Source organism: Mastacembelus armatus, chromosome 12 (genome assembly GCF_900324485.2).
Source record: "Mastacembelus armatus chromosome 12, fMasArm1.2, whole genome shotgun sequence".
In the NCBI taxonomy this organism is placed as follows: Eukaryota; Metazoa; Chordata; class Actinopteri; order Synbranchiformes; family Mastacembelidae; genus Mastacembelus; species Mastacembelus armatus.
Window position 1 is genome coordinate 11,471,871 of NC_046644.1, and position 121,778 is coordinate 11,593,648.

The 121,778-nt window shown below is 40.0% G+C and overlaps 15 protein-coding genes across 24 annotated transcripts in view; 3 read left to right on the forward strand and 12 right to left on the reverse strand.

Moving 5' to 3' along the window:
- The first annotated feature begins 3,894 nt into the window (after positions 1-3,894).
- On the forward strand, positions 3,895-7,878 carry sftpba (surfactant protein Ba). Its single transcript, XM_026298417.1, has 10 exons — positions 3,895-4,053; positions 4,182-4,234; positions 4,783-4,857; positions 5,886-6,014; positions 6,134-6,247; positions 6,348-6,428; positions 6,528-6,711; positions 7,037-7,095; positions 7,184-7,249; positions 7,338-7,878. Exons 1-9 carry the CDS (start codon positions 4,002-4,004, stop codon positions 7,238-7,240), a joined length of 804 nt encoding a protein of 267 aa, XP_026154202.1. The 5' UTR covers positions 3,895-4,001; the 3' UTR covers positions 7,241-7,249; positions 7,338-7,878.
- A 377-nt stretch (positions 7,879-8,255) lies between these two features.
- mat2aa (methionine adenosyltransferase 2Aa) lies at positions 8,256-16,444 on the reverse strand. The gene is made up of 9 exons (XM_026298416.2): positions 16,141-16,444; positions 14,364-14,441; positions 13,907-14,029; positions 13,111-13,223; positions 12,836-12,979; positions 12,342-12,560; positions 11,894-12,076; positions 10,863-10,996; positions 8,256-10,749 (listed from the first exon to the last, which is right to left on the reverse strand). Exons 1-9 carry the CDS (start codon positions 16,232-16,234, stop codon positions 10,647-10,649), a joined length of 1,191 nt encoding a protein of 396 aa, XP_026154201.1. The 5' UTR covers positions 16,235-16,444; the 3' UTR covers positions 8,256-10,646.
- Positions 16,445-17,928: 1,484 nt separating this feature from the next.
- On the reverse strand, positions 17,929-23,728 carry inpp5ja (inositol polyphosphate-5-phosphatase Ja). Its single transcript, XM_026297782.1, has 12 exons — positions 23,094-23,728; positions 21,846-21,953; positions 21,564-21,672; positions 21,315-21,431; positions 20,740-20,915; positions 20,163-20,274; positions 19,853-19,962; positions 19,539-19,749; positions 19,291-19,428; positions 19,145-19,210; positions 18,945-19,049; positions 17,929-18,788 (listed from the first exon to the last, which is right to left on the reverse strand). The coding sequence occupies exons 1-12, from the start codon at positions 23,726-23,728 to the stop codon at positions 18,318-18,320; spliced, it is 2,358 nt and encodes a 785-aa protein (XP_026153567.1). The 3' UTR covers positions 17,929-18,317.
- A 2,357-nt stretch (positions 23,729-26,085) lies between these two features.
- smtna (smoothelin a) lies at positions 26,086-29,318 on the reverse strand. 2 transcript variants are annotated; one of them, XM_026297962.1, is made up of 8 exons: positions 28,996-29,318; positions 28,382-28,485; positions 27,929-28,004; positions 27,687-27,815; positions 27,509-27,566; positions 27,072-27,189; positions 26,798-26,949; positions 26,086-26,660 (listed from the first exon to the last, which is right to left on the reverse strand). In XM_026297962.1, exons 2-8 carry the CDS (start codon positions 28,466-28,468, stop codon positions 26,513-26,515), a joined length of 768 nt encoding a protein of 255 aa, XP_026153747.1. In that variant the 5' UTR covers positions 28,469-28,485; positions 28,996-29,318; the 3' UTR covers positions 26,086-26,512. The 2 variants fall into 2 exon arrangements, with proteins under 2 accessions (XP_026153747.1, XP_026153746.1); XM_026297961.1 differs by having other exon boundaries at positions 28,382-28,503.
- A 1,051-nt stretch (positions 29,319-30,369) lies between these two features.
- slc35e4 (solute carrier family 35 member E4) lies at positions 30,370-37,106 on the reverse strand. Its single transcript, XM_026297985.1, has 3 exons — positions 36,835-37,106; positions 35,534-36,144; positions 30,370-33,616 (listed from the first exon to the last, which is right to left on the reverse strand). Exons 1-3 carry the CDS (start codon positions 36,936-36,938, stop codon positions 33,090-33,092), a joined length of 1,242 nt encoding a protein of 413 aa, XP_026153770.1. The 5' UTR covers positions 36,939-37,106; the 3' UTR covers positions 30,370-33,089.
- Positions 37,107-38,751: 1,645 nt separating this feature from the next.
- Positions 38,752-49,166, reverse strand: osbp2a (oxysterol binding protein 2a). The gene is made up of 14 exons (XM_026297802.2): positions 49,006-49,166; positions 47,998-48,203; positions 44,390-44,640; positions 44,079-44,247; positions 43,285-43,405; positions 43,110-43,176; positions 42,822-42,959; positions 42,445-42,690; positions 42,176-42,296; positions 41,945-42,048; positions 41,583-41,678; positions 41,061-41,245; positions 40,701-40,921; positions 38,752-40,055 (listed from the first exon to the last, which is right to left on the reverse strand). Exons 1-14 carry the CDS (start codon positions 49,164-49,166, stop codon positions 39,913-39,915), a joined length of 2,229 nt encoding a protein of 742 aa, XP_026153587.1. The 3' UTR covers positions 38,752-39,912.
- A 645-nt stretch (positions 49,167-49,811) lies between these two features.
- atp6v0a2a (ATPase H+ transporting V0 subunit a2a) lies at positions 49,812-58,286 on the reverse strand. 3 transcript variants are annotated; one of them, XM_026298084.2, is made up of 21 exons: positions 57,449-58,286; positions 57,034-57,220; positions 56,592-56,670; positions 56,328-56,425; positions 55,915-56,052; positions 55,283-55,380; positions 55,057-55,183; positions 54,859-54,941; positions 54,679-54,772; positions 54,361-54,573; positions 53,849-53,999; positions 53,613-53,752; positions 53,365-53,522; positions 53,191-53,281; positions 52,985-53,103; positions 52,642-52,852; positions 52,440-52,559; positions 52,210-52,326; positions 51,983-52,100; positions 51,024-51,195; positions 49,812-50,826 (listed from the first exon to the last, which is right to left on the reverse strand). In XM_026298084.2, exons 2-21 carry the CDS (start codon positions 57,142-57,144, stop codon positions 50,724-50,726), a joined length of 2,541 nt encoding a protein of 846 aa, XP_026153869.1. In that variant the 5' UTR covers positions 57,145-57,220; positions 57,449-58,286; the 3' UTR covers positions 49,812-50,723. The 3 variants fall into 3 exon arrangements, with proteins under 3 accessions (XP_026153869.1, XP_026153870.1, XP_026153868.1); XM_026298085.2 differs by having other exon boundaries at positions 55,283-55,359; positions 57,034-58,286; XM_026298083.2 differs by having other exon boundaries at positions 57,034-58,286.
- A 410-nt stretch (positions 58,287-58,696) lies between these two features.
- On the reverse strand, positions 58,697-61,123 carry nfkbil1 (nuclear factor of kappa light polypeptide gene enhancer in B-cells inhibitor-like 1). The gene is made up of 4 exons (XM_026298086.1): positions 60,769-61,123; positions 60,563-60,675; positions 59,709-59,820; positions 58,697-59,624 (listed from the first exon to the last, which is right to left on the reverse strand). Exons 1-4 carry the CDS (start codon positions 61,040-61,042, stop codon positions 59,035-59,037), a joined length of 1,089 nt encoding a protein of 362 aa, XP_026153871.1. The 5' UTR covers positions 61,043-61,123; the 3' UTR covers positions 58,697-59,034.
- A 4,174-nt stretch (positions 61,124-65,297) lies between these two features.
- Positions 65,298-67,329, reverse strand: LOC113125005 (apelin receptor B-like). The gene has a single exon (XM_026298246.1). The coding sequence runs from the start codon at positions 67,222-67,224 to the stop codon at positions 66,151-66,153; it is 1,074 nt and encodes a 357-aa protein (XP_026154031.1). The 5' UTR covers positions 67,225-67,329; the 3' UTR covers positions 65,298-66,150.
- A 9,291-nt stretch (positions 67,330-76,620) lies between these two features.
- On the reverse strand, positions 76,621-84,784 carry LOC113124955 (TBC1 domain family member 10A-like). 2 transcript variants are annotated; one of them, XM_026298154.1, is made up of 9 exons: positions 84,276-84,784; positions 82,295-82,394; positions 81,975-82,082; positions 81,219-81,325; positions 81,019-81,133; positions 80,647-80,712; positions 79,873-80,161; positions 79,142-79,296; positions 76,621-78,932 (listed from the first exon to the last, which is right to left on the reverse strand). In XM_026298154.1, the coding sequence occupies exons 1-9, from the start codon at positions 84,407-84,409 to the stop codon at positions 78,528-78,530; spliced, it is 1,479 nt and encodes a 492-aa protein (XP_026153939.1). In that variant the 5' UTR covers positions 84,410-84,784; the 3' UTR covers positions 76,621-78,527. The 2 variants fall into 2 exon arrangements, with proteins under 2 accessions (XP_026153939.1, XP_026153940.1); XM_026298155.1 differs by having other exon boundaries at positions 76,623-78,932; positions 79,873-80,062.
- A 2,664-nt stretch (positions 84,785-87,448) lies between these two features.
- LOC113124290 (protein phosphatase PTC7 homolog) lies at positions 87,449-93,347 on the reverse strand. Its single transcript, XM_026296911.1, has 6 exons — positions 92,863-93,347; positions 90,959-91,138; positions 89,629-89,827; positions 88,910-89,033; positions 88,689-88,818; positions 87,449-88,250 (listed from the first exon to the last, which is right to left on the reverse strand). Exons 1-6 carry the CDS (start codon positions 93,062-93,064, stop codon positions 88,192-88,194), a joined length of 894 nt encoding a protein of 297 aa, XP_026152696.1. The 5' UTR covers positions 93,065-93,347; the 3' UTR covers positions 87,449-88,191.
- A 106-nt stretch (positions 93,348-93,453) lies between these two features.
- Positions 93,454-98,277, forward strand: LOC113124287 (calcium-binding protein P-like). Of its 3 annotated transcripts, XM_026296908.1 has the most exons (5): positions 93,454-93,878; positions 94,399-94,976; positions 95,034-95,051; positions 95,109-95,126; positions 95,184-98,277. In XM_026296908.1, exons 2-5 carry the CDS (start codon positions 94,403-94,405, stop codon positions 96,125-96,127), a joined length of 1,554 nt encoding a protein of 517 aa, XP_026152693.1. In that variant the 5' UTR covers positions 93,454-93,878; positions 94,399-94,402; the 3' UTR covers positions 96,128-98,277. The 3 variants fall into 3 exon arrangements, with proteins under 3 accessions (XP_026152693.1, XP_026152692.1, XP_026152691.1); XM_026296907.1 differs by having other exon boundaries at positions 94,399-95,051; positions 95,109-98,277; XM_026296906.1 differs by having other exon boundaries at positions 94,399-98,277.
- Positions 98,278-100,879: 2,602 nt separating this feature from the next.
- LOC113124292 (calsenilin-like) lies at positions 100,880-115,981 on the reverse strand. Of its 4 annotated transcripts, XM_026296912.1 has the most exons (12): positions 115,906-115,974; positions 115,366-115,429; positions 111,827-111,903; positions 111,474-111,562; positions 109,119-109,293; positions 104,264-104,388; positions 102,639-102,708; positions 102,443-102,513; positions 102,197-102,304; positions 102,000-102,104; positions 101,459-101,521; positions 100,880-101,350 (listed from the first exon to the last, which is right to left on the reverse strand). In XM_026296912.1, the coding sequence occupies exons 4-12, from the start codon at positions 111,477-111,479 to the stop codon at positions 101,303-101,305; spliced, it is 771 nt and encodes a 256-aa protein (XP_026152697.1). In that variant the 5' UTR covers positions 111,480-111,562; positions 111,827-111,903; positions 115,366-115,429; positions 115,906-115,974; the 3' UTR covers positions 100,880-101,302. The 4 variants fall into 4 exon arrangements, with proteins under 4 accessions (XP_026152697.1, XP_026152698.1, XP_026152699.1 ...); XM_026296913.1 differs by lacking the exons at positions 111,827-111,903; positions 115,366-115,429 and having other exon boundaries at positions 115,906-115,981; XM_026296914.1 differs by lacking the exons at positions 115,366-115,429; positions 115,906-115,974 and having other exon boundaries at positions 111,827-112,221.
- A 59-nt stretch (positions 115,982-116,040) lies between these two features.
- trim69 (tripartite motif containing 69) lies at positions 116,041-119,960 on the forward strand. Its single transcript, XM_026296909.2, has 6 exons — positions 116,041-116,825; positions 117,170-117,265; positions 117,611-117,844; positions 118,440-118,462; positions 118,543-118,658; positions 118,765-119,960. Exons 1-6 carry the CDS (start codon positions 116,190-116,192, stop codon positions 119,307-119,309), a joined length of 1,650 nt encoding a protein of 549 aa, XP_026152694.1. The 5' UTR covers positions 116,041-116,189; the 3' UTR covers positions 119,310-119,960.
- An 848-nt stretch (positions 119,961-120,808) lies between these two features.
- The window catches only part of LOC113124285 (bone morphogenetic protein 1-like), an 11,695-nt gene continuing 10,725 nt past the window's right edge, over positions 120,809-121,778 (reverse strand). Inside the window, exons 17-20 of the mRNA XM_026296904.1 lie at positions 121,769-121,778; positions 121,447-121,660; positions 121,065-121,315; positions 120,809-120,965 (exon numbers count right to left, since the gene is read on the reverse strand). The exon at positions 121,769-121,778 is cut by the window's right edge and continues 118 nt beyond it. Of these exons, the coding sequence (XP_026152689.1) occupies positions 120,831-120,965; positions 121,065-121,315; positions 121,447-121,660; positions 121,769-121,778 (610 nt within the window). The 3' untranslated portion in view covers positions 120,809-120,830. The remainder of the gene's footprint in view (positions 120,966-121,064; positions 121,316-121,446; positions 121,661-121,768) is intronic.

Genomic DNA, 121,778 nt, shown 5'->3' on the forward strand with positions numbered 1-121,778 from the left:
TACTTCCTTTCCTTTTCTAATAATAATAAATAATAATAAATAAATAATATTAACATTATTGAACATTAACATTAGAGGTACCGGTTTATCCATCTTCAGCCTCTGAATAAGAAATCACTAATCATCATATTTTTCCTTTTTTGTCGCTGAGGTTAGGAGTTCAAATCAGTACTGTATTAACCTACAGAGCAAATAATGTCGGTAAATAAGTAATAGGTTGTAAACACAATATGAGTATGGTTGTGCAAGAGGAAGTGCAAAGACAAAGTTTACCTTGACAATGTTTGTATGCATTTTGGGTGGAGAGCCATATACCTTTCATTATCTTTCATTCAGAATCATTACTGATAAAACAAGGAACAAACATCAGTTCAGAAAGAGAAAGAGTTACAATGATGAAGTGCTTGAGTGGGTGTTATACGGTGCAAAATACTGGAAATCGTGATTTTCAGTAAAAACACACACAAAAAAAAAACTAATTTAATTCAAGATCATAGCTGTAGTTCTAACACACTGAATTCAGATTTCTGCTGTTAACCAGCTCAGATCTCTTTGGAAGTTTGGTTCATCTATGGCTCCCCAACACATTTCCTTTGTTTGGATTATCTCTGCAGATTCAGTCTTTGTATTCCTGAAAAACATGACTAACTCTCTTTAAATCAACAAAGTCAGATGTGAAAACAACCTAAAGTAAAAAAGGAGATTGCGCCATTATGACATAGTTTGAAAGCAATATATTCCACATTTACATGTGCAGACATTATCTTTTTATTTGTATGGTGGTTTTTGTCCTGCACCTGCACCTAACTGAGGTTGGCACAACCTACCCTTCACATTTATCTGAAATAAATAACCATGCATCTTCATTGCCAAAAGAAGAAACAATATAAAATGGAATAAAAGGTTGCACATCATACACATATATTTCCCTTATAATACCAATATGTGTTTCCTTAAAAGGATGCATTTTTATATTTAAAGGTACTAAACTCTAGACACATTATTGCACATCATTAAGTCAGGTGGAATAAAACCTCTTAACTGTTAATAAAGTGTGTGTTGCGTGGGATTTTTTTGGTAAAGGGAATTTGTAATTTTACACCAGAAAGACTTTCTTATGTTAAGTCATCTTATTAATTTAGACACGACTCAGTTTGTGTACCTGGTGTCAATCAAGAGTAAAAGGCCACATTTCTGTAAGCACATCACATTGGCAACAACCACAGGAGAGTTACACTAGTCCTGTCCAGTTCCCTCTTTCAAGAGAGTAAAAAAACAAAAGCAGAAATAAACAGCCAAGGATGAAATACTGTTAGCTAACCTCAGGGTTTAGAAATCACATTTCACCAACAGGTTGGTTAGATCAGTATCAGTTTTTTGTGCTTATGGCCAGAACATACTGTTGGGAAATTTTGTTTCTATAATTAACCGACGATCCTGCTCACGTCGAAATAAGAAACATTTCATATATTAATAATAAATTAAACAATCTATAAAAGCAGAAGCTTTTATAGATTGTTATCAAGTAAGACAAAACCTCAACATTGACGCATTTGTGTTGCTGATATTTGTAATTCCCCTGCTCCAGGAATCCAGGAAGCAGAGCTATTTAGGACAATACATGACCCACATATGCGAAACACACAATAATGAGCAATGTAGTCCTCGCTTTTTTATGACCATAATTAAGAAGCAGTGTACTTCGCATCCTCCTGAAGAGATGGAGATTGGATTGTCATCAGTTTCAGACAAATTTTAAAATCACCTTAATTCAAACCTTCAATTTCTACAAAGCAAATAAATACAAAACACAACTAAATAAGTTGAATTTTGCCATAAATAACCATAAATAAATAAAACAAAATGCACCTTTCTCAATTGACAGATACTCTCACTGTATTTTACTGTAGCAATGAAGAAAATTACAGGTTGCCAGATATGCACCCAAGCTGATATGTGGCATTTTAATAGCTGCAATAATATTTTGACCTTTTCATGCCATTGAATAAATAGAAAATCCTACAACTCAAACTGAACTTTGCTAACAGTTAATGGTGGAGGGTCTGATTTCCAGCATCCAAACATCAAGAACATACAGAAGAGAAGTTTGGTCGAATCTCAGAAATGTTTTATCAAATTAACACACGGAGCACAAGACTAACAAGACAGCAGTTTCTTGGCAGGTCTTATTTTACTATTAGGTTTATATAGTGAGATGATTATTGTCTCAGAGCTTCTTGGTGCAGGTGATTAACATTTTGCAAAGTAAAACCCCTAATTCACTTGGAGGAAGCGGCTACTTGCACAACGCTGAAGTGATTGCACAAGTTAAGAAAATGAAAACAAAAAGTATGAAGTATCAAAATGCAGAGGAGGAAACTGAAGAGAATTACTGCAATAACACACTTGCTCTATCATAAAAAAGATCATAAAGTATAATCAAGAGACATGTTTGAGAAACCTTTAAACCAAAATAACTGGAAAGTATGGCAGCATGGTGGTGTGGGAGTTATCACTGTTGCTTCACAGCAAGAAGGTTCCTGGTTTGAAACTCAGCAAGGGCCTTTCTGTGTGGAGTTTGCATGTTCTCCCTGTTTCCATGTGGGTACTGTGGCCTCCCACAGTCCAAAGACATGAAGTTTGGGGTCAGATTGATTGGTGACTATAAATTGACTGTAGGTGTGAATGTGATGGACTGGTGAACTGTCCAGGCTGTGTCTCACCCAATGTCAGCTGGGATTGGCTGACCATGGGCACCTTTTTAAAGTAGGGCACAAAAACTTTTTTTTAGAACTTTTTCTATCCATTGGATTACATACAGCAAAATAAATCAGAGCTCACCTTCCTGCTGGAACTGATGTTCCTGGCAAGAATGGGGGAAAAAAATAGTTATGAACAGCACCTTTAAAAGTATTACACACAAAACTAAAAATCAAAAAATACCATAAAGATCCACAAATCCATGATATACTGTCAGGATGTTGTGACTGGTATCGCACCGCCGTGTCAGAAGAGTTATAAAAATCGGATGATGAAATGTGTTGCAGTATGACTGTCTGACATTTGCAGATATGATACAGCAGGGGTCAGCATTTAGGTTCAACTCTGGGCCAATTTTTTCAGGGTTGCTCAATGGAAACCAATTTAGTCTGTGCTGTGGATACACAAGCCTGAATTGTCAGTTCAGTCATTTATTTTCTTCTGGGAATGATGCAGATTTATAAAACAGACACCTGTATCTGATAGCAAATGTAATTTTCCACCATCACTCTGCATCAGCTGACAGCAGACTCACACACTAATCACATTCTGTGCTGCAATAAATCAAATGGATAAGCTGAACACATGAAAAGTTATTGTGCAGTATGATTTTTTTTTTTTTTTTTTTTTACATCCTAATATTTTCCTCATGTATATAAATGATCACATTTAACTGTTGTGATAATCTGGTAATCTGCTGTGGTAATTAAACCCGAGCAGTCACCAGATTAATATGGCCTTATCCAAAAAAAAAAAGATTATGTTTTAAGACGTACTTGATTAAAAAAAAGGAGCTGAAATCCTCAAACAAGTACTCAGATTCAGGATGCTGTGTGTCCTTATCAAGTTTGATTATGAGATTTGTAAAAACGTTACATGTTCAGTGTCACTGCTGTGACTATCAGACAGAAACTGATGAGGAATTAGTGCTGCAGTGATGTTCATCAACTTCAGTGTGAGTACAGGGCGTAAGGGTGTAAACACATTTGGAAAGGACATTTTGCATCTTAGTATGAGGAACTGAATATGAAACCTGACTAATTGTAGCATATCGAGAGAATGAGAAAAAACTGTTCCGCAATACTGAAAACTATCATGAGGTCGGTTTTCCCCCCCTCAAAATCTGGTTGGAGGGGGCTGTAAATGGCAGGTAGATCATGTCAAATAGAAACCCAACTTGCAGGTCCCTGTACAGATCTGAGGAGCAAGACGTTCAACTACAAGTCTGAAATTAGTCCAGGATGGCCCTGTTCAAGATCGCATTGCTTCTCTCCATCGGTATCCAAGGCTGTGGTAAGACGACACAAATTTTATCTCTCGTGATAAGATAATGAATTACTTCCTAAAGTTTAGAGTAAAAAAAGTCAAGCAATGAGATAAGTTACAATAAGGATTCTTACGATCGGTATTTGTCCCTGCAGTGCTGACTTCAGATACAGATGTTTTGCAAAGTGTTTTAAGGACCCCACCAGTAGTAAGTGATTTTATATTTCTTGTATCACAAGCATGTGCTGCATTCAAAGCACAATTAAAACATAACATTTTAAAAACACACATTTTTGATTTCAATGAAATATGGTGTATGTTACTATATATATCCTACTGATTATGAACAAATTAAAATGTGATCTACTAAAAAATGTTATTTTAAGAAAAAAAATGCATGTATTTATAAAGAGATTGAGTGATTCTTAAATATACTGTAGGTCTCAAAAGCATTCTGCATGGTGTGTTAAAATTATATATTATAGTGGCTTTAAACATCCTATTTTGAAGGTGCAATGATGACACTACAGTACAGTATGATACACCACTTAACTGTTTCATTTTTTTAAGAGAAACAAGTATTACAGTCATTGAAACTGGACCACCTTCGCATGTTTCAGTATTGAAACTGGGCCGCAAAAGTGGTTCATCCTTGTGAACACATGAACATTACACATAGGAGATTTTTTGACACGACACATATTGATATGTGTGTGAGCGAATGAATATATTTTCACGATGTGACTTTATTTTTAGACTGGGGACGTCTGCAAGGACTGCACCCAAATATTTGAACTCCTCCTTGACCTGCTGTCCAATGCAGAGCTCCAGGTGAGTGCAGGAAACACATTCCAGAGCTTAATATTTGCTCACTCATATTATTATCGATATGTCTATGTTCATATACAAGATGAGTATGCACACTGTGGTATCTCAAGTGCTTATTAAAGTTCATGGTTTAATCATTTTCACTGGATAAAAAAAAAAAACTTCAAAATTCCTGGAATTACTTTCCACCTGTTCTTTATCAGCTGAAACACATTGTTGACTTTCAGAAATGCAAATAATATGTAATCAGCCATGGATGCAATGCACACGCACACGCACACGCACACACACACACACACACACACACACACACACACACACACACACACACACACACACACACACACACACACACACACAGAAAAACGTCTTTTCTTCTTTTTGGTTCAGAGTCACTTCCTCTTTTTAAGTCGAATGAAAGCTGAAATGAAATTCACGGGCTGCTTTAGTTTCTTATCTGACCTCAAAGATCCTCTTTCTAGTGAGCCCAATCGATCTGATTGGGCTCACTACAGATCTTGTAGGGAAAGCTCAAATTGGCTCATTTCTATGTTTTTGTTTAAATCAAACACCAAATTAGAAAGACATTTTACCACTCACCCCAACTTCTGCTTCAATGAAAGGAACTGAATGGGCACTGGGTAGCTGTGAATAAAAAAAGGAAACAGTTCTATCACTTTATCAAGCAACATTTTGTTTAGCAGTGTTATTAATTACATAGCATGTGCATAAGAAACATATACATTTGTATTTTGATGAACATGTTGACATGTTTTAGAATAAATAATATTGATGCATGTCTGATCAAAAACATTGAACAATGACATTTAATAGTCAGAGACCATCCTGTAAACAAACTTTTCTATGGTTATTCACAACTTTGGGCATAACAGACAAACTTAGTGAGTTTTTTTTTTTTTTTTTAACCATTCTTGTTTATCCAGTAATATTGTCAAAATGCCCTTTGCAAAGGTCGGGTTTAAGAAGCTCTTTCCAGTCAGTTTAATGTCTAACAATCTCCTTTTTTCCAGAAAAAGATCATTCATGGCATCGAAACTCTGTGCGATCACTTGCCTGCACCAGCCAGTACTGCCAAAGTCTGCAAAGAGGAGGTGGAGAAGATGCTTCCAGTGGCCATCACCTTTATTACTAGTGTTTTAGTAAGTTTTAAGTCTGAACAATATCAGGAGGAAAAATGCTGTAGCAACACTCTGCTCTGAAGTTTTGGCTTTCTGAGTCTGATGCTGCTGAGAGGTCTCATTGTCTTCTCTCTCTGTAGAAACCAGCAGAGGTCTGCAAAATCATTGGGCTCTGTAACTCTGACGACAAGCAAGAGATGATGCTCCGCTATTTTGTCATGGAGGCCATGCAGGCAGCGGTGAAAAGTGAAAATGTCAGTAAATCTCACTTGGACACATTAAATATAATATTTAAACTTGTAAAGGCTCCAGTTTGATGCTCGATTCCCTCTGCTGTTCGTGTCTGTCAATCAGGCGGACCCTGCAACGCAATGCTCCTTCTGCATTTTTCTCGTCAAGACTTTGGAGGACTTGTTGCCAAAAGAAAGGACTGAAGTGAGTCACATTTGTCCAGTGAGGAGACAATAAAAAACATAAGGTGTGGACAAACAGATAAATGCTCATTTCACTCTATTTTGCAACCCGCCCCAACAGAGTGCTGTGATCCATCTGCTGGAGGAGATTTGCCACATTTTGCCCTCCTCCTACCGGCAGCAGTGTGAGGCTGTCATTGGCAAGTTTAGCAAGACGGTGCTGGACGCAATCCTGAGCTACGCCACCCCTCAGGCCATCTGCGCTCTCATACACCTGTGCAAAGGGCAGGAGGCTCCTCTTGTGGGTCAGTCTGCCTCTCCTTCAGTGATGTGTGCAGGGTTTTAGACAAGAAATTTTAAATTTATATATATATATATATATTTTTTATAGAAAGTGCTAATAAGCTGTGAAAATGTCTTAACACTTTCTAAGAGACCAAGTGACAGCTGCGTTCAAATGAGTTTGGTCTATTTATTATTTGAAAACTGACTGCAGACCTTATCCATGGCTGATTTTCAACTTGTCATTGCAGCAGTATAACTAAACCCATAAATCATTGTTCTGTTAATGAATTTTCTTTCTATTAACTAATGACTGCTCAAATGTACTTTGTTTCCCCTCACTCTCAGACCTCTGCACTTTGTCGACATACAGGTGCAGAGACATCAAGACTGCCCTAAAATGTGGAGTAAGTAAACAGCCTTCTAAATGTAAACTTGTTTAACTTACAACTGCAAAATACCGATCAGACCTGATCCTATGTCTACTCTGTGCAGACTCTGTTCTACTGTAACAAATTTGCCTGGAAGCCTGTGAACTACAACACACTCTAAAGTGTTAAGGTAGGTGGAAATTTATGATCATTTTGTGAGAATTTAGATTAGGTTTAAGAACATCCAACCTAAAATATTTCCACACCCCTCTTTTCAGGGTGAAACATGGAGTCAACTTCTGTGTCCCCACAGATGACCCTGATCTTTCAACATCAAACTGCAAATATTTCTCAAACTGCACCACAACTGTGGTGTTTCGACTGGCAGGATTCCTTTCAGATAGTGATTTGTTATCATACTGCATTTTGTGATTTTGTACGGTGTGCACTGCTGAAGAAAACCAGGATAAACTAAGATTTATCTGAACTTCAGTTGTGAGGAATGTTGAAAGGACATGTAATTTTAACACGATCAAAATGCTTAATGCTTTAAGTTTTACAATTGTTGTGTATAATTGATACTTTCTGTTTTTAGAAGATTTTTATTCAGACTTTTGCACTAATCAGCTTTTATTTTCTATGCAGTGTGACAGTAACGCTTACTGGCTTCATCAGATTTAATAAGGCCTTTTTTGCAATCACTGACAGATAATCTCAGAGGAATTACCTTGTGTGTATGAGTCACATTACCTGGGCTAATGTCCCTGCTCAGATCACACGAAAAGTCAGTTCCTCTTTTCATTAAAAAATGTAAATGAATTTGTTGTGAACTTGTCATATATGTGCTAGCTTTTGCCATCTCACAGCAGCACTCTGTATTCTGTAGACAGATTGACCTTCAAACCCAAATTTAGTGGCAACAGTAAACTGCAGTGTGTGTGTGTCTTTACACTTCACACAGTAAAAGCAGCAATGAAAGCAATGTAAGAATTACTTCATTATTTAGTCTGAAAAAGTGATCATCTTTACCACCTTGCCACACTGACACCTATTTCTAACATTTTTATTTGCACCTACAACATTTTGTTACTGACTATAGCAAGAACCTCCTTATACAAATTGTCTTAGCAAATAAATTAAGGTTTGGATTTAACGTATTGTTTTGCCATCACATTAATCTGCTTTGGGATACACAATACAATGGTAATGCACCAAAGCCAGAGTGCACTTTATTTAAAGGATTTAAAAGAGAAATTCAACAACAAATCAGACAGATTTATTATTGAAGACATCTTACAACCTCTGTAAAACTGGGGGTGGGAGGTGTCATTCTATAAGGAGTCAGACATGATGGGGGGGGGGGGGTAGGGATAGAGGAGCAATGCTGAAAATCAGAAAAGGCACTTGTTCACATTCAGTAACCACGCTCACAGACTAACTTCCAATTATTTAAAAACACATTGAACAGAATATAGTAACTCCACAGGAGACCATGTAAACAGGCTGGTTTCTCTGTACAACACCAACCAATCATTTGTCTCGTCTGTGGTTTAGAGGATGCAAACCTACTGTAAAAAAGGTCTTTGGAGGCTGAGTCATTTCATTGCATGACAGATTGATCTAAAATGCTCATAGCACCACATTGGCTCCTATCTGAGGTCTCTGTAGTAAGCTCAAGAAACCACTAGGTGGTGTCAAAGGAGCCAAACTGAAGATGATCTGTCACCATTATCAATCATCAAAAATCATACTTTCAGTATTATTTTTGGTGAAACAGTGCCACCTAGTGACATCAAGCCATTTTTAGACAGTTGTGCACACAGCTCAGACCAACAACTGAGGTTATTTTATAGGTCACCACCAAACTCGCTGAGACTTACAGATGACTTTAGTTCTGACACTATATTGCATGCATATACTCCCAGGAGTAAAGTCAAGGAAAACATGCTGGATTGAAATCTGGCCAGGGTCTCTGGGACATATCTTTCCTAACTTTGTCTGCATTTCCTGTGAGTAAATGCCACAAAACAGTCTTTAAGAGAACAAGGGGAGGGGCGACCTTAACTCATTTTTTTTGTTCAAGTATACTACTCAGATTATAGTTTTGAGTCATGGCACCATGCATCAAGGGGTATCATGTATAGAACAAATACATTTTGAAAAACAAATTAATTAAATGAAAACCTCCATCATAATACATTTGTGAACTACTGAACATGTAACATTGAAAACAGCAGCACCTTTTTCATTTATGGGTAACTTCAAGAAATATGTAGTGTGTAATTCTAGTGTAAGATTCAGAATCCACAAGCATCAAGTCACATATCTGATCCCACATCGTTGTTACTACAAAACTAACTCTGCTGAGAAAAAAAGCGCAAAATACCAAGTCTTACATTCACTGAGCTGACTGTGCACTGCCTGTTATCTCTTTGTCTTGGTCTGTCTCTGCTCTTCATGGTCTCCCATTCAACTGTTTACTTTAAGTGCAGCTGTGACTGAAGGTGTGAGGTTGCCAAGCACATGCAATGTAGTGGAAAACAATTTTTAGATAGAAAAACATGTGGCACACATTATCAGTTTTCTTTCCTTGCTTGCCAGACTGTCCGGTCCCACAATACTCAAACGCCATATTATAAATTATTTCAAGTACAGTGTTGCCAAGAAATAAAGGCAGTCCCTGTGCAGAGGCGACTGAGCTGGGTTTCTCTGTAGCTACACCCAGTCAGTCTCAGGAAAGGTGAGAACTATACTATGCCCTTATCTTGGTCAGTAGAAGAATGCCATATTTAACATCTTATGAAACATTACCATATTTCAAACTATAAAATAAGTTACAAAAATGGAGTGATTTCATGGTGCAGCCCAACATGACAAGGCCATTAGCAGCTTCTGACTTCTCTGTAAAACGTCAGAAAAACATGGCCTCAAGGGACAGCACAAATAAGAAAAGCGCAGTTTTTAAATCATTGGACAAGTGTTTGACCCTAATTGTGCCATCAAAACTTTCAAAATAAGCCAAGAGCTCATGTGCTCATTATGCTAAGCCACTATTATCCCCACAGAGTTAGATGAAATGGAAAACATATGTTGCCTTTAAAGAGAAAGCAACAGAGGATGCCACATATTAGAAATTAATTACAGTGTATTATTTTTCATTACGGCTAAATACAAACATAACCCTATTTAAAATCTGGCTTAAATATGGTTTACATATATGCTGACTGTAATACCAATCAGCTTTGCTGTGGAACACGTTTGGTCACTCAGTACTAGCACAATGAGGACCCTTGCTGACGATTAATCTGCTGCCACATAATAAAAGGCAGAACTGTTCAAATCTGCACAAGAAATTTGTCTAATATGTCTGTTCAATTAAAGATCTATGCATCTGAACTACTGTTGTTTTCTCTTTAAGGGTGCAAACACTAACAGGCGAGGAAAGGGCATATTTTTATGTAGTGATGTGGCTGTGTATGTGAGGAGGAAGGGGGCACAGGGGAGGAGGAGAAGGGTAAAGGTGAAGGGGGAGGTAGATAAACACACAGGTTTATCTGTAATACACCTAAGGTTCACTGGGGGGGGGCTTAGTATTTCAGCTTCTTGGGCACCTCCCATGTAAAGATGTCACGACCAAAGTGACCATAAGCTGCTGTGCACTGGTAGATGGGCTTCTTCAGGTCAAGGTCCCTGAGACAAAAATAAAATCATAGGGATATGAGTTTACTGTGTACATGTGTGTACATGTAGATCCTAACTGCATGTATGTTTGCAACAACCTGAAAGCAGACACTGAGGCATACCTCACAATAACTCCTGGACGGAGGTCAAAGTTCTTCTGCACAATGTCGAGCAGCTCCTTCTCGCTTTTCTGAGATGTCCCATAGTGGAAGATTGAGACAGAGAGGGGTTGGGCAACTCCAATAGCATAGGATAGCTGAAAGAGTCATTACAGAATATGCATAGATTAGGAACTTTACCTTCTGAGACACGAAGTATTTTAAAGGCTAGAAGGCATATATTGTCTACACACAGAAAATGCTCAGTTTCATTTTTTAATATGTATCTAGAAAAACTAATTTTAAATTTGAATCACTATGTTCATTTTAAATAAAAAAAAAAATAGAGTCATGTTTGTATTTTGCAGTAATGAAAAATAATATACTGTAATTAATTTCTAATATGTGGCATCCTCTGTTGCTTTCTCTTTAAAGGCAACATATGTTTTCCATTTTGTCTAACTCTGTTGGGATAATATAAGTAGTATAATGAGCACATGAACTCTGCTCCCCTAACAGTGCTCTTTAGTGAACTGTATATCAGTCAATTAGAAACAATCAGTAACAGCCCAGAAAAGCCAAATATATGTATAAGGTCATTTAGAAAACATAGTACCGCTGAGAACTGTTTTGTATGTTTTAATTATAAAATGTTCCGACTACACACTCTGGTCACAATTACTGAATCACCCAATTCATACCATCTATTTATAGGTGAACTAGCTAACGTTGGCTTTTGAATGTTGTCAAATATCAATATTTGCACAAAAGAAAATCCAACATGAGTCAGGGTCTGTTGTGAAGTTGACAAATATACAAAGTAAGTAGCTTGCATAAAACAAGACTCCACCCATATTACTCATTGTGGAATTAGTCAATCTGTCTTCAGGCAAGACCGGTAACTGTTCATAGTTTTCACAGCTGCTTTATGCAGCTTGAATTAATTACATGCAATGTACTTAACAATGCTATGAACATAGTCAAAGTGATTAACTTCGAATGAATTTGACCTGACCACAACCAGTACCTCTCACTGAAATTTACAGTATCCTCACCTGAACCAACACACGCTTGCACAGTCCAGCTTTTACCAGAGATTTGGCCACCCAGCGAGCAGCATAGGCAGCAGAGCGGTCCACCTTTGTGTAGTCTTTCCCAGAAAAAGCTCCCCCTCCATGGGCGCCCCAACCCCCATAAGTATCAACAATGATCTTACGCCCGGTCAGACCAGCATCACCCTGTGGGAAGGAACAGGGACATTACCTACAGTACAATGATGTTTATGTGCATTGGAGAAAAATGCTTGGTTTTTAGTTAATTTTGCCAAAAAAAAAAAAAAAAACCTCTCATGACTTTGAATAAGAGCTACAACATTGAAACTCTAACCCAAATTCCTACTTGGATGTATTAACAAATATGTTTAACTTTTAATTATCTTGTGTTGACTTTGGAGTGTACAGAAGAACTAAAGAGGTACAGGTTTCAAAGAAGCTCCTAGCTCACCTGCGGCCCTCCAATGACAAAGCGGCCACTGGGCTGCAGGTGGTATATGGTGTCATCATCGAGGTACCCACTGGGTATCACGGCTTTCACCACCTGTTCCTTCAGACATAGGCGCATCTCATCCAAACCTATACCTTCATCGTGCTGCACGGAGACCACAACAGTGTGGACACGTAATGGCACCATGGCGCCTCGATTCTGCCTGTATTGTACAGTCACCTGAAGCGATAACAATAAATAAACAATTAAAAAGAAAATTTTATTGCAAACTTAAAACCAACAACAGGTCAACCAATAGCAAAAATAATCGTTGATGCAGATCTCATTAAAAGCCCAAGTAATATATTTCTGTTTGCCATCAATAAAACTGTATATTTTGAAAGGCATTCAAACTGAGAATCCCAGCAGGAAAATATCTGCAGTACTGTTCAGTTTTCATTTTGAGTAATGCATATGGTCTGTGAGGAAGTGGCGGCACAATTTCATTGCCTAACCTGAGTTTTGGAATCCGGTCTGAGCCATGGCAGCACTCCATTTCGGCGTAATTCTGCCATCTTGGCATTGAGTTTGTGTGCCAGGACAATCGTGAGGGGCATGCACTCTTCAGTTTCATCAGTGGAATATCCAAACATCAGACCCTGTCAGAGGTGCAGTGGCAAAACACAGCATGAACAGAGATCTAAAGAACAGACTTTGCTACCACCACATTTCTGGTTCCAGTTACCCAGCTTCGGACCAAATACAAACATAAATTTATGAACCCTCCAACCTGGTCACCAGCTCCAACATCCTCTTCTTTTCGATCCAGGTGAACACCCTGAGCAATGTCAGGGGACTGCTGCTCCAAAGCCACCAGCACATTACAGGTCTTATAGTCAAAGCCTGTGGAACAGGACAACTGAGCCTCAGGGGACTATTCCACATACTGCATCAATCCTCAACAGGACACTCAAAAATTATTGGTATACTTAAAATATGCACTTTGATTCAAATATTCAACTTAAACATTCAGTGACAGTTTTACAATAACTATCTAAATCATGTATAAACTGTGGAACTGGTTTGTCCAGAATTGCTTTTTCATTTAGATACAATAAGAAAAAGTTTTTTTTTCAGGAACCCCTCTGATGCAGACTGAGGATGTCACCTTGGAAACATACATAGCTTTAACTGGTTTTACGGTATGAGCTACTAAGAGTGTGTCAGAAATGATTCACTTACTTAATATTATTTACTTACTCACTGTCCAAAGTTAATTTTTCAGGAAACAAAGACAGAGAGGGGGAGACCTGCGACAAATGTTGGCAGCTGGAACCAAACTGCAGAGGTCATACATACACCACACAGCTTTCAGGGTGCCCCCTACTGTCCAATATCTATGGCTTTTAAAATAACAATTTCAAATGCTACTCAGGTTATTGCCAATAATCAGGCCAACAATCCTTAAAATGTACCTTTTTTCCCCATTCTCAGTTCCTTAAAACGTAAGAAAGAGGCTTAAACTGTGTGAATTTTAAATTCAACTTGGACTAAACTCATACAGCTTCCAACTTTCATCACTGTACCTTTGGAGGAGTCGTCATAGCCGATATGCTTGATGCACTCTCTGACAATCTTCTGGTAGTCAACATTGGCCCTGGAGGTGATCTCACCAGCCAGAAGTATCATGCCTGTCTTAGCAACGGTCTCTGAGGACACAAAGACATGCAAAGTAAGACTAAACATAAGATAAACAAGGAGGTGAAGGGGAGCTGAGTACACTCACTGTTCATACTGAAGCAGGTAATTCACTTAATGACAAGTCTTAAATTTATGTTTTGAATTATTTTCTTGAACAACATTAAGAAAACTTATTTACTGAGATTTTGACGCAAATACTAACAACATGTTAATGTAAAAATACACTGTTCATGTATAATGTTACACTTTTGCTACCAGAATCTACAGGAGCAATATTTAACTTTAGGCCTTGACACACAAACGCAGTAAAGCACAACCCTCCTTTACTTTCTCATGACTTACCACATGCTACTTTGGCATCAGGGTCTTGTCTAAGGTGTGCATCCAACACAGCATCACTGATCTGGTCACAAATCTTATCTGTGGAACAACACAAGTATTTTTTCATAAAATACCTCTCGGCAATTCCTTAGTTTTGCCTATAGAGTTGAAAAATGTTCACATACAGAAGACATATTACATGTCACGACACATAATAAGTTCACTCCACTAAAAATCAATTAAAAAAGATTAAGAACTGGTGTTGAGGTGTGAATTTGATGGTAGGAGAGGTTAAACCGCTCTAAAATCTTTATTTTTGCTGGTGGATTAATTTCACTCCAGCAGCAAAGAACTATTATCCAGGTCAGAAGTTTGGTCATGCTTACTAACCAGAGCAATAATTGGGGTTTTAACAGATTTTAGTGCTAAAATACTGTAGCTATTGTGACACTGATGCTGATATTTATCAGAATTTGTTTAACAGAAGTGTTTAAAAAAAAAAAAAAAGAAAAAAGAAAAAGAAAAAAAACATATCAAGAGATTTACCATTATTTTCCACACATACACAACTCAGGACATTTCAAGGATGCTTCAGAAGTTCTTCAGATGTTTTCTAAATGTTTACCAACAACAAATGTGAAGCATGTGTGGAAACATATCAGTAGTAGTTATATCCCAGTTGGAATTTTCCTGTCCTGCAACTATGAAGTGTGTGAATGTGACTACACCCACAGCTGAGCAGCAGCCCCTGTAGCATCTATATTTAGGATTACTGGTAAGCCTATTATCAGTTGCAATACAGCTGCCCCTGCAGCAGATTGTACGACAACCTGATTAATAGTTCTGAATTTGCAATGTTGTATATCACAGATAATCGTACAAGAGTAATAGCAATTATAGTATTCCCTTAATGACATAAAAGCACCACAAATAAATAACTCTCAAATGAAAATAAAGCATTCTTACTGTGTGAGAGCAGGATTTATTGCAGGACCATAGTATTAAACTAACATTAGGATAGTTCATTTCAAGATATTCCTAAAAAACCGGAAACTGATCGTCTATTACAGATGATTAGTCAATGTAAAGGTGCAGTTTTAAAGCTCAAACTTTGTTTCACAACTTTTCCAGATTTACTTGACTTTTAATAATTGCACATTAAAAAAGAAGCCTCCTTTATGAACAGCCTTTACAATAGAGGAGTACTTTTTTTTTTTTTTGCACTAACCACTACTGAACAATGTCATATTTTTGTTTGAGGTGTTCCACAGTATTTTGTCCATTTTATTCCCTGACCAGACGCTGCCGACGCACATGTCACGTCCCCCCGTAACGACGCAACGCCGGAACGTTACGTCAGCTAACACAAAACACACACATTAGCTTAGCCGTGTTTATTCTTGTTACCGGTCAACAACACCGGCAGCCTACACCGGCGTTTGCTGACAATTAATCCACATCACGTTGTTAATTAACGCAGAACAAAACCGTGCGGAACTAATGTTGCGTGACTTATAGGCAGTCCTGACTTGGTGTTAGCTTTGTCAGCTAGCCGCCGTGTTGTTAGCACACAGCCCGGATAACTAACGTTACATCTGCATTAAAAAAAAACAGTGTTTCCCCAGTTTATGCTGTTGGGTTGACTTTGACTCAGTGCTGACAGAGAGAGGATGAAGCGCCCACTTAGTGGACAAGGAGCAGCTTAACACGGCACATGACCTTGTTTGGGAAGTTGCTATTTATTCAGGGTGCAGGAGAAGCTGAGGCTCAAACTTGAATTTAAAAAAAAAAAACTTACCGGGGTGTCCTTCTCCTACTGATTCAGAAGTGAAAAGGAAGCAGTTTTCATCAACGAGAAGTTCTTTTTGGAAACCGTTCAGATTGCAGTTCATTTTAGTCAGTGTTGGAGCAGGTCCAGCTCTCCGTCCAGGTGCGTTTTTACTGAATTTACACGGAGGGTCTCGCAAACAAAATCACCGCAGTGGCTCAGGCTCACCGGCTGAAATATAAAGCTGGTCAGGCACTTTATTTGAGTCAACAGCTTCTTCAGACCCTCATTTCTCCACAGCCAATGTTGTTGTTGAGCACAGACCATGTGGTGCGAATGGGCGTCTCCAAATAAATAAAATTTGTCTTGTTCTTCTTCTATTGTATTTCTTGAAGGCTTTTATCTTCCAGGCGTAATACCGCCACCCATGGACCTATATTGTATATTTACATAGCAATTTACAAACAAATGAAGTATAAACACTAAAATTCTCCTTCTAAGAGGAAAGAAATAGGAGAAAATCCCAAAACAAATGTTTGAGGAAAATATTGTATGTTTTCCTTCACAAAAGCTGAAACACCCATGTTGACCCAACAGAACCTTCAAGCCAGTGGCTTCTCTCTAAAGTGTTTTAATTTCCCTTAGGCCCTGTGGTTAAATACTCTCAGCTCCAAGCAGCATGAACTCTCCTAATCAGTACTGGTAAAAAAAAAAAAAAGGTCTAATACAAAAACTTCACTGGACCAGTTTAACACCTGCTGACGGCAGTGTATTATCACTAATGATAATAATGATTGAAGGTTAGGTTAGGTGATTGAAGATCAAGGGCTGATTTCTCTCTGCTTGCTAATCCTAAAATGATTATCTTGATTACAAATTTCAGGGCAAAGCATAACCTGTGCACACTTATCTCTGTAGAAATCTAAGGATCATGATTACTATCTGATTTGTTGTTTCTGCTTGAAAGTTGTGTTATTTTGTCATGAAATCTGTCTGTGCGAGCACGATCACAGATCAATAAGGCCTTGCTGACAAGCTGTTTTCTATCAGTTTGTCTTGTATTAATATCCCACCTCATAGACATTTGCCCTTCTTTGCAACATTTAGCCTTTGCAGTGCATCATGTAGATGTGAGAGAAATTCAATTTTTTGCAAGTCACGATATGTCTAAAGTCTTGGCGATGAAGTCCTGAGTCCAGAACAGGATCTCAGTTCCAGTCCAAGTCCTAAATGTCATTTAAAATATTTAAACTGCAATCATATCTGTTGATTTACTGCACAATCTCTGGTCTCAAGGTGGGGGGGATAAGTAGTTTCAAGTCAAAAGGCTAAAAATCCAAGTGAAGTGAGTGAACTTAAACTGGAAGTGCAAGTCTTGTTTTTTTCAAGTTAAATTTGAATTCATGTTTGTTCATCAAACAGTATTTTTCAGTTGCCTCCTTAGTTTGTTCTTTTTTTATTTGCACACTCAAACAGTTGAATATCAGTGTTTCCCTTGAAGCAAAAATGCCACATTACGCAAAGATATTGACAAAGCTGCTAAGAATAAGAGCGCTGATGTAGGATTACTGTTCAAGTCACATGGTCACACATTTTAAATTGATTAAGGTGGTCAAATCCTCCATCTCTGTTCTTGGAGACATTAGATTTATTTTAGGAATACAGAACAAGAACTATAGAATTAAAATTATAAACTGTCATCTGGTCCAAAAGGCATGTTTCACACGTTTTATTTATGTTTTAACACACAGACCCACGCAAGCCCACAAACACTCTTTCTCTGTTGTGAACTATGATACCATCAATATTTCTGGTCCTTATTTTGATACAAGACTGTTTACATGGACTAATACTGTTGTCAGCCACAACTGGTCACCCATCGTAACTGGACGTTTTCACTGACTGGTTTCACATTCAATATGCTTGTGTATGTATGATATAGCTTCAGAGTCTATAAAAGCACTTGCCAACAGGAGTCTGGACAAATAGTTGACTCCAAGATACACACAGTGTATGAGATGATGGTAGATTCAGAAACACAGAACTGCAGGACTACATTGTGGACTGTTTGCAAACTACATTAGGAGTCAGTAAAAGTGCTGCTTCTATGAGCACAGTGACAGTGTGGGGTCAGATCAGACTCTGAATACATGGATATCGCCATTGTTCTCATTGTTCTGCACCTGCTTTTATATTGATGTTTATTTCTATCGACTGTCTGTTTCTCCTGCCTTCCCTATCTGTTTGACTCCTGTGGGGCTAACCTGAGCTGGTCTGTGTTCTCCTAAGATGGCAGCAATCAGGGCCTCGGGCGCAGTCACTCCACCACCAGGAGACACAGGGCTGCGAGGACTGAGCGGGCTGATGGCGGGAGACGGCACAGTGTCTGGAGACACCAGCCGCTCCTTCTTAGCAGCAGAGCAGGGGGAGCGGCTACGTGTCTGGCCTTCTTTGGGGCGAGGACAAAGGCTGAGGCCCTGCAGGGAGGGGAGAGGGTTTGAGGAAAGAGCAGGGACAGCAGGGCTGCGGCTACGCCGGTGGCGATGGTGGTGTTTGCCAGTTTTAGGGCTCGGGCTGCGGGAGTTTGGAGCCAGCAAGACCAGAGTGCTGTCATCTTCTGAGCTTGCGTCTGAGCTCTCTGAGCGATGTATGGTTGGGCTATGGACCGGTATCCTGATCTGTTGAGGAAAGAAGACTCAAGATGCAGACTAACATTCAACAATCACGTCAGTGTTGTTGGATGACCACATAATTTTGACCATGTCGTATACAGTATATATCCAGTCCTAAATATATCATAAAAAGGCAATTTTTCTCCCTTTAAAGTTTGTTACCTGAATGGGTGAAGACAGTCCAACAATACTGTTCATATTATTGCTGTAGTAACCCAGAATGTATTCACAATCATCTCTCGGCAAATCCTCCTCAGAAAATGTCACCTGGAGAGAGACAAACAGAAAGAAATCAACTATGAGTTCAGCTGTGGCACAAAATGATGGCTTTAAAATTGGTTGAATTTCTGTATCTGGCACACCTGTGTTGCGTTCTCACCCTTGGCCCACACATACGCCTGGTAATCTTTGTGATGTCTGAATCCAACCTGTGCAGAAAGAAGTAATGACTCTAACTGTAAATACTAATTTACAGAGTGTATCTTGTGCTTCTAAACAAAACAATTACCTTGTATATGGCTACCCAGTCCCATGAGCTGCGCTGATAAGTTGATGCGACAGTGAATCTGACTGTAGCATCTGAGACTTTAGTCCACTCCTTATTTACCTGCAGCTCCACCAGGGGAATATCTACCTTGAAAGGGAACTATGAGAAGAGAGAGCACAAGTTACAGAGAGAAGAATGAAACCAAAAAGAAGCGTTCGTCTAAGAGCAATTCCAATGTGGCGAAGGAAGTGTGTAAAATCTCATCTCACATGCAGTGAAAACAGAGCAGAAACAGGCTTGTGGTCACTGATGGTGTAGCCCATGTGACTTCTGTACTGGTGCTGTGTAACTTTAGTTGCCCCACCCAACCATGAGGTCAGACCCCGCTGCAGTGCTGCACTGTGGGTAGGTACTGGAGAACCAGTGCGGCGCAGGCGCCAGAGGATGCGATCTGTCCAGGCAGGTTTCCTCTTCTTAGCACTGATGGAAATAACACCAAAAATAACAACAAATTATCACAGCCGCCTGAACTTTGCTTTTATAGAAGATTAATCTAGTTTGTGATGGAAGCGACTAAACGAACCTGGTGTCGTACGTGTGAGTGCCCACATCAAACTTATAAGTAGGTGGGAATTTGAGTGGTCCCTCCAAGAAGCCTTCTAGGATGGACTCTGTATTTTTAGCAATGTTGAGCTGCAGAATAGACAAACAATGAACAAAAATAGAGCAGAGCACATGCTTGAATCATTTTCATTCAGCTTGAAAGGGACGTTTGTAAATTTGCTTCCACAGCACCCTCTGTTGGTTGTGGTTTCATTACACAAGTAGGTAGTGTAAGCTTTGCAGAAAAAAATGGAAAGGTGAATGTTTTTAAGACGCTGAAGGTGCCTCACCTGATCCCGCTCCCACAGAAGAGGCAACTTATTGCTGTCGATGGCACATTTTACCACATGGATGTCATAGTCTTCAATACGGAAATTTAAATCCCCAAACCAAAACACAACACTGAGAATAAGAAAAATATACACCAAAATAATACAATTAGAGCATTTATTATAAAAAGTAGGATATTATTTTTATTTCATAAGGAACAATTTTAAATCTGTATTGAAAATCCAATTTACTTGTTTATTGCAATACTGGAAAAATAGAAAATACTGAAAAAATATAACATTGTTGATTAAATAAACTTAAGGCTAAACTTTATAACTATAACTATATAACTAATATAACTATATAAGTATAGCCTCTGAATATTCATTTGTTCGTGGGGAGCAGCTGTTGCATTTCATAGCTCAGACTGATTCTGAAACATTGAGGCATGCATTGAAACAGAAAGATGTTAATGAATTAATGTTTGTGTCATAAATTCATAAATGATGACTAGTGAGTGATAGTGAACACCTTTTTGTGGGTAGTTAGTCCTCAGCTGAATTAATTAGAGTAATATGTGAAAATTATGTCACCCACTCATGGTCCAGTACACCAGTGGCAGTGCCGCCTTCAAATTGCTGCTGCTGCAAGATGCTTTCAAAGTCCTCCATCCTCTGCTCCAGGTTTCTCATGTGGGCTGGCAGGTGACAGTTGAGAAAACACACCGGGTGGCCGAACACCGTCACCCTCGCGCTGACACCTCCTTTATTCCCCTTAGAGGGAGTGGAAGCAAAACGAGGACACAGTCAGAAATGGGGTCTTTATGTATGGCATCTCTAGGATAAAATGGTGTAAAACACTGGCATACATCAAACAGGTCTTTGTTTTCTTCTGCCAATGAGTCACAAAACCAGAAAGCCAGACAGCCTGCTGCTGCACTGACCTCAAAGAGAAGGAGACTGCACCAGCAGCAGCCAGGGGTGATGCTGACATCAACACACACGGGAAGGTCAGACACTGACATCTGCACCCACGCATGCACATGCAGGGAGGAACGCTCATACACCACCTTTCAATGCCACGTCCTCCCTAAACACCACTGACACAAACCTGCCACACATTTTGCAATGTAATAAATCTCAGAGCCGCACTCTTCGATGCATAACACGTACCCAATATCCCCCAAGTCCTGTGCGTGTACTCTCTGTCTGCACACCTCTGAGGAATGGAAGATGGCAGAATTTAGAGAAAACCAGCAGCAGCACTCCCTGCATTCGCTGGGATGCCACCTAAACAGATGATGTAGATAGAAAATTATGTATCAGTATAGGAAACTAGAAGTTATAGTGACATAAAAATGATAGGAATAAGAAATCTACAGTATGCCTGATTTGAGACCACAGATTTAACCCCCCACTAACCAAAACATATCCGAAGGGACCAAGTGTGTCCATGCAAAGATCAGTCCACTGGTCTGAAAAAAGAGCATCCTTCAGCCTCTTGTTTATCATGGAGTTGACCTCCTGGAGTCTGGAGTGTGCGAGAAAGTAGAGAAATGTCATAAATAAGTGAAAATGAAATGATAACAAAGAGGACAGTGACAGATAACAGGAGGGAACGGATCAAAACGAACACAGCTGACTGAGTGGGCACTCACGGCTGTCTCTCTGGCACTGCTGAGCCTGGGAGAAATACTTGCTTACCCGATGATAAACATGTCAACGCTCCCATCTGAAACATTTGGTCCGAACAGAGAAGTGATGTCATCTGGTGGGACAGCTGATCCCACGTTCCATGTGACGATGTACACCCTTTCAAAGGACAGAAACAGTGGAAAGGCTGTATTAGATATAAATACTATATTGTGTCGGGAAAACGAGGACTTAATCAGCGATGTAATCCTCAGGGAAATATCTTTCAGCAGCATCTCTGTGTATGGAAAAAAGATAAGCACAATTAAGCACCTCTTTGTACCTTTATGATGACTAAGTATTGTGTGTGTGTGTGTGTGTGTGTGTGTGTGTGTGCAATCATGGGTGTGTACTAAAAGTGAAAAACACAAAGAGATAGAGCTCCGTCCTTTACAGAAACAACTCATTAGGGCTGCAACTAACTTATGTTCAAAAGTGATTAATCCATCAATAGTCTTTATTGGCTGTTTCATTATTTTTTTTCAAAAAATGCAAAAGAAATTGTGAAAGTGTCCACTACAATTTGCCACAATCCCAAGGTGACATCTTAATCTACAGCCAACTCATGATTTACTTTACTTTCATAAACAACTAATGTTCCCATTTGAGAAGATGGAAGAAACAAATGGCATTTTTGCTTCATCAGTTATCAAAACAGCTTATATGACAATGGTTAGTGCTTTCATGTTTTAAAATATTTTTACTCTCTGTCTTCATATCAGTTGTATTTACTGTCCTTTATGTACATTATTGCTTTTTCATAGTTTTTATCAGTTTTATTGCTATGATGCTCAAATTTTAAGCAATTATGTTTCTCGTGTGCGTTCACAAATTGTCACAAATTGTTTTCCATTTGTACTGACTTATTACCAGCTCGTCAGTCGTCTGTAAAGCACTTGGAATTACACTAACCAGAACCTGCTTTATCCTTCATATAAACACAGTCCTGCAGATTTAAACTGAGTTTGCATAAGCAGCCATTGTTTACAAATGATAAACACAACAGAAAGATGTCTGTGGAAAGTCTGCCAACAAAATGTGGCTGTGTCCATTTATCATAAAGCTCTTAGTGAAATTTGCAGCTTTGATTTGTGTGACATGGTCTGCCACACAAGTTTTCTTACAGCCACAGACTGCGGCACATTATCTGCGGCTGTGTTTGGACCTAAGAGGAAACAACATTCAGTTGTAAACAACAGAATCATTTTGACAGAAGCCAAGTAATATAAAAAAGATTTTAACAAATGGGATTTTTCTCACCTGAAGTCATTGTTTTCTCCTCCTGGCTTCTCAGACTGAACTTGGCTCTGTGTCAAGCTCCCAGGTGAAGGGGTCCCCTGTTGCTGAGGACTGAGGATGGGTTTGGGGCTGAGGCTGGAGGACAGGTTTGGGTTGGATTGGGGCAGGCTGGAAGTGGGACTCAGGTAAGGCTGACTGGTGTGAAACTGAGGGCTGTGGGAGCTCAGATGACTGCTAAGGGGGAATGAGGACTCTGTCGGGCAATGTGGCAGGACATTGACACTCTGAGGTCCTGGGATGCAAACAGGCATCAAATCTATTTCCTTGGACAGGTCTGCTGAGAGTCTGGTCGGCTTTGGAACAGGTTTTGTTCTAAGAGCAGTGGGTCTTGGTCGGCTTATGCTTGCCAGCGTTGCTGGAGTGGATCCAGACTTTGCCTGGTCTGACAGCATCTGGTGTGTGACTTTTGTAGGTGCAATTGCAGCCTGGACAGGACTCAATTCAGACTGTTTGCTGAAAACCTCTGGAGGGCTTATGAGATGTGGCTCTTGGGTTCCAGGAAAACCTGGAGTGGCTCCGAACAACGAACAGGGTCCAGGTTGCATTTTGGGCCCACAAGGGTCACTGCTTATCTGATTCTGCTGCATATGATCCATCAACCTGTAACACAACCTGAATATTACAAGTACTGGAGAGATAAAAAAAATAGAGAAAGATAAAGAAGCTCACCACAGTTATAAAAATTATACAAATGACCTCTGTGTTTTTTGCCCATCACCATATCTTGAACCCTTCTTTAACTTGGGTCATATGATATTTACATGAATCAGTGAGTCTGTGCTGCACAGGTGATACAACAAAGGATTTGCCTGCAGGGAGCAGCAGCTGAAAGAATGAATCACAGCATATCGAGGAACTGTCCACATCGTGCTGATGATGCTATCATGAGTAGGCAACTGGGCTGAAGTACTAACTTTGCACCTGCGTCCTGGATTACATCCTTGTTGCTCAGCAACGTTAATTAGCCTGTGACCCTTTTTACAAAGCAGAAGATGCAATAGTTAGATGGCTATGAGACAGAAGCAGTTTAAGTGTCTGTCTGCTCTCTGTTCACCCTTTGAGCTCCTTTGCTTAGGAAACTAGGAACTTAGGTCAGAGTGAAGGCTGCATGAGATGGGACGCACAGTGCAGATAATGGAGCAGGCCAGACAATGTCAACAGATACTGTGGGTCACAAGGTAGAGGATGCCTGACACGATGGGAAGACAGGAGCCTCCCACCATTTTGTTTATCTGCCACACAGAAATTATACACCTCTTTTAAGTATTCATGACATGCACATGATTATCTCAATGAAATTATTGTTTCCACTTTTTCAAAGAGTTTTGAATCACGGTGACCAGACAGGGCTGTATTCAATTCACTTTAAAAGTAGAAATGTAACTTTCACAGATGAAATACATTAGCACAAGTGGCCTTTTTCATATTTAATGAGCCTTCAAGTCTGAATGGCAGCTCCATTATCTACAGAGGTAACAGCCTGGTCTCAAAAACAACCACAAAGCCCAAACATGCAAAACAAAAACACGCAGCTGCTGCAGTCTTACCTGTCATACGTTTTGTTTCTATTCTCAAGGTGAACGGAAAAGGTGAGTTCACAAATTCACAGAGGGAAAAAAAAACATCAGTTTCCTTTTGTGCGACAACGCGACACGTACGAGAGAAAGCTCGGTTTATGGTCCGGAGCCAGACCGACCCGACCAGCCTGCAGAGCAGATGCGGTACCGGGGACAGCGGACGTCTCCGTCACGGTGCAGACCGCGCCGCAGGGCTGTCAGGACGAGAGACCGTCACGCTTGGTGCGTCCGGTCTCTTGCATGTTGATGCTTGTACTACAATACAGCAGATGATTGTACCTCATCCTGTTTATAATTACTGTCTAGGGCGCAGCGCAGTTTGCCGGAGCAGCTGTGCACTTTACGGTCAGCATCCCGCCTGCACCCCCCGAACACCGGCCGTACACCGACCCGTCACGCACGCTCACAGTGCACTCCCCTCCCTCTTTCCGTCTCTCTCTCTCTCTCTCTCTCTCTCTCTGGGTGCAATCTGGCTAAAATATACGAGCACCTGGGGGAGGAGGGGGGACTGACGGGACTGACGAGACTGAAGCAAGAAAGGCACAAAAAAAAAAATCAGCTGCTGGAGCTCAGTGAGCCAGAATTAATTGAGCATCTGTCCCGTGGGTGACGCAGTAATCTGGCATTAGTGCGTCACCGATAGGAAGAATTGATCAGCATGCCAATAATTAAACCGTGGCTTGGAAGCCTTCCTGTGATATCTCTCTTTACAGCAGTTTGAGCCTGGTTCCTGTTTCTGTACAAAGGTGAGGACACCTCACACAATTTCCAAAGTTTTTTTTTCTTTTTAAGATAAGCCTTGGTCGTTTTATTTAAATACAGTTTTAGTATTGGTGTTACCTTTTTAAAATACATAAATTATTCATCATCTTGTGTTATACTGTGACAATGCATCCATTAGAAAAGCTGGTGCATGCAGTAATTTAATGAAACCACACTATTAAAAAAGTATTCCAGCAAATAAAGTTTGAGGGCTCACATGAGACACATAAGAATGATAAAAGCAGGGGTCAGGATAATCCCCACTACAGAATAAACCCCCAATATAAAACGTACCCTCCCACTCAGTAAATGCTCTGTATTTTAAATCCCATGCCAGGTTTCTATGAAGGGTCATTTTCGGACATTTATGGAAGCTACTCCTAAAAACAGTATGTAGAGGGTCAGGGGAAGAAACTCAATCTTTGCATGTGACATTACAGACACTGAGGACAGAAGCCCCTGTGACGAATAAACTGATCCTAACTAGTAACGTTGGTTTGTATACATACCACATTCAGACAGAAAAACTAAACTAAACTTTCAGAGTCCTCAAGTGCTTCTGAATATGGTATCCGGCATTTAGTTTAAACATCACTTATAGTTAGACAACAATAGTAAAACAAAGGAATATTTAATAAATGTGTCATTAACACTCCCACAGTCAGGCTCTTCATCATAAAATTCATTCCCAGATTCTGTATGGCCCTGACTGGGATTAATGCAGATGTGTAATCTCAGTGGAATGTACTGATCCCAAGCGCCAGCTGTTCGCTGACAGCACATAGACACCCATAAGTCCCTGCTAACACACAAAGCAGAACAAATGCCATCCATTCACTACTGTGCATTTACATTCACAGGATGCATCTTCTGCATTAAAAAACAAAACAAAACGTCAACTATGTAACTTTTCCTACATGGCAAAATGTAAATATTCAGTGTAATGTTATCTTTGGTCTCAGCTTGAGCTAATATGTGGAGTAACTGTAAAGACTGAAAACACAACCAGTCAGGAAAGCAAGTATCTGAGTTTTTAAGAGTCTACAGTCGCTTTTTGGTTTTGACCAGCCCTTTCTCCACCAGGCAGCGGTAGAACTCCTGGATGTATGTGTACACACACTTCCAGTCGGGCTCTTTCATCCGGACTAAATCATCGGCGTCCAGCAGAGGGGGGCAACCTGCCAGCCTCCTGCAGACAGAGACAGAGTGTCACTGAAAATAACCTGTGAAAACTGTAAAGTCACTTTGCTCTTAGTTGCCATTTACTTCTGGAGTTTATTCCAGATAAGCTACATATGTATTCTTGTATAAGTAGTGGGAGCTCACTCTGCGGTGCTAAAAGCCAGCTGGAAGTTATCCCTGGGCTTGTTAGGGTTGAGAATGGAGTACTCGAATGCATCAGGGAAAAATCGGTGCACCAAGGCGCAGAAAGCTATGCCGTCTTTCCAACTTGAAGAGAAGTTCTGGATGTCGACCCCCTGTTTCATACCAGAGGGGAGCCAGTTTAAAAGAAAACATGGCGATAGATGAGACACAAAGGTCAGAACTGTGTACAGCTCCACAGGGCAATAATTCACAAAAAGGGCCAGGGCATATTTACCTCATATGGCTCTGTTTTGGCTCTGCACCAATCCAGAAGCATCTGTTTGACATTTTTAGCATTGGGTGCTGTAGGAGAAGTACATATCTGGGCTGAGGCTACAGCGGGACTGGTCTTGCTGATGAGAGAAAATAAAGACAAACACTGGATGTAAAGAAACTTACCTCATGATTTAACTTAGCCAATGCCTGGCCAGACAAGATTACTAAACAATTACAATAACACTTTGCTTTGCAGCAGTCTCACTCCTATTAGAAGGCATAAGATGAACCTGTATCATCTGAATGAAGTTTTCTGTTACAAATAATACTTTACCACGTAGTTGGCAAAAACTGTTGTTTAACATTTTAACACTGTGTAACATTTTATGGCTGTGGCCTCAAGTGTACCCACACAAACAAGACTTGACTTGTTCGCCTGTGCTGAATGTGACTCACCTGCCTGATGTCCTGTTGAAGGGAGTGGAGGCTGGCAGAGAAGGCTGGCCTGCAGGTTCTGACAAAATGCAGAGAATCAAAATAAAAATACGAAAGCTCAAATAATTAAAAAAATAAAATAAAATAAAACAATAGTAGAACATGCTCAAGGACAACAGAGGTGCCAAATCAGACTCACTGTTTATTGATGGCTGCTGGTTCATAGATGCTCTTCCAATGTTTAAGGCTCCACTTGTCGTTCCCCCTTTGCTCAGGCCCTGCTGTCTCAAGTCCTGCTGCCGCGACCCTCGCTCCTGTTCCCGTTTATCTGGTGGACGGACAGACGACGGAGAGGTGAGAAAACAAGCAAAGCATTAGAGAAGAAATGCAGGTGTCATTATGGTGGAGAGCAAAGGAGTAGATGTTGTCCTCAGCTTTTACCACGCTTTTTCTTGAGCAGGTCCCTTAATGCAGCACGAATCATTCGTCTCTCTTCAAAATCTGTTGCATTGTCCAACTAAAAATATAAAGCAGAGGTTAAAAACAGACATTAAAGGAAACAGCTTTTAATAGATATTTTGCAGTGGTTGCACATTTTCACAAGTTCTAATATGGTATTTAGATTTCCTGTAATTTAGAAAAGGAAATCTTCCCCTCACAATCACATGTATATAATTCAAATCAAAGCCAAGTGACACCAAATGACTATGTTACTAAGTCTGGCACTGATTTTCCATTAAACTAAAATAATAAACGGAAAACAGTCTCATCCAACAAGATATTAATTCCTGCTCTATAGTCTTAGAAGAGTTAACCTTACATTTAAGGATGAGACTGATGGGCTGGTTACCAGATTCCCCTCACATGACAGTAAGACAACTGTTACTGGCTCACCATCTTGTTGAGAACCTCTTCATCCTCAATAGCAGCTAGTTCATTGCTGGTCGGTGATGTTGATCCACTGTCAGTTTTTGACTCCATGTCTGAGCCGTAAAAACCTGGGATTTCAGAGATAACTGAAAAAAAAATGCTTTGAAATGTATTCTTTCTTTTCTTGTTTGTATATGCAACAAACTCTCCAAAATAACCATTATATTTATGATTCCCATAGAATTAGAAATTTCTGAATTAGACCCAACAGACTAGTTTTTACTGGCTGGTTATTCTATTTGTAGTGTGCTCAGTATTGAAATATAAACAACTCTGTGAGTCTTGACAGACACAAACTGAGCAGACATGCAAAAAAATGTGTTCGTCTTACTGAAGTACCCCCCAGTGTATCTCAGCAACTGCAGCATAGCTGGGGCAAAAACACGTACAAATATAGTAATGTAGTGGAACGAGACCATTACTGAAAGAATCTGATAGCAGCGTAAAACTATGTGTGCTCAGACACAGCTGAAAAGGGGCTGAGGTAATGCTTTATAACATAAAATCTTATAGATAAAGTAATAAAATGGGAAAAATAGAAATTCAGATCAAGGATCGGTGGCTGTAGTGTCACTCACCTGTTTTCAGGATGTAAGCGTATACGTCTTGTGACTTCTGCGAAGGTTTCAGGGCTCTCCTCTCCTTGACTCGACCCTGCTTTAAACGTGTCTGGAGAGCTGTGAGAGCTCACCCTGACATCACGCCTCTCACAGCAGCACTTCATAAGGTTGCATGTTTAGAAAGAGATTGGAGGTTGCTTACACAAACCACCCAAGATGGGAAGAAGGAGGTGGAGTAGGTGGGAGAAACACATCAGATCCTCATCCATCCAACTCTGTCACACTCTGTCTTCCTCTTGTCATAGCGTCCTGGGTGGACCAGGTCACGTGAGGCTTTATGGTGCATTGTCTCAACCAGTCTTTATCTTTCAAATTGTAGACTTCACTTGGTTGCAATTCATCTGGAAGGGGCTGCCAGACAAATGGTCTGGTGGGAAATGAAGGAGTTAACAAGGACATAAAGTGAGGAGCACTGCCTTATTCAGGCAAAAGACTGAGCAGTGTTTACAGAAGTAGAGGAACCTCTAAAAGGGATCACAGTGCACATACACACACACAGTTTTCATTCCTCAGGGCGACTTTATGTTGACTGACATTTTTTATTGGAGACTTAACCAAACCTTATCTGTAACCGCTACTTACCTAATCCCAGTTCTGACCCTAACCTTAACCTTTCACTAATCTGACACAAAGTCATCACTACAAAAATCAGCGATTTACGCTGTGTGGAGCCATATCCCATGAGGAAGACTAAGTCCCCACAGCGTGAGTGTGTAAGCAGGTCTCCGTTTCCACAGTGTGAGTAACACCAGGTGCACAGACACAAACACACAAATCTAGAAGTAAACAAATCGAGCAAAACACATGTGTTACCTTCAATAGTGATCATTTCATATTCAGTGGTTAAGGCACATCTATAACAAATTTAGAAAGCAGACAAACTGCTCCACCAAGTGGTGATCACTTATAACTGCTTTAAAATAATCTGAACAAAATGACATAGTGGCTTTTCTCACAGCCGACATTTTAACTTGGCATAGTAGGAAAAAAACTGGTTTACTAATAAGGTTACTGTTTTACTCCAGTGTCCCAGTCTGGTCTCGGCCGGTCACGATGACAAGGTGACACTGAGCCAGCAACAATAAAACACAAGAAAATAAAAGCACCCTGAAATTGAAGCAGTTACATGCAATTCAGCCATTATTGATTTTTTTTTGCAATTTTTCTACTGTGATGTTTCAAAATAAATGTGTTTTGCTGTTTCCTGGAAAGGAGTGCTGACATTAGTGTTATGAAATTAATAAACAACAAACAATGATTTAAATAATGGATCAATTGTTTAAGTTAAACTTAATGTCCAGCATGTAAATTCAAAGTCATTTTATTGAATTGTGCATGTTGGTCAGACAGAAATAGTCATTTAAAGATGTCACTTCAGGCTTTGGTAGCTTCTGATTGGATGAAACAGACATGAGCAATATTGTCATCACTCATCAGAACTAGGCAGGGAACTGAAAAAATGAACAGGGTTAGTGTTAAACAATACTTTGATTCAACACACTACATATTTGTTGACTATAAATAACATATACAGCAGGTGTGACAGTGAAGTTTTTTTAATGTAGGCAACAACTCTGACTCAGTTATAAGGTGGCCTGTTATGTTGTTTATTGTACCAGTCAGTCAGTCAGAATCACAAATATGTTTGCTCCTCAACAGAAGCACGTGTGGCTGTCGGTGGCATTGAAGGTATTAATTCAATAAAATAGCAAGTCACTTCTTTCTCCTCTACAATATGACCAAATAAGGCATGAGGCAAACATTTCATTCTTAAGCCAGTGTAGTTTAAACCTGCCTTATTTGACTATAAAATACATAAACATGATAAAATAACTATTTACATCCCACTAGCTTTGCAAAGATTCAAAACCAGTATGTACACAGGAACCACAGGCTTGCCAGTGCAACTGCACTCATAATTTAATCAACAAAATATCCATGAAAACAAGCAGCCAAACCTGCCAAAAACAAGACGATGAGAGTTTAACTCATAAAAAACAAACAAAAAAAAAAGACTGCTGAAGCCATTCTGATCATAGCTCAACATAAAACGTATGTATATCTTAATGTCTGTGATCAGATTATTTTAAATTCATCATCCACATGCTGCTGTTTTATTGCAGATGATGAAAAGCTGCTTGATCTCAGTCCAGTTATTAATTATAAATGAGCACATAACAGTGAGTCCTATTTAACAGTTGAGGTATTCAATTATGCAAATCACATGAAAATATGATACAAGTTATTTATCAAACTCCAATATATAAAACTGCTGGCATCTTTCTTGTACTTTTTTCACTTAGTGTTTTATGAAAAGCATCTTAGGTTCATCTATAGGTTCTCAAAATAAACTGATGCTCAGGACGACGCAATTTGATAAATGGCACCCTTGAAATATGAATTTATGGCATATGAAGTCAAATATTTCAACATACAATTCTGCCTGCTATTACTCACGATGGCGAAATATACAGAAAAACATGATGGGTGTCATATAAACAAAAAAAAGCCTTGTTGTTGTTGTGTGTGAGATCAAACTGTTTGTCTGGTCAATGAGAGAACCAGAATTACTACAGTTTTTAAGTGTGACTAAATAGCTTTCAAAGTAAACATTTTGGTGTCCCATACATGTTGGAGGCAGTGTAACAGACACCCCAGATTACTTAAGATGCTTTCAGCAGAAGCAGCAGCGTTCAGTCTTCAAAACTTTGTACATCTGACTTTTCTACAGAGGAGTAGAGGAGAGATCAGTGCATAATATTACATCCATACATGTGCAAGACCACAATCTACAGCATCCCAAAGCTAGTGATTGCTATGGTCATTCAAAAATAAATATTTTATTCCACATAAATATTAAAAGGGGAAAACATATATTTTGTCACAAAATAAATTTCAATAAAATACTTTTCAAATTACTTTGAGAAAAAAAAAACAAAAACACAGCGTATCAGAAGAAGTGACAAGATGTTCTGGTCAATCAAATTTTCAAAACTGTCATTCACACAAAGGGAAAAACTGAACCATTAGCAGTGGTCAGGATTTCATAAGCTACCTCAGAGGAAAGCTCGATCCTCATCCTCTACTGGAACAAGATAGCTAAAGTTGACTGACACTCCTTAGAGAACTTGTAAACCTAATTATTGCAGTATGCTGGAGTTATAGTGCACTGTTGTAAAGGATAAAAATAATTGGACTAATTCTACAGAGAGACTGTGGTTTCGAGCAGTTTTGAGAACATAATGTAGGACTTGTGGGTTAACAGGGAAAGACAAAACACATATCTCAGACCTCATTAAAAAATGTGCTTCAGCAGAGGAAAAGAGGTGTCTCATTGCACAGAAATGTTAGCTTTGAATTTTAGCCCTCCAACAAATGTTGCTTCCTTATTTAAAAGGCTTCCTGCATCACAAATTAAAAAAAAAACAAAAAAACTAAACAAAAAACAAAAAGCTGCCAAAAAAAAATCCAGTCCTTTACCATGACAAGGCAAGGTGGATTTCAGGTAACAGTACCATTAACAAATATTTTTAATACAAACTGTGCCTGTTTAGATTTGAGGTGGGGGTGGTCTCGAAACTTTGCCCCCTAAATTGTTTCACAAGCCTCTGCAGCCAATAACATCAGCCAGCCACCCAAAGCATCAAGTAGAGCCCTCTGTAAGTGAGAACATCTTCACAGTGGAGGAGTATGTGTGACAGTGTGAATACCTCATGAGGTATCAAGCAGTATATAGTGCTCATGCATGCATATACTGGTATAGGCTATGTGTGACTGTTTTACAGATGGAGAGAATTTAACCATGATAAATAAGGGCAATCGTTTCCTCTCTGTAAACTCCAGTTCTGTGCAACTGTAGGAGAAATAAATTGGCACAATGAGGAAGTTAAAATTTTTTTTTTTTAAATAAAAACATGTCACAACAGTGACCATAGCCTTATAAAGTCACACTCCCTGTGCTGCTGCTAACCACGGGGTACAGGACCATTAGCCAGGATGTTTATCTTTTAATCCTTCAACATTTTATTCTCTCTCTCCTTTATTCTTTCTATTCAGTCTGCTTTGTTTTCTTGTTTCCCGTCAGTTCTCTGCTGATGATATGGTGGTTTAGAGGCACAGGTTTTGGCCTCACCACATGCAGTGTGAAAGTCCACCTGTCGGGACCCTTTAGCTTTGGCCCTCCGGGCATCCATGTAGCTGACGATGAACTCTGAGTTCTGATAGATGAGCATGCCTGACAATGTCAGCACTGCGCCGGCGCAGCTGAGGGCAGACAACTCGCTGCCGAAAAGCAGCTGAGACAACAGCAGGTTTCCCACCACGCTCAGGTTGCCGAGGATATGCAGAGTGACGGCTGAGGTGAGCGTGATGACGCAGCAGCTGGCCAGGTTGTACATGACTGAGCCCAGGCAGCTGAGCAAGATAAAGACCCACAGGTGGCGGTCGTAATGCAGCGGTGACTCCAGCACAGCCCAGTTCTCCAAGGCCAGAGCTGCCACAGCCAAGATGAGGAAGCTAGGAATGGACATCAGGTAGAGCAGGAACACGGAGTTGATTTTCTCCTCCTGAAGTAAGATGCCTGAGTACACAGAGGAATGCATACCGTTGATGCAAACATGATACAGGTTTTAAGAGAATAAGAAAGATGCTTTCTGAAACTAAATTTTCTCATCCTGAAGTTAAATCCCTTAGAAAACCAAAATGTATGAAGCAGTTACAAACATGACTGCAATGGGAAATATTTCACTCAAAAACAAACCTCACTGGTATATGACATTCAGAACATACATTTTAGTTTCTACATTTCTTAATTCCAATACTTTACTTTACTTTAGCTCTGTGGTTTTCAAGTCAAAATACCTAAATTGGAATAACAGGTATAGATGTGGATGGATAGTCAAAATAAAAGAAACAGGCTTTCTTCTGTTCACTGATAAGCGAGCTCTGAGTGAACCAGAGAAATATGCAAAACTCCTGTTAGGTTTACATATTGTGCCTTGGTGTCTGGTCATATAGGAAGTGAAACACATCAATAAAACTTATCAGTGTTTCAGTGAGAGCCAGAGCAGCCGCCACACTGTCGACACACAGTGAACACTTTATAATACTCACTGGGATACTATCAGGGCAATTAAACAGGAAGAGGTGTGTGGGTAAATGGTGAAAAGTAAGCTCATTAAGGAGACTGGTACAAGAACTACAAATGAGAGGGAATGAATATAGCTTAATAAAACTTAAGACAACATCATCGAGCTAATCTGGCACCTCAGAGAGACACATTTTCATTATCATTAAATAACAGTAATGTGCAGCAACTTCCATTGATTGTATTATGTTTACAAATTCAACTCTAATCGAGAAAGGCAGTATTGACATTTTCTCTTTGCATATATTTAACCCCTACACAACAAACATGCAACTCTCTAAACACATTTGTCTATTTGTCACAGAGCAGTTACTTAGAATAAATTAGAGATTTAATGTGACGACCCTCTCTGCCACTCCAGGTACAAAGTATGTACCAAACTGAATATCTGCTTTTTATGTTTGTTATGTAACAGATGACAAAAGACAGGCCCACGACATATTTTTAGAAACTCATTACTTTTAGTTTTCCTTCTCAGACAAATGCAGTGTTGTGCAGATTAATGATGTCAGAGAGCCTAATCCACTGCACACACAAAGCAATTTCTGCAGCAAATGTTTCTGAGCGTGCAGATCATTAGATAAATGACCTGACTGGGCAAATGTAGTAGAGGGAAGTAACTTTTCCCCCCATGTGATGTTAATTCAACACAGGAATACTGTGTTACCAACTGTGGCTCTATGGTTTATCTCAAAATACACCACTGAGAAACAATGCTGCTCTCTGGGGAATCATAAATTAAAACAATAATTGTTAATGGCGTTAAAATGAGTGAATGAATTTTAAACAGTTTAATTTTCGGGGAACATTGTTTTCTTCTGAACTGTGAAACATGCTGCATTTGAGGAATCATCCAGGGGCCGGTCTGGTCTGTTATTCGGCAGCATTTCTGGGCCTCTCAGTTTGTTTTGGAATTTCTTGAATGTAGTTTGCACACAGCCTTTTCACAAAACAGAGGAATGGGTGGCAAAACTGCCTAATACAATCTGTTGGCTTACTTTGAAACTTTCAGTCCAGGATGTGTATAAACCCTGCCCATTCCAACTCAGACACACATGCTGATGTTTGTGTTATGTTTCCCAGGAAACAGGAAAATACGCCAATGTGGCATTTCACCTTAATCTGTGGGCGTGTTCCCGGACTGAGAAGTGAATCACCAGATCATTAAAAAGTTCCAGGACCACAGACGGCTGTGGTGTCCAAGGGAAACACAGAAATGCACTCTGATGTCAGTGGCATGAAAGGAAATTTCCAGTTAAAACATTAACTTGGAGATCACTTTCAGCAATCGTACAACAAAACCAAGTGATAACATCATGTCTGAGGTGGCACAGTGGAGGGAGTACTCACTTTGTTGAATGGACTTGACCCCCCTCAGCATGGTCGCTGCGAACACAAAGAAGCAGCCGGTCTGATCAAACTGGACCTCTCCCATGATGCTGAAGGAGGCTCCGAGACAGATGGGCATCATGGCTGTGTATTTGAGGATGTGATGCTGCTTGCCCAGGATCAGTGTGGAGATGGCCAGAGTAAAGAGCGGGGTGGTGGTATAGATCATTTGTGCAAATGACAGCTGGACATAGTTCAGACCCATGTTCCCAAAGGCAATACTCGCACAAAATGTTAGACTCAACAGGAACACCTTACATTTTGCGCTGGGGGTCAGGTCCGGCTCTCCAGCCCCTCTGTGGCGGATCACCCGCAGTTTGATCAGCCCATAGTCCACCACTATGGCTGTCAGCATGTGCAATGCTGACAGCAGCAGGGGATACCTGAAGTTGTAAACGGCAAAAATCCATTTGTTGAGGCTGGAGATGGTGGTGCCGGTCACCAGCCAAACAATCACAGCTGACAGCAGATGCAGCATCTCTGTAGGTGGCCTCCTCCTGGCTCTCTCTTGCAGAGTCGCCTCGCATTTGGAGAAGCCATCGGCGCTGATCATGTTCTCATCATTGTGCTCTCTGGAAGGAAAACACATGTTCAGTCCGCAGCTATAACCTCCAACTGAAACGCATGACAACAGCTTTTCTCCTCTGCGCTCGGCCAGGCTCTGCTGATGCAGTGGAGCTGCATTTTTTTTTTTTCAGCACCGCATACAGACACGTGTTTCTGCTGTGCACGACGGGATGGTTGTGTAACGCAACCCCGGACCGCGAAGGCTGAGAGAAGAGACGGACAGGCTGCAAAACAACAACAAGACGCGCCTCCTCCCCGATGGAACCCGAGAGGAGCGGTCGTTATCCTCCACAAAACCCTGAGCAAGTTACTTCACGGGAGCTGTGCGTCTTTAAATAGCAGCTTATTTCATCGTGTGATTTCCTTCCCTGACAACTCTGTTGTCCCCAAACAAGCACCGGGACACCGAGTACCGGTGTCTTCGCTCATGACGCCGACCGGTTTTGATTCAACTAACGTGACATTTCGCGTCAAAGTGACACGGCAGCGCCGTCGCGTTAACGGGACACCGACATTTCCCCGAATAACAAGCCAAGGTGAGTAAAGACAGCGGACCTCTGCTGTCACTCGACACCGGGCGTCATGCTAACGTTAGCATGCTAGCTGCTCAACAAGCCGCGTTAGCTTCCATCGGTCGTTAACATCGACGTTACCGCCACCGGGTTTTAACAACATACCGGCGTCTGAGCTTTTACCTGGCTCCTTGTCGAGGTACCGTGACACTGGCAGCATCCCCAAATCCCAGTGAGTCGGACACCGAGCCGTGAGCCAAGCCGAGGCGGACGCACTTCAGTGTCATTGGATGAGGTTGTTTAAAGGGCGACGCCGCTCATTTATGAGCAGCTCACTCAGATCATGCTGCGAAGGCTGTGCAGCCTCTGTGCAGGATCTGAAGCGCTGGAGCCTGAAGCGTCGCCTGATCGTGACACATCCGACGACGGATGATGAATAAACGAATTGTCATCATTTGAAGTGTTCAGGGAACATGCAGGGTTGACTAAAACTAAAATAAATACCTTTACATAATACTGCAATTAAGCCACAAAAAACGAAAATTAGAGGCAGTTTAACTATGTAAATATTGGCTCAACCCTCAACTTCCCTTTTTTTATTTTTTATTTTAGAAAAGAGGAGATAAGGTTTGTTAATCAGGCTATTTCGGGGGCAAACTGTATGTACGGATGGATGTTGAGTTCAGATTTAAAAAAAAGATCTTATAAATAATAAAATGTACGTAGTTAAATCCATATTTTTTCCTTAAATTCACTCAAAGAGATTGGTTAAATCTCTGCTCACATGCATCTTAATGTAAAACTTTAGTTTAACTACATAGTGGAGAAGTTGACAAACATGATCAGTCTCACCCCGGAGCAGAAACCCAGTCCCAAGTGAAATGCACTGTTGGCCTCAGTGTCAGCATTGTGACAGGAAGACAATATTTAGAATCTACAAATGTAACAATACTTAGAGTCTGATAGCAAACAACAGCCCGGTGACATCTTTATCTTTTTATTTGATCTCAAAAAATGTAAATTTTCGAGGTCGTTGGGCACAAAAGGTGAGTTCACATCATGTTTCAGTCAGAGTCCACTAACAAGTAGCTAGGTGAAGAGGCTTCTCACTACAGGAGTAATAAAACACCCTAAAACCATGCATAGCTATTTGTTGCCATGGAAACCTTTGAGTTTATGTTGCATGTACTGCTACATGCAGGTAAACATAGACATACAAACACATGTGCTTTATTTGAACACCACCTTTTTTGCGTCATTAATATTATATATTGTCTTATATTCATTATTTAACTTCCCCAATATGTCATTAAGTTGCATATGATCTGCACTTAAAATCATGTATACATAAATACTGTTTAAGCAGTGACCAGGATATGAAGTATTGCAAACCATGTTTTCTTACAGTAATTAAAAATGATGTGATTCTATTCTATTTCTTGCTATATACAGGCCAAAACAATGTGCATCATGCCCTATTATAATACACAATAAGCTGGAAACGATAAGCAAACAAGTTAATATTGATTATGAAGAGAATGTATATTTACTACTAATACTGTATACACCAGTGCTGAGCCTCTCTGACTATTTTATAGATTTTAACTGATGTGTATGAATCGGACATCTTTACATAACTATCATTTATAGTTGATTGAACTCTACTAAAACATATTTTTTGTGCTGCATAAACCACCTTTCAGACCTGGGAGTATTTTCTATTCAAGTGATTGTGTAGTTTCTACTAACAAGTCCAAATAAAGCAGTGCAATTATAAAGGTTAAGACCACTGACAGGGCTAGCCAATTCTAACAGTTTTACCCAAGCAGGACAAATTTGGTCCTACTTACAAGAGACATACTGCAAAGTCAGAACATTTTGAGTAAAATTAAAATAAAGTATAATTCACCCTGAAGTAAGTCCCCTCATGAGAAAAAAATAGACTCTCAGATTGCAATAATCTCTGCAGAACCTTACAGTTGGAATAACTTAATACTTCATTACACAACTAAGGCTATAATCATCATCCAGCACCAATATTTCCCTTGCTGAAGAAAATAACCCAGGATTCATACATCGTCGTAACTCTTATGGGTGAGACTTAAGATATGTCAAGTGGAAGTCCAGTGATTTACTATTGCACTTCCGTAGAGTCTGTTGGCTCTCGTGGGAGACAAATTTAAAAAGGAGTCATCAAAATAGATGCACCGGAGGCAGAAATGTCCTGACATTTAGTCCCTGGAATTATTTCATACAATATGGGTCAAGCTCCAAAAATACTGGATCCTACATTTAAAGCAATTCACCTCAATAGTGTCTTTAGTCAGACCCTCCCATTATGGTAGAATTTCTTAAAGTTCAAGCTGAGATTATTCAAGTGATGTTGCTTAGTACGATTTAGTACGACATTATACAACTGTTTTCACTGTTTGTCATTAGTGCCCCATTAGTTTAACCAGAAACATAAATTCAAACTCGGATGGGAAGCAAAAATTACCTATAAAACAGCACGTTGTCAGTTGTCCATTCATAGAATCTACCTAAGATGGACAACTTCTATGACTTTGAAGTAGCTGCTCTTTAGAGACCAGTCAAGCTGGACAGGAATTGTAAATCCTTCAAGATAGAGTTTGTGCAATTTCAAGAAATAGAATAGTAAACATCCTCAAGAATCAGGTGAAACCAATGCGTGAAGTTCTGCTATGAAACAGCCTTTTAGCAGAGAATAAGGCTTTGTCCTTCTACAGTCCTTCCAAAGCCGAGTGTCTCTGCCACAGCCCAGCATGAGGAACAATGATGTTCCAGCTTTGAAGAGAACAAGACATTCAGTGCTTGTACCGAAAACATTTGCAGCAGTACTTGGCCTAACACTGGCCCTCAACCCCGTACACACACAATGAAGTGTGTTTTGGCGAAGAAATTATTTTTCTGTAATGTACACTGTATGTCTATCCCAACCACACACACACGCACACACGCACACACACACACACACACACAGACATATGAAGTCTACGTACTCTCGTTATTTTGTTCTCCACAATGCTGAAAAAGCGTACACGGAAACGGAGGCCATGCAAGTTAGAGAGTTAGAGCAGAAAGGAAAAGATTAGCTTGAAGCAGGAGCTTGTTTTGTGCTTCTAATTCTGGAGGCGATGGCTATTTTCAATAGTTGGCTCATTCACACACGTCAACCCGTTCCTTACATCACCAGGAACCCCCCAGCCTGTCTGACACCATGGTCTAAGAGGAAATTTTGTCTTAGAAGATCTTGGGGCATTGGCTCCAGTCCTGTCTTTCTTTGGCCTCCCAGTAGCCGCCTTTGTAGACGTAGACGCTTTCCCGTGTTGTACCTTCTGTCCGCTTCTCAAACCACACTGGTTGATAATCCTCAATGTTTTGACCTGAGGATAGAGTCAAAATTTCTTAAGATGTGGCTTAAGAAAATATCTTACTTTCTCAAGTGCTAGTGCACTCTTCATTTAGGAATGTGTGGAGTAGGGTGATTAAAATGTTTTGCTGCTTACCCAACATATTTCTTGGTGAAATTCAATTAAGGCTCGAGTTCAAGTTTCTTCAAACATTATATCACCTGATTAGTGAATTAAACCTTGACAATATTACTGTTTAAATTCATATGGACACCAATTCACGCTCTAATCTGACTTGTCAGTTACTTTCAGATCTGCACTTTAGGACAAAAGTCTGTTCAACTTCCCTTCTTTCCTTTCTGTTTGATATGATGGCAATTCTTTAAATACTGTGTATTCAACACCTCAAAAATAAACAAAATTTTACCACTACAATCCAGGGTCTCTCCCCTCACTCTCATTTTTACTAAACAAACATGAAATTATATGTGGAGATCAGCAGCCTTCTTTACAATTTAAACAGTATGTTATACAATAGTTTTGAATGTAGTTGCTGCCATTGCCAATCAAAGTATATCAATAACATCAGCACAGCATCAATGTGCTTGATGTGAATGCTGTATAGCAGGTAAAAAGCAGAATCATCTTTCCTCTTCTTGTTGGTTTCCTTGAGCTTACCTTCCTCTAAGGCCTGATTGGCTTGTGCCTCTCTTCTTTTCCTCTCCAGTCTCTGACGCTCCTCCAGACGCTGCTTCTGGGCATTTGCTTCATCCCACAGACCTGCCTCCATTAGCCGCTGGTCTGGCCTCATACGACTGTCAGTGGGTGCGACACCCTCTTCTGGCTCATTCAGAGTCAGAGCCAAGGAGGAGAAAAAATGCATGTTCTCTGCATTGTCTCTGGAGAACAGAAGAGACAATACATTAGGCCAAAGGGTCACATAGAGGGAGGTGGGAAAAGGAGAAGACAGATCACATTAGAAATCCTACACAGAATCACCCAGATGTGGTAGAAATGTGTTTCATAAGTTAAACCTACGGGAGAGGATATTTCTTCCACAACACTTTAGGCTGAAGTGTCTGATAAACTGTCTTTTGTTTGCCTTCAGATCCTCCGCATCCCTGGCTGCTGTCTACTATTTTGGCACTCTCCATCTTGTTGTCCCAGGTTCCTGACAGGATGTAATGGGCTGTGCCATCTCTGTCCTCCACCACTCCTGTCACCTACGACACACAAGAAGAGATCAGTTACATGTGCATTCTTACATGCAGCTGGGCTCTGCTTTACTACGCCTTCAGAGTGTTCAGCATGTTAGAGTACATCACACATAACAAAGGTTAAAGTGATTATATATCAGGAAATTCAAGTTGTTTCAATGTAGATTAGAATTTCATAAAATCTTAAGAACCAATAATAGTCAAGAATGATGCTAGGTTTGATAACACAATGTTAGTATGGATGTTCAGCACAGACTTGTGTAGCTGTGGATTTTTGTCTTTTGGCAGTGAAGACAACCAAAGATGCTGTCCCTCACAGAATGAAAGGGTGCTTCAAACTTACTTTACGTGGGACTTCTCTGGAGAAGTAGCTGTAGGGGGAGAATTTCAGACGGCAGGTGTCCTTGGTAGTAGTGTTTACAATGTCAATGTCCCCAGACTGTCAACAGCAACAGACAGGAAGACAGCAAGAAAACAGATGTGACTTAAAACTGCACTGCATGATCACTTACTTTACTTTCCTCAGCAATGCTCAAAGCAGAAAATGCTCATTTAATTCCTGAACAGTTCTTTTCTTTCTGTTATCTAATTCTGCTTTTAATTTTTAGGTAGTAATAATTTTTGTTTTTTTTCCTAAAAATAAGCACAAATTTATATACAAAGCCTGAGACAGATTGAATCTTTTAACAGCTGAGAGGAACACACCTGATCAATCCAAAGTTTTCCCACAATAATGTTGTGCACTGTCGAAGTCACTTTGCTCCACACATAGTGGTTTCCGCTTGAGTGGAACTGCAAGTGAATGTTTCCTGCCACATAGAGAAGGAAGACATACAACCATCAGAAAGGTGGCATTTCAGATATATATTACACTGTGTGCTATATATTGTCAGCTTGAACTGCATCAATATTAATTGACTTAAACCTGTTTCATACCTAATGGCATGATAGAAATGTATTTCCCACGAAATTTGCTGTCAATAGTGATATGCTGCCACAGGGTCCATCCTCTCTGTGATGTCACATGGTGAGCAGCAGCTGGTGGATGATGACTGACCTGAGAGTTAATGGTATCAGCTGGTATGAGCAGGGGCAATGTAGACATCATACTGTATTTATCATTCTGTTCTTCCCTATGGGCTAATTTGAAAAACAAATTTGTGCATGTAAATACAATTAACAAAATGTTTATGCTGTTGGCTCACTTGCTCGGAGATGGAGCGATAACCATACTCCTCCAGTCTGTCTAGCTCGTAAGTCTCCCCCTGCAGAGGGTTGAATGGCTTGGCTGTACGATGGACTGTGGTTGAGTAGGAGGAGACAGAAAAGGCAGCCACCAGGCACATCTGCTCAAGGGAGGAGTCACAGCGAGCTGCCCGGTCCAGAAGCTCGCTGTACTCCAGATCCTCAGTCAGGCGCTGCAGCATTGACAGTGGCTCATTGAAGTTTACCTGGAATCACACATAGACACAAAAAGTTTCTTGTAAGTGGTGCAAATTATTGCATGTGCAAAATACACATTTTCTTAGATTTATATGTAATAAAAACTATATTACAAACAATTAGTATGTTTTGGATTTACAGGCATGGGGATCTTGGACAGGTCTTTGCCAATGCAATTCTTCATGATGCTCCAGAGGTTGAGAGAGTAATTTGGTTTGTCAGGAATACGACTGCGTCTTGTTTTTCGGAGCTGTGTGTGGTTTGTGCCTGAGGTATCCTGAAAAGAACACAAAGATTTAGTTTATGTAAGAAATAAAACGCACAAAGCAAAGGAGTGATAAGTACAGATGATATTTATCTGCTTCTAAGTGAGCTAAATAAAAAGTTTAATTAACTTAATACACACAAAAATACTTTGGGGACCTACATTCTCATTGTGAGTCCAGTCATTGGGTACTCCTCCACTCATCATACTCTGATTGCTCCCTGAGCGCCTAAGAGAAAGCAGTTTTTTTCTTTTTAAATGCAATTCAAAGTAACAGTGCTGCTGACTGATTTAAATATCAGCTCTGGGTTTACTCTGTATGGACATGATGTCTCACTTGTGCTGTATGCTGCCACTAGCAGTCACAGTAATGAATGCAGGAGACTCCTCCATGGCATCAAAGAACTCTGCCTCATCATTCTCATCACTTGCATCCCCCTCCTGAGACCGATCCACACCTACAGCAACAAACACAGACAATTACGATATAACTTGCAACATGTATGAAATATTTATAGATTGGCCTATAGTAAAGTTAGCTAAAGCCTGTTTTTTTATTGAGATTTGATCTAACTTCATTATTATTCCTTCCTGTTTGACAGTGATGCAACAACGGTCCAAGCAGCAAATATCTGACCCATTTAGAGCTCTGTATTATTTGCTCTGTGAGTTAAACACATTTAGGGAATATCTCTTAATATCCAGATTACTTGTGTTTTATCCTTTGCAGCTGTGATTTAGATAAGCTGCAGTCTTGATTACATGTATAAGTTGTAAGCACTGTATAAGTATGTAACGTCACCCATAAATGTCTACAAAATTACCCCAAAAATATATATACCGAACAGAAAAAACATGCTGACAATAAGGCCTCACATGAAGGCTCTCTCTGGTTGAAATGATAATAAGAAATTTTAATTGAAAGTCCTTTTCAATTAACACATATGATACTGTAATTGAAACACAAAAGCAAACACTATAACATTAGACTTATCACTAAGTAGTTTAAAACATTTTGGTTGTGAGGTGTTATACATATAACTGGCCAGATGAGGGCCCTATTCTTAGTTTGTAAGACAAGAACTTCACAGAACAGCTTGGATGTCTAAGAGACAGTGTGATGTGTCTCACCAGTATATGAGGTGGGATTCTCCCTCCAGGCTCTCTCTAAGCTGTTGTGCTGTTTGGCTAACTGTTCGATGGTCTCCTCCAGATGGTGGCGCTGTTCCCTCTCATACTGCAGGGCCTTCTGCCACTTTCTACTGTGAGATTCTGCTACGTCCAGAAAGTCACGACAAGCCTGAGGTGTAAACGAAACACACATCAAAAAAATGCTTGCAGAGCCCTCAAGATGCATTTCCTCATTAAAAGAGACACTGCAACTGATCTGTCTCCCAATTACGGTATTTATATATTCTGGCAGAGGATCTATGTGAACTCACATTGATCATAGCATTGGAGGTGATGCGGAAGAGGGTGGCTCGCTCATTAACAGTTTTCACTTTGTCAGTGCTCTCAGCGGATCCACGCAGGTCCTCAAGTTCGCTGAGGGAGCGCTGGAGGGCGGCACCGTGCTTTCCGATCAGCTCATTACAGGTGCTCAGGTCATCTAGCTTGCTGGCCAGAGTCTTGAGCACCCCTTGTGTTAGGGCACGGTCCTCTTGAGGAACAGGGGCTTCATCTCCAGAGTCATCTTCACACAGAGGAAATAAAAGTAGTGCATATTTGACATACTTCACAAGAGATGCTGAGATACCATTAGAGACAATTATGTCCAAACAATCTGGGTATGTTTTATTCACTGTAGTAAATAGTATATGGGGAGTCTCATCAGACAGACTGAGATATTTTAAACACTCTAAATATAGATTGAGATGAGCAGAGGCAGTGTTAGCAGAGACGGGTGGAGGAAGATAAAAACACTTCACACCTGGACCCCCCCCCCCCTTCCTAAAACATAGGATCAGAAAGCTGTGAATGAACACAGTTGCCCTGGAAACATCGGTCTGTGCAATCAGAAGCTTCGGCTATTTTTAGAAAAGCGAGAAAAAACGATGACGCACTATCCTTTTCCTCCTCTCCATGCCCCTTATTGGCACGGACTAAACCATCACTCTCAGGGTTTTTAGAAGAACAGGGAGACTGGACCGATGTCAGATATGACATTATTTTAAAATTCTCCAACAATGTGAATGACTCCAACATTTGTTATCATTCCTTCCAGATCATGTTTCCCTTTAACATGCAGACAAAACATTTTTCTGTATCTTCTTGGTCTACTTCTCTCTGTGGATAAATGTATACACATTTTTATACACAGCTTGAGTACGAAGCCTTGGGATCTTGGCTAGACTTCTAAATAAATCCTAAGGCTTTAAATAGTGTTTGTCTGTGCAATATGTGTTTGTAGTAATAGACCTGCCAAAGAGTCTGTGGGCTGGGGAGGGTAATGAAACAAACTGTGCTCTACTGAAGCCTCACAGTGAAAGAAACATATCATTAGGTCACTTTAAAAAGCTCTACTGATATTAGTACAAATTTAGATAATGCGTGGTCTCATACTTTTGAATGTCGTAAGTCTGTACACCAATAATCCTGCTTAAAATACAAATAACTGCCTTGTACTGTATCTAATGGAACATTTCTTCTCTTCTGAACAAACTGTGTTTAATCTGAAAACTCCCGAGCATTTTGACTGAATCTAGGCCAGTGTCTGCATTATCTGTAAGTACCAATGCACAGAGACAAACTACAACGCCCTATTAGAGGGGAAAATCAAATAACAACAACCAGGACAAACTGGATCAACAAAGTCTCAGGAGGAGAAGATTAAAATGAGTGGTTAAAAAAAACAAAAAAAAACCTTAATGCCATCTGTAATGGTTTCATGACCCATATACAGTGAGTGAGAAGGATCTCACGTGATGTTTAGAGTTCAAGGTGTCAGGACACTAGATGATGAATTTGGGAGCTGGGTCCATCTGCCGTTCAAGATGTAATGTGTAGACATCCCGTGTATGTGAAAGTGCTCCTCTTCCTAAACCAATAATTATGTAATAAAGATGTACATGTAGGGGGAAACATACTGGTCTAGCATGTGTACTAGAATACCAGAGAGTCTGGGACAAATTGGTGACTCATCGTTGAATCATGAAAACACACCCACAGGTGACAGAGGGAGCACCAATATGTGCACAGTGTAGGAAGTGAGAACTAGAGTTTTGAATCAGTGGATGCACAGCTAACACAATGATAATCTGAATGTAATGTGTTAAAAGCACTACCTGAATTACAGTTTCCTGCTCTGTAAACGTTTAATTGGATTCACTCTCACTGTCACATATGTTGATCTTTCAACTAAATATTTAATGCTAGTTAGAGAAGGACAAAATTACAGCATTTTACATATCATTATTGTAGAAAACACAAAGCTTGTAGTGACCATGTGCTAGCTATTACAAGATAGGTACCTGATAACATGTGCAACATCACCTTATATATTGCTGTTCTAATCCACTTTAATCTAATTCATTTACCCTGCTACTACTGTCATTAAGACCACAATGAAAGGCTTAAAACAATAATCTGTAATCACATTACACACTTCACCAAAACACACAAAGATTTGTGTACAGTCTTTTACATCAACAGTAATATCAGCGTGATGGGATATTGACACACAAAACCTAATCAAGATAAAAGTGACACTACTGGAAAGACAATATTTGAACAATGGAAACCTCAAAAAGCAAACAGGTCTGTGTAAAATCTTCTAAAGGGACTTAGCTCTTTAAATACTACTTAGTATTTTAGCTAAATCACTACCAGTATGGCAAAATCTATTGCTATATAATGGTACAGCATAAACACCTCACACATCAGTCATCATCTCCATATGCTAATATGGTCAGAGTAACACACAAACACTGATTTGCATCTTGCAGATACAAACCTTTCACTGAGCATTAAAGGACGAACCAAGGCACATGAATTATATCATTGATCATAGGGATGATTAATCCTGTAACAAGTAGTATTTAACCCTGAGAATTACCTACAAAGCAAATTCTCTCCTATAATAAATCTTACCAGCACAGTTACAGACATTCCCACAGATTGCAGCACTAGGTGACTGCAAAACTTACTGAACTCCAGACGCTTACAGACATACACATGCATGAGAGCATGCAAGCAGCTTGTATCATAATTATCATTTTTTTGTTAATGAAATAACAAACACGTTACTTACAAGGTGACACTCGTTGAAATGGCTGCACTCATGTCTATTATCCTCAGTGTATGGTGAAAAATGTTTTCAATGAAAATCCTCACACCCTCCTGCTCTCTTTTTTCAACTCCTCCTGCTACCAGAACAGGAGGAGGAGTCTAAAGGAAGGTCATTTCATTCAGCTCATCACTGGCGTCATACTGAAGGACATGGGAGGGAGGGAGGAGATAGAGTGGGAGGGAGGTGGTAGCTGCTTGTGTGTTTGTGCACATTTGTACAAAAGCTAAACAGAGGAAGGAGGGAGAGAGAAAAAAACCCAGTGCGGACATTTGTTCCTAGTTATATTATATTATATTATACCATGAAGGAATAAGTAATCTAATTTTATATGAAGTAATTAAATGCTGCTTTCACATTAAATCACACACTTGCTCCAAGTTACCCTCTGAAGAGCTTGAACAACACTGCCCTCTTGTGGCCTGTTGTTTACATGACATTGAAGACTACAAAGGAAAAAAACATGCATTTAGGTAAGTGGGTCTTGGATGCATGAGTCTGCATTCAGGTTGCAGCTATAATTAGATGATCTGCTTCAGATTTTCTCAGGTGAACCACGCTGTTCCCCTTAAGTAGAAATTCTAGCATGTTATTTTCTTAAAACGTGCAAGAAAATAAAATCTATGGCAAAGAAATATTAGTTCTTCTATTTATAAATGTGGCCATTTTATTAATTTGTACTACTTCTACAGCTTGAATAAAACTTGAACAAACAATAAACATAAATGCAAATATATAGTACTGTCTGCAACATAGGGGTCCCACCTGAGTGATGCATGAGGAGAGTGGCATTAGCCTTCGCCTGCTGCAGGGCTGACACCCATCGCTGACACTCTCCCTCAGAGGTGGCCTTTAGGTGGTAACTTCGTCCTCCGCTGGTTAACACCAAGTGGCAGGTGTCACCCACCTCAATGTGTGCTGTTGCTAAGGGAATGGTGCCCCGGCAAGTGTGTGCCATCTCTGCCTGAGTCCTGAGGGAAGTCAGCATAAACTGAGTTGTTAATAGTAGCAGAACAAAAGGGATGAACACTCCAGACTCTGCTCGGCTGCATGTTTCATGTGCATCATTTATGAAATGAGGCCACTCTGTATTTAAATGACTTCAAAGTAGTTTACCGCAATACGACACAAAATCCAGCCTCACCAAATGAAACCTTTCCCCTAGAGACGAGCATTAACCAACATTTCCTGTGTTTTGACAACACGCACACAGTTTATCACTCCTCTACATGATCATGAGCTCTTTCATATAGAGTCCACATATTATGGCACTGTATGTTTCTCACAGGTAGTTTGATGTTCCACTATATTTCAGAGGATAGACCTGACACTGCATAACATGTATGTAATTCATAGGCTACATGGTAAAACTGTTTGTATAGTAATATACAAATATCCCCAGATCCTTTATTTCACAAAGACAAACTTTTACCTTTGATTTCTAATGATGCATTTTATTCTATGACCTATTTATCATTGTGGACACTGAACAGGTCCTTTGGGGGGACCCTGCATCTCTCTCTATTTTTAAAAAACGTTATTTTAGAGTTAACACTACATCAAACCAAATTATCATCTTGTACCTATGACTCAGGTGGTTTTGGTTGTTGCTAATCTGGCAACATTCAGGACACTCCCTCTTCTTCCGGACAACAGACAAAAAAAAAAAGTTGTTTTTTTTATTTAAGAAAAACAACAACACTTTTTCAACAGATCACATCTGGCAACATGTTCCTGTGTAATTAATAAATGAATGATGTGAGGCGTTGTTACCTGTAGTAAGACAACAGGCCATTACTGAGGACGAACCACCGCCGCTGGTAGCCCTTCAGGTAGTTGGTCCACTTAAAGAGCCAGCCTCTGTAGGTGTCCGACCCGGGCAGGTGGAGCCCCGGGAGGGTCGGGGAGGGCAAACTCTTCACCAGCTCGTTCATTTGCTCCGTTAATGTGAGTTCAGCGGGACGGACGGAGAGTCGGTGCAGTTTCTGTGGAGTTGCACCGTAAATTGTTAGCTTAGCTGCGGGAGTGAGCCCGCTGCACCGTGCCCTCCGCTAAGGCTGCTGTTAGCCTGCAGCTGCTTGGGGAGGCTGGCAGTGTCCCTCTTTAGCCCGAGGTAGTTGAGATAGTTATCCTAATGTTTCGGCCTGGATGCAGCAGAAAAGCACATGATTGTATGAGAATGAACAATGGCTGTGCTGCAGTTTGACGGCGTGTGAGAATAAAGCCTGTGGACGTGAGAGAGGGGAGATCATGATGACGTCCCTATCACAGGACTTGAGCATATGGGTGCAGGTCCCTGTGTGTGTGTGTGTGTATACGCGTCTTCCTGTGGTTATGTGGACACGTTTTATTCTGATACCATTCTTGTGAGGACATTTTGGTCGGTCCTCACAAAATGTTTTTTAATGGTTAAGACCTGGTTTTAGGGTTAGGGTTATGCATTTAGTTGTGATGGTTAGGATATAGGGAATGCATTATGTCTATGAGTGTCCTCACAACTATAGTGAGACAAGACAGCATACTTGTTCATTCTTATCATTTAACAGCTTCCTACTAAAATCAATGCAGGAGAGAATAAATTGGCATTAAACATGAAATGCTTTATTAGCTTGCATTTCTCAAATCCTTTATTCAACACATCAAAATGGTAAAATATTTGACTCTTGTACAGACAATAATTTTAATAAATATGATTAGTTATCATTAACAAATGCAATAAGTCATATAATCAAAGAAAGATCAAAGGTTTGTTGACTTTTTCTGGAGTACTTCATATTTTCTTCTATTGGTTACAGGGGAGGTAACATTTAAACAAATGCATTAACAAGTAAAGAAGCAAACAGCTAACAGTTGATTATTTTCATTTGGCATCATCACACTCTTTAGTGAAAACCTTTATTTGTACAATCATTTCTGCAAAGTGCTTTATGACAATATGCCTCACAAAAAGGGTCGTACGTTTTAAAATTTTTCTTGAGATTTTGATGTCCACAGCTTTTCTTTCATCACACAGAGGAGCAGTTAAAAAAAAACTCAAAGGCATCCCTATATCATCATCAGAAATAAATCTCTATGGCACTACATCAGGATGCTTTATATGGTCATTGTACTGTATAACTGTTTTTTAAATACCATGTTGTAAATAATACAAAACCAGTTTACACAGCACAATGCAAATGAAATATTTAAATCCACCCAATCGGTGTGACAAGCAGTGTTGAACAACATCTCACCTACAAAATGTAATCATTACCATAACAAGAATTTTGAACCTCTGTGTACTCAGAGGTTTGCTGGGCACAGGAGTAAGGCAGTCAGCACAGGCGATTACATTTTAAAAATCGTCATAATGAAAAATGTTGCTACAAGAGTGACTTTCAATCCACTGTCTCAAAGGTTTGTTGTCGTTATCACAGTGTGAATCATTCCAGCTTATTTCCCAATTATAAAGTCCGCTTCCTCTCATATCCAACACTTCAGCGTCCATATTTTTAAAGCAAGCCATCTTGCTCAAAAACAGAGGGCAGAAGTGAGAAGTCAAAGGGCACAAACTTGACACCAGTCCCATGGTAGAATTTATTCTGAAACTCCACCCTGAAATCAAGTGTAGAAGCAAGATAAAGCACTTTAATAAAGGCAGAATAAATAATGAGGAAGGTGAATGAAAACAGGAAAGAAGAGTGGGTGACACTGAAAAAAAAAAAAAAAAATCACATCACTACGTTCTTGTCAGTGTTAATACTGTGTTGTTGCTGTGAACATTCAGATCAGGATGTATGACTGAGACTCACCAGTGGAGGCGGAGAGCATGCAGGAATGCAGATAAGCCTTCCATGACTAGTAGGATAGACACTGTGAGTGCAGCAAAAAGGCCGAACACAGGGACCAAAAACACTACCCCCACTCTTGTGGTGATCCTCAGACCAAGATGCATCACCATGCCCCACAACACCTCTGACAGCTCTGAAACCAATAAAATCAGAGCTCTTATAAATCAGATATTATAAATTACTAGGTTTCAGTTATACGTCCAGATGTTTACTCCTGGATTGACAGCTGCCAAAACCACCCCTGTGCTTCCTTTAAACACTGATGGTACCCCTTTGAATGACTGACCCATTGAGCCACAAAATTTTAAAAATGCAAATTATATAATAGCAGCAGTGAACAATGTGAATAAGTGGACATTTTCTGTCTGTTTCAGTGACATTTTGCAGGCGAATTCACCTCCGAAGTGCTGCTGCTGCATGAAATTTGAGTATTTTATTCATGCTGCGGTTCCTGACTGTCTATATCCTGTCCCTTTCTCAAAGAGACACACTGGCACCCTCTCAAAGTATAAAAAAAAAAACCAAACATGTTGAGAACCTCCAACAGTGACAACCAGACTCTAAGCCTATGATGTTTAGTTAAACACACTACAGATGTACAGATGAACAGTAACCTATTAGAATCATAAAGGGATATGAACAACCAGGTTTTGCTCTACATAAATAAAAGTACAAAATGTCACATTTACGATAAAAAAAACGATTTGAAAGTTACTGTCATAAAATATTTAAATATTTTTTAAATTTTTAAATATGTCTCCAGTCTTGCCTAGAATACTGAAATGTCTAGAGACAAAACCCCTAAAGATACACATGAAATATGAAATGTTTTCATATCACAGGTCAAGAAATATGAAAGAAGTCAAAAGCAACAAAACGGCACCAGATTGTAATTTGTCACTCTTTGTGGCTGTACTTACGGGCATGTGCCAAGCTGAGCGCCCAGAGACGTAGGTAGGATGCAGTGTTGGAAATACAACCCAGGCAGTATTCTATGGTATGAATGGCCTGGTGCAGGAGCACATCTGCAAAATCAAACTGTAAAACAAGAACCCCATTTATTTAATACCAGTTACCACTGGGTATTTTGTGGTGCTTTGTACTTTTGTTGGTGCGGTAAGTTGAAGTTATTAGAAGTATTACTGACCTCTTTGGGAAGAGCCTCTCTGATGGTCATTTCATCAAGTCCCTCTTCTTCATCATCTTCATAGGGTGGTGCTATGGAATTGTCATCCTCACTTACACGTCTCACCCTCTCATAACCCTGAGGCAAGACAACAGCACTGTTTTTCAAATACTGACAAATGAACCTGAAACTGCTTAGGTTAGAAACAGACATATGAAACTGCAACATTTCTGACTAGGCTTTACACTTACTCTGCGTCTGCGCAGGCCTTTGCCTCCACGAAACAGCCAATACAAGTAAATAGGTTTTCCTAACAGCAGCACAGGAACTGACAGCATAGCTATCACAACTAAGAAAATCTGCAACCCAGTCTGTGGAATCAAGATAATAAACACATGCATTCAGTCCACTTAGAGCTGATAAACAAATAATATTTTCAGATGCTATTGATACCTGTCCTGGGTAGAGAGGAGTGATATCTTTCCCCTGCATGACAAACATGTTTATGAAGTGGATGAGAATGCTGGGAGCCCGGCTGGAGTCTCGTGCACCAAATGCCAACCATTTGTAGAAAATCATAAAGACCAGGTAGCCAAAGAGAGAGAGCAAGAAGAGCAGCTCAGGAAGAAATAGCAGATAGACATTACACTTCTGTCGGAAGTGCCTGAGGAGACAACAAAAAATGAAGGAAGAAAGTTATAAGGTGGTGATTAAAATGACTGAACCTCTCAGTGCTGATCAGAATAATGGGGAGACATATTCTTTTAGCAATAAAACCAGAATGGGAGCTACTGACAAGTGATTGAAGACACTCAGCACCACTCCGAAGCTCATGTGGATGACCCCAACAACAACTGACATCTTCATCTTGTACGAGTTGAGGAAGGACAGTCGGTTCACCGCCATATTCCATATCTGATGCAATATTAAAAAGCATCTCAGTGAAGATGATACAGGGAGTCAATTATATTCTGGCGGTAATGTCTGAGTGCATCTACTCACAGGATCAATACCAAATGGATATGGTCCACTGAAAACACCACTGATATTAGGGTCTAACGTGAGCAAAGCATTTGTTCGAAGAGTTTTGTTTCTGCAATGTTGAAAAAAAGATATAAATCAATTAAATCATCTTGAAGCACAAAAATTATGAGTGCATTTGTATTTATAACTCACGTCCACTGCTGATTTGTGAACATAGCTTTGACGCTCCAAGCAGAGCCAAATATGTTGACAGACTTGGAGAAACAGTCGTTGTAAATCAGCCCGGTGTAGACAGAGAAAAGCCCCATCATTAGGATGATGTAACGTCCGTTGAAAAACGTTGTCCATATCTGTGAGCAACAGAGACACAGCTCTCAGCTACAACTAATTTAGAATAATCTGACTCTGCAATAAGAAGGAGGAGAATAACTCATTCCTACCTCGTTATTGGAACGTTTCTTCTTCTGCTTTTTTTCTGTCAGCACCATCCACAAGGCAAAGAGACTCATTACCATCCCGTGGCCGAGGTCACCAAACATCACCGCAAACAGAAAGGGAAACGTGATGATGGTGTAGGGAGCTGCCAAAAAGAAATACACTCAGTGTACTGCACACTATGAACTCATCCAAAGCAAAAATATATTTTACTGTTCTTTACAAGAGTATTAGTTCTTACCTGGGCTTACCTCGCGATAGTCCCCCACCCCATAAGCCTCCACAATGCTCTGAAAGCCAGATGTGAACTTGTTGGTTCTTAACAGGGTAGGTGGAGTGTCAGTGCTTGGGATGCGGTTCACAAATGATGGCACAGTGGCGTCACCTTTTCTCTGATGATAAAAGATATATGCTGTATGTAAAAATGTAAGACTGTCGATGATTACTCTAAAATTAATTTAAACCTTAAAAGAATCAAATAAGCAGCTGTAAACAAGAAGAACTGCTTGTACATACTGCGCAGCAACAGAAGTAAATGTCAACTGCCAACAGTAGTTGCAGTAATTTATACTGCATTTTGACTGCACAGAAATTTTCAAGTTAACTGTAACTGAACTGTCATAAATATCATCACTGAGCCAAATTGCAATTTTAGTTTGAGGCTTTAAGAAGACGTGCTGATTTCACGTCTTCATGATTCAACCATTTTCAGGATGTGCTTCACATTTTTCGGATACTGTACTTTCTACTCACCGAGCCCTCTTCTAGCGCCCCCCGCAGGTTTGCCAGGTCACTGACGGGACACCACACTTCAGCTATCAGACACTTGTTGGTGACGTCGAAGCTACAGAGGTTGAGGATGTGATAGATAGCCTTCATCTTTTTCACCTGCACAACCCAGGTGTAGGCTGACTCTGAGGCCTTCTGCAGAACCTGTCTCAAGTAGTCCTCAGTGCGGTGCAACACCTGCAGGAAACAGCACTTAGAAAATCTCCAAGAGTCTGAATGTGTGTTAAACTGTATGTCCCTGTCTGAATCAAAAGCCTCAATGCTGATATATGTAAGTCCTACATTGTTAAGGTCTTGGATGCGTGTCCTTAAGCTGTCCAACACATCTGCCCTCTCCTCATCGTTCTCAGGGTGTGGATAAAGATGGCAGTGGTAACTGAGAACAGACACGTGTACGATGGTAAAGAAGGAGAATAAATAGGGTATTGACAGATAAAAGTCATATGAAGAGGTCATTCTTACCAGTCACAGATCTTTTGAACTTTCTGTCCAATCTGGTCTCCCCAGTAAGAGATTAAAAACACAACACTTTTGCTTATCTCACCCTGAAAGAACACACATCAGGCAGGTTATTGCTACAGCACTACAAAAAGTGAGGAAAATGAATTACCTTTCATTGATACATACAGTAATCAGGATGCAGATTGTGTTTCAACTCACAGTGTCGAGATCAGCAAGGTTCTCATCCACTTCTGCGTAGCTGAGGATGGTGTAACCCTTACACACTCGCCACAACATGCGCTCAAATGCCTCGACCTTTACCCTCTGGATAAGGCCTGAAACAAACCTGCAGCCAGAAGAGATCAGATTCAAGATTTGCTTTTTGATAACAAGGGCACCATATACACTGTTATGTGGCTGTAAATGAAAAAATATTGTGGCTCACCCTAGCTTGGCTCCAAGTCTTTGCATACCGGTACATCCTGTGACCGAGTCTGTTTCCATCGTGGGGAATTCTTCATACTGGGGACCAAGAGCCTCATGCTAATTATAAAAAGGAGCATGTTTCATTCATGACAGCTTACTGTAACTGCCCCTTATGTTATGCTCTACACCAGGGGTCTCCAACCCTTGTCCTCGAGCGCTACTGTCCTGCAGGTTTTCCAACTATTCCTGCCCTTCCAATTTCTGTTTGGCTGAACACACATGATCCAGGTAATCAGCAGTGGGTAGGGCAGAGATATCTGGAAAACAAGCAGGACAGTAGCGCTCGAGGACCAGGGTTGGAGACCCCTGCTCTACACAGACCTGACAGCAACTATTATCCTGCATAGACATAATTTTTGTTCTTTGCTGTATCCCTTTGAACACCCCAGCCTGACTAACTCTGGTGCTTGTAATGGCTGCATTATGAGCCTGTCATTTGCATAACAAACCATGTCAGTGATAAGAAAACAAGATGCTGCTGCTGAGGTGAGGGGACACATCTTGACTCATGCAAGTGTGACTGGAAAACACAGTATATGACAGATGGTTGGTGAGTGTGATAAACGAGCAGCTGAACAGAAACACTCTTACTCTGGAGCGGCTGTGTATGAAGGTCCGTGTGATCTTCAGCATGTGTGTGTACTCAGTGAGCTCCAGGAGGTTCCTCTGCAGCTTCTCTTTGTTCCTCGCCACCTCGCTGAGCTCCATCTCCAGCCTCTGGAGTTGTTCCTGTAGACGGATGGATGGATGGATGGATGGATGGATGGATGGATGGATGGATGGATGGATGGATGGATGGATGGATGGATAGATAGATAGATAGATAGATAGATATGAAATAAAGATCGTGTTTATAGAGATATGGATAGTCAGGTTTCTCTAATGTAAAAAGTAAATCCACAAAGAACCAAAACCAGGATACTAGTGTGCATATAAACATACTCAGTAAAACACTATGAAAAGTGGACAATTTGACAGTAATATGAGGTTAAAATGACATTTACCATAATCTCCAGGACTTGTCTGGGAGGAGGAGCGAGTGGACTCTCATCCTCCTCTGGAACAGCTATGTTAGCCTTTTGGATCTCCCTCAGAAGATAGCCTGTTCACAAAAAAATGCTGACAGTTTGCTACGTGTTGTCGAACAAGCTGTGAAACCCAAAACCCTTAGGGATCACAGTCACTCATTAGCTGCTTACTACCCTGATGATGACTTGTTCATGTGTACGTTCTAACTATGAACCATCCCAGGTGCGCTGCCCTCTTACCCAGAATTCTCTCCATCTCCTCACATCTCTTGATTTCGCTGACGAAGCGCCGCTGGAATGAGCTGACACTTGGGTTAAGCTGAAACCAGAGGAGCATCACAGGTCAGGTGGATGCAGGTTGCAGCATCAGTCAATGCATGTGCAATAACAAGGTTCATTATGACATTGGTAAGTAATTTGAGCCTGGTTCTAACACTGTTAATTACTGCAGTACCTCGACTTTAAACTATAATAACCCATATTATCACTATTTTAAAATTATTTGGAGGAAATTGATAGTCATACTACATGACAGATAGGAAAGACAATGAGGGGATAGGGTAGAATCATTTTTCCTATAATGCACATAAGCCTAATTTAGCACAAACACTTTTAAAACGTGTGCTACAGCTGATACATATGCAGAAATGAATGTGGGAGGATCATCAGCCTCTCTACTTACATCTCGAAACTCGACCAGCCCCAGCTCCCCGAGCTCACTAATGCAGTCATATTCAGAGCCGGACTGCAGAAACAATTGCGCCAAGCACATCTCCTCACTCCGAAACACCATCTTTATCCCCCAGACAGTCAGATCTGCTCCTCACACTCTGCCTGTCGCCTACTGAACCTGGACAACGAGCTGTTTACTACAAACCAAAATAGGACATCACACAATTCAAAGAGCCGGTGCGTGGCTTTAAACCAATTAACTTCCCCGAGGATTAATTTTAGTCCATTAATACTGACGATTTTCAAAAGGGGGAAATATCCTAAATCTGTGTCTGGCTGGTGAAACGTTTTGTTTCCCTACAAAGTCCCCCGGTGTCTACAGAATAAACAATATGAAAACAAAGAGAGGAGGCTCCCTAATGCACCTTTTGCATCGAGCGAGCACAGAGAAAGGCGTCATCCTGTGGGCTCGCTACCTTGAACACCTGACATTACAGCGCAAAAAAAACAAAACAAAAAAGAACGGTGACGACGCAGCGCTGGACGGACAGACACGAGCAACAGGCAACCTAAACCATAAACCACCAACCCGCCATGTCGACCAATGTGCCAAAAAGGGCAGCCTCACACGTTAAAAAAAGCCACACTCAGAAATAGGCTACGGCCTTTATTTGCGCTACGTCGCCGGGCAATTGACACAGATTGCGTCCCTGGGTTGCCAGATATCGTCGCATCCTCTGAAACAATGTCTTAGTTGTGGGGGGAGGAGCGATCTCAGGCATAAAAGACAGACAACCAGATGTTTGTCCATAATCGAATTTAACCTGGAAACATTTCACACCCTCTGAACCAACATCAGCTATTTTTGCCTGTGAAACACATTATTGCTTTCACCTTAGAAAGGTTTTCTGACACCGACACCTTAGTCCAAAATATGCAGAAATTAATGAATAGAAATAGAAATAAATAGTATATTCCAAGAAGAAGATAATTACCACTAAAACTGTCGCGACTATAGCATTTACAGCCGAGAGTGCAGTTTACATTTTCTCAGCAAATCTCTCTTAAGAGACATTATTCTGTGGTACTGGTCTCACACGTGAAATGTGGTTCATTCACAACTAACTTTTTGTAGTAAAGCTGGTCATAATATACATTTACGTTGCCAACTCGTCGGTTCAAGTCTTTTGTCTCGCTGTAAATCATTCCCGTTTTTTTTTTTTAAAAAAAGGGGGTTGTCTCACAAACCTGGCAACCAACGCATCTTCTTATTCTGTTCCATCAGTGAAAACGGACCGACCATCTGCTCGTCTCTGTGTGAAAACCTTTAATTACATGGTTTTGTGTGATATATTATTACTGTATGTTTTAATAAACCCGCAGATTATATGTACAAGCATTTTTTTAATGACTCTATGACCTTATTCCTTTTTGCTGTAGGAGTAAAATGCTGGAAGCAGTCATACATACATCAAAAACAAATGTTAAAAAGGCTCATGGAAATTACAGATTGTGCTTTTTAAATTATTTCTTTTTATGTTGTGTATTACACGAAGGCATGTTAATGCTCAGAATTCAATCCAGGCTCCAAACCACTTGGTTTGTACCATCTACACTCAGACCAGACTGAGCAGGGACAGCTGCCAATATTCATAAGGCATTTACTTTACTCATGTATTTTGACAGATTATTTTAACTGAGTTAATTTCTTTTTTTCCCCCTAAATACAGATACACATTAGAAGCTCTTTTGTGGTTCAGTGTTGTGCTCTAAGACACTTTGACATGTAGAGAGGAAAAAGCCTTTGACCACTTGTTAATCCTTTCTATTACCTTAGGCTACAAAAAATTAAGTAATACATGAATCAAAGACAAAACAAGCGTAACTGACAAACTACTGGGAATAATGTCTGTACATTAATTGAACTTAATTTGTTTTAAGAGCTTATACAAACACACATTTCCAGATCAGCACATAAAGTGAAATTATAGTGTTTTTGTTTTGTTTTTTTTCACGTCCTCAGACTCTGAGCCAGCCTGTTGAGCTCCTGTGACAGAGCTGTGACTGTATCTAGGATTCTCCGTTTGTCCTTCTCCTCTAACCGAGCTTCACATCTCTGAGCAAATTTATCCGGATGCCACAGCGCCTGCTGCTTTCGGAGCATTTTACGAAACAACGGCACATCCTTTCGATCCACACCGTGCAACATCACATCCAGCATCTCCTGAACTGTTCCCTGTGGAGCTGGCCAGGGGATGTCACTGTAGCTCAGCTTTGTACTGCTAGCTGAAGAGCCGCCCTGAAAAGTAGCCGCACACTTCTCATCGTACCTACGCTTCTTGCCCTGCCGAGTCTCTTCCTCTTTACGTGCTGCTCGAGCCAGATACTCTTCATGTTCCCTTTGCAGCCTTTCATGCAGCTCCTTACGGCTTCGCTCTTCCTGCTCTCTTTCTTCTTTACTCTTACTCCTTTTCCATCCAGACGTCGATGCTGCCAGTCTTTGGGCTTCAGCATGTTTTTTATCGAAATATTCTTTCCTGATACGATCGGCCCAGTCCCCGAAGTCTTCCTCATCTTCATCAACAGGAAGAAAATCATCAGCTGAAAAACAAACACAGCAATTTTTTCATCAAGTGGAAAAGTTAAAAATAAAATTAAACAATACGGAGTGAAATTATAGTTTACCATCATATACGCCAAAAGTTTCAGAGAATTCATCCATGGATTCATCAAACAGCTTCTCCAGCCACTCCTTCTCAGGGTTTGTTTCAGATGGTTGGCTCATGTTTTCTGCACCCTGTGGAGGATGTAAGAAAATTATATGAAACATGATCCAACACTAAAAACCACCACGGACCAAACACTGTTCTGCTCGCATCTGACACTAGAAACCATGGCACCTTTTGCAGGGTTTAGTTCTTTCACCACAACCAATCTCTTATTCCAGCAACAGGATGTGTTGCATTTTTTTGTTAAACATCATTGTAAGTTTAAAACAGTTGCCTTTTGGATTATTAATTTGACAAAAAAAAAAAAAAATCAATATATTACGTTTGACTGGGAAATAGTTATTTCTACGAAGTTTTATTGAAAAAACAAACCATTCAGTAATCATAAAAATATTTGGCAGTTTAATGTATGGTGGAAATAATCGTTCGCTGCAGACCTATCAGAAAAGTCTTAATACTGCAGTATATTCATGTATCTGGTCATGAGTTAATGGAAAAATAGATGTGCTATAAAACATGCTAAATGACTGATATGATGTGATACAGCTTGCAACCTTGAATAAATAATAATGTCTTTTTATGTTAGATCTGTTCGGAAATAAATTGAACATTTCTGAATATAACTGTGAAAACTACAGATTTGATGAGTTAATCACACAAAATAGTTTATTCCCTTTTAAACGGACCTGTTTCCCCTTTTTCTTACTGGGCGATATAAATAAAAAAGTGATTTGACACAACTCCAGTAAAAATAAAGCTAAATCCTCCTGTTTGTGAGAATAAAAGCACAGTTATCTTTACTTGAATCACCTCAGTATGTCTCATCCAGTGCAGCAGGTCCTGAGGGGTGACCCCACAGCTGTTGGGGGCAATCAAAGCCTCTGGACAGCAGTTTTTCAGGGGCACAACCAGGTCATCATATGCTGCAGAACAACAAAACAACAACAGCTAAGATAAAAACAAATACCTCACAGCTTTTCTAATTCAACACGTTTATTCCCCCTAGCCCTCCTCACCTGTTTTCCCGTGTTTGAGAGCCCTGTTGGCGGCCACGTGTAGCGCCGTGTCTCCTTTGCGGTCCTTCTGGAGAACATCGGCTCCGTGTCTCAGCAGCAGCCGCAGCACAGCGTCGTCTCCCCGGCTGCAGGCCAGGTGTAGCGGGCTCCTCTGCCTCCTGCCCTGGGAGAAGTTCACCTCCAGGTCCCGGTGCTTCCGCAGATACGACTTGAGCTTCAGCAGACTGCCTTCCTCCACGTACCTCCACAGCCGCTTCTGTCTGTGGGACACCATGCTATATAAAATAAAACCCCACTTTTAGTCGTTTTTACCTTTTGTTGTTAGCTTCGAAAACCATTAGCACTCACTAACCCGGTCCTCCTTCTTAATAATTCCGACGCCACCAACAACTCGGACACCAGAGTTCCGGGAAAAGGACAATTCGGGTCACTAGGTGTCAGCATTGACTTGTTTCTAAATTGGCCATTTATTGCTAAAGTAAACCTAATTCATGTCACTTTAATATACTTATAAAGCTTCAGTATTCATCCCATGTTTTGTGAAAATGGTTGTTTCTCATACTACACAGACTCTACAATCTTGAACATACTTGAACATTCATAAGGCCTTTCTCCTCTCTGTGGGTTTCTTTACCCCAGCCTCCTTTCAACATGCCACCTGTCAGGAAGATGTCATTTAAAGCCATCATCTGTGTGGGGGTATGTACTGTACATCAGTGGTTAACACCGCTTTTTTTTAATTCTAAAACTGCATTGGCAACTCAAACCTACATGATCTGGTACAAAATTTTTGCCATGCACATTTTTAACTATTTTAAATGTTATGATTTTATCTGCAGTGAAACAATTTTTCCAGCATCCACAACTAAAAATGTCTTTTAGACCAGAGCTTGGAAATGAACAAAGAATCTTTTATTTAAAAGTTCCATTTGAATTTCTGGGTAGTGGAGGGGATTTCTTATCTAGGACATTTAGTAATTTGCAGGCCTTTGCTGGAAGTAAATTTTCCTCTTCATTCAAAAATCTCTTTTGCTCATTGTAACTTCCCGATCTTCACTGCGCAGAATGATGTACGGTATGTTTAGAGTTTATTGTTTTAGGGCTTTTTTTACATTCCTCAGCTAAAAAGTACATACACACAGAGAATGGATGTCTCAGTGAAAGAGGAGACAGCTTGTGTGTAGTTGTTATGAAATAAAAAAAATTATTCATCTAAGCAGTGTGCTCATCTGTGCTGCTATCTTTACCTGTGACGCCTAAATCGGTGCAGCTGAGCCTCTGAACTGGCTCAGTCCTGCTGCAAATGACAGGGCATCCATTTAAGCCTGAGGGAGAGAAGGATGCACAATGAAGAGGATAGATGAGGGAATGAAGGGACACTTTGTGCCCTGTAAAGAGGATGATCTACTTTGAGTCTCACGTAACCTAAAATCCGGTGTCACCCAAAGCTTGGACACTTCCGCTCTTTTCTGCTGCGGAAACGACGTGTCTCCACTAACGATGGGCATCTTGTGTGAACCTCTTTGAAATGTCTACCATCCCAGGAGAGGCAGAGAAAGAGTGAGAACTGGGGGTGAGGAAGAGTGAGACATGAAAAGTCACGTCTGCCACTAAATGTATGTTTTAACGTGTTATTTGCAGCAGCAGTAAGAGCATAACATTTCACATAATTTAATGGGTGTTTAATGGGTGCGCAAGAAGAAAGCACCCTTGTCACCCAAGAATTCAGGTGAAGCATACATTTGCTGCAGAGGGCCCTGACAGCTGAGAGATGCTTCTGAAAGGCAGGATATCCCCGATCAGGAACCTCTACCTTGCCGGCTCTCTTTTTGGCTTTCCTGTCTGGCCTGCTGGCTCCTATCCTGTCTATAAGGGCTGTCATCCTCCTTGGATGGTGCAGGGAGGTGCACTGCAAGACTGGGTGGAAGGAAACTGAGAGTCCTTCAAGACCATCCAGGAGTCAGCAACTCATCCCAGCACACTATAGTCAGACCAGGCTGGAGGTCCGGTCTGTTGGTTGTGCTGATCACCATCCATTGTTAGGAATGAAGGAGAAATTTGTGCATACTTCCCTTTTCTATTTTCAGTTTGACTTGGCCTATTAGGTTCTGATTTATGGCAGCTGGACATGCAGCCCTAACAGCAGTAGGCTTGACTGTGAGCCTGATTTAAAACAACACAAAGGGACAGGTTATACACTACCCATTCATATGACAATGAAGGCATTAATGTGGGCACACCTATAGAAACTTTCTTATCTTAGCTTTCCTATCTCTGTCTTTAGTCTCTGTTGATTAATTGTGCCTGGTAAACAAACATTATCCACTCAGGTGAAGATTTAGGGTGTGACTTTTTCACGGTCTCTGCCGTGTTGTGCTTATAGGTCATCTCCAAAGCCAGAAAGGCTCTTAAGTTTGCACAAGAGGTAAGTTCATGAGAATAAAAACTTATTTATTAACTTCTAATTTAAATCTGTTTTTAAATTATGAGAAATCTGTTTTTAAATTATGAGTATGTTAATAATATAAACAATTTGCAGAATGTAAATAGTCCTAAGAATCGTGGAAGTGTAATAATGCTGCACATAACATCAGCCCACTAAACTGTTGTTACTGATGCATTTATTATGAAAAACCTCCTTCATTGGTGTTGCTGGTTGAAGTGGAGTAAGTTTTATTTTATAATGATATAATGATATTTTTGTGTGTCTTTAAAATAACCATGACACACAAGCAATAAAATAAGAGACTTGAATTATAAAGTAACAAGAATAGGGAAATGTATGAAAAAAAATAAAAAATGTAACTGTACAAATATACTAGATAGATTCCACCACAGGAGAAATTACTGCTAAGTATCAATATGTCTTACAGAAATAACTATGTATTTATCCACAGGACTCTCTTCAGAAGAAAATACTTATTCATGAAACTGTACACTGACCCTTCAACTGAGTTCTTTATTTAAACTGGGGACAGTGGTGTTTATTATGTGTTGTATTTTTTTCTCAGCTGATTTGTCAGACAACACTGGTGCTTGTCTTGCACCAACAGAACTACTGTTGCTGCCTTACAGATGCAGATATTACCAACACAATAATGTTTCAGTTGCATTCTCATTATGGGGGAAGGATATTCGTTCAGTGTAGTTTCAAGCAAGTGTTTCGAGCTGTTCTCTAAGACGTGGAGAATGAGGACTGGCTAAAGCCTGAGACAAATCTCTTCTCAGTGTAGAAACACTTATTTTCACACTGAAATGAAAAAATTTGTGTATTCACTTGTTTCATCTCAGGGCATAAATCACGTTTCTCTGTCAGTAATTTTGTTTCTAGCCATGACAGTTCGTGGCATGAAATCTTCGTAACATGATCACATTAGCGTCATAAAATTTAAAAGCCCATGAAAATAATCTATCTGGATTTTCTTTCAGAGTCTGCTTTGACTTTGATGCTGACAGCTGGAGGGTAATGTGACAGGTCATCTAGTGAATTGTGGAATTTAAAAATGTACTGTATGCTGTTTCACCAGTAAAACATGTTGTGTAGACTCTTGAGTTTATGGGTTGTGGCACAGCGCTTATCTAAATTATTGCTTTGCCTCTGCTTTTTTTTCAGTTTTTCTGCTATACACATTTTCTTTAATAAATTGAGAGATATGTTAAACAAATTGCTTTGTTTTTATGTTTGTAACCTCGTTTTGATTATATAAATTAGAACAGACTATGATGAAAGAAGCAAAGTGAATGTCACTGCAGCTGTTAATTTCTTTCTCCTCATGTGACAAGGAAGTTTTCATTATTTCACCTGTTTCAGATTAAAGACAGATGAAGTTTTCCAAGTTTGTACCAGGAGTTCACCTTTGGTCACATTTACGTAAATGGGTCCTCTGTGGTTTTCTGTAATTGTAACTGATTTAGACTAAGCCATTACACAGGGCCAGATAGCCAACTCCTGCTATAAAGCACGAACCAAGGATTAGTCCAATCCCTCAGTCACCCTGCTGTTACTGATTATATCCTGTAAAAAGCTTATTGTGGTCAAAATGAGTTAATCATGAATTCTAATTTAAACCTAAACAATCTGTTTAGCATTTCCTTGCTAAAATACCTTTAATCATCACACGGTTGATGGTGATAATATAAAGACTAAATTACTATTTGAGATGCCTTGGTGCAGAAAAAAATACTGAAGCTGTGTTAATTAAGGATTGTAGGATTTTAACATCTCTGGGACAAAGCCAAGTGTCCTGTGGTTGATCCAATTTAGAAACTTTTGTACTCACTGATTGTTTGTGTGAGTGAATTGTAAGAGAAGAAACACACATGCTGGAAAAGGAAAACAGAAGTCGAACATGCATTTCCTGCAGACATATGCTTTGATTTTGACCCTGCGAAAGACAATGGTAAGGAGACTGCCTCCCCTCAGCAATGCACCAACAGGAAGAAGCACATTCACTGGATAGGAGAAAATACATTCCAGCAAGACTTACAACACTATCACGAGTAACAGAGAGACACCATAGAGCAAATACTTGTGTTTTTTCAGAGCACCTTTTTATTACAAATCATAGAAATGAATTCAAAATAATGCATATTCACAAAAAGCTTTCATGTCTTTGTCAGGAACAAATTCATTGTCATTGTGATACTCAACAAATACATGAAAGCTCACTCACACTCAACCACAAACACACACCAGCAGACTGTCAAAGCAGTCACCTTTTAATGGGGCCCTACACCAGCCTGAAAACATTTGTCAGCTGCCATCTGTCTGTCTGTCTGGGACTCCCCCCAGCTCTATCCCTGTCTCCCCTTACAACACTCTTATCAGACTCCAACACCTCTCACCAATTGGCACACCCTTCATGCACACACACACACGCAGGCGCACACAGACAGACGAAACACTTCTGGTTGTGATGCAGACACTACATATTGAACTGGTGAATGGGGTAGTCCAGTAGATATCACAACTCAAGTGCTTACAAATGAAAACAAGAGGATTTAAGAAAAATATATCAGAGTTAAAAGCTCAGTACTTTGCATTAATTCCACAGCAGAACCAAGAGAAACACAACAGCATGTTGTCCTACATTCCACTTTTTCCAAAAAGTCTGGTCTATGGTTGGTCCCTTGTATTAAGTAGCTCAGTTTTTTGTCTCTGCTACTGAAAGTGAGCTGGAGTGTGGTTAAATCCAAAAACCACAAGCCTGACTGTTGTCACCTACAGTAGTCCACGCAGACGGAGGAGAGCAAAAGTGACACCCTGAAAGCCACTGCAGATGATCTGACAGGACGCACGTGATGCTGTAAGGTTTTGATTTATCTGCATTGTTCCATATTGTTCACCTCTTTCCCAGCATGCCTCTGGGCCCTCAGCTGTGGTCACACCTTTGTTGCTAGAGACTGAACCTCTGTCTTCTGAGAGGAGAGGGAGCTGGCAGGGCTGGTATGCAAGGACTTCTTCAGGTTGAGTAGACACAGACACTGGGATCTGAAGCGCAGGTCAAAGAAGGCATAGAGGAAGGGGTTGAGGCAGCTGTTAATGTAGGCCAGACAGGTGGCGTAAGGGTGAGCCAGCAGCAGAAAGCGGAGAAAGGCACAGCTGGCGGGAAACAGGTCCAGGTAGGAGAGGGCGTCAGCACACTTCAGAACATGGAAAGGCATCCAGCAGACAGCGAACACCACTACCAGTGTGGTGATGATCTTCAGGAGCCTCCTCTTTCTCTGGTCTTCTTTGCGCAGAGTGTTGAAGTGTCGGGTGACGGTGCAGCCTATGAATCCATAGCACACCATCATCGCCAAGAAAGGCAGAAGAAAGCCCAGAGCTGAAGAGGAGATGCTGAGACCAGCGACCCACAGGTTCTCTTGTTTTTTAGTTGTCACCAGGCTAAAGTCCATGGCACAGGATGTGCGGTTGCTAGTTGAATCATATATGGTGGTGCGAAAGATCAGGGTCGGGGCAGCCAGGAGACCTGAGAGCAACCAGATGGCTCTCAGGCAGCCTCGCATGTGGCCACGGGTACGCAGCTGGGTGCTGGACAAGGAGTGGACAATGGCCAAGTAGCGGTCAAAGCTCATGCAGGTGAGGCAGAAGATGCTGGCATACATGTTGAGCAGGACCACATAGCTGCTGATCTTACACAGGGCCACTCCAAAGGGCCAGTTGTAGCCCATGGCTGTGTAGACAGCCCACAGAGGCAGGGTGACCACGAAGGTGAGGTCAGCTATGGCCAGGTTACCGATGTAGACGTCAGCAGCTCGCCGCTTGTTCTGGGCTCTCCACACAGTGAAGATGACCACCCCATTTCCAGACAGGCCGAGGATAAAAATGAGCATGTAGAGCACCGGGATGACAGAGTATGACGGTGTCCACTCAGAATAGTCACACATGGTGTCGTTTTCTGTCTCCTCATAGTCGTAATAATCATAAGAGTGTTCAGTTGGTAGCACCTCCATTCTCTCTCTTCTCTTCTTGTCCTTTTTTATAAGGAAGAAAATTGCCTGCTTGGTGGCGATAGATTCACAGTAGCTGACAGTAGTCTGTGTGTTGCTGCATGGAGAAACATTCGCACCCTTATATAACCCCCAGATATGTACCCTCCCAGGAAAACGCCTCCTCCCCTCCCACTGCCCCCCTCTGAAGAACACGCTCTCTTACTGCACACACCCGCCCTGCTCTCTATACAATTTGTGCTTCAGTATCACAGTTTCAGTAATTGTAACAAGGGGTGAAATGCTAATACTTTTTTTTTTTAGGAGTTTCCTTCCTCTTCTGAATTTTTCATGCACAAAATATAAAAAAGTTGATTTATAAAGGCAAAATAAAACTCTCTTATCTTTGAGGATTATAAATGTAACTGCAATACAGATTTTCTTGCTGGGAATGAAAGTTCACCAGGCATGTCTGGACAGTAACTCATGAGTCAAGCCTGGGCATAACAGGTTTCATGAAACAGTCAATTTTAATGTTAATTGAGAGTCGTTCTGGCACCGGAAGACTCTGTTAACATCTGAATACAGTACACAAGCACACAATTTACTTTTTTTTTTCCCATCTGTACATGTTCAAACATGTAGGACCACAAAATAAAGACAGAATAAAGTAAACTTAGGTGCAACAGATTTATTTTTTATCAAAATATTTTCTTAAAAATAAAAAGATCCACCTTAAAAAAAAAAAAAACACTGAGCAATGAGTAAATCATTGATTTTAAAGAATAAACATTTACCTGTTTAACTTCATGGACCTCTGGGTCAAAGAGTCAGTCCAAGCACATGCTGTGGAGCCAAAGTGTTTAAATTCACAAAAACGTAATTCAAATTGTAGTGGGGATACAATTTGGGAAGTCTGGAATATTTTTACATTTCTGCATGCTTTAATCATAAAAACCATGGAATATTTTACAATATTTAATTGTGAGCTTCATATAAAATTACATGCATTGAGTTGTTACAAGCTCGTATAAAGAATGTGAACCTTTCTTGCAGTGTGGCATAAGATGATTTTTCCAAATTCAAAGGTGGAAAATAAATGGGCCCACTCTACAGTAAGTGGTCAAATAAGTACAACACACTTTCTTATTCCCCTCTTCCATGTGGCTTTGTGTATTTGTTAGCCCAGATGGGACGCCTCAGTCTTCAGCCTCTTCCGTCTCTCAGCAGAGTGGCAGCAGTGGCGCCGTGGCACCGACCTTTAGACACAACTAGTGTATCACTCAACAATCTCTTCCTCCACCCCTCCATCTCTGCCTCCTCCATCTTCCTCCTCTCCCTTCCCCGCTCATCTCCTCCTTCCTCTGATTATGAAGATGAGGATTTGTTCCGTTCTTCTCTGCTTTTGCCAGTGTCATTTTCTCACAGAGAACTGCTTGTTGTTGCCAGTGATTGTGATGCAAACAGGTTGTGTTTGATAATCAAACTGATGTGTTTGTGTGCCTCCACCCAAACTCTGTCCTCCCTTGCTCTGCTTAATTGCCCGTCCGGCTCTCTGCTGCAGGACGTTGGGCAGAACAGGAAAAAAAGCAACGTGAAGTGATTCACAACAGGCTTCCTATCTCTGCTTCGGCAGGGCTGAGGTTTGTTTTTAGCTGTGCTCATTGACGGGGACGTGAATATACGCCTAAATAAAACTCTTGGCTTGATGAGTACATCAGTCTATTCTTTTCCCAAAATCCCTTTCTCATGAGCATTGTCTTTCAACTGCTAAAAATAGTGAACAAAAAAACAGATTTTTTCAAATCTGATGTTGATGCTTTTATTTCCTGAGATTTGGTATTATGACATAAATGCTGAGACTAACTATATTTTCTCACATTTTTCCTATTTTAAGTCTTGTGGAGTGACAAGTTCCAACTGGACTGAGCTTGAACCCCCTTGCCGAGCAGCTATCACTCCACTCAGCATCAACCCCAGACCCTGTTTCACAACATCCAGCCTCTGTTTTTCCTCCTAATTGCCCACCTGTGTCTCAAATTGATTATTGTTGTTGTTGTTGGTGTCCTCTCATGTGTGGCCTCATGCTGTAAACCACACACCATGAAGACACCAAGACCTGCCTCATGTTTTTCACTCTTATTTAACTGCACCAAGGCGCTTCCCCCATCCTTCATCCTTGTCCTTCATTTGACTGTTGTCCATCAGCACTCAGTGCATTACCAACAACACATCCGGGGTATGTAGAAGAAGATGATTACTTATTCTCTAAAGTTACGCAAAGGCAGACAGTCACACAAGCACACACTCTGCAGGTCTGTCTGCAGGGCAGCTCCCCTTTTATCTTTTATTGTGACCTTGCGTCTCTGCGTGTTTATGAGCCTGTTTTTGGTGATACTTCTAGTGCCTATAGAGGATGAGGTGTGTATGAGGGTTGGTGGGGTCTGACAGTTGTTTGATGTGTGTGTTAAGCTGCCACAGACCACATGCATGGGCCCCCCCTGTGCTGAGACAGCTGGTTCCTCCGGGCTTAATTTGCAATCTGATAAACGCTGAGCCAGACCTAAGCTGAAAATTCATGATATCACACGTCTAATACCATAACAACTGATAACTAGCAGACAGCCGTGAGGAAAAAGAGACCCTCAAGTAGATACTGGCCCATCAGTGCCAGTTACATAACCAATCACATCAACAGTCTGCTCTGAACTTTTAATTATCTTAAAGCTGTCAAAGTTAACACTGAGCACAGCTGGACGCCTTGAACATTTGGGTGTCGTTACCGCCTGCTCCTCTCCGTTACCCTCCCTTTGCTGTTTGCAGCAGGGATGATGAGGTGATTGACACCAGCTTGTTAGACACAAAGGCCACCAGGATGAGAGAGGTCTGTGCCTCTTCTCACTGTGCCAATAATGGCTTCAGATAGAGTTTCAAGAGGATTTGATTGGAGGATATGACAGGACACTTTCCTAGATAGACTTGTGCTGTAGTCACATCAGAACAGCTTGGTGCATGGGTTGATAAATTTATATAGTTTATTATAGTTTATGACCAATTAATATACCCTAATACACTAGTCTGATTCTGATTAAACACTAAACAGGACACATTCTCAGTCCAAATTGGCCAAAGTCCACAGTCCAAGAAACCAGACCAGTTCTGTTGACAGATTTCAAAATAAGACCAAAACCAAAAATGCAATAGCCTGTCACACAAGACTTTTCTGACTTCTTCTCAGTTAATTGTAGGGTTTTGTTTTTGCATGGGATTTTTTGATAGGGGACAAAAATATTGTATGACTAGAAATATCTTTATAGGGGTCAGCATTTGTGCATTGGTTGGTACCGTTGCCTCACAGAAAGAAGGTTCTGCGTTTAAATTCTGTTTGACTTGTGACTTGTCTCTTACAATTCTGTTTGACCTTTTCTGTGTGGAACTTGCATGTTCCCCCGAAACACATGCAGGTTAGGTTAAAGCCATAATAAACTGAAATCTGCCCAGGCAGCTGGTGATAAAGTCATGAGTGCTGAATGTGAAAACATAGTTATCTGTTGCTTTTCCCCTTTGAGTCGTGCATGTGACTCCATATCCCTTCTGGTTGACCTTTTTCAGGAAGCACCCTCATTGTCAGCTTGCTGAGTTTGTATTTAAATAAGAACAGCAGTGGTGTGTGGTATGTGCAGCAGGCTAGTCAGCCACTGATGACCCCACTACACTGCATCCCCTCAGACCAGAGCAGAAGCAGCTATTCTGAATGAGGAGCTAAACAACCACATCAACGGATGTCTAATTCCAGTTTTCAGTTTGTAGGTTACTTGACCGGAAGACTCTGATTATAAATCCCTGCGTTCACTAAAACAAAAGAAACAAAAGGTTAATTTATCTTTTATATGAACAAGGACCCACATTTTCAAGTGCACCGCTGGACTGACTGTATGATGCAGGCACATGATCGTTTATTGCATATGGGACAAACAGTTTGAGCATATCATGCCCAACAAACAAATTCAGAAAATGTTTTTAAATAAATGTTTTAAATATGTTAATTTAAACCACTTGCAAAGCAGAGAAATGCCATCTAAAGCTTTCTGCTGCCTCAAAACTTAATAAAACCTGCACACACATTTCCTCTTCCTGTACATCCAGGAGGGGAGAGTCTCCTGAGTGAAAAACTGATGTTAATCACAAAACCATGTGAAGCAGTGACGGATCAGAGAACAGGCGTTAAGTCAAAAACTGTGAATTATTGTATGTGCACTACAGGACTTAGAAAATGTAACATGAACCATTTAATAGATTTTTATACCGACTGTCTGAAACTCACAGATCTTTGAAACACAAACCTCAGGTTTAGTTTCAAAGTTCAGAGAGGCACTCACACACGTGCACAAAACACATTCACAATCCTTCATGTTCACACAGTATGTAACACCCATGACTACACTGGATGCAATACAATAAGCTATTGTAACCCCAAACCTAAGGTCTTAACGCCCATATGGTTTTGTGATTTGTCTCAATTATAACAGGCTATGAGGTCACTTGCTGATGTGTGTATGTGTATTTTCACCCATATAGCACAAAGCAAGGACACACACACACACAAAGCAAGTTTTTAATGCTTCTGTTGTTCACTGTTCAATTATTTTGACCACTACTAGTAAAGTACTGTGCTCAGAAAAGTAATTTCTGCACTATGACAACACGTGACAACCCTAACCCTGACGTCACTCAAACGAACAATAATGAATAACTGGGTGATATGATCTAAAAATAAATTTGTTTTTCAAGTCTGTGGATGATCAAAACTGAAATGTCATAATTGTAGGTCTTCATGTGCAAGATGGACAAAAAATGATAACATATCTGCACATATTGCATGTTTCAAATTCAGAGCATGTTGAATGAATAGAACCTTTTAGTGCACATTTTAATAACTCCATTTTCACATTTTATACATTGTGCAAACTACAATTTGCATGAATTAAAATCAAGCACCAGTTACATACTAAATTTATTCTGAAAACATTAGTCAGTATCTCTGAAACTATCCTGCAGGCATGCACATGATTGATTCCAAGGAAAATATTTTTATTTTGGGTTACTTATTTTCATTCTTACGAAGCTAGAAGACTTTGTTGGTCTTTCGATCTGGCTAAAGTTTCTGTTCGCGTTATCGCTTCTTGTGTTCACCGTCAATATCAGCCTGTCTCATTAAGGTCTGGTCCATGTTTATCTCTCTCTCTCTCTCTCTCTCTCTCTCATATACTCATGCACAGTTACATACACACTCAAAGCACTGGCCTCCCCCAACATGTATCCTCTCTAAGTCCCCGGTTTCCTTGCTGGGGAAAGAGGGGACTAGATGGACGGGAAGAGAGGAGACAGTGGGGATGTAACACAACAATAGCAGGAAGTGACTTCCGATCAATATAGATTAGGGCAAAACACAACAACGCAGCAGCAACGAGCTAACAAACATCCCCAGTGAAGAGATAAACACAACACAAACAGTGCTGAATAAACAGCACAAAACACCAAGTCTCAAACTCCAGGCATAAAGGCATCATAACTCAGTATTGGAAAACATAGCCCTATGGCACATTAAACCACTTACATATAAAGAATACAGCTTAGGAATCAGCTATACTGGAGACTTCATACTTGAACGTATTGGTTTTAATTATTTTGAAGTTTTGAAGGATTGTGCAGTATTTCAAGTGTGATTGATCAGATGTCTCAATTTCACAGCTTTAACAGCAACAAGCCTGATGATCCAGTTCAACAACATGCTTAACAATCAAATAAACACTTTACCTAAAGGCCTACTTTACTGCATTTTTAACCAAGTGCAACATTTCCAAATGAAAGATGCAGTAAATTAAGAATCTGCAAACTGCAGATAAACATATAAAAAACAGACAGACTAAAAGACAAAGACAAACAAAGGGGTCTTAAAAAATACAACATAAAGCAAGCAGGAAGTTGAAAGTGTCAACAGTGGGTGTAAGAGGAGAAAAAAAGTTCAGCAGTTCAAAGGTCACAACTAGGTCCCCAAAACAGAAAACCCTTAGGTCCAGAGGTTGTATAAGGTGTAACCAGTAGCATGATGACTTCATAATGTCTAAAATTTAGTGGAAAAAAAAACAGAATAACTGGATAAAGTAACTGATCAGTGGGATTCTGCTGCAAACAGCAAAACTGACTGGCCGACACCAAGACACAGAGAGCTGCAATAAAGTTTGAGGAAATAACATGCATGTATGACTTTCTCCTTTAGAGCCAGGGCTTGATTTATGAAGTTACAGCAGAAATGTAATTTTACCATTGACCGATTTGTTAATGCTAGGCTGTTAATGTGCTTTTTTTTTTTTTGCAGAGTGACTATTTAAAGGAGCTTAAATGGGAACAATACTTTGGACTCTGACCTGAGGTTGTGATGCACTAATCTATATAAATAAGTCTTATGATGACTCATAAGACATTCAGCTGCTATAAAAGAGATCAGGGGATCCCCAGCTGGAAACAAGCAGATGTGCATCATAACCGAGTGTCAAAAAAGGTTAATGGATCTGAGATCATTAGGGCTACATGTCCAGCTACTGTTGTACAGGGGAGAACCATAAAAGGATAAGCACGCTTCCTGTCCACTGTCCATTGAGCGAGCATCTGTCTGACCCATGACACCTTCCACACCGACTCTGCTTCCTGTCCCACACGTGCAGCTTTGCTACTTGAGGCTTTTTATCAAAGCCTCGCCCGGAAATGTCCCAAACAGGAGCACCAGTGAGGCCCAGGTCCTTGGTTCACACACATATACACTATGTGGATGAAATGACACCTTACAATACTACTGAATCTGAAAGAACAAAAATGATCATTAAAGCTTCACACATAGAGACAATGCAATTATTGTCTAGCCACAGTGATAGACATGAATCACATCATATAGCCTATATGTTTGCAGAAAAGTCATTGTAGTTCCAGCCCTGTTGAAATAAACTATTAATATGTCAAAGTTGCATTTCTTTGCTTTGTGCTCCTGACCCTCCCACCCCCATCTTGGACAGGGGGCATGATGGGGGGTAGCTGATCATCAGTCCTTGTAGAAAAAAAAAAGCATTAGAGGAGCTTTGCAGCTCATGAAGGCAGACTATAATCTCCCAGACGCTTCACACATATGGCCTCCTGAGATCATTCACCTCGCAGGCCAACCCCCATTAACAGCTAGTATATAAACAGACATAACACATGGGATATCTGTTTACACACATGCTTTAGATATGCTTACATAAACAAAAATAAAGGTACACTATGGGCTTTGTACTAAAAAGTAAATCTTAAATATGGGGATTAATTATTGACAATGGATACATAACATTCAGAAGAAGCTTGTGGGATATTAAGGTTTGAGGCAAAGCTAAATATATTATGTGTAAATGTTAAATATAGCTCACACACATATATGATGCATAATAAAGATATAAAGTTTTGGTAGTTTTTAATATGTATGCTTTATCAATTTTGCCTTAACTGTTGCTCTCCAGGAATTATGAGGGAGTTCAGTTTAGTGCTACTTAGTTCAGATGATATCATGTAGACCTTGGCAGAAATGTGAACAGAGAAAGTATAATTTAGGCTTTACCCCAACTGGCTGTTCTGTCTACAGTCTTCTAATGACCTTATGAAAGCCAGCAGTGGCCCAATGATAGTAGTCTTCAGCTAGATCTCTGGGTGACAGTGTTTTTTTTTAGGCTGGCCTTAGCACTAACACTGGAAGTAATGACAACACAAGCCTGAGAGTGATGGGAATGATGCACAGAAAATACAGTACTGTAATTTTTTGAATATTATACCATTGTTTATAGGTTAATAGCCTTCACGTGATGTACTTGCCATGTATGAACTTTTGAAAATACAAATGGCAGAAGCACAAAAACAGAGGGTACCATGATGTTCTTGCTCTACCAAGTCTGTTCTGCTCTTTTCTGAGAGTGCAGTTATGGGGGTATGTCTGGGTCTAGGCCTTCTTCACCGCAGATTAGCCATTAAGCCAGTCTCCCGTTACACTGTCCTTAGTCTATGCTTGGGTCTAGCAAATGTCTCTGAGCAGCAGCACAGTGAGAGACAGACAGGTGGGGGGTTGGGCGGGGTGGATATGGATTGATGGGGAGGGTGGAGTTACAGCTAGAAGGTTTGGACAAGGGAGCATTGTTTACAGATAGTAAGAGACAAAGGAGATGATGAGAGAAGCCAGAAATACAAAAATTCACTAATGACAAGCATCATCTGACAAAACACGCAAAATCACAGAAAAAGAAAAAGCCACTGCAAAAGCTGGGAGAGAGTCTCAGAAAAGTGACAAGGAAACTGAAAATCCTTTTGCATTGCAATGAATTTAAATGCTGTCAAGTGTATTCTTTAAGGACAGAAAATGTCTGTAACCGAAATTGCTGCAAGTTTTGAGGTGTTAAAGAAAGACCATATGGAAACGGATAACAATAAATAAATGTAGTTACCTCCAAAGAGACCAAATTGTGCTTACATGAATTTAAAACAGTATTAGGGATTCAATGGTTTGGAAATTTAAAATGTAGAAGAGAACATTCTTGGCTGCCATGTTCTGGGAGTGGAGCTAAACCAAGAATAAAATACTAACAAGAAAAATAAGAAGGAGAAATAGAAATGAAAAAAATGAAAAAGAAATAAAAGAAAAAAAGAAGAAATAAGATGAAGAAGGCCTGTATACATGCAGAAGACTCCATTCAGAAACCGAAAGCAAATGGCTGCATGAGGCGCTTTGGATGGTGCTGTGGGAATTCACTCTATTTCAGATGCAAATTCCTCAAAGAGCTGAAAGAGCCGGAGAAACAGGTGTCCAAGGAAGTGTGTGAGGGCGGGTGTGAGGACGATGAATGATAACACAGGGTGTACTGAAATCCTGCTTGTTCATTGCAGTCTGGGTGGCACTTGTTCTCTTGTTGGATTTTCTTTAGCTAGCATTAAAATACAGACAAAAAAAATTAAAATGGGGAACCTATCAGTATTAAATGCAAAAATGCACGTAAACACGCAACCTTAAACAGCATTACCTTTAAAAATAATTGCTGCAAGGTTAAAAAAAGAACAGCCCACCAGACTAATGTAGTGCAAACTTTTAAATTATTCTGTTCAACATAAAGGTTGTGGATTGCAAACTATAACTAGTTTTCAGTAGCACCATATGCAAAACAGCATAGAAAGCTGCATAAAAACCCACCAGAGTACTGCATGTTGGATAAATGTGTATTAATTATTTATTTAAAAACTTTTTTTTTTTTAAATGAAAATATTAAAAGCTTTAAAGAACATGGCAGGTAAGCAGTGTTTCTGAAAAGACAAAAAAATAAAATAAACCTGTAGCATATACTTTAAACAGAGCTTAGCACATAATGATTTTCTATAATAAATTTAAAAAAAGCATTTTATAGATAGATTTTAATTTAATATTTTCCCCAAATGATTTCTATATTTGCAACATCTAAGCTAAAATCTACTCACTATTTTGTCGTTATTAAAATGTTTAGGGCTGCTTTGATTCTTTATAAATTTCGTTGCTCGGATGTTTTTCTGAGATTTAGAAGCCCTTTGCAATTGCACAGGAAATCATGTAGGGGCATGAATTTCAAATAATGCAGTGTGACCCTGGTGTGTCAATTCACTTTTAGTAATAATACTAGAAAATAATGGTTAAATATTATATATGCACATTACATGGAGATACCTAAGATAACTTTAGGTATGTCTGGTTGTAGGATATAAAAAAAAACTCTGAGTCTGAGGTTGCAGTGGAATTATAAATCTCCCAGTGCTGTCATTTTCTTTCATAGTAAAACTAAAAATCTTCATCATCAACCTTAAAGCATGATTGTTCAAAAACAGCATCATAACATTCTTTTACCATATTCACAAGAAAAATAAAAACACTATCCTCTCCCAAACTGGCAACAATCAAATACTGTAAGACAATATGACTGAATAAACAGCTTAGTAAACATACATCTTACACACATGCATTACAAATCTTTGGCTTAGTGGCACAAATGTCTGTGCACCCTTTTTCCTTCATTCCAGACTCACAAAGCTGGTGTCAGGTTTAGCTCTCAGAGTTACTGCTGGGGATGAGACTTAAACTCAGGATGCCCTCAAGTGTTCAACAACGGCAGAGACAAACCCATGGATGCAGCATAACAACAGGCTGTGCTAATCAGACACACTAATACACTGTGGGTCTGAAAAAATATATAGGGCAAATGAAAATAAAATGCACCTTAATGCACATTCTGCCCAATCCAGTTATGCAAATATTATTCATTCTTTGGTCAAGAATAGTATTATTCCAGTCATGTGCCATTAAAGCACTGCAGAAAATGATTGTGTACATTAAGGTGATATAAATAAAAGGGGACCAGTTAAATGTCAAATGGTGAAAATCAATGATGGAAATCCATCATGTCATTTGTTTCATGTGATAATTTGAAGGTACAGTCCTTCCATACAGATCTGGCACTTTTTTGTATTCAATGAATAAAGTCTTTTGCTTTGTGATTAGTTTCCATGTCATCCTGTTGCATTACACTTTTATCAATCAACTCAATATAAAAACATTTTCATAATACAAAATCTTTTCAAAGTTCTGGCATTTCTGCTCTAGTTTTTCTATGCACAAACTGAAAATGTGCATAAAAACTGGTGGATGAAAACCCACCTGAAGAGGAAGACTATAAAGGCAAAGTGCTCTAGACAAGATCTCATTGACAAAATCAAACTTCATTTATACAAAACAGAATCAGAGTACTATTTTAATGGTAAATAGCAGCTGTAGCTGTTAACAGAGTTAGTGAGTGTGTTTTTCCACATGAAGCTAAGAGCTTCATACTCAGAGGCTAGAATCTCAGGGCACACAGTCACCCCCTGCTGTCGCTCCCTGTAACTTACACATTTGAGTTTTGCTTTTTTAATTCCCATGACTGTACTAAGTTCAAAGTACAGTAAATAGCAACCTGTAGGAATGAAATGACACTGAAAATGTCCTTACTGGACTGCGCATGGCATTTTTGCAAGCTTTAAAAATGTCACATATTTAACAAATGTGTTAAATGATTATACATTTCAATAACTTCTCCTGGAGTGTCACGGTGATAAACCTTTTATTAAAACCTTCCAGATATGACTGCTATAGCAGGTTTGGGATGTCACTGACAACTGTGACAGAAAGAATAGGGTCAGTGTGGAGTTAGGCTATATGGAATGATTTCTATATGTAAACTAGTGTAAGACCTACCTTGCTACAGGTAGGTGTCATGCTCTGCACTGCTCAGACTCTCTTTGGACCCTTGTATGGTTAAAGGTTTGAGGAGAGGTGAAGGGTCACTCGGAGAAGGATAAGGATTAACTGTCTCCTCAGGAGGCACAATCATTTTGTTCTGCTTTTTCTCTTCAGTCTTTCTACTTTCCCTCTCAGCCTCTGCTGGCTCCTCATCTGTCTTGGGTGCCAGTGGAGACTTCACAATGATGGTGGGCATCTGTTTCAGGTCCTGGCGGCTGGGTGGCTCAGCTTTCATTATGGCCTTGGCACCATGCATCCGTGGAGGGGACTTGCAGTGCAGATCTCCATGAGTCTCTTTCCAGCGGCGCAGCTGAGCATGATGCTCCTTCTCGATGTCTTTCTCAGACACTGTTAACGCAATAATCTGAAGCACAAGGAGCGAATGAGTGAAACTCACATGTGAGGTAATGCCTGAACTTTTGTCTTCAGCAAATTACAGGTTAAATATTTTTATACTGGTAATAATACAACCACAGCAGGGCAAAGTCTAAGAGGGATCCTGAATCCAATGAAACTGAGCATGTAGAAACAATGAAACAGACTGCACAGTTTACAGTGACAGTAAGACTGTACCTCGTGCGCCAGGAAGCCTTCTTGCATGTACTGTGTCTTGATAGCTCGAAGCAACTCCATTGTTTCATAGAGACCTTGGCAGGACTTCAGCTTCTCCTGGGACCCTAATGTGTATTTCAGGAGAACCAGACCCACTCGGAAGAGGATCTTCACTCCTGAGGACAGGATCACATTAGACAACATGCAGCTAGAGCAGCATTCTTCACTTATATTACAACACAGAGACCATCTGAAAACTACACTTAACTGCTGAAGACCAGTTCTCTTTAGAATCATGAATGTGAGAACTGGATATTTAGATCAATAACTATGGTATTGCCACTTGGAGTTGGCGCCACAACCTTGAAGTGTTCCAACATGGTTACATAAAACCAACATGGTTTTACAGTGCTGTGAAAAAGTACTTGCCCGCTTCCTGATTTTTTTTTAATGTAATATTTGACAGCACCTGGAGGAAAATGAAATACAGATACTGATTGTTTAACTAACTGGTGTTTTACAAGCAAAACCTTACATGATGGCAGGAACAGGACACTAACAAGTTAAGGAAAAAAAATCTATTGCAATGAAACTTTTACAGAAGGAAAGTCTCAGCCAACTCTTATCTTTAATCTGGCTCTCTACCCGACAGCTCATTTTATTTAAAAAAATTACTTCAGTAAATGTCTGCTGTCTTGTATGATCACTTCTCACTTGTCATTAGTGTTATTAATAATGTGAGTATATCTCACCCTCACAAAGAAACATGTCCCAGACACGCAGCACTGATGCCCATGGCAAAGTTCGAGAGAAGGCGCACATGAACCACTCGGTCATGTACAGGACGGGTTCCAGCTTGTGCTTCTTCAGGTGACGGTGGGCCACAGGAGAAACCCGCCGCAGCAAAGCATACAGGATCTCCCCGTCCAGCTGGATCGCCTCCTGTACATTCAGCGTGGAAGTCAGTGGCCGAAAGAGAGTTTTTTTCTCTTTGCTTAATCTGATCGTCTGATTATCTTGTCCTTGTAGCTTGGTCACCACCTCATGTTAGTAGGTTGTTAGAATTGCAGTGACAAGCTAGAAACACATGTTGTCTCAGGTGGCCTGAGAAATGTAATACCTTCACTTGCAACATACTATGTTTACTATAATTTGCCCCAAAATGACAGTTACTATTCTGTTTGGCTGGCTAAATGCCTCAGTGCTCTCCAGCAGTTTAATTACTGAGGCAGAATCTATCTGTGCAATAAAACTCAGTCACTGTAAAAAAAAAAAAAAAAAAAAAAAAAAAAAGGAAAAAATACAAAAGTGGAAAGATTCAGTTTCATAATGTGGCAGAAGTGTAGCAATACTGCAGTACTGTGAATATATTATTGCTTACTGTGTTCTTTCAGTAAGATAAATGAGGCTTGAGCTGGTAATAACTGACAAGTCGAACAGTGAATATGTAATCCTTTTACAATCAAAATGTTCTCAAGCTCTTCTTGTGCCAAATGATATGACAGTGTGCCTGTCTGGACCCTTACCAGCTTTGTACTGTAGTAACCAGGAAGGTACTTCTCACAAATCTGGACAAGAACCCAAAATGCATCCTAGTGAAAAAAAAAAAAAAAAGTAAGTGCAGGTAGGTTTTTTTTTTACTGTAAAATGTGGTATTTACAGATCATAACTACAAATATTACATAGACTACACTGACAGAAATGGTGGCTTGTTGAACAACATGTAGTGATAATAATTAAAATTTATGATTAACAGAATTTTTTCATGCAGTCTGCCCTGTTACTCCTCTTAGCCCTGCCAGTGAGAACAGGGAGTACCCAACACCAGCTACATTTTATTACGCAGTAGAGCAATAAAGAAATAACTACAAAAGGTTAAATCTCTAGCATGTGTTCACCTCCGCTGGCATGTGCATCAGGAGTACAGCAGCAATGGGAGCCTGAGCCTGACAGTAACCTTCTTCAGGACGATGCAGAGTATAAGCCTTCAGTACACGGAACAGGTCCTGCTGCCTGCATGCATAAACACAAAGTATAATCAGAAACTTTAACACACTGGGATGGGAATAATAAAAGGCATCAGGGTTGTGGTGCTTACCCATGTCCTCCTCTCGCTGCAAACATTTCATGGAAGGGGAACTGTCGATGGAGGTCCCTCTCAATAATGTCAACCCATTTGGGGTCTCCTGGCTGGTTGTCAAGTTCCTAAAATCACACAGCTGTATCAGCTTTTACAATAACATTAAACTTTTTAGTAACATCCAACCAGACACTTTTTGTTAGCAATTTTATTTCAATGAATGAATGAATGAATTTCAATGAACTTACAACACTCATGATGCTCTGTGCTTGCTAATACCCCCCTTAGTTATTGTTAATATATCACTTGTTTGAAACAGTGGGTCCTTGATTACATCAGAATTAAAAACAAAGCAGATTTCTAGCCACTGATGGCCAATTTTGTTTAGAGAAATGTAATCAGAGGTAGCAAGCAAAATAATTAATGCCAACTTCCTCAACAATCTGACCAGGAAGAGAGCATGTAAATAAGAAGCATTTAGTGTGTGTTACCTTATCATACCTAATAGTATGTAATCAAAATCCTACCTCAAAGTAACATCATCATGTCTGGATTCTTTCTGGCAAGCTCACACACAGAGGTAATGATTTAGGACTGACTAGCTATCAGTGATATATACTCATGATACCTAAATAATAACTATACATATACAATGAGTATTCATTTTTAATTTTACTGAGATATCACTTTTAGTGACTATGATTTGTCCCCAGACAAAGGAAAGGTACAGTTAAATAAGTTGATGATAGCAGAGATCCTAAATATAGAACTGACCTGGAACTTGCGCTTGTTTTGCTCCCGTTTCACTTTGCCCCCAGTGAGGTAGAGCCATGCCCGGCCACGCAGGGATGGAGGGATCCCCTTCTGGCAGCGCTCTTTCACCTGTTATTCAACACAAGGTCAAGAGCTCTGAAGTACAAACTATTTTTCTGCTTTTACATATTTAACTCAAGCATGCAATTTTACCAGCTGTATTAACAACAGAACTTACAAATAAGAAGCACATAATATATATTCCAAAGCAGACTTATGTACATTAGATAAAGTCAAACACACATTAAAATAAAGTAATTTACAGCTAAAGCACTGCAAACCTTCTTGTGTTTTTTTGCCATCCATTTGTCCCAGCTGTTCAGCATCTCCAGCCATTTTGCCTCCCGCTCCCTCAACACCTCAATGGGAATTTCTTCAGCACTGTGGAGACAGGAGACAATGCCAATGTTAAAAGAGTAAATAAATTATGTTCACTAAACCTGACACTGGCTTTACTGTACTCTGTACAGTATTACATTAATGACATTATTCCCTGTTCTTATGACAGAGGCAATCCTGTCATTAGAGGGGGAGGGACAGTGGCTCATCTCTCTTAATGTCCACACAGGAAACCTACTCGCAGACAAAACTGTGGATCACAAAGGAAAACAGGAAGCTGTGGGAGAACTTTCCCCTAGTGCAGTTCTCTACAACCTCCTACACAAAACATAAGCCAATAGCTCAGTTGACTGAAGTCATACTGAAGATCAGAGCTGCCAAACTGTTATGCACACACTTTCCTGTCTTGGTCTATTAAAGACATGCTGGGTCTTATTGGGAAATTTAAACAGCAGACAGACAGGTTTTTGTATGTATTAGCTAAAGAAAGTTCACAAGTTGTCAGTAATTTATCTGTGTACATAAAGACATCACTATGACTCGGCTGAACAAATAAGTCTAACTGAAGACATTTTTTATATCTTCAACATAGAATCAAACAACTAAATAGTTTATGACAGATGGGCCAAGCTGTCAGTTTTCTCACTTCCTGTCACTTTATTTAAAACCACACATTTAAAATATAAAAAAAACCCCAAATGACCACAGTTGTGTATAATTTTCTAGGTAAAGTTAACAATCAGCAGAGAGCATATTTATCAGAAAATGTCATTGACATTAAGATCTCTTCTTCAAGAGAGACTTGAAAACTAATTACACATATACAGGATAGTAATAGATCAGTTCATTCACCCAAACAGCCACTATACACAAATATTATTAGCAGCATAAACTAGTAAAGGCATAAAGTCTCTCAGAGTGAATGACCTGTGCTGCAGCTCATTCCAGTAGAGAGATGCATTGTACTGTAAACCTGTCTTAACCACCTGACAGCAGGTATGAGGAACTTTTTAAAGCCATCGCTCATGTGATCTAGTGTTGTCATAAGGAATTCAACTGAGGATGTTGAGAAACATCTTAGCAACTGAGATAGCAAGGTCTTACAGATCAAGACAAGTATGCTGGGTCACAACCACTGACCTAGAACCTGGAAGACTAAACAGGTTTAGCTAAAAAACCTCAGAGACCAAGAGGAAATGATGAAAAGTAAGTCAAAATGGGGAACCTCATTCACATCCAATCAATAAATAACACAGAAGTACTGTGGTCTCTCCTTTTGGGACGTTGAACAAGTAATGTGGGAACAGGGAAAACCAAAAAGCAACTTTTAAGGTTTTATAGTGGCCTAGGTCAGTGGTTCCCATCCTGGGGACTCAAAATGTAATCAATATTGGAAATAAGAAAATCAACATGATCTGACTACAGACATCAATCAGATTGTCTTTCTCAGTTTCACTCTTGACCCTCTCACAAACCATAAACATGTGCAATGCCTGACAAGGCCACAAGGTCTGATCAGACTTATCTTTATTTTGTAGGGCTGTAAAACTAAAGGCTGGGAACTACTGGTCCAGCTGGCAATAAAACTAAAGTACAAATCAGGGTAATTAACCAAATCTACACAAACACTGTCCTCTGCCTTTTGTTTCACTTCTTTCACATACAACGATCATTCAGTGGCAACAAACAGGTGAAAAAATACTTCACACAACAGCTGGATGGGTCCACCAAGGTGGTCTCTTGATTACTTGGGTGCAGGTTATGTGGGTGAGAGGCAAAGGCAGAGATAGTGTCCTTTTTTATTCACTTTGACCTGTCTGCAGCTAAGTGCAAGAAAATAAAGACTGTAACTGTCTGTCAGAGAAATTACAGAACAGTTAATTCATTTTATCCAACGAAATATATCAACTAAAACTGACTTACTTGTCTCCGGAGTACCGTTGGGCTCCGCCGGTAAATCCGTACTTGTCCACCTGTTCGGCACTACCGTTCAGCTCTGGGTCGGACCCTTTCCTGACCCCCATATTAAGTCCGTTGGCCTGCTCAGTTTTTGCCATCTAATAAACATTTATCTAAGCAGAATCCGCTCGTCTACAGTCTTTTCACCCTCCGTAGCTCCAGTCCTGACAGCCTGACAGCCTCCATGCAGACGCCTGCCTTAGCTACGGTTGTTAGGACGGTCTGCCTCCTAGCCGCTAGCTCGCTAGTGCTAAAGCGCCACTTCGCGCTGGGTGACTGGTTTAAAGTTGCACCGCCTCGCATGAGTCACGTAATTAATGCTCGGGCTGACACTAAAAGATATTTATCAGCCGTGCAGGAGATAAACGAGTCAAACGCAGACGGCGCGATGGATGCGAGATTAGTGTGTTTGCTAAGCTCAAAGCTAACGTGTTAGCATCACACAGCTGTCAGCTGACACACACACACCTCATGTCAGCAGGAATATGGTTTAGCTGGTTTTAAGCTTTGAGCTGCACGATAGTAAACACATCCAGGCGACTCTCTGCTGCCATCTGCTGCTCAAAATCTATATAACCCAGATTTACTGACTGCTTTCAGAAAGTGTCGGTTTGGTTTGGGTTCTGATGTGCATCGCCAGATGTGTGCCTTTCCAAATCATCAATCCATTTAATTTACCACAGCTGGACTCCAGTCAAGGTGTAGAAACATCTCAGCAAAGATCATGAGAAGTGGTGTTGTTGCAAGGGGTCTGAATACTTATGTAAACGTGATATTTGTTTTTCCTTTTCATACATTCACAAACATTCATAAAATTCTGCTTGGACTTTGTCATCAGTGTACATTAATGAGAGAAGAAATGAATCTAAGATTTATGAAATTGAAAAAAGTGAAGGGGGTCTTTATACCTCTAAGTTACTCCACTACATTTTTACTCACCTACATTTATATACCAGCTCTATTCTGTTACTTTAAGATTTTTTTAAAAAATTCTTTGTAAAATACAGCACACTGTTGGATAGATAAAATTAGTGACTGTCAACCTTTTGGCTTGGGTCATAAAATAAATAAAACATTGTCCAGCTGTGGCTTCTTGTTGACGTCGAATCAGTTTAACTGCCCGTTCAGTCCTAAAACATCTGGGACATTAACTCATGAAATTAAAACACCATCTGATGTTAAGGATTCAGATGTTGTATTTTATTTATGTGTCCTCCTTGGAAAGAAAGTCTGTTGTAGTTTGGAAAAGTGGATGTTTCTGAACATGTGAACATGTAACTCTCCAACACAAAAGGGCATCATGAAAACACAAAGACGTATTTAGTATAAATACTAGATTCTTTATTTAAATATTGTACATATTTTAAAACATATTTACATCAATTAGACCTGTATATTTACACTGTAGACATAGGTGTATCTTTCATACACACAGGCATTGCTTGCTGGAAATAGGACAATCATACCATACAGACTGCAGAAGCACCTTTGAAAACGGCTTTACAGAGAAAGACGGGGGCGGACCTCATTTACATCAAACACTGGGCAAAATGACTGAGACATGACAAGCTTGCAGCAACAGGAAAGGCCTCTTGATTACAGGTCTTGTTAAGGCTGATACTGTGCTCACCCTCATATTTTAAGTTCACAGCACCATTACGTATCTCACCACCCCTCGGTTCTGCATATGGGTTGCATCCCTCTATTAATTATAGGGCTATTGTTGATCTAAATTAAAGTTCAGCACATTTCTACACAATCTATTCTAAAAACACGAACAGACTACAACTGTGTGAAATTCATTTTGGGTAATAGTGCCAATAGTTAAGGCAGAAACCACAGCAAGACAGATAAAATTCAAATAACTTGCCCCCATTATGTATATGAACTGTTTGGAGAATCCTGCTTTCTACTGCAAGACACATATAGGGCTAGTGGATTCAACTATGGCAGGAATTGTACAGTTCTTACGATTGTTAAAAGACCACCGCAGTGACAATCTGGATCGCCACCAACACAACGTTACCTCACAGGCTTACATACAGAGCAGTGCCCAAATCATGTATTTATATATGGCTTTCCTTCTTTGGTTTTATAAACCTGCGGTACACTTTGTTACGGATAACAAGTCACATACAACTTAACATCCTTTGTTCTCGAACAGCATTCGGCATAGAAAAAACCTTTTAGTGTCCCACTGAGCATTTCCACTTGCGTTTCTTTCCATCACAATTCAGAGCACAAGGAATTTACAGTATTGCTGTATGATGTTTGGAAATGCAAAGTGTAATGACATACACAAAGAAAATGTGTCTTTGGTGAACCCGCTCTCAAACTGTTGGGCAAAAAAAAAAAAAAAAAAAAAAAAAAAAAAGGGCCACACTCATGAGACGAACAGTATGATCAATGTCTTTGATAAATGTAATTTTATGAAATCCAGCACGCACACACACACATTACAATCATAATGACACTGTCTATATAATCATGTCAAGTCATATACAGAAGAGAATTATAACAGAAACAGCAGCAAACAAATGTAAGGAAAATAAAGAATCGAGAAACAAAAATTTGACATTCTCGCAACCATAACGCACATTTGTTTCTTTTAGGGATAACTGGCTCTAGTTTTCACCCATCACACATATTAGCAGACACTTTTACACTTAAAACAATGTTTTAAAAAAAAAAGTACATCTTTTCCTTTAAAACTCATGCTTTATGCGTCATTGCAAAGATTAGCTTTCCCAGATGCTATCTGTAGCTTTTTGAGATAAGAAATAATAATACACTACATATCCCCATTACCTCTCACGCTTCTAACACACACACGCAGGCAGCCACAGACACACACACCTTTTCCTGCCACAAAAGTGCTGCAGCGATCAGTCTCAGCAATTTTCTAGTTCATTTCAGTGGAAGTGTGGGATTGATAAAGCTCACATCAAGATTAACACCTATACAAGAAAATATATTTATGAACGCATGTGTACATCTTCCACAAGAGTAACAAAATAGTTCTTTGCTTTAACAGCCAAAGCAAATATAACGAAGGCTGGAGCATAGCCCTAAAAACAAAGGAAAAAAAAAAAAAAAAAAAAAAAAAATATATATATATATATATATATATATATATATATATATATATATATTTACAACTTATTAGGATGTGTGCGCACAGACAAATCACTCAGCCAACGAACAAAATATGATTAACCTCCACATGTAGGCTGACCATTCTTACCATTTCTCTTTACAGATTTCTTGAAACTAGGTGAATTACTAGTTAGCTTGTCCATCATTCACATTCTCAAACACCAAGACAGTGAAACCCAGCTCTTAACATTTCATGGCCATATCAGCTTTCTCAGTCCATGTGTAGGCTGTGTTCAAACACATTTACAACACGGAGCAGATTAACAGCCGGAACACCAGAGACAAATTCGTCAACTCCATCTCTACTCTAAGCAATGCAAACCCATGGCTTACTCCTCTTATAATATTACCTTTTATACAAAGGGGGTACCAGATTTTCAAGCCTTCAGGTAATCCTTACTATCATGACCTGTCTCTCAGACAAAGGCATCCCCTCAGCCTGTTATACTGAGCTCCTCATGTATCATGATCAACATGAAAATGTCCTAGCTGCCTGCTTCCCCGCCCAGCCATTCAAGCACCAAAACAATACAGGAAAGAAAAATGTTACATGGGTGGACGTCGGCCCCGAACTGAGGAGTGTGTGTCATGTTGGTGGATCTCCCCTGTCAGCCCACAGGACGCGGTGCATTTTGGGAGGGCTGCAGGTGGAAGACTCAGGCAGACAGGAAGGGAGGATCAGCTCGGGAGAAGCACATACATATTCTCACACACACACACACTTTCAATCTGTATATTCAGCCACAATGGACAACAGCACTGTGATATCATCTGGCTTCCCACCTGCAGAAAAAGACAACAGGGTGTGAGGAACCATGCCAAAGCAGCTCATCCAAATTAGGGCAGTACAAGTACAAGGTTGTTTGGATGCCATGGGTTGAGAGCATTAAGACATTTCCTGCTTCATCTTGCTTTGGTATGGAAAAAAGACACCAAACTACATGTGTAAAGTGTCTTTCATTTATAAATGAAAAGGTAATTTGATTTATTCTTTTTTAAAAACACCAGACCAACACAATATGTATCTAGGTATTTACAACCAATACAATTATTATAATACCTACAGGTATCTACTTAGATAACTTAACTTAAAGTACACCAGGAATTATTGTTACAACAAATGGGGGGAACGCCAAAAAACAAAAATTTGCCTATACTGTTTTTCAGCTTAATAACAAATACTATATATGTACTGTCTAGGACAAAACATAGTATACATACCTCTAACATTCAGGCCATTGTCACAGGCAAACTGTGCAAAAGGGGACATATAATTGGGGTCATACGCAAGATCATGAGCCTGCTTCGCAATGCTCTGTGCAGTCTGCAGGATGCTGTCATAGTTGGTAGTCTGAAATGAGCAGATGCATACATACAGGTTTACTGTAAAATAGATATGGTTTGTGTGAAGGCATGAAAGGGCTAAGATCCAGATGTAATACCTTGAGTTTTTTGAGCTCATGAAGAATCATGTAATCTGGCATGTTGTCAAAGAGGCCATCGGTGGCAGTCAGGATGATGTCACCGAGCTGCACATCGAAAGAGGAGCTGTCAGCTGCTTCAGGACTATAGGAAACAAAGGAGGGGAGAGATTAGCCACAAACAGGAGTATGTAGCACCTGAAGTGCTGTCAGTTTCGAGAATGGCATTAAGTATGTCAGAATTGACTCTGCCAAATCTTAAGGGTGGACACAGCGTGGGTGTTTAATCTGACAGCTGACTCAGAAGCAGCCTACTCTGTGTGTCCTCGACCCAGAGAGATCCTTCTGCTTGTTGGCACCATACCCAAGACTCAAGTTTTATTTCCTTGAGCTTATAACATTATGTTCCTTCTTGGTCTGTGAGGTTTTTATTTTAAGGTGACATGTTACAGAACAAAATGTACCTTAGAAGGAAATGTTTACATTGAATAGCTAAATTTTTTACTTTATTTTTGTATTTTTAGATGTATTAATTCTTACCTGAAATAAATTTTCCAGCAAATAAACAAGGGCACTCTAGACTATTCAAGGACTCTTTAAGGAAATATTAGGCTGTTTGTCCTCTTCACTTGTGTGTGTCAGTACACAGAGAACCACATTATTTAAAGTTCTTTATTTTTACTCTTTAAATTGCTGTCCCACATGGCATGCAAGCATGTATCTAAAACTAAGCTACAAACCTGTCACTGAGCACCACCCCCTCAGCTCCTGGAGGAGCAATAGACAGCTGGAAGGGTGTGTTAAAATAGTGCTGTTGCTCGTCTGAGCGATGAACCACCTCTCCTCCCCGAACCACCAGGAAGCCAGAGTCACCAAGGTTACATGTGTGCAGCCGGTGACTCCGTCGATCCAGAACCACAATGCAGGCTGTGCTGCTCCCTACAGAAGAGCAAAACAGCAACGGGGTTACAGAAGTATATAGAGAGCACAATACAACAAGAGGACATTCGAAAAGAAAACTATGTCAATTTGAAAATCTGACAGTAAAAATGCAGATACTTTGATCCTGGACAGGCAAATGTGAAAGAAAAAACAGCTTCACTTTTGAAAGTGGGAGAATACTTCTTTAACAGGTACATCACCAGATTTGTGTGCACCTTCCTTGTAAATTGGAGATGATTATGCAACTTGCAAGTGGCCTTGCATCAAAGGAAAGATGAGGAAACAAAAAAACAAGACAAAAAAAAAAAAACACGGGTCATATGTCTTGCTTGTCCCAGATCCCCAGTGACTGCAGCTTTAGGAGCCAAAGGTTTGAGTAACCTTGAGGAGTGAAGGTCAAGCACAGACACTTGTCATGACTTCCCAAAATAAAAGTAGGCTATCTGACAAATGTCGTGACAAGGAGAGAGGAGGTCAACATTTACTGTTTGTACTGGCTGTGGATCATAGATACCAAGTGTCAGAGAAAAATGTGACCTTGGTCGCATGTTTGACATATCCCTGCTTTTAATATCTGTCCAACCCTTGTTTAGTGTCAGTTACAGAGGCATTCCTGACCTTTTGGAGCTCTGGTATGAGACAAAATGTTGATCATGTATAAAAAGAAAACTGTGTAGCCCCACAAGGTCACTGAGTCTCAACTTTCAAGTGGCAGTGCAAGAAAATATTGAGCAAACTAATTAGTTCAGTCATTCAGTAGAATGCAGATATAAGGCAAAAATCAATGATCAATAACAGATCCTCCATTAATAAACACTACACGGGGTGAAGACAAATTGGTAACACTCCTTTCTTTTCATGCTTTTCCTGCATGAAAAGAAACTGTCCTACCAGTTAGGAAAAGAAATGCAATTTTAACGGAGAAAGGCTCTGTCGTGACTTATAGTAACAAGTTATGCATATCCACTATTCCCAATCTGACTCATCCTGCAGCTGTGTTATTTATTTCTTGAAGTGCAGTTGTTCACATGGGAAGCATAACTCAATCCATTATGAACTGTGTGTGTGTGTGTGTGTGTGTGTGCATTGTGTTGTATCATCGTTGTGTGTTGCCTTACGTCTACTCACCTAGAAGTGGAACTTTGTTCTGTAAGAGCTCATAGTAACCAGAGGTCAGGATACCCACTGGATTACTGGGAGTGAAGCGTCCCTCTTTCACCAGTCGCTCACATGTTCTCATTAGGGTGGCAGAGAACTGCGATGGGTCAACACCATAGTCACGCCAACCACCCACGCCATCTGCTACACCTGATGGAGAAAGCGGGAATAAGAAATGTTTTAGTTATTGTTTTGGTGTGCAGATGTAGAGCTGTTAGCTGGATCAGTCAGTGAGTTAAAAAAAGTAAATTTTCAAGCAAAAACGCTAAACACTTCCTCCCACAGACATGCAGTTAAGATTCATTGGCAGTGTGTACTCAGTGCCAGCTGGGATTGGCTCCAGAGTACATCGTTTACCCTTGAAGGTTAAGCGGATATAACTGATGGATGGATGGAGGGATAGATAATATCAAACAACATGGAAGTAATGGTATCACAGCCTTGCCCAAGCACCTCATAAACACTTACTTCTGTCTGAAGTGAAATAAAACCACCATCAGGTTCTGGAAACACTTTTCAAATGCATGGGTGAATTATTAATCAGCTCTGTTTCCGCCATCCGCTCAACCACAGGCCCTGCAATTATCTCTTCATTGTTGTTTGGGTTTCAATTTATATTAATTCTACACTCAAAATACAGCAGCACTCCAGCTAGTCCCACACTACATATACAAAGCTGTTGTGGTGAATAACTGGTGGATTGGTCTGGAGAGAAAAGTAAATATAAAGGAAGGTGATGGGACTGAACGGATTATTTAACATTATATCTGGAGCCAATGGCAGTGAAAAACACTTCACACTCCAATCCAATATATATTATATATATATGAAAAGGTCAGAGCTGTAGAACAATGAGAAAACCCTTATAATAATAAGGATATAATCTATCTTGAAATCTGTTAGCTACTTAGCTCTGTCACCTTTAATTCACTTTCATTTTTGTGATATTTCCTTTAAAAACAAAAAAATATATATATATTGTATATGACAACAAACAGGAAACTTTCTCAATGAATAAACTGCAAGCAGGATCGTTTTCTTTACGGTGTAAATTACTTTCCTCAAACATGAAAGTAAAAACACAAAACACACCTTGGGAATCTGGTTAGAGGACCATAGTTAGTTGATGTTTCCTAAACCAGGACCCAGGCTTCTTCCGACTAAGACCCGTGTTATCCAGCCTCAGAGGACTACACTACCTCGCCATGTCTGCTCACCGTGTAACGTCAACACGAGAATGAGCTGGTTACTTTTACTTCACATCGCCAGACCAAACATTTAAACCGGATCGCAGATGTTGAACATATAAAACATGCCGTATATACTCGCCCCAGGCCACGTGGTGAACATTTCGCCGTGTTTACTCTCCTGTCAGGACAAAGCCAGGCTACTGACAGCGTTAGCAATATGGCTGCCTCCATGCACAACCATTCTGACCTCTGCAAGACATTGTGTCGGAGGCGCTTTAATCTCGCCCCCTTCTCACCAGTTTCCACCTTTACTTAGGTTTCTTTCTCTCTCCGAAGTGTCTGCGTTTCATGCACCTCTTTACCGCCGCGCAATGTACACTTGAAGCTCATCTAGGTGAAAGGTCATTTGGTATTTTCATCCCAAACTACCCACTAATGGCACATAATCCCGGTTTAGGAAGAAACTACATTACTGCAGGTTGCACCGTGCGCACTGCTGTCCCGCAAATATCCACCTGTCCGGCTGTAAGTTACCCAAAGACAGATAACCTAGCACTGCGGCTGCAGGGGGGGGAGTTAGCACTGTTTTGGAGGGGGTGCGGGGTGTTGTGTTTTCATCCGAGGGGTCGTTACACGTGTAGGCTGAGCTCACTGAAGGTCACCCGAGCACCGCGGGGAACTTACCCAAGACATCAGCAGTCCTGTGCCGCGCAATGAAGCAGGCATCGTCCCCGTAGCACATCCCTTTCTTCAGGATCCCCTTGCGAAAGTCTTTACCGAAACCATAACTGGCGGTGATCAGACTGTAGTCCCGACCGTCCGTCTGAGACAGTCCGCCCAGGACAGCCCTGGCTACCAGTCTGCCATAAGACAGTACGGATAACATCCCCTAGCTTGGTTTGAGCCGCACACGCCGTCCTCCCTCTCTCTCTCCGCCCGGCTCGGCTACTTCTTCGGATCAAACACCGGCTGTGTGTCTTTATCCGTCCATCCGCGCTGGACAGGCCCGCTTCACTGAAATACTAACCCGAGCAGGAAAAAAAAACCACCGCCGTCCTTCTAAGTTCTCTTTATGTCTCGGGTGTGTATTTCAAAAACGCAGCTCCTCCGCTGGGTTCTCTCCTCTCCGGCATGTTTCCTCTGTGTACCGGACAGAAAGCGCCGAGTGCGTAAGGGCGTCTCGCACGCTTACGCACTGACGTCACGGTGAGCTGACGTCATCCAACGAGCGTCGCCCACCCCGCTGGTCCCGGATCTGCTGGAGAGTCGGTGCCTTTTAACTGCGCAGGCTTCGGATGTGCGCTTGTTCTAAAGACAGGGATGTAAACTAGTTAGTGCACCCACTGGTGGGACCCGATCGGGAAAACTGAGCTAGTTCCAGCTGGCGTTAGTAGAAGACCCGGTTATAGAAAGAAAATATGTAGACCTTTTAAATAAAACACATTTGAAAATAAACCTTTTTTATCTTTTGTTTTTGCTTAAATAATGATCGTAATGTGCCAGAAAACAACAAAGTGTTTTTCCACCTCTGTTCCGTAGGAGGGTACTCGCTGTGAAATAAAACGAGCGCACCCAACTAGAGGACTCCATCGCGGCTCAGACCGTATAACCAGATCTTATAATCAGACCGTATAGCTGAGGAAAACAACAATTTATTCCCGAATTACGACCGGAGCACCCAGATAACTCGACGCTTCACGGTAAGAGATAAACTCTAATTCAGTTATATTTATTGATGGTGTTATATAAGTCATTGTGAGGAGCCTCGACGAGATAACAAAAGCGGCGCCCATGTCCGTTATAATGTGATTATAGTGGATACGTATAAATGAGATAATGGAAATAATGTGAGGACTGTCGCTGTTTGTAGAAAACATCGTTTACTTATTATGGTTCGGGTGTTGATTTGATTTGTTTATTTCTCTTTAGAATAACAAGATACGACCACAATGATTAGGCTGATTGGCTTGAATGTGAAAACATAAAATTTAATTTGGAGATTTTGAAGGATCGATAAGATAATTTGCTAGGATATGGTCTGTAACTAAAATAAAGTAGAATCTAATACTTTATTGTTGCAAGTTTGTTGTTATTAAATGAAAATATTTTTGCATGTCATCCTGTAGAACAGACAGGAAGAAGACCACGGAGAGCAATATTTGTTTATATCAGGGTTGATTGTTGTGCTTTTCACCTTGAAACACATTTCTCTCTCTATAGGGCCATGATGGGGAGGCTATGTGAGCTGGCTCTTGTGTCCTTTCTTATTATGTCTCTTCTGAACACTGAATCCACATGGGCTAAAAGAGGCAGCAGCAGCAGCAGCAGCAGCAGCAGCAAGAAAACCTCATCCACCAGCAGTAAGGGTGGGACACAATCAAAGCCATCCAGCTCTCAACCTGGAAACTCTCCGCGACAGCCACAGAGTCCCAATCGAAAGCCCAATCCATATCCTTCTGGAGGAAGTTACCCTTATCCAGGAACAGGCAATACTAATCAAGGAGGATATCCCAGACAAAATCCAGCAAGTTATCCAGGAGCTGGTAGTAACCCCAACCAGAATCCTGGTAGAGTTAATCCTGGAGGTTATCCAAACCAGAACCCTGCAGGTGGCTATCCTGCTGCAGGTGGATACCCAGCCGCTGGAGGGTATCCTAACCAGCACCCACCTGCCGGAGGCTACCCAGCAGGTGGATATCCCAACCAGTACCCAGCTGCAGGAGGTTATCCTAACCAGAGTCCAGGAAGGAATTATCCTAATCAGAATCCAGCTGCAGGAGGCTACCCAGCTGCAGGAGGTTATCCTAACCAGAGTCCAGGAGGGAATTATCCTAATCAGAATCCAGCTGCAGGAGGCTACCCAGCTGCAGGAGGTTATCCTAACCAGAGTCCAGGAAGAAATTATCCTAATCAGAATCCACCTGCAGGAGGCTACCCAGCTGCAGGAGGTTATCCTAACCAGAGTCCAGGAGGGAATTATCCTAATCAGAATCCAGCTGCAGGAGGCTACCCAGCTGCAGGAGGTTATCCTAACCAGAGTCCAGGAAGAAATTATCCTAATCAGAATCCAGCTGCAGGAGGCTATCCAGCTGCAGGAGGTTATCCTAACCAAAGTCCAGGCAGAGGTGGTTTCAGTCAAGGCGGATACCCTTACCAGTATCCAGGAGCAGGTGGTTACCCAGTCAGAGGGGGAAATACAGGACAGGGTTGGGGTCAGCCTGGTGTTAATCCAGGGGGTTACCCTGGTGGAGCAGTTGGTGGTTACCCAAACTGGAACCCAAATAATAAGATCCTCAGCCCCCGCTTTGGTGGAGGAGGCTATGGATATGGTGGTTATGGAATGGGAGGGTCCCCTTTCTCTCATTCCGTGCAGAACATGGGATTCAAACCCAAATCACCCAGTTTTGCCAAAAAAGCCATGGTGGCAGCAGGCGTTGGTGCTGTGGCTGGAATGGCTGTTGGATATGGACTTGGGCGCTTCCCTCGACCACATTTCACTTTCCGTAACCCCGAAGAAGAATACTACTACAACAACTACATGTACCGTCGTTATGGCTCCCAGTCTACAGATGAAAAAGACTTTGGTCGCGATTATGTCTACAAGCCTCCACCACGGGCAGAGTCTTACGAGAAATTTATGGATCGCTGTATGAATAGGACGGACCTTCCTAAAGATCAGGGCCACAACTCTAAGACTTCTGAGAGCGCGGCTGGTGAAAATGATGATGACACCGTCAGCATCGAGGAGATCGGATACCCAGCACTAATTGAACAAGTGAAGGCCCGACGCTGTGTCGAACAGTACATGGTCTACTCTGAGAGCTTTCTGCAGGAACGAAAAGCTGAGCAGCAATTCCAGCCGAACCACAGCAGCCCTCTGAGCTACGGAGTAATTCAGCTCTTCACTTCTCTCTTCATAATGCTGCCTAGTATGTTTCTGCTGCAGTAAGAACAATTAGCCTCCACCTCATCATATCCCAAATGGGTTTCTGCTTCCACCATTATATCTGCATGTCCACATACAGTACTGCTGATGTACATTGTCTCCACAGCATAAACTCTGGCTATATACTTACTAGCTCCTGGAGTCATATTTAGTCAGTCATTTAATATTGCATGAAAAACCTAGCAAAAGCTAACACAGAGTTCATTTATATAGTACTAAAGGAGTACACAAAGCAGCAACCACTAACATTTTACTAACAACTGGATCATCATGGTTTGTGTAAACACTAATTTTTTTTTTTTTTTTTTTTTTTTGCAACTTATTTTGCACTTTTTCCTCCACATTTTTAAGCATTGAATGAAGAGAAACCAGATTCAGGTATTTTAGTTCTGTTTTTGTGACAATTTATTATGACAATATATCTGTAAAAAAGGAATGTGACAGAGTTTTATATTATATATATGTATGTACAGAAATGTCCAACTACTACTTTATTAACTAGAACTAGTCATTATTCATTCATCCTTACTGGTCAAACTTGCAGTCAAATTTAGCTTTGACTAATTTTAAAAGCGGGGGTTTCAATGCAGATTGTCAGTGCAAAGTGCAGTTGTACCTATCACTGTCATTCGATCACATGTGGTTTGCCGGTGGCTATTTGTTGAGAGTAAATGGGTTTAATGTTCGGCTCTTAGTTGCTGTATAATGGCCAAACAGAAGCAATTAAATGGTCACAAGATAGGGCATGTTCACATTCAGTACAAAGGCTGGTCCCTATTAGTGTGTGAAAGATGATAAGACAGAATTATTAGATGAAGCTTCCCATGATCTGACAACATGATTTAACCATACTGGGAAATGTTGGAGGCCATCTGTGGACAAATGGTTTTTATTCCACGCTAAAAAACAAAACATTTGTGTATAACAGTAAGGTATAAGGTGTCCTCAAATTAGGTATAGGCTTATTCTTCGTCAGATACGTACTGCTAACACATTGTTTTTGTGTTTAGGTGCTGGTAAAATGCTGGACTGCATCTAATAGCAGAGAGAAGCCATCAGTGAGCATGTGTATGTTTATGTGCGGCATGATGCCATTAGTGGTTTTGCTACCTTGTCTGCAGTATTTGAGATGGGTGCATTTGTTGATGACATCTGATGCTTTTAATCTGTGCAGTGCTATCTTGTCGAAAGCTGTTATGTCATTAGGGTTTTGATCAGATGAGGTCCAGAACATTTCAAGACTAATCCTAAATTTTCACACTCTACCTGTAACTCTGCCACGTTTCTGTAGCTTCAGATTTCTCATCACACAGTTTCTCCATGTCCACAGTCAAAACAGATTAACATTGGAGGTAGAAGCCCTGACAATGGCTTAAACATATGTGAAAACACTGGAAGTTGCTGTCACATTATGTATAAATACTGCTGTATTGGTTTGGAGATTTGTTCCACCCTGCCAACCTTGGTTTCATGTTCATGTTTGTTCATGTTTCTAGGAGTATTTTTATTTTCCAGAGACACTCAGACCTTCCAGGCCCGAGCTGGTCAGTACATTTCTGTGTCTTTAACCATTTTTCTTTAGCACAGTGAGGCAGTCAAAGATCAGCTGTTGGTGGGTTTGTTAATACCCATTTGCATTTCTTTAAGTCTCCGCCTATTGCCCTGATGTGTGTGTTTCCTATTACGACTTTTAAAATGTATTCTCTTTTTGGCAGTTTTGCATAGTAAAGTTTGAGTACTTTACTTTAGGTGTTCTCAATCCTTTTTACTACATCAGCCTGTTTTCTTAAATGTATTTAAATAAATAAGTTTTGTTCAGTACTTTCAAACTGTTTTGGACAATATTACAAAACCTAAGTTTGCAGGCTTGCAAAGTAAACTGCATTACATCTGGAAGTGATCGAATCATTTTCATATGATACAGAGTGTAGAAAACTGTATCTGTAAAGTGCACTTACTTCCCTTTAGGACTTGATATTCTTTAAATGCATCATTGAGCTCACATTAGGAGTCTACATATCTGTGTGGACCGCCTGGCTTTGACTTGCAATTGTGAACTTTCTCAGTTACTCCTGAAATTATATGGTTAATATTAATATGGTCTAACATGGTTTGTCATGGATGTTTGTGTTAAATAAAATAAGTAACAACAATGATGGATCTGCCTTACTGATAATTTCACAGATTGTCACATTCTTGTTACAATTAAGCAAATGTAATAATAACATTAAAGATTAGAATAAACTTCCTTTACTTGTAGGTACATAGATAAACTAATAATGAAAATAATCATTAGTTGCAGCCTTATAGTCAAAACTTGTTTATAACAGTAAAAAGGCAGTAAGTACCATTTGTTCATAGGTGTTTTTATTTGATTTTAGTTCCCAGTGATGAGAGGTCAGATCAAATGTACCTTATCCAGGCTCCTACAAAGAGAGACACCACATGTGCAAATGTGAGGAAGATGTTAGTCATGGCAGCAGGGGCAGCCGCATTAACAATGGCTCTCCACACAGACTGATTGTAATGTCCTTGGCCTTTGTTGTAGTACGGCCGTTGATTTTGCTCGGAGGTGGCTGTCATGCGGTCATAATGATTCTTGGATCCATGCTTTGGTCTACCAAGGAACCCGAGCCCGTACCCAGTGCCTGTGCCTCCCGGGACACCAACTGCTGTTCCCGCCCACTTCAGGCCCTGCTTGGAGAGGCCCCAGGAGGGAGGCACTTTGTTACCGTCACCTTTTCCTCGACCTCTGACTCCATACCCACGCTTACTGTATGTGTACTGAGCACCTGGGCACAGTGCTGCCATAAGCAGCAGCCAAACCCACAGCGACAGAAGCTTCTGGTGGCCACCCATTGCTAGAGATCTGTACCCTGGAAAAACACATCTACTGATTACATAGTGCCGCGTGAAGGGTGAGGGTCAATAACATGAATGTTTTTTACTTAAGTTACCAAGGATGGTAAAAAACTCCAATGAAATTGCTCTTCACACAGCCACATAATACATTTAATGGAGAGTGTGTCGGTTGTCATTCAAACTGGCATCAAAGCTTTTGATTTTGTTCAATGAACATCCAAAGTCACATGCTCACCAGCACGAACACAACAGACATCTAGAATGATCCACACACTCTGTCAACACCGGGATTATCTGGGGATTATATGTGTAGTGTTTCTCGCTTTCCTGATGCATTTGCTCTTCCTGGCTGTGATTATCAGTATAGTTCCATATTGTTACAAATCAATGATGTATATGTGTAGATAAGCAACTGTACATCACTACATTACATCCGGAAACTGATCATTAATAAAGTTTAGGTCCAACAGGTAAAAAGTGTTAATTTAAAAAGTAGATTTTTGATATTATACATATCATTTTGAGTTTAATAAACATAAAAAAAAATACAAAGAAATGTTTTATTTACCTTTCTGACTGGTCGCACCGAGAGGCTGTAATGCTGGAGCAACAGGCCTTTTTCAGATCACAACAATGACAGTACAGCTGAGCAACAGGTCTGGTATCATTTCCACATCCACTGCACTGAGCCAGCACCTCCTCCCCAATACAAACCCTGCTTTGCTATTGGTTCTAAATCAATAATACAGTTCAGGTTCAATGATTTTTGCTGATGGTGGCATCTCACCACAGTTGTGACGGCCAGTAGTCTGTCATTACTCAGCAAATACAAATGCTACTGCAAAAACAAATACTGTATATTGTATTCTATAGACTTGTAATTTTATATTACACATCTGTAGCAGCTACCACCAGTACCTTTGTATATCCTTTAGTCATTAAAAGCTTACATGTTTATACAGTGTACTTAAATGATTCTAATGCTCAACAATGATAAGGAAAATTATTGGTTTGTCTCCTTAACTCTAACTTTTACATTTACAATTTTATATTTACAATCCAATGCCCTCTGCAAAAAAAATCAAACTGAAAAGTCAACAGTTCAACCATCAATTGTCAAATACAAAATAAATAAATAGAGATTTGAAACTGCGTTTTTCTAACGTTTGTTGTAATCTTTATACTGAATATTGAATCCTATTATTGCTTTGATAAAACAACAATGGTTCATTTTATTTTACTTTTTTTACTTCATCTTTTACATAAAGATGTAATAAATAATTAGCCCTGAGAAACAAGTGTACTGATGTATTAATGTTCTGGCAAATAGAGGAAACGATTCATCAGTCTGAAAAAAAAAAAAACAAGTAAGTAAACACTGGAAAACATGACGTAAATAAATAAAAGAGCTCAGCCCAGATGACTGTTCAGAAATATAGAACTGGTCAAAAAAAATTCCTTCAAGAAGCCTATGAAAACCAATGAATTTGTGCTTTGTTGAGGGCGTATTTTGGACAAATGGCTTAACACAGTGAAACTTACATGTAACTGGCAGCTTGTTTAATTGCATAGAACTTTCTTTTATTGCTTTTTTACAGCTTTAAAATGTCATTTGCTAGATGTTAAAACCTGCATATGATTACTTACAATTTACTTAGTATTTCATTTTGACATCTTGTGTATCGAACAGTGAAAAATGGTACAAGACACAAATGAGATTAGAAAAATATGTGAGACACATTTTGGTAATTTGTAGATACATTTCAGACTCACCATTTGTCTATGTGATGAAATTAAACATTAAAATAGAAATATTCAATAGAGGTAATGGTGAAGATAGCTATTTATTTCATCAGATTTTAGGTGACAGCATGACAATGACTGGGCGTCACAGTTACACAAAAACCTGAAGAACTTAGACATATAATTTTTTAAAGTATAATACAATAACAAAGTATTATCCCACTTAAGTTTCCAAGTGGGAAACAGTAAAATCCCTTGTTTGTGTTCAGTGTGGTTTGCATCACATGCTTTTAAATGGACAAAAACTCATGCTCATCTGAGAAAGATGATGCTTTTTCACATTTTTGTCATGTGCAAAACAAAATTAAAATTGTCATGCAAAGAAACATCTCTTCTTCCAGTGATTTGGTTTGACTGGAAAAATTGTAGTCTTTGCCAGTTTGTATTAAAATGTGTCAAATAGAGTGCATTACCCAGTTTTTCCTCTTCAGGATGAACAATGTTATTTGAGGCCCATAAGCTTGCAGCTGGAAACACTATAGCGCATTAGTTGTCCACACCCCACTAAATAAACTAGATGACGTTCTCAAAGAGCTGCATGGAAGCCATTATATTTTCATCCTGTTGACAAAAGATAATAATTGCACAAGATGCATGTGCTGCTGTGCAGAAAGCTGTGTGAGCTCAATCAATCACTGTGTGGTAAAATATGTATGATAATAGTTTTACCTTTTGGCAGGTTTCTATGAATTCATCTATAGTCACCACTCCATCTCTGTTACGATCCATTTTCTGAAAAAAGTAAGACATTTACATATTTAGTGGAGTAGGAAATCAAGTAAATCCAATACTGTGTGTGTGCTTTTCAAGCCCCTACCTTAAAAAAATAAAATATTAACTATTAATCTGAGGTTCAGCACATGCCAAAACTGGATATGACAGATTATTGTCAGATAACGTCTAGTTTTTGAAAGTAGATTTTGGATATTCTGTGAAATTATATATAAAAAAATCAATGCAGTGAAAATACCATGACTCAGCTGCATTGAAGAAATGTGACATTAGGTTTTTTTTTATTGTGTTGAACAGTTTAGATATTACTGACCTTTGTCCACAGATTGTGATGCCAAATAATAAAAAACCAGTGTCCATGAGAACATGAGAAGTGCATTGGTGCACAATCTAGTCTTCAGTCAGCACAATATCTGGACATAATAATAAGTAACTATTTAGACATCAGTGTGGTTTATTGGATTCAGAGCTAATATACCTGGAAGAATTTCTCCACATGCTCAAAGGGGGAGTCGTCTCGTACACTGGGCGAGGTGTACCTGCCCATCATGTCATAAATGGATGTCATTATTGCCAACATTTCCTGCAGAAAACAAAAACACGCATACATTTGTAGAAATCATTCATATATGTAACAGAGATCTTTTTTTTTGTGTGTGAAAAGGTTATTTTTACCTCTTTGGTAATATAGCCATCCTTATTGATATCGTACAGATTAAACGCCCATCGAAGTTTCTCTGTAACAGAGCCTCTAAGCAACACAGACAATCCTAAAACAAAGTCCTGCGAAACAAAAATAAATGTAGCCCACTCAGAACTCAGTCTCTGCTATTTTAGATCAATGACAGATTAATAACTGTCTTCCTCATCACATCACATGAAATCAAACATCAGCAGACACGCAGAACCTGCCGAACTCACCTCGAACCTGATGGAGCCATTTCTGTCCATGTCAAATGCGTTGAACAAGAAATGTGCATATGTGGTTGCATCTGAGAACAAATGAAGGTTATACAGGGTCAAAAATGGCAGGAGCAACAAATTAATTGAACTGGCAATCAAATCAGGCCACCTTTCCATATTTTTGTAGATGGTGTTATAAAGTAGCGTGCTATACCTCCTTGAGGGAAGAATTGTGAGTAAATTGTTTTAAAAGTTTCTTCATCCACGAGCCCACTGGGACACTCCTGTTTAAGGTAAAAACAACAAAACAAAAAACAATCAGTTTTGCTTGTGATGTAAAAACTTTGTCAAACCTGTTGCCAGTAGTTCAATACTATGAGTAAGGTCAGAATCTGAAACAAGACAGCTCAACTGAGCTATAGAGGCTTCTTTTCCCCCTTTGTTGCAAATACAAGTGTTTTGGTGAACAATTCTCTGCCAACAATATTTTAAAATAGTGTCATCCTGTGCCGCCATAGTTTGACTGCAGTGCATAAATATGGCCACCGGGGGGTGAGAAGAGCAAGTTAAAAAATAGCCTGATTAAACTGAGAAAGAAACTGGAAATGAAAGTAAAAAGTTTAAAAAAATGACCTACTTTGTAACAAAAGCCATTTAACTGAACAGACCTCCACCAACCATGATTAGTTTCTTATATCACAAGTCAAAATGGTGAGTCACATGCAAAATATGTTCCTCCCCGGAGGTTTGAGGTGACACATTTACATATATGTAAATATCACTTATGGAAGGGTGAGTCAGATTTTCAGACAAAAAACAAACTATAGCAGCTGACTCTACCAGTTACTGAAATAAGCTGCTGACATATCAGAAACAATACTTAAACAAATAGTACTCAAAATTAGATCATTGTGCATTTATTTGTCACAGAAAACCTCATGAGTGAGGGACACAATACGGAAATTCCACCTGGGCTTTCCCCTGCTACAAAATGTCTGGTATTTTTGGTTAAATCCTGGGGGTTTTAAATCTTTTTCATTTATTTATTTATTTAAATATCATAAAACATCTGCCGACTTCCATAACACTGCAGTTCAGTTGTACTTGTGGTCTTCTTCCTATCCTCTTTAATGGCACTTTGCTGCAGTACATTTAATTGCACATTACTGCCACTAACTATTGATATGCATTACTCGCAACTGCAGTCGGCAAAAATCTGCATCACGTCACCACTGTGCTTCTACCTGTTCCATCCTGTGCATGTGTTGGTAGAACATGAAATATATATGATATGTAATACAGACTATACGGGAACTTGCTTATCAAAACTTTACTCTGACACATTATCCGTGACATAATTTCTATGCTTATCTTGGATTTTGCTGTTGCCTACCTATGTCAATGTGGTTCCCCTGTGATTTGTTTTCCACCGATTAAAACATGTTTGCTTGGAGCCTTGATCTTTACTGGATCAAATATGTTTGGGGTGAAGTGGAACATCAACAAAGAGCCAGACCTAATCTCCCAGCATTAGTGCCCAATTTCACTAATTCTCCTGTCGCCGACTGACAGAAAATCATTGTTTCCAGGTTCCAAAATATTGTGGCAACTATTCAAAGAAGAGGAGACTGTTATAGCAGCAGATAAATGCCCTTGGTTCAGGAAGGATGGGGTTCACAACCACATACAGTATTGGTGAAATATTTGAATGTCTGGAAACTTTTTTGATGTCCATATACTTTTGGTCATTATGCATTATTCATATCACAAGTGAGCAATCTGGACTGCACCTCTAAGCCACTGCTGCTTTAGTTAATATTTCTCTAACTATTGTCCTACATTTTTGAAGCCTCTGTAAAGTGACTGGAGCTCCTTCCTGGTGAACTGGGTCTGGGCTTGGAGCTGATCGAGGCCCTCAGGTTGGTGACGAACCATGGTGAGCTCAAGATCACTGTCACTGCTGTCTGTCAGAGGGAAACAGAGAAAACAGGACAGGTGGGATACGGGGGGGTGGGGGGTGGGGGGGGTCGAGAGAAGGAGGAGATAGCGGTAAGACAAGAAAAAAAAAAAGAAAAGGCAGGGAGGATTTAAACAGCCAGCTAAAAAAAATGTGCACATAACTGAGCTCACCATCTTTACACAAAGAAAATATAAAATTAAAAACAAAATGGTTTGAGAAGGAAAGGTGAAACGGGGGAATGGGAAAAGTGGGTAAGAAGAATGATCAATATGAAAATGAGACAGAGGGAAAAGTGTAAGAAATGGTTCCATTTATGAGAAATGGGCAAATTTATAAGTAAAAAGTAAAACAAACTTGTAGCTTCAGGAAATTAAGTTTTTTTTTTGTTTGTTTTTTTTTTTTTTGTCATTGTACATGCTAATTCACTTTGTACCACTGTGGACATTTCTGAGGTCACTAGAGCACACATTTAACAAAAATGCAATCACATAAATCATATTCTGGCACTTAAATAAAAAGGAAACACAGACAGCAAATAGGTTTTGACTTCAGACACAAAATACGACTCGGAGTAAGAACAGAGGTGTTAACAGTGAGTCACGGCACAGACATACTTCTAGTCTAGTCTAAGACCTGTGTTTGACAAGTCTAATGTCCAGTATGAAAAGAGGTTTATTATGTCAGCCAAAGAGACAACACTGACAAACTCAGTTTATTAAGAGATTAGAGAAACGTAACTTATAGCTGGGATAACATGAGCTAAAGAAAATCAGAAGAGTACTGGTGGTACTCACCATCTTTATGAGATCAAAACACAAACAGAAAGTTGAAAAAGACAAGGGAGAGATTCAGGAGAGGTGGTGAAGAAATGAGAAGGGAAGAAGAAAGTCACAGGACTGTTAAAATATTCAAATCTACAAATAAACAACATTTTAAACATTATTAAAGGTCCATGTTTTTTTCATGTCTGTCTTAAAACAACATTTATGTCCATATAAACACTGAAAGAGTTTCTGGTTGCTTGTTTAATTGTTGCTCCTGTCCATATTGGTCAGACAGACAATCCTCTCCTAATGCTATTCAAATGTAAGGGATATGCAAGTGTCTTTTATTAAAAAAAAAATACAAATGCTTCATTGAATATTTTGCAACATGTGGCCACAATCATTCATAACTTTAGCTATTCTAATCAATGTCAGTATTGTTCTAATGCTGAACAGACCACCATATACAAAAGCTTTAACCTACATCCTATTTTCTCCAAACTTACCTTCCAGTGACAAGGGCTCCCAAATTCCAAACTGTTTGAGCACAATAATAAACAGTCCAATAACAACAGCAATGGCAATTATTTCCATGCCCTCCAAACCCATTGTCGCCATTCATCAGATGCCGTCTGTGCAAAAGCCTCTTTTAGAAAAACTCAATTTAAATCTGAAGTGTAGTTAAATGGAAAAATTTCTTCAAGGAGCTTGCATGCCACAAGCATCACCTCCTGCCATTCATCTCTTTCCTCCTCCTCTATCAGTGTTTTTGTACAGGCATCAGCAATTATCCTCACTGAAATGAAACCCCTGACTTTAACCACTGACCAGTTAAAAAATGTTAGATCGACTGCTGAGCCTCGTTATTGTTTAAGTGAACAGGTCCAAAAACCTCCATGTGCTCTTGCAAAGAATGACCATGTTCAGAGTCTTATTCCCCCAAAATTGTCCAAAGATATCTCCTCTTGTAAGCGATCCATCGGCGGCATTTTAAGTTGTTGGCAGTTCATTTTAGGGTCTTTCCCACAACCCCATCAACTCAGGAGCTCCAACTGCATTCACTCCATCTCCTTCCACTCTGTCCTGAGCCGTGTGTGTATGTGTGTGTGTGTGTGAGGATGATGAGGAGGGGTTGTTAGTGAAGGAATTTCTTTACTAATAGTCTCTGATTGACAGTATAAGCTGTCTTTATTTGCTCAGTCATTTCAAGGATGCAAAGCTGTAAAACCAAGCATTGATCCACATCTGCTGATAGCTGGGATATGAACAGCACTTAAGAGTGAAAGAGCCCTGCCCTGTGTGGCGCTGCTTGTGTCTACTGGCCTGTTCAATGATACATATGGTCAATAACTCAGATGGATTACCTCAAACACTGAAACCATTGTGACTGTAAAAACATCTGGTTATGATACTGTAGTTAAGAATGATAAAGGTGAAGTGAATTATATATGTGCTGGACACTAACTGTGCTGCCAATTCCATGCTCTTGTAATGCTTCATGTAACATACAGAAGCGCTGGCAGTCTGAAAATGCTGCTTCTTGTGAGGATATAAGTTAGTTTTTCTATGACTGTGCTGGAAGACAACCGGAGTAAAGAAGAATATGAGGATAGTTCACAACTGATGACTCTGCACAACATAATGGACTGAGTTTGAGTAGGAAAGGAGGGTGGAGGGCAAATCAATTGTTAAGAGGTAACATATTGGTCTTAGAACAGGGAGCGAAAGCAGTCCAGAAATGCATTTCAATGGCCGGACAGAGAATATATAAGTTAGAGACTCCAAATGGACTGGGCCTTAATGTCTTAATGTCAAATAACTATTAAAATAACAAAAGGTAATGTGATGCCAAAATTATCAAAAGAAAAAAACAAATCTCAATACTATGCCTGCATGGCCTCATGTGCGAGCGTGAGTGCAGTGCATGGTTTTAATAGTTCCTTTTGTTACTGTAAACTGTGGCAGTGCACCCAGTTCTCTCCGAGGAAGTGCACTTGTCTTGCATTGGAGCAAGTTAAATAGCCTTTTAAAATAATATGCTTAACCTTTTATGACTGAGCAGTATAAACTGTGAGACAACAGTTTGCATTTAGTTGTCCTCTGTATACAACTGTGTATTTTTGCAATATTTTCAAACATGTAGGTAAATTCCACCTCATCAGAAAAACACACACTGCTAATACATGAACATGCAAAATGTATGAGCTCATGTGGGAACTTGCCTGCCATAAAAATAATGCAACATTACACAGTTTAATGCACCATAAGTGCTGATCTATCCCTGTTCTTCTATTAAATACAGACGAGAGTGAGGTGGCCTAAGCATGCAGAGATGCAGACAGGGCAGCCATCAGCCACACCATCAGGCTTTAATGACTGCAATGAGAGCTACATTACAGCTCAGAGCTCCGGCCCATCAATCAAAACTAAACGCAACTTCTCGTCACACAATTAAACATGCTCAACATTGCTTTCTGGAAAGGCCTCAATACAGACACTTGGTAGGTTGCAAAGGGGTACACAAGGGCATTTCACTTGCCCCTTCATTCAGTTTTTGTCCACATTTTTCTGTCAGACTTTCAACTAAAGTAATTACCTGACAAACTATAAAGTAAAAGAGCATTTAAGAGCCTTTATACTGCAATATTTCCATTATAAGCACAGTATTCAAACCTGCTCTGATCACTCCCTTTAAAAGCTGATATTATTTGACAGAAAGCTGAAACACTTTCACTTCCAACAGTTTTAAATGGCAATTAGCTTCCTGTCCTTATCATTTAGGATTATTTGACCCTAGAAATATTTTGGCTTTTTGCTTCAGTGGTTGAATTCACATATTATAGAGCTCTCACACAAATAAACAATATGCTGTTATTATTTGTGCATGGCAATCTCGCAGTCCTTAAGTTAAATAGCTCCTTTAAGACTGTGTAATGGCAAAAAAATATTTATTTTAACATCTTAGGAATACTATTTTTAAGGACTTACCTCAGAAAACTACCTAGCATGATTAGTGTAGTGAATGAAAGTGGGTGCAGCCCACCATCTACTGTAGAAAGACAGAGCTGCATTCAGGTGCTAAAATGTCTACAGACCAGCAGATGGCGATCAAGCTGTTATGAAGTGGAGGAGATACAAAATTAGACCTAGACTTCTACCTTGCCGAAGTCCAAATTAAGGATGCCAAGGCTGTACAGTAATTGCATAATCTGCCTGCTTTACAGGAAAAAGTGATATATTGATATATTGGTTACCAGATCATTAGAGCATTTGTTCTGTTATTGTTTTCATTGTCTTGTCTAAGACAAGAACACATGGCCATCTGTCTGTTGGCAGAGAGGGACATCAGCAGTAAATGAGTCTGGAGGACAACAGCAGGTCATTTCTGGAAACCATATAGGGAAAATGTGTCTGTGTAGCATTTTCATTTAATATTAGAAATAATGTAGGAAAAAATATTATAATATTTCCAAGAGAGTGTTTCCACATCTGCTTCCACATTTGTTTAAATAAAGAAAATATGTGATACTGCTTGGCAGACTGCAGAAATGAACATCAATGTCAAGTGCATGCACAGAGCAGACTGTCTTCACTGTCTGGCTGCACAGAAGGTTGATGTCAATAATTTAGATAAACCAAGAAAATTGGGGCATGTAGGGGCAGTCAGCGGAAGACACCGTGCTCTTCAGCTAAAGAATATGCCACTGCCATTTGTGATTCATAAACATGGTGAAAGGGAATACAAATTTTCTGTTTTCTTATTGATCATTTTAACCTTAAAGCATGTTAATGAATTAATTAAGGTTAAAACTATATCTTAAGATAAAATCATTAAGGGGATTTCACAAGGATGAAATGCTCCAACAAAAAAAAGACAACAGTTTACTATTAGAAGGGGAGGGTTAAATATAAATATATTGTTTTGCATTATATTGTGTAAGCCTGGCAGTGGCTCTTTATGTGCCTCTACCTGGCCCTTGCTGCGTGGTGCTGGCGATGATCCACTTGACGAGACAGCACTTCATCAGAGATTTACGTGAGAGCCGTGGTTTCTGCCACTTGGGGCCTTCTGTCTGTCCGCTCGGGTTTGGATCTTTCCCATTGGCATCAGGCAGCAGATCGCCATCCACCGCCTTCTCACCCGCCTGAGGACATACAGAAAGAAACTGTTTTCAGCTCATGATTTTAATTTTCTGTCCCATAGCTTTACAGTTCAGACTCTCACAGCTCTCTTTTACCACCCATAATCTCTAAGACCCCACTGTACACTACCTGCTCAGCCCTAGATTATAGCAGGTGAAACAAAAGCAAGTGGGGAAACACAGAAATGTGGAGAAAACATTATAACATTATAACATCCACTTTGGACCCTGCATTCAAAAGAATGACGAATCAGAAGTTCTCTTACATTAAGACCCACAAACATACAGACTACACAGTTCATGTCATACAAGACCCAACTTATATCAAATTAAAATACATTTTCTTCAGGTAACATATTGATATAGGTTTTAATATGATGGTAGGTTTGGTACTGGCAAGCAACATCTGCTTAATAGTTTTCCTATATATTGTAAAACAAAGACACATGTAACAGCTGGATCAGTTTCAGACACATTGAGATATCCAGCTAATGACATGAACGCCTCAATCAAACCAATACTTTGACCTCTTATAGGCCTATGTTGTACATTACAAATACCAAGTAATCATTTAAAAAGTTTTTGCTACAACATTCAGGCTTTCTCTTAATGTGTGCAGACTTTACACCAAAATGTTGAATTTGTGTCCAATGTATTTTAACTTTAAAGTTAAAGGGATCAGTTTATGCTCCCCTATTTGAATATGAAAGGGTGCCAAAACACACAGAGCATCGTGAATGCCGCTCAATAATTCAGACTCCTTAAAACTGCATCAATAAAAGATCAGAGGTGGCTGCCATAGTGAGGTGAATGTTGACTAAGAGTAAAACGGCGAGTCCAGGTGAACAATCCAAAAGTCACAGAAACTACTGAACACACACACACAAAAGCACACAAACACACAATACGTACACATGTCAGACACACTATTATACACAATTATAATAACCTCAGGCATATGCAGTATGGAGCATATTTAATTCCGGGTCATCTAAAACAGTGTCTGTTAATATTTATTAAAATAAACAAACTAAAATGAAATTAAATATTAATAATATTAATATTTTAGTTCTAAGAATTCATAGCATCAGCAATTAATCAAGTAATGAATAGAGTTTATGTATTTATATAAAATGTAATGTGCTGTCATTAGTAAAACAACATAAGGAAATTTATTTTTTTTTAAAAGTCACAAAATTAACCACAACAACCAAACTAGTCTAAAGAATCTGAAGAGAAGGTGCTTTGCTTTAACATCCAAAAAGCTGCATTATTAAAAGGAAAGAAGCCAAGCGCGCTGTGTAGTGATGCTCCCAGTGATCATCTAGAGTCATCATGAACACCGTAGGCGGCCATCCTCCTCTGATCATCACATATGTTACCTTTGCAAACACACACACACACACGCTGCTAAAACCAATTTCATGTCAGCCAAGCTGATAGCCTCCAAGACTGTTTACTTGAAAATGAGGCTTCTAACAGCTATTTCAATTAAATCTCTTGTTTTCCTACTTGGATCTCATCAAGTCTGGTTTCCTGCAGAGCTCTTTACCACCTGTGACATCCACAATCTGCTTTAAATGCAGCTTTTATCACTGTTTGCCATATGGTTATAATTATAAAGTCTGACATCATTAACTCAAGTACTGTATCTAAGTCACTTGTATCTTACTTCATTTTTATTGAAATGGTGTAACCTACAAACTATATGATCAACAACTAAAATACAATAGACTAACTACATTTGTGGCTTATATACATAATATAATATAATATAATATAATATAAACTTCTTGAACTAGAAAAAAGTAGGCTTTTTTTTTTTACTTACAAGCATATTGTCCTGTATTTTACTACTATTGTCCTGTATCCAGAAATTGGATACTTTTACTTGTAACTGAGTATTTTTTCTTGAATCAGAGTAATTCTTCATCCATAGGAATTTACATTGTATGCCTCTGTAGAAAAGACACTCCTACTTTTTCCTTGTAACATTCAGTTATGTTTTGAGACTTTCTGCTGTCAATAAATTACAAAGTCTTAAGGTCAGAGTAAGTTCGTTACCACAGGTACACTGCAGGCACATACGGTAGCATTACATGAGTAAGCCTTTTGCATCGTAGTCGAATATATTCCAAAAATAAACACAACACAGTATATAGTAAAAAAACAGTGTACTGTACCTGCATTGCGTCTGGATTTGTGGTGCAGTTTTGCAGAAGAATCGCTGTCCTGATCCTCTGTGTGCGCTCCTCTAACGTCCCTCAGTGATCTGCAGCAGTATGCAGAGAGTGAGAGATGGAGAGAGAGAGGAGGGGGAACTGGTATTTGAAGGAGGAGCAGAGCTGATCAGAACTCACACAATAAACACTGGTGTTATTGCTATGATCATCACATCTACCTGTTGCAGGTCAATAAATGCAATATCCTCCATAAATCCACCTCGGTTCTGCTAAAGCCTACGCTGGTCTCAACAAGTGAAAAGGAGGCAAACAATTTATAAGGAGAAGGAGCGAAGTGCGGATGAGGTGCTTACATCGTGACAAATGTTATTAGAGGAGCCAGACATTATAGCCTGCTGTGATGATGTGCGTCTTCAGATTCAGACAGGCGCTAACAAGCAGACTCTCTAAGGAAATTAAAAAGAATTGCTGTGTTTCAGACCATACACACACTGACCAAATAACTATGCTGTTTTCTAGTTCTGTATGATGACTTTCTGTATCATTGTCCCAGGATATAACAATAATAATAACAAAAAGAGTATTATACCTACAGCCTCATCACCAGGTCACAGATTGTTTGTGTCACTTTTATTTAGTTGAAAAAAGAAAACATTTTGCAGGACCAAAATAACATCAAAATGTCAACAGGCAAATCCATAATTTTATTGTTTATTATAGAGAGGAATAACCAGTAAGCATTATTATTTAGAAAGCATACCCATCAAAGGACTTAAGTGTTTTTTTTTATTTTATTACCAATTTGGTTACTTCAGTTCTTAAACATATCAATATCATACAATTTATTGTGCTGGTCGCACTAAAACAGAAGGATGAATAGAGGTTGGCCACATGTTCTTATACCACAGGGAGGAAAAAACTTTCCATCAAAATTTAATAAACAGGCAGTACATTTTTACATTTTTAATGTTGTGACACCACAATGTCAAAGAGGCAGCGGGCTGCAAAATACCTTTGATTTGACACTGAATTTTGAAATGCCAGCAAATTACAGACGGGGTACAGTTTGTCCTGTGCACCTGTTTGTATCTATGGTTTCACATTAACTTGAAAGGTAAATGAATACGAGCACAGGAAGCTGCCTCCTGTGCCCAAAATATGCTCTCGCAATGCCTCTGCATCTGTGAAAGCGCCTCTTCTCAAATTCTATGGAAGTCATGTGGAGGAGGGGGCTTTAAACCAATCTGATGAAAAGAGAGAGAAAGACCAACAGGGAGGGAAGGAAAGAATGAGAGCTGGCTTGTATGAAGCTTATAATGTCATTTCATTTTTTGTACTCACTCATATTTCTTCTTTGTCTATTTTCCTGGTAGGATATAAACTCTGGACTGAGCATGCTTCGGCATTAGCAGTGAAATGTGCATGTTACTGTGGATGCGATTGTAAAAAAAATCCACAGACACACTGTCTGAACTAAACTATCAAAATGTAGTTGTCATTTAGTTTACTAGACATTATTAGTGTGAGATAATTCATTAAAAAATGTTTGTATCAGCTATCATCAGGAAACTGGAGACATTCAATATTTTCATCCTGTCTGTCCATTTGCCTGTTATCTTCCTGCAGGTCTGTCTTACTCCTGCAGACATTGAACTTATTTTTAGCCTCACAAGTTCCAGAGAGCCTCCAGTTTCCCTGGTGCCTTACACTTCAGCTCTGGGTTTAATTGAGGGTGTGTGTTCTGTGCAGATGTGCCTAGTGTGTGTGTGTGTGTGTGTGTGTGTGTGTCTGTGAAAGAGAACCTCTTTTATTCTCTCTTTGCTCAAAATGGTGCATTTTTTTTTTTTTTTTAGATTTGGTCACAAACACTTCCATGCCTGGCTGCACACATTTGTGCACCTAGTCACACTTGATCTCCAGCTGTGCCGCAAATATTCACTGCTAGAGAGATGAACATAACCTTGAAATGTAGCAATGAAACCTATTAGGTAAATTCTTTAACAAATAGACTCAGAGGATGGACTTCAGTGAGTTACATAGAAGTTTTACTTGCAAGGAGTAATGGTCATACAGCACCTTGGTACAGCATGAGAGTCACTGGCTGGTAGCAGCCAAGCACATCACTTTTAATGGTATGATACAAATAAGGTCATGTGAACAGAAAGAGGAGGCAATTTCCCACAGCAAGACGCATGGGTTTTGTTTTATCGAACAGTCAAGGTTAGAGTCTACACAATAACTGTTCTCACTGGAAGCAAAAGTTATGTCTAAACGTTAGGCCATATTCAGCAGTGTTTCGATTATAATAGATTAAGCCACTTGAGGGTAAAACATTTTCTTAATTTCTCTAGCAAAACCTAAGCCTAACCCAATAAGCCCTGTATGCTAGGATTTGTAGCAGGTAGATGAAGCTACACAGTAAAGGGAATATTAAAGATTGTTGTTTATACTGTGAAAACTCTTTCCTCATAGGTCCAGACATATAGCAATAATCTAGAAAAACCAAAATGAAAAGCCTGATAAACAAAACTATGCAGTGAAATATTATGTCTTCCTAAATATGAATAGTGTTCGGAGGCAATACACCTTTTTCTCATCACTAAACTGAAGATGAAAGTTTTCTAATGGACAACTAAACAAGCTTTAATTCATTCAGCATCTATTGTTCTATTTATAGCTTCCAGTTTTCAGTCACTAATCCTCAAAATTTGTTTTGCCTTTCTCTGGATGTAATTTTGCTGAAGATATAGTGAAATATAATCTTTTACCCTCTACTGAAGCAGACTTTTTTTTTTCTTGACCCACCAGGCTTACAGGAATCACAATGCCAAAGTATTTTAACATTTTAATTAACTGAACAATACTAATCCATCCTCTGTGTTAATTAGGTGTGCACTGCTGTGAACAGCTCTAAAGATGCGGTCATGGTCATTTTAAATCAGGAAGTACTGAAGGTTACAGGTTAATTACAGTGTGTGCCATCACATCACCTGTCACCACTAAATCCTCACTGAATGTGAAATTCTGCAGATAAAAGTTTTATATTATTGTGTTTTTCCTTGCCTAATTTTGCACACCATAACTAATGGTGTCCAATGAAAGAGCACTTTTTCATTTTCAGTGAACACAATGTTACATTTGCAAAATATCAATCTGTAAAATAGCCCCACACTCAGGATATGCAAGATATACTGCTGCACCTGTAAATATTCAGAACCACAGAGAACTCCTGCACCTATTCAGCACCAAGGACAGAGACCAAGTTCAGAGTTCACATAAAAACACATTCATGGTGCTCCAGAGGCACATCTGTCGCACATCTGCAGTAAACAGGAGGGTTAATCAAACCTGACACTATCAGTTTGTCAACATTGTCAGTTTGTCATTCTCAGATTGTCTATGTTGCTTGGTCTACATTTTTATGAGTAGTTAAAAAGTAACCCAACACTAAATCTATTTTTAGAGCTAGCAAATTATCACATCCAGTAATTGTGGATTCTGAACCCCCGAAAATCTGTGAAAATCTGCTGAGACACCTGCCGAACCTTGCATTTGTCAAATACAATATTAATATCACTATAATGTATTTTATAATGATATTTCTATATTGATGTAACCATGTTTAAAAATGATCAATTTAAATTTTCAGGCAAAAATGTGGCATTTTACTTGAAATTATACAAATACCACATATTTTGGGATTTTCTCCTCGCAAAATTAGCATTATGGGTATTTATTTTAACACAACTGCTCTTATTGATTATTTTTAGCTAAACTGTTCGTACTGAATTTGTTTAATTTGCAGTTTAGACACCAGATGTCACTATTGTTCATAACATACTGTAGAGACTATAGAAGGATGCAAGGATGTTTTCAGGTTTTTCAAGGATACAAGTTTCTGCCTATTGTTATTTTCTCTCAAGTCATCTTCATCAAGGTCAGCTCATCTGAATACACTGCAAACAACAGATACAATAAGATGTTAAACTAACTTACTCATACATACATACATTTTAAAACTTACATATAGTTTTACTCTCCTAACCTGTGATTATGTTCCAGTGCATAATTACAGGATATCTGTGTTTGGCCTGTTTCTGTGGAAGTGTGATTTCTAACCCTGTGATATTCAATCTGTTCAAAGAAAAAAAAGTGAACTTGCCATTTGAAAGAGTACTAGTTTGTGCATGGTGGGGCTTTGTTCTTGCAGGACATTTCCTTTCACTGTGTAAATCTCTTAAAGATCTTATTTATCCTTCAGCGACAGTGATTACTTAATGAGCAGAGAGCTCTGCCATGAAATTAAATGTTACTCCTCACATATTTGTTGCTGCTCTCTCTCTCTGCCTCAAACACACTCATGCATGGAAGGTCATGTAAAATGGATTTACATTGTTCTGTAGTTACTCTAGCAGATTAAAAGTTTACTTACTAGGACTTGCCCAGATAAACAAGGATAGAAGATCCTTGGTCCGCCTCAATTTCCTGACTAAGATATGATGTCAGCCTTCAGGAAAAGGAGGGGAGTCCGTTGGATCCCCTCACTATATGCTGAAGATGTGAGAGGCTGAGTCTACTTCTGCACCACCCCCTTCATTTCCCCACAGTCAACAGGAAGACTGGAGGCCAAAGAGAGCGAACACACTCTGCAGCAGAGTAGGGACATAGAGTGCCATCCGTACAGTCAGAACAAAGGGAAACAATCAAGGCAAAGGAATGAGCAAGAATCAGAAAGAAGTGAAGAAAATCCAGTCAGTTTATCTGCAGAACTTGGAAAAATTAAACCAAGGGATAATGCCAGACAAGAAAACCTGGATACCAAAGGAAGGAGACTTTGTTATGCAAGCATCAATGGAAAAACTGCGACAGCCTCCCATAACTGGCCAAGTAACCAAAAGCTCAGCTCACAGAATCAGCAGAGACCTGACCTGCTCCATCTGCCTGGATCTTTTTAAGCAGCCGGTGTCCTTGCCCTGTGATCACACCTTCTGCCAGGGATGCATTGAGGGCTACTGGACTGGCCCCCGGGGCCCTGGGCAGGGAGGCTCGGGCTCCTGCCCTCAGTGTAGGAAGGTGTACCCTGGGCAAAGCTACAGGCCCAACCGCATTGTTGCCAACATAGTGGAGAGTTACTGTCAGGGTTTGGAGGAGAGTGGGACTGGAACCCATCTGGCAGATGTTGGGGTGGTAGAGAGGCCTCCTGCTCCGGCCCCTCGCTGCAACAGACACAGAGAGGAGCTGAAGCTTTACTGTGAAGAAGACCAGGAGTTGGTGTGTCTGGTGTGTGGAGTCTCCCAGGAGCACAGGAATCATACCATGATGTGTGTTCAGGAGGCTGAACAGAAGTACAGGGTGAGTAAATGCAGAACTGACATTAACAGTGAATCCGTTAAAGAACATTTCTGAGACACTATCTGTAGAACCGGTAACTGCAGATTAAATGATTTCTGTTTTTATAATTTTATACATAACAATTTCACTAACTAGTGCATTACATTAATCATGGACTTTGCCTGCACTGTCTCTCAGTTGCCAGGTTCACATGTTTGGTGCGTCCTACACACAGATGATGACACAAGGGATTATTTGCATCTGCACGTGTATTTATTTTGCACCTGAAACAGCTGTGCAGTGCAGTTGTGACAATGCATGCGAAGCATAAGCAGCTCAGCCATGTTGTGTCTCTGTCCTGTCAGGCGTCCCTGAACAGCTCCATGGATTCACTCAGAGCTGAGCTTAATACAGCCCTGCAATATGACAGGGAAGCTGAAGATGAAGTTAAAAAGCTAAAGGTGAGAGAAGACACTTCTGAAACTAGATTTCAGGATTCATACCATGTTACACAAACTACAGTCAGTACTGCATCTACATCTGCAAACATACTCTCATATTTCTAACACAGACTGAAATAGAGTGAATTGCCAACTGAACTTTGCCAATTTCAATTTATGAACACTTGTTTTTAGAATAATTCTGACTTGAAATTATGTGGGACTCTCATTTTTGATTTAATCAGTTTTGAAAGTGAAATTAAAATGACTATAAAGGGAAAAGTGTCAGTACATGAAAAATTATACAAATGTTATCCTTGCAAAGGTGCTTGATCCCAATGACAATACCTTTCATCCTCCACCCAGGAGCACACTGCTGATCTGAAGCAGCGCATTGAGGCCCAGTTCAGCGACCTGCACCAGTTTCTGTACCAGGAGGAGAAGCTGCTGCAGGTGAAGCTGAAGACGGAGGAGCGCAGGGAGCTGATCCGTCTGGATGAGCACAAGGCCCTTCTTTGTGTGGAGATATCCCGTCTGCAGAGAGCCATCCACGAGATCGAGGACAAACTCAAAGAAAAGGACCCATTCACTCTGCTTCGGGTATGTTCAGCTCATATGGACTTCATGAACAACACAATGAATATCATCCATCTGGAGGGTATTAACAATATGATGAGTCAGCCCTGGGGATGATTAAGGGGGAAAAGTGCTGATGTTTTGATTTAAAACCTGTTGTGGTGCCAAAACCATTTATATCACACTGAAGCCAGGAAAAGGAAAGTTAAGAATTTAACTGAGCAGGGTGTGACCTCTTTGGCCTTCCTGTTTAAGTTTGTGTACAATTTTTTGAAGGCATTAAACATGTTAGTTACGTCAGTTTGTTTGTAGTGTTTAAAGAAATGCTTCTCTTCAAGTAACAAAGGACTTTTGCCCTAAATGAGCACAGGCAGGATGTAGGTCAGTGATCTCACATGTTGATCTAGGGGATAACAAATCTTATTCAGGCAAAGAGCCATACTCTGGCCATGGCTGTGGGACTTTCCCCTGGCCACAGGGAGATCCCACAGGGTGGGATTGCGTGAGCGCAGACATTGATGTAATGTGGAAAAAGCTTTCTCTTCTTTCAGATATAATAAAAACTAATCACTAGTCTCTGCTTCTCCTTTCCTGTGTTTATTCCTGTGTCTCATTTCAGAGCATCAAAGCCCTGCTCCAGAGGTGAGTGTGGGAAAGTCAGACTATTTCATTTGCAATAATAGTTTCTCTCTGGGCTGTTCTGACTGCTCTTTTGTTGGCAGGCCATCGCTTAAGTTTGAAAAACCTGCATTTACACCACCCAGCCTATGCGAGGGTCGGTTTGCGGGGCCCCTGCAGTACAGAGTGTGGAAATCCATGAAAGCAAGCATATACCCAGGTAATAAATCAGAGTTTAGGTCCACCAGTTAAATACATTTAAACATTAACATATTTTTTTCTAAAATCTCTTAAATCTTTTTTTTTTAACCTTGTCCTGTTTTTAGTTCCAGCAGCCATCACATTTAACTCCAGCACAGCCAACCCTTGGCTCAGCCTAACTTCCTCCCTCACGTGTGTTCGCTATCAGACCTTTAACCACACCGTGCAGGACAACCCCTACAGGTTCAATGCTGCCCTGTCACTGCTTGGAAGCCAAGGCTTCACCCATGGACGCCACTATTGGGAGATTGAAGTCTACAGCAGCACTGTCTGGACCGTAGGGGTGGCTCGAGAGTCGGTGCCCAGAAAGGGGGTCATCAAAGCCCTCCCAACCAACGGTTTCTGGACTCTCTCCCTCTCCTATGGGATACAATACATGGCTGGTACATCCCCTCCCACTGTCCTGTCCCTGGAGGAACCCCTCACCAGGATTGGCATCTACCTGGACTACAAAAGGGGCCTGGTGTCCTTTTACAATGCAGAGAGCATGACCCACCTCTACACCTTTAGGGAGATCTTCAATGAGGCGCTGTACCCCTACTTCAACCTGGGCTTTCTGGATAAAGTACATGAAAATGAGCCTCTTAAAGTTTTCTTACCAAAGATTTAATCAGCTGATTACCAAAGAAGCTTGAAATCAGTTATATATATATATATATATATATATATATATATATATTTCTCCAATAGAAACATGTATATGTAGAATTTTTTGTAACACACTGTTCAGTATGTAGACTGGATCTACTGCCACACATTTCATTTCAGGGAAGCTGTGCTTCAGTGATGAATGTGAAACTATCTGGCTACCTGACTGTTGTGAGATTGATGTAATATGACATTATTGTTTTAAAATTACAATTTAGTAACTTTTCTTGAGCATAATATAGTATTACATTGTATGAAACATCTTCACACTTTACACCCAAACACACACACACACATGCACACGCACACACACACGCACACACACACACACACACACACGTTAAGTTTTTGCTTATTATTTGGTATCATACACTCATGATGTATTTGGTGCATTCAGGGACAATTTAAAATGGAAAATGGGGCATACATGTAAGCAAGTAAATGGGTTTAGGGCGATTTTATGTATGTAACCAAATATCTTTGGTTTTGCTATCTTTCGTACCTGTATGATAATTTGAGCGTACCACTGGTTTACTTTGGTTGGTTGGTACATGTTGACGCATGTTGAATGGCACCTAATATCCAATAATCTGAATAAAAAGTATTTCTTAAACATTTGATCCAAAGTGTGCTCCATCCATCCATCCATCCATCCATCCATCCATCTATACCCACTTATTCCTAACAAGGGTCTCTGGGATCTGCTGGAACCTATCCCAACTCTCTTTGGGTGAAAGGCAGGGGTACACCCTGGACATGTTGTGCTCTATCCAATGCAAAAATAAACAGTATTTGATTACATATTGTAGATGTTGAATACTGAGTACACTGACAAATGTGGCCCTTAATTTCATTATTATCCATGACACACTGCCTGACACACACTGTCTTTTGCATGAGAACGTAATAAATATTAACACCGGTCAGAAGAAAAGCAGTGGAAACACAATATTTTTAAAAACAAGTGGTATTTAAAATCATAATGTGAGGGAAGGTTAATGTACTCCACAGGAACTCAAAAACTAAACAAAAAAATGTAACAGAAAAGGTACAACACATTAAATGTTTCCTTCTTCTGTTATCATTGAGAGTATTTGTAAAGTGCATTAGATTCATTAGAAGAGATCAGTCATTCAACCTCAAACTGTAGTGACCTAATTGATATTATAATTAACAAACAAGCTACCTCACAATATTTACATTTTATATCTTAACAGTGATAATTAGCGTGTTACAGGTGGCGTGACTGAATTTGCTCACAATAATCACTTCAAACTAGTTCCTACCTACATAATGAAGTAAAGGAGTAAAAGGGTAGTTTCTCTGCATGGCTTCACTCTTTCTACCAGCATGAAATGTGAATGTAAAGTATGAGGGTTAGTGTCTCTGGCATGAATCCATGCATTCACTCCTCATCTGGAATTGGGTGTGTCCAACCCAATGTTAGAGTGAACTCATTTAGGCTTGGGGTAGGTTTACACAGTCACTTGCTTGCATGTAACGTGTCCTGGAACTTTGTGCTTGTGTAGCATACATGAAAACCTTTTTTATTGATGCTGTCATCTGAGTGAAACTTTAAAACTATGGCGTCTCCAGCTGAGTAGACCTCTTCTGGGGCCTGAGGAAAAGGAACATACAGACAAATTGGGAAGACTTTTGAAGAATGTTGTTATCAGTGTGTTTAATAGAGGAGACTGATACTGTATTTTAGCCTCACCCCAGATCCACAGTATCGTCCCAGCCTCGGAGACTTGATATCAGCGCCATCATACAGCTCCACATAATCATATCCGCAGTCTGCTTCCTCCTCGATCTCAAACACTTGGAAGACTATTTCCACTCCGTAACCTTTCTCAGCAGTGACCACCCACGCACAGTCTGAGCCACTGGGGTAGTTGTTATCTCCAAACTGTGCATGCGAGTACAGCTCTTTCGTCTTGACCTCAGCTTTAAGGCTGCCTCCACATTCTGGAAAGTCACAACCACAAAATTAGAGGGTCAAAAAGGGGAACTCGTAAAAGTAAGAAAAAAAAAAGCAGCTTTCCAAAGTAACATTTTACTGTATTTCAGAATAGTAACATTACGGCTGCTTTACCCACCAGCTTTGTATGAAGCCTCAAAGCCTCTCTTCTGCACTGAATTGTCTGAGAAGAAACGTAGGAACATCTGGTTGCCACTGGAGACAACTGGAGAAGGTTTCTTGGTACCGCAAAGGCGTCCCAGACTCGTGCCACGGATGTCTTGCCCATCATAAATTTCCAGATGGTCATAAGCACACTCCAGATGAGCCTCCATGTCGATCTCATTGAAAACCTGAAAGTAATTATAAAAGGCTATAAATCACATTCATATAATACAATGGTGGCTGCTTTTCAAGTAATTTTAGTGCCAAAAATAAAAAGGGAAAATCCAGCGACTTACAAGTTTGATC

Excerpts from the sequence above, each read along its gene's own strand:
- sftpba (XM_026298417.1), top strand. The coding sequence starts at position 4,002 with ATGGCCCTGTTCAAGATCGCATTGCTTCTCTCCATCGGTATCCAAGGC. Across the intron at positions 4,235-4,782 it reads TTTTAAGGACCCCACCAGTA|ACTGGGGACGTCTGCAAGGA; the intron begins GTAAGTGATTTT and ends CTTTATTTTTAG. Across the intron at positions 6,429-6,527 it reads TGCCAAAAGAAAGGACTGAA|AGTGCTGTGATCCATCTGCT; the intron begins GTGAGTCACATT and ends CCGCCCCAACAG.
- mat2aa (XM_026298416.2), bottom strand. The coding sequence starts at position 16,234 with ATGAACTGCAATCTGAACGGTTTCCAAAAAGAACTTCTCGTTGATGAA. Across the intron at positions 13,224-13,906 it reads CTATGACGACTCCTCCAAAG|GCTTTGACTATAAGACCTGT; the intron begins GTACAGTGATGA and ends CCTGTTCCACAG. Across the intron at positions 12,561-12,835 it reads GACCGGATTCCAAAACTCAG|GTGACTGTACAATACAGGCA; the intron begins GTTAGGCAATGA and ends TTATCGCTTCAG.
- inpp5ja (XM_026297782.1), bottom strand. The coding sequence starts at position 23,728 with ATGGATCATATGCAGCAGAATCAGATAAGCAGTGACCCTTGTGGGCCC. Across the intron at positions 21,954-23,093 it reads GGAGAAAACAATGACTTCAG|GGTGTACATCGTCACATGGA; the intron begins GTGAGAAAAATC and ends GTCCTTTGAAAG. Across the intron at positions 18,789-18,944 it reads GACTGTCTTCACCCATTCAG|ATCAGGATACCGGTCCATAG; the intron begins GTAACAAACTTT and ends TTTCCTCAACAG.
- smtna (XM_026297962.1), bottom strand. The coding sequence starts at position 28,468 with ATGGAGTCAAAAACTGACAGTGGATCAACATCACCGACCAGCAATGAA. Across the intron at positions 28,005-28,381 it reads AAGAGGTTCTCAACAAGATG|TTGGACAATGCAACAGATTT; the intron begins GTGAGCCAGTAA and ends TTATATTTTTAG. Across the intron at positions 27,190-27,508 it reads TTCAACAGGACATCAGGCAG|CAAGACCAGTCCCGCTGTAG; the intron begins GTGAGTCACATT and ends TTCTCTCATCAG.
- slc35e4 (XM_026297985.1), bottom strand. The coding sequence starts at position 36,938 with ATGACACTGAAGTGCGTCCGCCTCGGCTTGGCTCACGGCTCGGTGTCC. Across the intron at positions 36,145-36,834 it reads GTACCTCGACAAGGAGCCAG|AGAGCACAATGATGAGAACA; the intron begins GTAAAAGCTCAG and ends TTTTCCTTCCAG. Across the intron at positions 33,617-35,533 it reads GGTCAAGTCCATTCAACAAA|GCATCTTACTTCAGGAGGAG; the intron begins GTGAGTACTCCC and ends CTGTGTACTCAG.
- osbp2a (XM_026297802.2), bottom strand. The coding sequence starts at position 49,166 with ATGAACGAGCTGGTGAAGAGTTTGCCCTCCCCGACCCTCCCGGGGCTC. Across the intron at positions 44,641-47,997 it reads TCTCCTCATGCATCACTCAG|ATGACTCTGGAGATGAAGCC; the intron begins GTGGGACCCCTA and ends CTCTGTGTGAAG. Across the intron at positions 41,679-41,944 it reads GAAAACTTTGGATTGATCAG|TCTGGGGACATTGACATTGT; the intron begins GTGTGTTCCTCT and ends TGCTGTTGACAG.
- atp6v0a2a (XM_026298084.2), bottom strand. The coding sequence starts at position 57,144 with ATGGTGTTTCGGAGTGAGGAGATGTGCTTGGCGCAATTGTTTCTGCAG. Across the intron at positions 54,574-54,678 it reads GCATCCAAGACCTTAACAAT|GTGTTGCACCGCACTGAGGA; the intron begins GTAGGACTTACA and ends TGTTTCCTGCAG. Across the intron at positions 53,523-53,612 it reads AGAAACGTTCCAATAACGAG|ATATGGACAACGTTTTTCAA; the intron begins GTAGGAATGAGT and ends TGTTGCTCACAG.
- nfkbil1 (XM_026298086.1), bottom strand. The coding sequence starts at position 61,042 with ATGGTGTCCCACAGACAGAAGCGGCTGTGGAGGTACGTGGAGGAAGGC. Across the intron at positions 59,821-60,562 it reads ACTGGATGAGACATACTGAG|GGTGCAGAAAACATGAGCCA; the intron begins GTGATTCAAGTA and ends CATCCTCCACAG. Across the intron at positions 59,625-59,708 it reads AACTTTTGGCGTATATGATG|CTGATGATTTTCTTCCTGTT; the intron begins GTAAACTATAAT and ends TTTGTTTTTCAG.
- LOC113125005 (XM_026298246.1), bottom strand. The coding sequence starts at position 67,224 with ATGGAGGTGCTACCAACTGAACACTCTTATGATTATTACGACTATGAG.
- LOC113124955 (XM_026298154.1), bottom strand. The coding sequence starts at position 84,409 with ATGGCAAAAACTGAGCAGGCCAACGGACTTAATATGGGGGTCAGGAAA. Across the intron at positions 82,395-84,275 it reads CAACGGTACTCCGGAGACAA|TGCTGAAGAAATTCCCATTG; the intron begins GTAAGTCAGTTT and ends CTGTCTCCACAG. Across the intron at positions 80,162-80,646 it reads GTTACTACAGTACAAAGCTG|GTGGTGACCAAGCTACAAGG; the intron begins GTAAGGGTCCAG and ends TACTAACATGAG.
- LOC113124290 (XM_026296911.1), bottom strand. The coding sequence starts at position 93,064 with ATGTTATCCGTACTGTCTTATGGCAGACTGGTAGCCAGGGCTGTCCTG. Across the intron at positions 89,034-89,628 it reads GGGGTGGTGCTCAGTGACAG|TCCTGAAGCAGCTGACAGCT; the intron begins GTTTGTAGCTTA and ends TGTTTCCTATAG. Across the intron at positions 88,819-88,909 it reads ATGAGCTCAAAAAACTCAAG|ACTACCAACTATGACAGCAT; the intron begins GTATTACATCTG and ends TGCTCATTTCAG.
- LOC113124287 (XM_026296906.1), top strand. The coding sequence starts at position 94,403 with ATGATGGGGAGGCTATGTGAGCTGGCTCTTGTGTCCTTTCTTATTATG.
- LOC113124292 (XM_026296913.1), bottom strand. Across the intron at positions 102,514-102,638 it reads ACAATTCTTCCCTCAAGGAG|ATGCAACCACATATGCACAT; the intron begins GTATAGCACGCT and ends ATTTGTTCTCAG. Across the intron at positions 101,522-101,999 it reads ATGTGGAGAAATTCTTCCAG|AAAATGGATCGTAACAGAGA; the intron begins GTATATTAGCTC and ends TACTTTTTTCAG.
- trim69 (XM_026296909.2), top strand. The coding sequence starts at position 116,190 with ATGAGCAAGAATCAGAAAGAAGTGAAGAAAATCCAGTCAGTTTATCTG. Across the intron at positions 116,826-117,169 it reads AGGCTGAACAGAAGTACAGG|GCGTCCCTGAACAGCTCCAT; the intron begins GTGAGTAAATGC and ends CTGTCCTGTCAG. Across the intron at positions 117,266-117,610 it reads ATGAAGTTAAAAAGCTAAAG|GAGCACACTGCTGATCTGAA; the intron begins GTGAGAGAAGAC and ends TCCTCCACCCAG.